Source organism: Scyliorhinus torazame, chromosome 14 (genome assembly GCF_047496885.1).
Source record: "Scyliorhinus torazame isolate Kashiwa2021f chromosome 14, sScyTor2.1, whole genome shotgun sequence".
Lineage (NCBI taxonomy): Eukaryota > Metazoa > Chordata > Chondrichthyes > Carcharhiniformes > Scyliorhinidae > Scyliorhinus > Scyliorhinus torazame.
Genome location: NC_092720.1, coordinates 119,389,308 through 119,494,460, shown reverse-complemented (window position 1 = coordinate 119,494,460; position 105,153 = coordinate 119,389,308). Strand labels below are relative to the sequence as shown.

At 50.1% G+C, this 105,153-nt stretch overlaps 1 protein-coding gene across 2 annotated transcripts; it reads left to right on the top strand.

Annotated features, from left to right (window-relative positions):
* The first annotated feature begins 937 nt into the window (after positions 1–937).
* LOC140389351 (rho guanine nucleotide exchange factor 4-like) lies at positions 938–100,387 on the top strand. Of its 2 annotated transcripts, XM_072473514.1 has the most exons (9): positions 938–1,067; positions 27,156–27,407; positions 27,704–27,886; positions 51,887–52,066; positions 84,251–84,483; positions 86,398–86,527; positions 93,123–93,254; positions 95,582–95,828; positions 99,954–100,387. In XM_072473514.1, exons 1-9 carry the CDS (start codon positions 1,023–1,025, stop codon positions 100,091–100,093), a joined length of 1,542 nt encoding a protein of 513 aa, XP_072329615.1. In that variant the 5' UTR covers positions 938–1,022; the 3' UTR covers positions 100,094–100,387. The 2 variants fall into 2 exon arrangements, with proteins under 2 accessions (XP_072329615.1, XP_072329616.1); XM_072473515.1 differs by lacking the exon at positions 51,887–52,066.
* Positions 100,388–105,153: the final 4,766 nt, after the last annotated feature.

The following is a 105,153-nucleotide window of genomic DNA, read 5'->3' as shown; positions in this document are numbered from 1 at the left end:
TCACAGGCTCCCCTTCATCCTCAGCGCATGTTACTCCATCAAAGGGCTGCAAGATACTTTGCTTAACTTCTTTGGTTAACCAGGGGTGGTTGTTCCGTCCCTTTGAATTTTTCTTTCCAGGAGGAATATTAGAGATAAGGGGGAAATTTTAACCAAACCCGTTGAGTGGGAAGCCCATGGGGTCAGATGAAGCACTGATTTTATACTCTGCCCAAAAGGGGTAATTTTAATCTATCCCACAATTCAAGATGCTGCAGGGTTGAGTGCAATGTTTGTTTGGCACCCCTTTCAAATTTACACTCCATTGAACCCGACAAGTAATATTGAATGGGATGTAAAATTAGCATTCTACCCAATCCCATGCTTTTCTAACTTGGTTACTTAAGTTAAAATTGCCCACAATAGGTTAAAACAAATGAGAAAAATATTTTGAATACCGAAAATACTGGAGAATTGTGACATCATTGGACTCTCAAGCTGTGACTCTGAAATGTGGTGTCCGACTCTTACCATGCAATCTTCGATATTTAATACGCATTGCGACTAAACATGAAGACAGTTTTGAGCACACTTTAATATCGGAAAATGGCAGGCGAAAGCTTCTCTTCATTTCCCAGCAAGGCAGAGGGGCAGCACATGTCTCCCACTGGGGTGGGAATCCAAGACAAACTCCAGGACAAGTAAAGATAGCTATTGCTTTAAAAAGCAGCACTCTCCAAGTGATAAAGAAAGTAACTATGGCTGATGTTTTTAGGTTGCAATTGGTAAACTATTGTACAACAAGTTACAGAAGTGACCTCTACATCAGCCTCTGTGTGATGTATTATGACATCTTTTGCACATCTGTAACCCAAGTCAACAGCTGACTGGTATAGCCCTAATGACGGTTCAAGTTTGTTGAATACCAATGTGGACTAAGACTGATTTCCTGATCCCAGCAATTTGGCCATCTAAATGTGCAGTTGGAAGCTTAATATGGAAAATTGGAATATTTTTGACATCTATTCTGACTACCACAGAGAATGAGCAGCCTTTTTAACTGTGTCAAGTTGATAATAAATGCATGGGTAAGTATTGCTAATGAGTATATATTTATTTTCCTTTGTAAAGAATTCATTTTGGTCTGTTACCAATAGAACAAACTTTTGGGGGGCTTTTATCTGAGAAGAAATTCTTCCTTTTTGCAAGTATGATGTATGAATTAATTATTTGTTTCAAATGGTACCCAAATTCTCAACATTGAAGTATTTGCATATAGGTACAGGTAATACAGGGTAAGTTGCAGATTATTGTTGGAAGGCCTACCCAGAGGGCTGAATTTTTAAATTTTCTTGCTCGGCCTTGTTTCAGGCGGGAATATCAGTGATTAGCGGATCAGCGACGGTGACAGATTTTCATGCTGTATTTTTAGCCATTTTGAAAAATATATATTTGTGTACAGGTTTTATGTGGCCTCTGAGGTGGGTGGACTCTGATTCTCCTACCATCAGCTGAGCACCTCAATCAGCAGAGCGCTCCATTTAAAGGTCGTCGCAGCACCCCCAGATACTTCTTTTAAGTCCAATTAAGAGAATGGCTGCAAAGTAGCCTGCATCTTTATTTTCTGAGATCTCCCTCACCAGACTGCTGAATGCTGTGGAGCAACGGCGAGACATCCTCTGCCTGTACACAGGGGAGATGAGACCTTCAAGCAAGGTCACATGCACACTACATGGGAGGTGGTGGCAGCACTGGTAAGAGCCAGCTCCCTGCAGAGGAGGACGGGCACCCGCCGGAGGGAGAGGATGTATGATCTCCTCTGGTCTGCCAGGGAGAGCCACTCTTTCATGTAGCACCACTCACCCACTCAAACATCCATGATAACATCCATAGGGGGCGTACTTACTGCCACTTCAAAGGAAAACACTATTCATTCTCCCACACACTTCCTCATCTCCACTGTGGCTCATCTCCTCATCCCGTCCCTGTTCCCAGTCCCCAACTACACATGCCATCTATCCTGACAGGCGGCCTGCTTACAGTCTCCCCATCTGTTTCCTTGCACGACAAACTGGCTCACAATAAACGGGAGGGATTCACTAGTTTAAAATCCTTTCTCAGTTTGAGGACTAAGCCCTCTTGCGCCAAGGGTGAGGTGGGCACCTAAAAAACCAAGTGAGGACCCAATGCAGCATCATCCATCACACCGACCTAACGTGAGTCTGTCTCTTCTATTCTTATGCCCGTGCCAAGCATGAATAACATCTCCCTCCTCTTGCAGGGACGGGTCCAGTGCTACCTCCAGCCAGCCACAGGAGTCCACCCCAAACACCAGCTCCAATGTATTCTCTGACATAGAATTCGAAGAGGCATCATAGCTTTTACCCGCACCCTCCACCAGTGCAGAGACACACACCTCAGTGGGATTTAGTAGTAGAGAGGACTCAGGGTCACAATCTGGTGAGCAGCTTACTTGCTGATCTACAGCAGACGGCAACAGGGACATCCCAGGGTGCCAGGGACATCCCAGGGACATCTCAGCGAGTCGTAAAGAGAAACCATAGCAGTCACAGAATAGGAGGTCAGCATGCAAAGGTTTGACAGGGGCTGGTTTAGCACAGGGCTAAATCACTGGCTTTGAAAGCAGACCGAGGCAGGCCAGCAGCACGGTTCAATTCCCGTACCAGTCTCCCCGAACAGGCGCCGGAATGTGACGATTAGAGGCTTTTCACAGTAACTTCATTTGAAGCTTATTTGTGACAATAAGCGATTTTCATTTCATTTCATTTCTTTTTTCAACACTGGAGAGCATGAACTCCATGGTGCATAACGTGCATTCCATGATGCAGAACATGCACTTCATGGCACAGAACATGCACTCCGTGGTGCAGAACATGCATTCCATGGTGCAGGACATGAACACAATGGAGCAGGGCTTTATCTCTGTGGTTCAGGCACTTGTGCGTATCCATGTGTGCCAACACCAGAGGATGGTGGATCCTCTCGACCTCACTCCAGCTACCTCCTTCATCACAATGAGGAAGCAAGGAGTACTCGCTCACGTTAATCACTGCAAGGGAAGAAAGTGAAAAAATTAAAATTGGGGAATTGCCTTCATGGATTGACCCTTTGCAAATCCACCACCGGGGAGCAGTGTCTCGATGGTCACTAATTCATCACATTGAGGATCTTTCCCTTGCAGTCTCCTATAATGGACAAGACCCAACACCACTCATTCCCCACACAGCCTGACCAAGTGGCCAAAGCTTCGGAAACCCTGCTGACTCCTGAGTTATCATGTAAGGCGCGCAGGCATCTGGCCCTTGGGTCACTGTAAGACCCTTGTGCCCTACCCTATCAAATGGGGAGGGCCTCTGCGGACACCGCAGCACTCACACCTGATGGAGCAGGATGCTCTGCTGAGCCTTTTAACCTTTGCCCTGTGTCAGGGAGAGTGTATGTGCTCACCCTCTCAGCGAGTCGTAAAGAGAAACCATAGAAACCACAGAATAGGAGGTCAGCGTGCAATGGTTTAACAGCTGACCGGTCACCAGTGGCACTCACACACATCAATGGTGAGTAAGTGGGCATAGTTAATTCAGCTGTCAAAGTAAAGGAATGTTAATAGACTCGTGAATCATAGGTCTGGAACGCAATGGTATGCTCATTAATATCATATCCTTCTCTTATAGTTAACATGCTCAGTCATGAACTCACAGGCAGCCCCGCCATTCTATCTTAATGAATCCTTCATGCCTTGTCCACCTAACCCAGTCTTTCTTTCACAGTGTCAGCGCTTCAACAAGGCAGAGCACTATCAATTAAGGATGTCAGCCTCCGGAGGGGTCAGCTTTAAAAACTGGCTTCCTTCCCTCTCGGTGATGAGTCCTTGCCCTCTCAGTGGCCCAACCATTCTCCTTTCTCTCTAAGAGCCCATTTCCTCTTTCACCCCCAATGTCTCAGCACCTCCCCACCCCCGCCGGCTCTTCCCCTCTGAGTTAACAGCCCTGCCAAACTAACCATCCAAACCTCTCAAACTACCTCCAATCCTCCGCCACCAATGAACTCCCTTCGGAGGTGAGCCTGGCAGCTTGAAATTTTTAAAAACCTTTTGCAAACCGTTCTGATGTGCCATCAGGTTGCCGTGGGTGGATTTTCCTACATTGGGGGTGGACCGATGTAGAAAGGCCCCCTACTGATATACTGGGCGGGATTCTCTAATCCCACGGAAGAGTGTCCACGCCGTTGTAAACGGCGTTGGGTTTTACGATGGCGTGAACGGGCCGACCCGACGAGTAATTCTAGCCCGCAAAAGGGGTCAGCACGACACTGGAGCAGTTCACGCGAACTGGGCGCCGCGGGATCCGCGCATGCGCAGATGCACCGGCGCCAACGCGCGCATGTGCAGTGCCTTCCTTCAACGCGCGGCCCCAACGCAAGAGCACTGGACTGGAGCACGGAGGTTGCAAAGAGGAGAGCGGGTTTCAACCGGGCCAAGGCGGTGCTGCACCGGAAAGGAGGAGATTCGGAATGCTGCAGCCAGCGCGATTGTGGGTCACATACAAGGATCAGCACCATTATTTCGAAACGCCTGAAGAGGTGTGGACCTTTATTCAAACCGAAAAGTTGGACTCAAACTGAGGGTTTGTGAGGGTGGGGGGGATGTTTGATGTTTGATGGTTGTTGTATATAGGGTGTTAATCACGCGCAGGAAATATTACACGGGCTGGGGGAGAGAGGGGTTGGCTATAGGGGAAAAGAGACAAGGCCGCGACAGGAGCTGCGCCAGACTGGGCGGGGTAGGCTTAGTAACCGCGGGTTTTTTCCCGCGCTATGGAAGAAAGGCAGGAGGGGGAATGGGGAAAAGGCTGGGGGTCAATGGGACGGCGGGGGAAGCCGGGGTCAGCAGGTGTTATCTGACTTACGGGAATGTTATGGGGGAGCAAAAAAGCTAGACACAGGTCTAACGGGGGGGAGGGGGGGAAAGGGGGAAAAAAGGGTTGCTGTTGCACTGGCTGAAGGGGAATGGGACACAGAAGAGGTGGTCGGGGCGGGGGTCTCCTGTCTGGGGGACTGGAGGGTGAGGGCGGCGCGGGCACGGGACTGGCCTAGAAAAGGAGATGGCTAGTCGGCTGGGGGGGGGGGTGTAAAGAGGGCTCGCGTGTTCGCGCACTTAAAGGGACTGAAGGCAGACGTGGTCATGCTCCAGGAGACACACTTGAAGGTGGCGGATCAGGTCAGGTTAAGAAAGGGATGGGTAGGACAGGTATTCCATTCGGGGCTGGACGCGAAGAACAGAGGGGTGGCAATATTGATGGGGAAGCGGGTGTCGTTTGAGGCCAAGAATATCCTAGTGGACAATGGAGGGCGATATGTGATGGTGAGCGGTAAGTTGCAGGGGACGTGGGTGGTATTGGTCAATGTATACGCCCCGAATTGGGATGATGCCGGATTCATGAAGCGCATGTTGGGACGCATTCCGGACCTGGAGGTAGGAAGCTTGATAATGCGTGGGGATTTTAATAGGGTGTTGGACCCAGCACTGGATCGCTCCAGATCTAGGACCGGATAGAGGCCGTCGGCGGCCAAGGTGCTGAGGGGGTTTATGGATCAGATTGGGGGAGTGGACCCGTGGAGGTTTGCCAGGCCGCAGGCCAGGGAATTTTCTTTTTTCTCCCACGTGCAGAAAGCCTACTCCCGGATAGATTTTTTTTGTTCTGGGCAGGGCGCTGATCCCGAAAGTGGAGGGAACGGAGTATTCGGCCATAGCCATTTCAGATCACGCCCCGCACTGGGTGGAACTGGAGTTGGGAGAGGAGAGGGACCAACGCCCGCTGTGGCGGTTGGATGTGGGACTGCGGATGAGGTGGTGTGTGGGAGGGTGAGGGGGTGTATCGAAAGATACTTGGAGGTCAACGACAACGGGGAGGTGCGGGTGGGGGTGGTATGGGAGGCGCTGAAGGCGGTGATCAGGGGAGAGCTAATCTCCATCAGGGCTCATAGGGAGAAGATAGAGGGCATGGAAAGGGAGAGGTTAGTGGGGGAGATTTTAAGAGTGGACAGGAGATACGCAGAGGCCCCTGAGGAGGGATTACTTGGGGAAAGGCGACGTCTCCAGACGGAGTTTGATCTGTTGACCACAGGGAAGGCAGAGGCACAGTGGAGGAAAGCGCAGGGGGCGACCTACGAGTATGGGGAGAAGGCAAGTCGGATGTTGGCACACCAGCTCCGTAAGAGGATGGCAGCGAGGGAAATAGGTGGAGTCAAGGATGGAAGGGGAGCTACGGTGCGGAGTGCGATGAAAATAAATGGGGCATTCAAGGCCTTCTATGAGGAGCTGTACAGATCCCAGCCCCCAGCGGGGGAAGAGGGGATGAGACGATTCCTAGACCAACTGAGATTCCCGAGGGTGGCGGAGCAAGAGGTGGCTGGGTTGGGGGCACCAATTGGGTTGGAGGAGCTGAGCAAGGGTTTGGGGAGTATGCAGGCAGGGAAGGCCCCGGGACCGGACAGGTTCCCGGTGGAGTTCTACAGGAAGTACGTAGACCTGTTGGCCCCGCTGCTAGTGAGGACCTTTAATGAGGCAAGGGAGGGAGGGACCCTGCTCCCGACAATGTCGGAGGCGACGATTTCTTTGATCCTAAAGCGGGACAAGGACCCACTGCAATGTGGATCGTACAGGCCGATCTCGCTCCTCAACGTGGATGCTAAGTTGCTGGCAAAAGTGCTGGCTACGAGGATCGAGGACTGTGTCCCGGGGGTGATTCACGAGGCCAGACGGGATTTGTAAAGGGCAGGCAACTAAGCACCAATGTGCGGCGGCTCCTAAACGTGATAATGATGCCATCGGTGCAGGGAGAGGCGGAGATAGTGGCAGCTATGGACGCGGAGAAGGCTTTTGACCGAGTAGAGTGGGAGTACCTCTGGCAAGTGTTACGTAGGTTTGGGTTCAGGGGAGGGTTTATTAGCTGGGTTAAGCTCCTTTACAGAGCCCTGGTGGCGAGTGTGGTTACGAATCGGCTGAGGTCGGAGTATTTTCATCTGTACCGTGGGACGAGGCAGGGGTGCCCCCTGTCCCCCCTGTTGTTTGTATTAGCAATTGAACTCTTGGCCATATCATTAAGGGAGTCTAGGAAATGGAGGGGGGTGGTCCGAGGGGGAGAGGAGCATCGAGTGTCGCTTTATGCAGATGACCTGTTGCTGTATGTGGTGGATCCAGTGGAGGGGATGGTGGAGGTCATGCAGACTCTAAGGGAGTTTGGGGATTTTTCGGGCTATAAGCTGAATGTAGGGAAGAGTGAGCTTTTTGTAGTACAGGCAGGGGACCAAGAAAGGGGGATAGGCCATCTACCGCTGAGGAGGGCGGAGGGGAGCTTTCGGTACCTGCGGATCCAGATAGCCAGGAGTTGGGGGGCCCTACATAAACTGAATCTGACGAGGCTGGTGGAGCAGATGGAGGAGGACTTCAAAAGATGGGACATGTTACCGCTCTCGCTAGCGGGTAGAGTGCAGTCGGTCAAAATGGTGGTCCTTCCGAGGTTTCTGTTTGTGTTTCAGTGCCTTCCCATCGTGATCACCAAGGCCTTTTTTAAGAGGGTAGGCAGGAGCATTATGGGCTTTGTGTGGGCGAATAAGACCCCGAGGGTAAGGAGAGGGTTTTTGGAGCGCAGTAGGGACCGAGGAGGGTTGGCGCTGCCGAATCTGGGGAGCTACTACTGGGCAGCAAATGTGGCAATGATCCGTAAGTGGGTGATGGAGGGAGAGGGGGGCGACATGGAAGAGGTTGGAGATGGCGTCCTGCAAAGGAACGAGCCTGGGGGCGCTGGTGACGGCACTGCTGCCGCTCTCGCCGTCAAGGTACACCACGAGTCCGGTGGTGGCGGCAACGCTAAAGATCTGGAGCCAGTGGAGATGGCACAGGGGTGCGATGGGAGCCTTGGTGTGGTCCCCGATCAGGGGTAACCACCGGTTTGTCCCGGGGAAGATGGATGGGGGTTTCAGAGCTGGCATCGGGCGGGGATTAGAAGAATGGGGGACTTGTTCATTGATGGGACGTTTGCGAGCCTAGGGGCACTGGAGGAGAAGTTTGGGATACCCCCGGGAAATACTTTCAGATACATGCAGGTGAGGGCGTTTGTGAGGCGGCAGGTGAGGGAATTCCCATTGCTCCCGGCACAGGAAATTCAAGACAGGGTGATCTCGGGCCTATGGGTGGGAGAGGGCAAGGTGTCGGCAATATACCAGGAGATGAAAGAAGAGGGGGAAGCGCTGGTAGAAGAGTTGAAGGGTAAATGGGAGGAGGAGCTGGGGGAGGAGATCGAGGAAGGGCTGTGGGCTGATGCCCTGGGTAGGGTTAATTCCTCCTCCTCATGTGCCAGGCTTAGCCTGATACAATTTAAGGTGGTTCACAGAGCGCACTTGACGGGGGCGAGGCTGAGTAGGTTCTTTGGGGTAGAGGACAGATGTGGGAGGTGCTCAGGAAGTCCGGCGAACCATGTCCATATGTTTTGGTCATGCCCGGCACTGGAGGGGTTCTGGAGGGGAGTGGCGGGAACAATATCTCAGGTGGTGAAAGCCCGGGTCAAGCCAAGCTGGGGGCTAGCAATATTTGGAGCAGTGGACGAGCCGGGAATGCAGGAGGCGAAGGAGGCCGGCATTCTGGCCTTTGCGTCCCTAGTAGCCCGGCGAAGGATCTTGCTAATGTGGAAGGAGGCGAAGCCCCCCAGCGTGGAGGCCTGGATAAATGACATGGCTGGGTTCATTAAGCTGGAGAGGATAAAGTTTGCCTTGAGAGGGTCTGCGCAGGGGTACTACAGGCGGTGGCAACCGTTCCTAGACTATCTTGCGGAGCGTTAGACGAAGGTCGGTCAGCAGCAGCAGCAACCCGGGGGGGTGGGGGGTGGGGGCATGTCTTGTGAAGAGGGGGGGGTCTGCCTGGGGGGTACTTGAGCAAGAGAACACATGAAAGATCTGGAAAACTGACATTTACGGGAGGAATCCAGTATACAAAGCTCTGTAACATATCGTTTTACCATGTTTATATCTTGCTCTGTGCGTTTTCTTTCTACTCTGTTACAAGGGGGGGGGTTTGTTTGTAAGGGTGAAAAATTGTGTTAAAAAACTTTAATAAATATATATTTTTTTAAAACTGATTCCACTCGATGAAAGTGCAGCTGATATGTGACCATCAGATGTGCAACATGCACATCCGCGCCCGATGCCCAGGACATGTGCACGCTCGACGGTTCCAGGCCTCTTTGAGGCACCCCCCCCTGCCCAGATTGGCTCCTGCGAGTCAGGGATTATCCGCTGCGGTCATGCCTGATGACGCCTATCCGAAGGCCACAGACTGTTGCGAAGACCCGCTACAACAACGCCTATGCAACGACCAGGGACATGATCGAGCACTACTTCGGCATCCTCAAGATGCAGTCCAGGTCCCCGGACCATTCTGGAGGTGCCCATCGTGGTGGCCTGCTGCATCCTGCACAACATTGTGCAGCAGACGGGGAAACTGGAAGAGGATTAACTTCAGTCCTCGTCCGACAAGGAGGATGCAGGGTAGGGTGAAGATGGACAAGACATGGGGCCCGAGCAAGCACAGGAGGCTGCACAACGTGTGTGACAGGGCTGACCCACATGGGATGTAATTGCCTCCAGGATAACCAACTAGGGGGGGAATTGGCTAGGGCACGGGTGCCACATCCAACCCCCCCCCTCTCCCTCCCACCGCCTGCAACCCTCTCCAAAATATATACCTGCCGCACTACGGGGTGCAGGATCTGGGTTGGTAGTAACACTGGGTATGGTCCATGGGACGGAGGGTGAATGATGACAACATGCTCTGCGACAAGCCCTGGTGCTCTGCACCTTTTGGCAATGTCTGATTCATGTCTACGGTAGCACTTTCCATCGTCCACCTGGGTGATCCTTGTCATGATATGCAGACACACACATAATGATATACAGACAAGCAGCTAATCGAGACAGAGAACAGGACATGACCAATGAGCAGGCAGGACACTCAGGGGTGGTGTCTCACTATAAAAGGCAAGAGGCACTCACACTCCGCCTCTTTCCACTGATGAACATCTACAGAGTGAGTCAGGGTGTATGTACAGTATCACACCTCCAGCACATGGCTAAGAGCTAGTCTGGTTCAGTCAGACAGAGTAACCACACTTAAGTTAGCAGAGAATCGAACTCACAGAGAACTGTGCTAACTGTGCTATTAGTTCAATAAACCTGATTGAACTAACTTCAAGGTCTGGAGTATCTTTCTGATCTAAGCTGCAGTCAGTGTGAGACCAGTGTACCTAACACAACATGATACCAGGAGACTACTAATTTAAGGTGGCTTACCTCAGTCCGTTCCGTGACGACCAGCAAATGTATCCTGGCACCATGGAGAAGATTCAGGCTCCTCACCAGCTCAGGACCTCCAGCAATCTCAGAGCCAACTGGCGGACATTCAAGCAAAAGTTTCTGCTGGACATCGAAGCTTCAGACCTCGCGGGTGCGTCTGATGCAAGAAAGATCGCGCTTCTCCTCTCAACAGCGGGTGGTCAAGCCATCAAACTCTTCAACTCGTTTAACTTCACCGAAGGCCAGGACAAAACAAAATTTCAGACCACCCTGGACAAGTTCGATAGTCACTGTGAAGTGGACATCAATGAAATCTACGAGCGCTACATATTCATACAACGTCTTCAAGGTAAAGATGAATCTTTCAATGTCTTCTTAACTAGCCTCCGCCTGCTAGCCCTGTCCTGCAACTTTGGTGATATTGCTGACTCCATGATCAGAGACCAAATCGTGTTTGGAGTTCACTCTGATCCTCTGAGAGAGCAGCTCAAAACATCAAGCATATGACCCTGCCAGTCGTGATTGAAACATGTACAGTGCATGAGCACGCAAAAAATCGGTATTCCCAATACAAATCGGCTGAAAATGAGAAACTTGCCTCCTACGAGGCAGTGAGTGTGCAGGTCATCTCCCGGATGCAGCTCCTCAGCATTGAAGACAGCAGCCATTTTGCGCGCTTTTCCCAGAGCCCCATGCATGTGCGCTGAGAATGGGATAATGAAGCGGCCGACGCCCACACTGCGCAGATGCAGACGTCTGCCGACCGCACTGCGCATGTGCGACGATGTGCACCGCGTCATGACGTGCCTGAACTGTGGCAATGCCTACTTTAAGGGACACTGCCCTGTAAGAGGCATGTGATGTTTAAACTGCGGAAGCCTGGACACTATGCAGCCTTGTGCAGGTCTGCACCACCAGTCAGAGTCCAGCGCTCCCAATTCCGACGACGGTGCGTCCAGAATGCGCAACGACGAATACAGGATTCTGATCCTGGCAGTATTATGGATCCAGAGGACGAGTGCCTGGAGTCCGCCTACCGAGTGGGCGTTATTACCACATGTGAACGTGCCACACCTAACTCATCTCGCATTCAGTCCATCCTCGTTGTATCCATGCACGGCGAAGGTTTGAAATTGGCAAGCCGGACAGGGCATCCCTACTGGGCGTGCATGCCCGCAAAAAGCTAAACCTGGTGCAGCTGGTTTATTCAACAACATCCTCCAACGTGGATCTTCAAGCTGGCATTGACGACATCCTCACTCAGTATCCAGATGTGTTTGATGGGATGGGCACTTTGCCATATCGGTACAAGATCCTCCTGCGACCTGATGCCAAGCCAGTGTTCCATGCACCACGCCGGGTACCGACTCCGCTGAAGGAGCGCCTGCAGGAACAGCTCAAGGAGCTGCAGCAGCAGGGGATCATTTCCAGGGTAACCGAACCGACTGACTGAGTCAGCTCGATGGTGGTGGTTAAAAAACCCTCTGGAGACCTGCGCATCTGCATTGATCCCAAGGATCTCAACCAGAATGTAATGGGTGAACACTACCCCATCCCGAAGCAGGAGGAACTCACTACTGAGATGGCACATGCACGGTTTTTCACGAAGGTAGATGTGTCACATGGATTCTGGCAAATCCAGATGGATGAGTCCAGCAGAAGGCTCTGCACCTTCAACACACCGTTTGGCAGGTATTGCTATAACCGTGTGCCGTTCGGCATCGTCTCAGCATCGGAGATATTTCATCGCATCATGGAGCAGAATATGGAGCGCATCGAAGGGGTTCGTGTGTATGTGGACGACGTCATCATATGGTCCACGACCCCTGAGGAGCATGTTTCCCGTCTCCAGCAGGTATTCCGCCGTGTCCACGCCAATGGCCTGAAGCTGAACAGGGCCAAATGTTGCTTTGGCATGACGACACTCCAGTTCCTAGGAGACCGGGGCGAAATTCTCCCCCAACGGCGCGATGTCCGCCAACTGGCGCCCAGAATGGCGCCAATCAGACGGGCATCACGCCGCCCCAAAGGTGCGGAATGCTCCGCATCTTTGGGGGCCGAGCCCCAACATTGAGGGGCTAGGCCGACGCTGGAGGGATTTCCGCCCCGCCAGCTGGCGGAAATGGCGTTTGTTGCCCCGCCAGCTGGCGCGGAAATGACATCTCCGGGCGGCGCATGCGCGGGAGCATCAGCGGCCGCTGACAGTTTCCCGCGCATGCGCAGTGGGGAGAGTCACTTCCGCCTCCGCCATGGTGGAGGCCGTTGCGGAGGCGGAAGGCAAAGAGTGCCCCCACGGCACAGGCCCGCCCGCGGATCGGTGGGCCCCGATCGCGGGCCAGGCCACCGTGGGGGCACCCCCCGGGGTCAGATCGCCCCGCGCCCCCCCCCCCCCAGGACCCCGGAGCCCGCCCACGCTGCCTTGTCCCGCCGGTAAATACCTACTTTAATTTACGCCGGCGGGACAGGCAATTTATCGGCGGGACTTCAGCCCATCCGGGCCGGAGAATCGAGCGGGGGGGCCCGCCAACCGGCGCGGCCCGATTCCTGCCCCCGCCCAATCTCCGGTACCGGAGACTTCGGCGGGGGCGGGATTCACGGCGGCCTACGGCCATTGGGTCGGAGAATGACGCCTCAGATCTCTCAATAGGGTGTGTGCCCCGGCACAGACAAGGTCAAGGCAATCGCTGCCATGAAGGTCCCGGAAGACAAGAAGGCGGTATTGCGCTTCCTGGGCATGGTCAATTTTCTGGGCAAGTTCATCCCACTCATGGCTTCACACACCACAGCCCTACGAAACCTAGCAGTAACATAGACAGGCTACCAACACTTGTAATAGTACAACTCAGTTAAAGAGATGTTATACTTGCACTATAGGTCGACACTATGTTAGATTGACTGAAGACCTATGCCTAACCTGACCAGCCTACACTGCTAGCACATGGTGGATGTTTCTGCTACTGACTGCGGGCTCTGTCTGTCTCAGAGGCTGCATCCCGAATGAGCGGGAAAACTAGTGCCCTCTGTCTTTATAGTGACCGTGCCCTAACTGGTGATTGGCTGCTGTGTTGTGTGTGTTGATTGGTCTTGCAGTGTGTCAGTCAGTGTGTGTCTCTGCACCATCATATACCGATGTGTATATTATGACATCCCCCCTTTTCTAAAAAAAATGTCTGTTCGTGGCAATAAATAATGTAGTATGCAAATGTTCCTAACTATGTGTGGCACATGTGAGCATATTTACAGGACTATGCACAGAAACTCTAAGATATTTACATTGGAAGGTGTCTAGTGCAGATGGACAGTATGTTACACAAAATATAACTGGAACAACAGTATGTACAAACCAGTGAGTTAATCAAACAGGGTAACGAAACAATCCGTTCATGAGTTCAAAGAGTCCATGAATTCAGGCAGTTCATAAATTCAGTCTCTGAGGTGGGCGACGAATTCTGGTTGACCGCCTCAAGGGTGGGTCAGGGGCCGCCTGTTCTGGAATGGGCGGGACTGTGTCAGACTCAGAGGGTGGCAGAGCGAAAGGGAGATCTGCAAAGTCCGTGATGGGTTCGTCGTGACGGCGTGGCAGGACATGATGATCTGGTGGCGAGCGAGGAAGGAGTCGTAGTGCCCGTCTATTTCGGCGAAGAAGAGAGCCGTCTTGTAGATGAACCAAAAACGACCTGGGGGCCACTTGTCTGAGCACCACAGCGGTGGCGGACCAACCACCATCGGGAAGTTGGACACGCACCTCGTCATCAGGAGCCAGAGCAGGGAGATCTGTGGCGCGGGCGTCGTACGCCGATTTGTGTTGGGCCCGAGACAACTGCATTTGACGAAGGACCGGAAGGTTGTCCAAGTCCGGGACATGAATGGCCAGCACCGTCGTCCGCAGCGTGTGATTCATCAACAATTGAGCCGGTGACAGGCCGGTGGACAATGGAGCTGACCTGTAAGTAAGCAGGGTGAGGTAAAAATCGGATCCTGCATCGGCCCCCTTGCACAGGAGTCATTCGACAACGTGCACCCCCTTTTCAGCTTTGCCATTGGATTGGGGGTAATGGGGACTGGACGTGACATGTGTGAAGTTGTATCGTTTGGCAAAATTGGACCACTCCTGACTGGCAAAACACGGGCCATTGTCGGACATGACCGTGAGCAGGATGCCATGGCGAGCGAAGGTTTCCTTGCATGCACGGATGACCGCAGTTGAGGTGAGGTCGTGTAGCCTAACTAGTAGTTTGAGAAATAGTCCACTATGAGGATGTAGTCCCGGCCAAGTGCATGGAACAGGTCGATGCCCACTTTGGAACAGGGGGACGTGACCAACTCATGGGGTTGCAAGGTCTCCCTTGGCTGAGCAGGCTGGAAACGCTGGCATGTTGGGCAGTTAAGAACGGTGTTGGCAATGTCCTCATTGATTCCAGGCCAGTACACTGCCTCACGGGCCCGGCGGCGGCATTTCTCCACTCCCAGGTGGCCCTCATGGAGCTGCTCAAGGACGAGGTTCCGCATGCTGTGCGGAATGACGATCCTGTCCAGCTTTAGTAGAATTCCATCTACCACTGCCAGGCCATCTTTAATGTTATAGAATTGAGGGCATTGGCCCTTGAGCCACCCGTCTGTCAGGTGGCGCATGACACGTTGGAGCAGGGGATCGTTGGCCGTCTCACGATGAATCTGGAGTCGTTCGTCTGTCACTGGCAGATTGGATGCGGCGAATGCCACCTGACATCAATTTGGCACACGAAGCCCGCTGGGTCGCAGGGTGTGGTGACAGATCGGGAGAGTGCATCGGCGACGATGAGCTCCTTACCCGGGGTGCAGACGAGTTTGAAGTCGTACCGCCTGAGTTTAAGGAGAATGCGCTGCAGGCGCAGCGTCGTGTCGTTAAGGTCTTTTTGAATGATATTGACCAGTGGCCTGTGATCTGTCTCGACTATTAACTTTGGGAGTCCATCGACATAGTCATGGAATTTGACGACTCCGGTAAGAAGGCCCAGGCACTCTTTTTCAATTTGCGCATAGCACTGTTCGGTGGGCGTCATTGCACGTGACGCGTATGCGACAGGAGCCCATGAGGAGGCGTTGTCACGTTGAAGGAGCACTGCTCCAATGCCAGACTGACTGGCATCCGTGGAGATTTTTGTTTCTTTGGCAGGATCGAAAAATGCCAACACCGGGGCCTTGGTCAGCTTCGCCCTGAGTTCCCGCCATTCTTGTTCGTGGGCGGGGAGCCTTTGGAACTCGGTCGTCTTCTTAACCAGGTTACTGAGAGCCGTGGTGTGGGAGGCGAGGTTAGGGATGAATTTCCCCAGGAAATTGACGATGCCCAGGAAGCGGAGGACCGCCTTCTTGCCCTCCGGTGTCTTCATGGCCTTAATGGCAGATACCGTGTCAGCATCCGGCTGCAAGTCAAACTGTGAAATGTGGTCTCCGAGGAATTTAAGTTCTGTTTGACCAAAGGAGCATTTGGCCCTGTTGAGGCGGAGGCCATGCTCATGGATTCGTCGGAAGACACGTTGGAGGCGATCAATGTGTTCCTGTGGGGTGGTAGACCAGACGATGTCATCCACATATGCGTGAATCCCTTCAATACCTTCCATCATCTGCTCCATTATTCTGTGGAACATTTCCGATGCAGAGATGATGCCAAATGGCATCCGGGTGTAGCAATACCGGCCAAATTGGGTGTTAAAGGTGCAGAGCGTCCGACTGGATGCGTCGAGTTGGATCTGCCAGAACCCCTTGGATGCGTCTAGCTTGATGAAAAATTTGGCGCAAGCTATCTCACAGGTGAGTTCTTCGCGCTTTGGAATGGGATAGTGTTCTCTCATAATATTGCGGTTGAGGTTTCATAGATTATCATAGAATTTACAGAGCAGAAGGAGGCCATTCAGCCCATCGAGTCTGCACCGGCTCTTGGAAAGAGCACCCTACCCAAGGTCAACACCGCCACCCTATCCCCATAACCCAGTAACCCCACCCAACACTAAGGCCAATTTTGGACACTAAGGGCAATTTATCATGGCCAATCCACCTAACCCGCACATCTTTGGACAGTGGGAGGAAACCGGAGCACCCGGAGGAAACCCACGCACACACGGGGAGGATGTGCAGACTCCGCACAGACAGTGACCCAAGCCAGAATCGAACCTGGGATCCTGGAGCTGTGAAGCAATTGTGCTATCCACAAGGCTACCGTGCTGCCCAATATGTCTTTGGGATCAAGACATATGTGTAATTCGCTGGATGGTTTTTTCACGCACACCATAGAGCTGACCCAGTCAGTTGGTTCTGTAACTTTCGAAATTATGCCCTGGTCCTGGAGGTCCTGCAGCTGCTGCTTGAGGCGGTTCATGAGGGGTGCTGGCTGTGAGGTGCGTGCACCACAGGCTTGGCATTTGGTTTTGACAAGATTTTATAAGTGTATGGGAGTGTGCCCATGTCCTCGAATACACCGTGATATTGGGTGATGATGGCGTTCAGCTGTGTCCGAAAGTCAGCATCCTGAGATGCGGAAGCATCAGCGGTGACAGGGAATGAACCCTTTGGACAAGGTTTAAAAGTTTGCACACCTGAGCACCAAGCAGGGAGGCTTTAGTGGATGCCACTATTTTGAATGGCAGGTTAGCGTTTGATGACCGGTGCGACACCTCAAGCTGGCAAGAGCCACTGGCAGCAATGGCAATACCATTATAGTCCAGAAGTTGGCAAACGGATGGCAGGATGGTAGGCTTGACATTCGCGGTCAGACCACGTAATGAGGTTGGCTGAAGCGCCGGTGTCCAGGCGGAATCGGATGCGGGATCGGTTGACCGTGAGGGTGGCACACCACTCGTCGACCGGATCAATGCTGAATATTGGGAGAGACTTGGCTTTTGTCTTCTGGAGCATCTTGTGTTTGGTGATGATGCCCACCCAAAATGGTGATTTATGGTCCTCTGTGTCAAGGTCCGGAATCAAGTCAGAATCGGTGACCGGTGGCTGGATGGCTCAGAAATCCCTGCGTGGCTGGTTGGCACAACGAGAGGTAGTACGCTGAGCAGACCTGGCTGCATAGTGGCCAAGCTTGCCACATTGGAGACAGCGTCGGGATTTTGCATGACATTGCCGCTTTAAGTGGGCGGAGCCACAGTTGACGTACGTTGTGACGTCAGAACATTCGGTACGCCACCGCGCATGCGCGATGCGGTCGTACGTAGTGCACGCCTGCGCAGTGCGGTCGTCGGCCTCGCCGTCCCCTCGGTCAGTGCGCTTGCGTGGGAGCCCGCGAAAAGCGGGCAACATAACCGCTTGAGTTGTTTAATGGCTTGCACCTGCTCTGCCTCGTGGGGACCTTGCCGCACCGTTTCAGCCGCTTGAATGTGCGAGTATCGGTTAGTGGCATGTTCATGCACAACGCAGGTCTCGATGGCTATCGCAAGGGTGAGCTGTTTAACCTTGAGGAGCTGCTGGCGTAGGGGGTCCGATCGCACAACAAAAATGATCTGGTCACGGATCATCGAGTCGGAGGTGGAGCCGTAATTACAGGACTGCGCGAGGATGCGAAGGTGGGTGAGGAAAGATTGAAAAGGTTCATCCTTACCCTGTAGACGCTGTTGAAAGACATAGCGCTCAAAACTTTCATTTACCTCGATGTCACAGTGACTGTCGAATTTGAGCAGGACTGTCTTGAACTTGGACTTGTCTTCACCTTCAGCGAAAGTGAGAGAGTTGAAGATATGGATGGCGTGGTCCTCGGCCGTGGGAAGGAAGAGAGCAATTTCCTGCCGTCTGAAGCAGCTTCCAGGTCTGTAGCTTCAAGGTATAGCTGGAATAGTTGTTTAAAGATTTTCCAGTTCGCACCGAGGTTGCCGGTGATGCGGAGCTGCAGGGGGAGGGCGGACGCTGTCCATGCTACTGGATGGCTGATTGCTGGTCGAAGGCAGATCACTTGAAGGTAGGTCTATTAAACTCTAACATCACATACTGGTACCATTATATGTTGGGTACTCTGGATCTGTGGAGACTGTGTTTACCTTAGCAGTAACATAGACATGCTTCCAACACTTGCAATAGTACAACTCTATTTTATTTAACTAAGAGCTGTTAAACATACTTGCACTGTGGGTCGACACTATGTTAGATTGAGTGAAGACCTATGCCTAACCTGACCAGCCTATACTGCTAGCACATGGTGGATGTTTGTGCTACTGACTGTCTCAGAGGCTGCATCCCGAATGAGTGGGAAAACTAGTGCCCTCTGACTTTATAGTGACCGTGCCCTAACTGGCTGCTGTGTTGTGTGTGTTGATTGGTCTTGCAGTGTGTCAGTCAGTGTGTGTCTCTGCACCATCATATACTGATGTGTATATTAAGACAGTGCCCTCAATTTTTCAATGTAAAAGACGACCTGACGGTGGTTGATGGTACCCTCCTCAAACTGGACCAGATTGTAATTCCACACAGCCTCCAGAGCTTGGTGTTCCGTCAAATCCATGAGGGCCACCTGGGTGTGGAAAAGTGCAAATGCAGAGCCAGGCAGGCTGTCTACTGGCCCGGGATAAGCCAGGATATTGCGAACATTGTCCTTAACTGTGCGACCTGTCAAAGCTTCCATCCAGCGCAGAGTAAGGAGACACTTCAGCAGCATGAAATCGAAACCTCTCCGTGGTCCAAGGTTGGCATCGACCTCTTTCATGCAAATGGTCGTGATTACGTGTTAATCATTGATTACTTTTCCAATTACCCTGAAGTCGTGAAGCTCTCAGACCTCACATCTCGGACTGTCATCAAGGCCTGTAAGGAGACATTCTCCAGGCATGGTATCCCACTCACTGTCATGAGTGACAATTGCCCGTGCTTCAGCAGCCACGAGTGGTCTATGTTTGCCCAGTCATATCAGTTCAAACACATCACTTCCAGCCCACACTATCCGCAGTCAAATGGAAAAGTTGAGAAAGGGGTGCACATAGTGAAGCAGCTCATCTGCAAGGCCGCGGATTCTGCGTCTGACATTCACCCTGCGCTGCTTGCGTACAGGGCAACCCCACTGTCCACTGGCATGTCACCGGCTCAACTCCTGAAGAACAGGGACCTGCGAACGACACTTCCAGCCATACACGTGCCCAACCTGGAGGTGCTGCAGAAGGTGCAGCAACTCCGAGACCAGCAAAAACAGGGCAATGATGCTCATGCCACCCATTTCCCCGTGTTATCCCCGTCAGACACTGTTCGGGTCGAGATCCCTGATGGAGGCTGGTCTGCTCCAGCTGTCGTTGTTCGACAGGCTGCCCCCCGCTCGTATATTGTGCGTCTGGCTGATGGTTCTGTTGTGCGACGAAACAGACGGGCATTGCGCAAGGTTGCCTGCCCGCAACCACATTCTTCTCCGTTTCCTTCTGTTGTTTTGCCACCTCCTGATACCTCGACTAACGAGGCCACCAGTCAGGCTTCAATCCCGCCCATCAAGGCACCGTCGTCCCCACCACCACATCTCCGGCGGTTGACCAGGATCAGACGCAAGCCACAGAGACTGGACTTATGAACATTTGTTCTGTTTGCTATGTTCTGTGTTCTAGCATTGGACAGCTGTTTTCACATCACATCCACTACATGTATATATGTTAATATTGGCCTATTCTTGTAAATACGTTCATATATAGGCCATCCAAACATTTTTTTAAAAGGGCAGATGTCATGATATGCATACACACACATAATGATATACAGACAAGCAGCTAATGGACACAGAGAACAGGACATGACCAATAAGCAGGCAGGACACTCAGGGGTGGGATCTGACTATAAAAGACACGAGGTACTCGCACTCTGCCTCTTTCCACTGATGAACATCTAGAGAGTCCGTCAAGAGTGTTGTTACAATCTCACACCTCCACCACGTGGCTAAGAGTTAGTCTGGTTCAGTCAGACAGAGTAACCACACTTAAGTTAGCAGAGAGTTGAACTCACAGAGAACTGTGCTAACTGTGCGATTAATTCAATAAACCTGATTGAACTAACTTCAAGGTCTGGAGCATCATTCTGATCTAAGCTGCATCCAGTTGCAGCCAGTGTTAGACCAGTGTACCTAACACGACAATCCTTACATGGGGGCTGGCCATTCCATCACACGGTCCCATCGAATTTCTAGGGTGGCAGAGGTGGGGACGGTGGGCGGGTGGATGTTGGGGGGGATAGGGGTGGAACACCGGAGTGGTGAGCGACTGCTGAACTGCGGTCCCTGAGCCAACCCCACCTCAAACGTCGATTTATTCCCCGGACCCCCTGCCTCTACGGCCAGCCCAGACCAGCCAACCCCACTTGGGCTTCTGACAGAGCACCGAGGCAAGTTGTAACATTGTGCCCAGGGTTAAATGTGAAAACATATACACAGGTTTGTGCCCTAGCTTCTATCGCTAAACTGTTCCCTGCATCCATGTCAACTTAACTGTTGTCTACTTTTCTGGTCTTACCAGCCAAAACGCTACGTCGAGGTGGTTCCCCAGATGGTACATCAGTAATGGAGGCGGCCTGCTGTGATTCTTGCCCTGTGACCTGGGTCTCCGGTGGCAGGTGTCTTCTAGGGCGACCGGGCCTGGATGCTGCTTGGGTGTCGCAGGTGGTGTGGTGCAGTTTTCTGCCCGCTGCCCACCAGATGTGCCACTTACAGGAGGGGGGAGTCCGAGGTGCTGCGATGTGCCAGCACCTCGCCTGCGGAAGTCACCATCATTGGCTACATCACCTTCTCCTCCCTCCGGGCGCTCAATTGCCCCAGGCTACTCCATGGGACAGGGGTAAGAACAAAGCTAGCTCCAGAGGTCCCCCTACAACCTGGCGCTGCCAGTCCTGGTGTCCCTCTGCTGTCTCAGCCAGGGTCTGCATGCCAGGGAGTGGACCACCTCCAACTGGGACTACGCAACATCATGATGCCACTTTGCCACCCACTTCTGGGTCTCTGCCACATCAGCCAGTGATTGCACCATCTCCCTCTGGAACTGGACCTGGGCAATGTTGCCGACGCTCTCAGCCATGGTCTGCTGTGACTGGGCCATGCTCAGCAGCAACCCTGCAATGTCCAGGTGGCTCTGGCACATGGCTGCCTGTGAGAGGACAGTCCTTTCCAAGGCCTCAGCCATTGCCTGCACAGAATGCCCCAGGCCTTAGACAAGCTGAGCAATGGCCGAAACCCTCGCTCCCATTGCCTCCACCGTGGATGACACCCGTGCGGTATTAGCCTGGGTGGCACACATGGCCGGCACCACCTCCTGCTCCTGCAAGCTTTTGGACTCCTCCACCTGTGCCTGCAGGTGCTGGATGCCCGCCGACATCCCTACATGTCGTCCCTGAGCTCTGCGACTGCATCTCCATGTTCGATGGGACTGTCCATTCCAGAAGCCTGAAGCCCATCTGGGCAGCAGCTAGTCCCTGGGGTCAGCCCGCCATCCGACCGTCAGCCCCCTCTGGAGTTCCTACCTCCACCTGCTGTACCCGTGGTGAGTACCGCGGAAGGCGGAATAGGGATGGTGGTGGTGCTGGAGCGGGGGTGTGGGGGTGGTGTGAGGATGATGTGAGGGTGTTGTGGGGCTGAGGGTGGTGTTTGGGGATTGGGGTGGGGGCGTGGTTGACACATGCATCATGGGGAACCGCTACTCAGCGGAGTCTGACTTCCTCGGCCGATGCCGACCTCCACCCCGGTGACTGCTCTTTCCTCGGACCCTCGTTGAATACGTCCCGGGTCCGCTACTCTGTTGTGATGAGGGGCCGTAGATCCGGTGGCCTCCCTCCATCCTTCTCCCGCTCCTGGCGGTTGTGGCAGCCTTCTCATGGGGAAGGGAAACAGAATATGCACAGTGTTAGACAGTCCAACGCAGGCAGCCCAGATGGTGGATCGCTGGTGGCTTCAGTGGCCAGGGCAGCCGGCCAGGGCGGCCAATGTGGGTGGCAGCATGTGATGCAGGGTGGGGGTTCGGCCTCCCTCCTGGTTGAGGGGTAGGATTACGGGTGTGTGGGACAGTGGTTGGTGTCAGGGGTACAGTGCTGTCTACTCACCCTGGCCGCCCTGAGGATGGTGTAGAGTTTATTCCCGCACTCTGGCACCTACAGATGTGTATCCTCTGCTGTTGTTTTATTGTAAAAATTTATTATAAAATGGAAAATCATTAATAAAAATATTTTTTAAAAACACGTCAGCACTAAACTTGAATGTGCTTGGTGGGATATTGTGGTCCCGCCTGTCCCGGGCCAGAGATTTCCACCCGAGATCAATGGAAATTTCAATAGTCCGTAAATTTCTCATTGGGTCGCCATGATGATGTGGGCACAACTGTCACCTCAGCTGCTTGGACAGGCACCATTACATCCCAGTCCTGTCTCATTCACACAGAACTGTTTTGCAAAATAGCAGTGGATTTATTTCTTTTGATTATGGCTGGGATTCTTCGACCCCAGTGCGCACTGCGTCTACTGCTATCGAGGAAGGAGAATTTGGCGCTCAGGTCAGGTTGGGGGGAGGGTTTGGTTGAATTGGGCTGGGGGGGATAGAATGTGGAATCCCATCCAGGTGGAGGGTGAGATTATTGTGGGGGGGGGGGAGATGTGGGGTGCTTAGGTGGGAGTGATGTGGGGTATCCCCACACTTCCTAAATCTACCCGGCTCGCCAGGCCTTGCGCGATCTGATACGATCTTGTGAGACATTGCAATGTGAATCCCTCCCATTCTGGGCAGGACCATTTTCTAGCAAATCTGCATATTTGAGTGAGATAGCTAGTCTCACAATAATATGCATTTCCAAGATCTAACCAAGGCATGGGATGTCAGTGCCTCTCCTTCGAGACCTTGGGCGAGCGCTGTTCAGTGCAGGCCTCCACAAACAGGGACCAGAGACAATGGCAGTCATGAGGGTATCCCAGGGGATTGGAGGCCCATAGGTGCATGCCCTTTGGAATGCACTGCTGGTGCCACCCAGGCACCTCAGCACTTTCAGCCTGGCCTGGATCCCTGGCAGTAACACCTGGGCCAGGTTTCCCAGCTGGCATTGGCAGGGGCACTGGCAAGGTGACAAGATGGCAGTTTTGGGCCAAGGTGTTCCCTGCGATGGTGTGGGTGTGTGCAGGGGGTGAGGGGGACCCACTATAGTGAGTTAGGGCTTGAGGGATGTAAAGCATCACGTCGGGAGCTCAAGAGATCAGGTGCCATTTTTAAATGGTGTCCCGATCTCTCGCTGTACCGAGGAGTTGCGGCAAGCGGAGCTCCTCGGTGCGGAGAGCGGGGCTAAGTGCGGCTTTGTTGGTGTGTTCCCCGCTAAGGCCCCCGATCTACCCGGATGGGCGTTAGATAGCGGGGTGTTTCTCAGCACTCGGCTAGTCTCATGGTATGGGATTGTGTCCCCATTCGGGTAGATCACACCCATGACAGTGACTACAGCTCATGAAGTATTTAATTGGCAGCTTTAATCACAAAATCATAGGATCATAAAGAGCGATACACTGCAGAAGGAGGCCTTTCAATCTATTGTGCATGCTTTGACTCTGAAAGAGCTTTCCAGTTAATCTCACTATCTTGATCTTTTCTGGTAGCCCTAGACATCTTCCCCCTTCAGATGTATACCCTCTTGAAGCTAACTCTTTATTGAATATGTTTGCCCTATACTTTCAGCTAAGAAATTCCAGATCACGACAATCTGCTGAGTAATTGTTTTTCCCCCATATTGGAAGAAAAGCCTGCAGCTTTCTTCTTGCCATGTACAGTAAATTGGCGTTCTCAGATTCCCAATCTTCCTGCCATGGGAGACAGCTTCTCGGGCATCTCCTACCAAAACCTTTTTTTACTGAAACAACTCTTAATAGATTTCCCCTTACACTTCTATGCCCTGAGAAAAAGAAACCCAGTTTCTCCAGTGTCTCCACAGAACTGAAGCATTTCGTTCCTGGTAGTAATCCTCTGGATCCTTCCTGAGATCTGGTGGCTCAAAATTGATCACAATAACCCATCTGGAGCCTAACCAAGGCATGATCACCTTGCTCTTGCACACCAAACCACTTTTCATAAAGCTTAAGAGCCAATATATATGCCTTTTCAACACTATTATCCATCTACCCAATCTTCAAACTCTTGCATACGTTCCCCCGTCGCCCTTTGCCTCGCCAGTTCTCCCTAATCCTGCTGCCCTTCAAAATTGTGCCATTTAATTTATACTTTTGCTCACTCTTTACACCCATAAGGTTAAACTGTTCCGTGTTTGATTATGTGCGCCTGTTAACTGTTGACTGTTCACTGGTGTGATTTATGATTTCTAAGATTTCCAGAGTTCCTGATTTTTAATAAAAACTTCATCAGATTTATCTCTCGTATTACTAAAAATGTTAAATTCTTCTATTTCAGCTGATCTTAATCACTTTCTGATGCTACTAATTTGTCTTTTCAATGCTTTCAATTTCTTCAAATTCTTACAACCCCAATTTTAGATATGTTCTACAAAGATTTTACATCCTCGAATTTCTAGAAGGATTACATTTTTACAGCTCCTCAATTCTTCCTAGTTTTGTTGTTCCATTTTTAAAAATGGTACAGGTCATCTTCCGCTCAAATCAGAAGGCAAGGTTTACATCTAACGCTAGTTCAGCTGCAATCAACCTACCACTGCAAAACTCCATCACAGCACCGACTACAGGTGGAACAGATATTGCAGGCAAATATGTGACCCTAGTCCTCACCCCATCCACTTCCAGTTTAAATAGAGACGGGAATAGGGGAGGTCAGCTGAACCTGCTCTCAGAAAATGAAAGGTCATTTAAATATTATAATCAGGCGTTCTGCCTTATATTTCATTTGCCTTCCATGTTTAACCTTGGCTGGTCAATAACTGAAGTGAGGTGATGACTGCCACATAGAAAAGGTAAGTGTGTTTATAGCACTGCTTGTGGGCTAGGAGAAACAACAATGTTACCTCTCAACCTACCAAACCTTCTTTCCATTGGACCCTACCATCCATCCAAAGATTTCCCCGCTCGGCATTGGACCCCATATGGGGAATCAGGACCTGGAATTCTAGGGAATGAGGACAACTCTCCCAATAACCTGACCAAGTTCCCCACCTGCTCCTGAGGCTATGACTTCTTCCACAGCATTCTTTCCTTGACGGAGCTCAGGAAGTTTTCAGGTAGCCAAGCCTGTCAAACAGACTGGCTTCTGGGTGGGGCTCCTGCTAAATAAAAAAAGACACACACGAGGATAATATTGCCCAGTGTGCGTGGAAACCTAATGCGATCACGACTCCTTCATCCTTTCTCCAACTGCTATGGCACATGTCCCAGTCATTATTCAGGCCAATTATTTGCAAGGCATTTTGAAATGGAATATTGTGACACACCGATCAATTTTAATTTGTAGTAAATTAGTTAAGCAGACAAGCGGGAGGGGGGCATGGTGGTGCAATAGTTAGCACTACTGCCTCACAGTGCCGAGGACCCAGGTTCGATCGCGGCCTCGGGTCACTGTCCATTTGGAGTTTGCACATTCTCCCCGTGTCTGCGTGGGTCTCACCCCCACAACCCAAAGATGTACGGGGTAGGTGGATTGGCCACGCTAAATTGCCTCTTAATTGGAAAAAAAAAAGAATTGGGCACTCTAATTTTTTTTTAAAGTGGGGTGTAGCTGGTTCTCAGAAACATGGGACGAAGTTGCACTGTGCAATCTTAGCTGATGAAGAGCAGCTTTCCAGATCGCATTTTCTAAATCACTGTGGTTTTGTGTGGTCCTTTGCCTCTAGCAGGAGATATGATTTTCAGCAGAGTAGGGATATTATGATGGATAAAAAATCACAGTTTTGAAGGGCATGATGTCTTAATCCAATAATAGTATATGGTGAAGGAATAAATCTGGAGCTTAATGTTTACGTTAAGCAAGTTTATTCTCAGAACCACTCAGTAGAGTAACTACTTCCCCAACTGTTCCAGCTGTGTCCATTTACAGTTGATCTAATGATCACCACCCTGTTTCTCGCATTGCAATTGGCTTAACAATCTAATTGCCAGAGGTTGCAATTGCTGACACATTGTCATGTTGGATGAACCCCAGACGGTTTTCTTCTTGTTTCTCGTTCTTCATGTGTTTGTATGTAGCTTATCAGCATGCACACACGGAATACTTCTGTCCATTGTTTGAATTTTCATCATTCAAACAGGATTTTTATACAGACTGATTAATGTGTTCGAACATTAATACCTCATCTCGCCAGTAAAGTAGAAAGATACATTTCATATTGGGGGGCAGCACGGTAGCATTGTGGATAGCACAATTGCTTCACAGCTCCAGGATCCCAGGTTCAATTCCGGCTTGGGTCACTGTCTGTGCGGAGTCTGCACATCCTCCCCGTGTGTGCGTGGGTTTCCTCCGGGTGCTCCGGTTTCCTCCCACAGTCCACAGATGTGCAGGTTCGGTGGATTGGCCATGATAAATTGCCCTTAGTGTCCAAAATTGCCCTTAGTGTTGGGTGGGGTTACTGGGTTATGGGGATAGGGTGGAGGTGTTGACTTTGGGTAGGGTGCTCTTTCCAAGAGCCGGTGCAGACTCGATGGGCTGAATGGCCTTCTGCACTGTAAATTCTATAATAATCATTCAATCTATGATATTCTTGGCTCGGATGCTTGGATACAATCTGAGGTTCGGGGTTACACTTTTATACAGGCCTGAATCTGCACTTCAGAAAATAAGCATAACTCCAGATTGCTTCCTGGGACAATGGAGTAATGGACTTTGGAGTTAGCCATGGAACTTTTGGGAGGGGTATGTTGACTATATGTATGAAAATAAGTCTTTCTTTCTATTCCTGCAGTATGGCGAAAAGGAAGAGCCCAATGAAACCGGGGATGAAAGTTTGGAGCTGGACAGTCAATCAATATCTAAACCTGACACTCTGGTCCTGGAAACATCACAAGATAACATAGAGTCGCACAATAACCTGATAATCTCGGAAATGCTGCAATCCCTGTCAATTCTGGAACAGAAGGAATCCACTATAGTGAAAAAGCACCGTGCCATGCGTCATGGCGGCAAACTGATCCGCGGATTAAGTGAAGTCTTTGAGGTAATGTACAGATGACAAATCAAAGTTAACAATAGCCACACATTACCACATTATCAAACACAATATTTGCTCAGTATTGCATATTTATTGGTGAAAATAGCCACATGGAGGTCACCACTTGAAAATTAATATTGAAAGGAAAGTTTGAAGAACACAGCTCTGGGGGAACCGCTCCTTGCTGTTGCCAAGAACAATTTTTGTAAAACTGAACATACAAGATTAACTGGAGATGTTGGTAATGGAATTGTGTTTGCCCAAGGCATTTATTAAAGTAGCTTTTACTTCTGTTCTTGAAGCTAGATAGTAATGAGCGGGGAACAGTCGAACTACTCAACGAGACTGCAGAAGAAAAACCTCCACCTCCTACAGTACCACCAGTCAGCAGATATACAGCAACAGAGCAAAGGAGAGCCCATGTCATCAATGAGATCATAAAGTCGGAGAGGGAGTATGTCAAAAACTTACGTGACATCTATGAGGTATGCTGTGGACGGCAAGTCATAACAAATAACACAAGCTCAGCCTCAATTCGAAAGCAAGGGAAGTATTTTCAGGAGCCTGTGCCTCTGCTGGGAAGGATTGCCCATTAGTAATACAATTGTCACCCAGCATATTGTTTCTTAATCTCCACTGGGATGTTTCAAAATATTTCCACTGATGAAACTGCTTTATAATTTTGTGTTACGCCACACAAAGAAAAGAGAACATCTGACCCAAATGGTACAAATTATAATTGTTGACATGGACTGGGCCTGATATGGGAGAGCTTAAAACCAGGAATAGCTTTTTTCAATTCATTCATTTACTGGATGCAGGGCATCACTGCCTAGGCCAAACAGCTGTTGCCCATCTCTAATTGCCCTTGAAAAGGTGGTGGTGAGCCACCTTCTTGAAGGGCTGCAGTCAATGTGGTGTAGCTGCACCCCAGTGCTGTTAGGATGGAGGTTGAAGGATTTTTTCCCAATGACAGTGAAGGAACAGTGATGTAATTTCGAGTCAGGATGCTGTGTGGCTTGGAGTGTAAGTTGTATGTGGTGGTGTCCCCATGCATCTGCTGCCCATTCCCTTCTTGGTGGTAGAGATCAAGGGTGGGATTCTCCGTTTCTGAGACTAAGTGTTGACCCCAACGCAGAATCAAAGGACTTTTACAACAGAAAAAACGGCGGCGCACCTGGACGGATTCCGCTACCGTTAAGGGGCTAACATCGGCGCCACATGGAACACAACTGATTCGAATGGGAAACGGGGCCGGATTTGCCAGTTTCGTGGCCAGTTTCGTGATTGACACCCAAAGGCTGACGAGCTGTAGCCGCATGTAAACAATTCTCTCCCCACACACACCATCCCAGCCAACAAGATGGCAGCGAGGAGAGCATTCCCGAGGTTCACAGACGCCGAGCTGGAGACTCCGTTGGACGTGGTGTAGGAGCGGCCGATGAACCTGTACCTTGGCCCGGGATGGAGAATGCCAGCTGCTGCCATTCATCACGCTTGGCGCAGGTGGCAGAGGCCGTGAGCGTCGTGGGCAACACCATCCGGATGGGCCAGCAGGTCTGGAAAAAATGCACAATCTCCTCAGGGTGGGCAGGATGATTAGGCAGCAGTGTGCCCTTGGCACTAACCCTGTCCCACACACCTGTAACCCTACCCGCCCCCCCCCACCCCCAGAGGACGGCCGAACCCTCACCCTGCACCACATGCAGGTACCCATACCAGCTGCCATGGCCAGGTGACCTGGACTGAGGCCATCACCTACCCACTCCCTGGGCTGCATGTGTCAGATTGTCTAACACTGTCGTTTTATATGTCTCTCTTCCCCCCCCCCCCCCCCGCCCGCCCCAGGAGAAGGTCGCGCACAACTGCCGGGAGAAGACAGGAAGGGGTCCGCCGAACCTGCGGCTCCTCCTCCAGCCACCTCCTCCAATGGTCAATTAAACAATTTAATTTAATTGACACTGCCATTCATGACTCAATGTGACAGGACTGCAGAGATTTGATTTACTGGGTGTGCAATCACTTAGCTTTGTCGATTGCATGCTGCACCTGCTTTTAGCAGCAAGTGGTCCGGTATTGTAGCTACACAACATTGATTTGACACCTCAGGGGGAATTTTCCGTGTCCCCGCAGTGTTCTCGGCAGTGCAAGGCAGCCTGCCCTTGACTGGTGGCCTGTCCAGCCTCTCTTCATAGCTCAAATGCTCCATCCCAGGCAACATCCTGGTAAACCTCCCTTGCACCCTCTCCAGTGCAATCACATCCTTCCTATCGTGGGGTGACCAGAACTGCACACAATACTTTAGGTGTTGCCGAGCCAAAGTTCTGTACAGCTCCAACGTGAGGGCGGAAAGTTAGCACAGTGGTTAGCATTGTTGCTTCACCGCGCCAGGGTCCCAGGTTCGATTCCCGGCTTGCGTCACTGACTGTGCGGAGTCGGCACATTCTCCCCGTGTCTGCGGGGGTTTTCCCCGGGCGCTCCAGTTTCCTCCCACAATCCTGAAAGACGTGCTTGTTAGGTGAATTGGACATTCTGAATTCTCCCTCTGTGTACCTGAACAGGTGGCGAAATGTGGCGACTTGGGGATTTTCACAGTAACTTAATTGCTGTGTTAATGTAAGCCTACCGATGACACTGATAAAGATTATTATTATTATTATTATTCTGCTCTTATAATTTATACATAAGACCGTAAGATACAGGAGCAGAATTAGGCCATTCAGCTCATCGATTCTGCTCCGCCATTCAATCATGGCTGATATGTTTCTCATCCTCATTCTCCTGCCTTCTCCCCATAACCCTTGATCCCCTTATTGATCAAGAACCCATCTATCTCTGTCTTAAAGACACACAGTGAACTGGAATCTTGATGGTAGAGATCATATAAAGGCAAGTATCCTGTACGCCTTCTTAACCACCCTATTAACCTGTCCTGCCGCCTTCAGGGATCTGTGGACAAGCACCCCAAAATCCCTCTGTTCCTCTGAGATTCCTAGTGTCCTGCCAGTTACTGAGTACTCCATTGTCTTGATACTCCTTCCAAAATGCACCACTTCATACTTTTCAGGGTTACATTCCATGTGCCACTGATCCACCCAACTGACCAACCTGCCTATATCCTCCTGCAACCTAAGACTTTCTTCCTCACTATTAATCACCCGACCAATCAAAAGTTATGTCCTTGTTCAAAAAGGTTGTAAGGTTAGCCCAGCAATTACAGACAATCAGTTTAACATCATTGGTGGGCAAGCTTCCAGAAACAATTATTCACGATACAATTAGTAGTCATATTGAAAAATGTGGGTTGATTAAGAAAAGGCAGCGTGGATTTCTATGGGGGAAATTGTGCCTAAGTAACTTGCTGGAGTTTTTTGAGGCGGGAACAGAAAGGGTTATTGAGTGTAATGCTGCCAATTTGGTGTACATAGACTTTCAAAAGGCATTTGATACAGTGCCACACAACATACTTGTGAGAAAGGTTATAGCTCATGGAATAAAAGGGACAATGTGGGTACAAAATTGGCTGAATAATAAGCAGAGAGTAATGGTCAATGGAATTTTTTTGGGACTGGAGGAAGGTTTGTAGTCATGTTCCCCAGGGATCAGTATTGGGACTTCTGCTTTTCCTTTAATGATCTCGAATGATGTGGAGGGGGCAATTTCAATCTTTGCGGATGACACAAAACTTCTAAGTATTGTAAATCGTGAAGAAGACAGTGTAGAACTTCAAAAAGACACACAAGTTGATGGAATGGGCAGTTAGGTGGTAGATGAAATTCAAGTGGAGAAGTGTGAGGTGATGCATTTTAGTAGGGAGAACATGGAGAGATAGCATAAAATAAGTGGTAAAATTCTTAGGGGGTGCTGTATATGTATATAGATCATTGAAGGTGACAGGACATGTGGAGAGAGCAGTTAATAAAGCAGGTAGTATCCTAGGCTTTATTAATAGGGGAATAGAGTACAAGAGCAAGGAGGTTATGCTGAACATATACAAGATACTAGTTAGACCTCAACTGGAGTAATGTGTACAGTACTGGGCACCACACCATAGGAGGTGTCATGACCCCCACGAAGACCACAAACTATCATTGATCTCCCTGTGGAACTTGTGGAGTATGAACTCTTCAGTTAGGGCCAGAGCCACCCACCTGGGGCTGGTTGTGTGCTAATATAAAAGCTGGCCCAAAGCTGGGCCTAAAGAGATTTGTCCTCTACAAAGGCTGCACTGGTACTTTGTGCAGAACTATGTAACTAGTGAATAAATGTAAATACATTTATCTCCGGCATCCTCAAGTTACTAAAGGAAGGATGTGAACGCATTGAAGAGAATGCTCAAGAGGTTTACAAGAATGCTTCCTGGGATGAGAAACTTCAGTTGGAACTGTTCTCTTTGGAGTAAAGAAGGCGAAGAGGAGATTTCATAGAGATGTTTAAAATGATGAAGGGGAATGACAGAGTATACAGGGAGAAACTGTTCCCCCTTGTAGAAGAATTAAGAACGAGACGACACAAATTTAAGGTGATTTGCAAAAGAAGCAAATGTGATGTGAGAAAAAACCTTTTCACATGAATGTTTCAGTCCGGAATGCATAGTCTGGAAGTGTGGTGGAGGCAAGTTCAATCAAGGCATTCAAGAGAGCATTCGATGAATACTTCAATGTGCAGGGGTACAGGGAAACGGCAGGGGAATGGCACTAAGTCTTGATGCTCATTTGGAGGGCCGGGGCAGAAACAATGGGCCAAATGGCCTCCTTCTGCGCCATAACAATTCTGTGACTCTGTAAATATAAAGGGCACCATTCACCCCAAAAAGCATTGTTGCACCCGGCGTAGTTCTGAGCGCACTGGGTGAATTGCGCAAGAGTCCCATATTGGGTTTCGTGCCGGGCCGACTGTGAGTCACCTGACTCGCTCCAGTCGATGCGATCCAGATCTCGCTCTTGCTGGGCGAGATCCACATCTGCATATTTAAACGTGACGAATCGCTCATTTAAATACCTGGGCGTCGGATTCACCTGGTGCCCAGGACTAAACGGCCACGTCTGCGAGACCTCACTCGGGCGCCGTTTAGTACTGGTTCACAGAAACGTGGACTGGCATAACGGCACCTCCGGGGGGGGGGGGTGGTCTCGCACACCATTGGAGACCCCCGTGTGGTCAGAGGGTTCAATAGAGTGGCGGGGACCTGAAAGGGGAGGGGAAAAATCGGGGCTGCTGATCAAAATGGCTCCCCGCACTGCGAGCAGCTGTTCCTGCTGGCAAGATCAGCTCTCCAGCTGGAAATGAATTAAAGTCTGGCCTCGACGGAGAAAAACTCCCCGAGGCTAAAAAAAATGACCAAGTGCTGTTGAATAGCGGGGTGTTTTTAGGCGCTTCAGCCGTCGAGAAACAGCCCGCTAAATGTGCCCAAAAGCGGACTTTAACTTTTGTCTGCTGAACCATGCCCTAAGCGTCATTTTTAGTGGGATTTGCAGGATGTTTGGCACTAGCTGTAATGGTGAGATTGAGCCTGCTATTCATTCACACTTAGTGCAAAACCTGCCATGCTTGAGTCCCCTGGTGTCTGATTCGCCTGACTCGGGACTTAGCTGCTCGCAGCTAGCAGGGTGAGCATCATTTAAACAGTCCCTCAACACTCACTCCCAGTCAAGCCAGGAGGATGGCAGTGCAGAGACCTGCTCCTTGATTTGGGACTGCCAATCTGGACGCTGTGGAGGAGAGGCAGGGCAACCTGTACCCCGAAGGAGGTCAGAGAACCAGCAGCACCAATGCTGCCTGGGAGGCGGTGGCAGCTGCATTGCATTGCGTACAGGTAGCATGACCAGGAGACTGACCGTTTAATGTAGGAAGAAGATGAACGACCTCCTACGAGCTGCAAGCTTAAGTTACTACCTCTCCTCCTGGCATCAGTCCCGCCTTCCACACTTCACTTCCGAAATGCACGCCCAACAACAGCCCCTCACAATCCTTTGGCTGATACCTCACGTCCTCCCACCATCTGACCTCCAAGCTTGTTCCTCAGAAGTCCCTGGAACTCAAACGCACAACCCCTTAATGTCTAAGTGCGGCGCCCACTCATGCCACCTGCTATAGACCCATGACCCATCAGGTGTGGCTCACAAACTACCCTCTCTTTGACCTCACAGGAGAAGATAGCCCATAACAAGAAGGAAAGGGTGAAGATGGGAAGAGGAATTCCAGAGTTGTGAGACCTCACCCCCTTTGAGGAACGGGCGCTGGAGATGGTGGGGTTGCCTGAGGAGCGAGCTTGACTGGCAGGGAGATCAGGCTGCACCAGCAAAGTGAGGATCCACTGCACCTTCATCTAGATGATCTGTCTCAAGTGAGTGGGTGAAGACCCACATAATTATCCTTCCCTTTAAGTTAACCCATGTCCATTGTCTCGCACGATAACCATCTGATGAGGCCGGAACACCCGGAGTCATACCCCCTTCTTCCCCCGTCATCCACCTCGGAGGAAAGCCAAGGGGGGAAAGCCATGCAATGCCGAGCCTCTGGACAGGGTTCTCCCAGAGCTGCTGTGGATGATAAGACATGGCCATGACATTCAGGAGGGCCTGCAGCGATCTTCCTGCATCTGCAAGTCAGATGGGAGGAGTCCCAATGCCTTCAGTCACAGGAGGTGGTGCCGGCATTGCATGGAACCCAGGCAAACACTGCAAAGGTGGCGAACACAGGGAAAACCTGGAGCATGACGTCCGAGCATTGAATGATGGAGTCCAATGCATGGCTCAGTCTCTAACGACAATATCTGAGGGCCTTGGCATCATGTCCCAGAGACAAGTTGACATTGCCGAGGCACAGCAATGGGCCAGTCACAGACAGCCATCTCCACGGGCGTCAACACGATGGGGGGTCTCCAGGACTGGCAGCCCCACTCCAGCTGCCCCTCTTCCTCCTCCTCAGATGAGGCCACCTGTTCCTTTGAGGAGGCACTGGGAAGTTCAGGAGCCGTTAAGTGCTAACACAACTAACAATGCCAGTCCCTCCTTTGCGACAGCCTTCAGCTATAAAGCAGGAGGCTGGTCAAAGTCAAAGAGGGTGAAATTAGCTTTCATGAGACAAGCTGAAGCATGGCTCGGTCCTGTGAGAGCTTGTTTGGCCTTGTTATGGGTCACCACAATAGTTGAAAATGGCTCAGATGCCTAACATGTGAACACAGACCGCCTACCCCAACCACAGCTCTCCCCCCCCCCCCCCCCCCCCCCCCCCCCCCCCCCGGCTGAGGGGTAACCACTAACCTGGTCCCATCCAGGCCCCCCGAACAAACCCAATCCCCTTGAATAGAGCCCCCCCCCACTCCCCCAATCCCCACAGCACTAGGGTATCAGCTATGGTGCCTTTGAGATGCATGCAGGTAAATGAAGAGAGCTCCTTCCTCACTTCCTCGGTAGCCTTCGCACCAGAGCTTCGTTTCTGTAAAGGACCACTAGACGACGCCTAGAAGCTTCTTGCTGGGGAGGCGGGTGACTCATGGGTGGCCACTGCATTTGACTTTAATCTCGCTAATGAGATTAAAATAATAGCAAATGAAGTGTGACCAAGTCCTCGCCATTGCTGGGGAGATCCTAATCACACTAGGGCCGAGTGAATGGCAAAATGTTTGGCGATTGACACAAATCGTGTTTTTGACCTCTCCTGCTATTCAACCAGCAAAACGCGATACGGCTGTTGGTAGAATTGGCAGAACTGACACTGTCAGTTCTACCAATACTGTAATTGACAGACGCTATTGGTATTTTGTTGAGGACAAGGTCAAGGAGGCTTTCCCTCTTGTTTGTTCCCTCACCACCTGCCGCAGACGTAGTCTAGCGGCTATGTCCTCCGGGACTCAACCAGCTTGGTCAGCAGTGGTGCTACCAAGTCACTCTTGGGGATGGACATTGAAGTTCCCCACCCAAGAGAACATTATGTACCTTTACTACCCTCGGTCCCTCGTTCGAAGTGGTGTTCAAAATGGATGATCACTGATTCATCAGCTGAGGAGTGGTGTGGGGAATGGAAGGGCAATAAGTGGTAATCAGCAGGTTTGCTTACCTATGCTTGACCTGATGCCATGAGGCTGCATAATGTTCAAAATTAATGTTGAGGATTCCCAGGAAAACGAGTTGTATTCTACTTTACTTCCAACTCCGATGTGTCTGTCCTGCTGGTGGGACAGGACATACCCAGGGATGGTAATGATTGTGGCTGGAATGTTATCTGTAATGTTTGATTTAAGGTCTGATTTTGTGAGTATGACGATGTCAGGCCATTCCTTGACTCTCTTCCAGACAGCTCTCCTAATTTTGGCACAATCTCCTAACTGTCAGTAAGGAGGAGTTTGCAGGGTCATTGACCTTTCCAGTGCCCAGGTCGATGCTGAGAGTCTGTCCGGTCTCATTCCTTTTAGACTTTGCAGCAGTTTGATACAACTGAGTGGCTTGCTAGGCCATTTTTCAGAGTTCATCTAAGAGTCAATCACATTGCTGTGGGTCTTCAGCCACAAGTCGACTATGCTAGGTAAGGATGGCTGATTTTCTTCCCTCTAGGGCATAAATGATGAGGTTTTACAACAATCGCTGCTTGTTTCACACTTACTATTCCCGAGACTAGCTTTTCATTCTAGATTTATTGATTGAATTTAAATTTCATCAGGCGCTGTGACGAGATTCAAACCCATGCCCCCAGAGCCTTCACCTAGGCCTCTGGATCACTCATCCAAGATTACTGAATCACTACACCACATCTTCTCAAGTGCCAATGAGAAGGTGGTTTCACTTACCTGAGATAACAGGTGATTCAACCACATAGCCAAGTATGAATATGGAACTGAATTTTGGTGCAATTATTAAAAAGATTAATATTGCAAAAGTGGAAGAAACAAAGTCACAAGCATATTTAGTTACTCGAATGAAAGTAACCACACGATGGAAGCTGGCACTCAGATGGGAAATGGAAGGGACATTGTACTTGCTTTGGAGGCAGTGCAGAGAAGGTGCATTCGGCTTGTGGGATGGCAGGATTGTCACATGAGGAAAGATTGAGCAGGTTGGGTATATACATATTGCATTTTAGAACGAGAGATCTCATTGAATCATATAAGGTTCTGAGGGGGCTTGACGGGTACACGCTGAGAGGATGCACCCCACCGTCCCCACCGTGGGGAGTCTAGAACTAAGGGGTGTAGTTTCCAAATAGCTGGCCTCCCGTTTCAGATTGAGATGAGGCAGAATCTCTTCTCTCAGAGGGTTGCTTGCCTTTGCAATTCTCTTCCTCATAGAGTAGTGATGGCTGGACTATTGTGGATATATTCAAGGCTGAGGGGCTTTTAATCGATGAGAATGTGAAGGGTGAGGAAGGTAGGTAAGTGGATTTAAGGCCATAATCAGACCTTATTGAATGGTGGGGCAGGCTGAATAGGCCGGCTCCTGTTTCTTATGTCCTTATCTTGCTACAATACAGATCAGTTGGTCTTCCATCTGTTGGGTGTTCATAGGAGCTTGCTGTGTGCCAGGTTTGATAATTTAATGCAACCAGTGCAAAAGCAAATCATTTGTTTTGATGTCCGTAGGGTGTGAAAATGATGGAGACTGTGTAAATGCATGTTATTTAATTTGGAGTACGAGGAAAGTAGAAAAGAAGAGTAGGTGTCGGTCATTCAATCTGTAAGATTAGTATAACATTTTGTTAATGATGTTACTTGTGATTTTCTGATGCCCTCTGTTTCTGGACCTGCGTCTCACACTTTCTCATTTCATCACTACCCACCACGGAGCCATGCCCCACAATGTCTGCGGCACTGAATTTTCCTATCACCAGAGCGACGAGTTGCGAAGACTCTCAGCTATCCTTTTGCGTGCGTGGATTCATGCGGGGCCAAGACTAAAGACACACCTGCCCCTCTCATCCCCAACCAACCCCCACTGGAGAGATGCATGCACACCTCAGGATTAAGTCAGGAGATCAAGGGGAGAAGATCAGTAATTCAAGGGGGGGGGGGGGGGAGAAGGTGAGGAATTAGGGGTGGGAAGGAGGAGAAGATCAAGAGCTCTGGCGGGTAAAGCATGGGGCGGGTTTGTTGGAATAGGCAAACAATAAGGTCCAGATCGAAAGCAGGGGCTTCAAGGGAGAAAGTGAAGCAGATGGGTAAAATGTATTCTGTTCTTTCCCCCTCTGTTATATGTGGATCACTTTCTCCAATCCCCCAACACCCTCATGCAACCCCCGTCATTTACACATGCGTCACATTTTGCCTCTCCTCTCCTCCCAGGCATGGATCATGAATAGCAGTGATTTGATGTTCAGGGAATGCAAATGCAGTATTGATGAATGGCCCAGTGGTGTGAAGGTGCTGCCTGATGGCACTATTGCTGATTACTCTGACAATTCAAGGACAACATTGTGCCAATGTTGGAAATCTGAGGCGGGATTCTTCGGTCGGCGACGCCGAAATCGCATTTGGCGATCGGCCGGAGAATCCCTGTTCATGACCGAATAGGGGGCGGCACCGCTTTCACGATCCTCCACCCCCTCCAAAGTGGGGTACTTGGAGAGTATGGTGCACGCCGTATCGACGGCCTCAGGACTTGCCTCAGGCCCACCCCCCAATGCTTTGCCCCCGACCGGCCTTTTCCTAACGGCGTCAGTCGCGTGTCGTCTCATCCATCGGGAACTTGGCGTGGCGGCTGCAGACTCAGTCCAGCGCGGCCACAGTCTGGGAAGGGCCAATCCGAGGGCAGGAGGGACTTTGCCAGGCACTGTGGGGGTGCAGTCCAGGGCGGGCGAGCCGGCAAAAGGAAGGGCACTATTTCGCAGGTAGAGTGTGGTAATACCAGGTATTGCAGTACCTGAGAGGTGGATGCCCATTGGCTAGACCTAGGAGTCGACCATTGGCTAACGTACATAGCTCCGCCCTGAGAGGCGGGGTATAAGAACCAATGCCATCCCAACAGCCTTCACTTTCTGTATCGAAGCTGCTGGATACAGTTCTAGCTGATTAAAGCCGGTTAGTTATGACTCACCTTGTCTCGAGAGTAACTGATTGTGCATTACCGAGTCCGTGAGCGGCTGGCGCCACGGATCCAGCAATTCTCCGGGCCGTATTGGCAGCTAGAGCCGGGTGCTCTACGCTGCCTTGATGCTAGCTCCCAGCCAAACGGAGGATCAGTGGCCGTTTTACGCCATTTTTGCTGTTGTAAAACACCACCGTTCCCACACTGGCATGGGAACATAGACTCAAAACTGGAGAATCCAGCCCCTGATATTTATGTTTTACACATGCACAATTAGTTTTGCATTGCCAATTTTAATCCCAGTTTACCTGCCAACATATTTCCTCATCATTGTATCTTTCGATTTTTAATTTGTCATTTTGATTACGTATTAAATATGCATTTTAAATACGAAGTCCTGCTGCAAACTGCTGTGAAACAAACAGGGCAAAAACAATTGGCTGACTGAAAGTACAAAGCAGTCCTCAAAGTATTAAACTAAATCAGTCCCTGAACTTGTCCAACAGGTACGAGATTCTTGCTCCCTGGGTGGATGGGAACGGGGGCCACAGGGAGGATGAGCAAACTGACCACAGCACCATGGTACAGGGAGCCGTTCAAGTGGGGGGAGAAAAAAGAAATGTAGTTGTAATTGGGGATAGTATAGTTAGGGGCATTGACACTGTTCTCTGTGACCAGGATCGAGAATCACAAAGAATGTGTTGCCTGCCTGGTGCTCGAGTTTGGGATATCTCATCTGGGCGGCAGAGGAACTCGGTGTGGGAGGGTAAAGATCCAGTTGTCGTGGTCCACGTAGGTACCAACGGCATAGGTAGAACAAGGACAGAGGTTCTGCTAAGGGAATATGAACAGCTAGGAATTAAATTAAAAAGCAGAACCAAAAAGGTAATAATCTCTGCATTACTACCCGAGCTACAAGCTAATTGGCACAGGGTCAATAAGATTAAGGAGGTAATTGCGTGGCTCAAAGATTGGGGTGGGAGGGATGGGTTTGAATTCATGGGACATTGGCATCAGTACTAGGAAAGGGGGGGGACCTGTTCTGATGAGACGGTGTTCATCTGAATCATGCTGGGACCAGAGTCCTGGTGAATTGTATAACTAGGGCTGTAGATGGGGCTTTAAACTAAATAGTGTGGGGGAGAGTCCAGTTGTCGGGAGAATTAAAAAATCAAAGTTAAAGGAGAGTGTAGAAGTGCAGGTCAATGATGATGACTTTCAACTAGTTAAAGGAGCCGAGGGCTCAGGAGATGTTAATAAAGTTTCCAAACCACGTAATAGAACGTAATAGGAGGCAGGAATCTAACCTCAGACAGAGCAAAAAAGATGATAGTATGAGAAGGGAGCTGGTCACTGCAGGACTGAGGGTGTTGTACCTAAATGCATGCAGTATAGGGAACAAGGTAAATGAGCTTGTTGCGCACATTGAAATTGGCCGGTAGGATGTTATGGGCATCACAGAGACATGACTGCAAGGGGATCAGATGGGCAGAGGAGGCGGGGTTGCATTGTTAGTGAGGAATGAAGTTAAATCGATAGCAAGGAGCGATATAGGATCAGAATGCATAGAATCTCTGTGGGTTGAGTTGAGGAATCACAAAGGTAAAAAGACCCTAATGGGAGTTATGTACAGGCCCCCTAACAGTAGTCAGGATGTCGGGCAGAAAAAAAATCAGGAGAAAGAAAAGGCATATAAAAAAGGCAATATTACAATAATCTTGGGGGACTTCAATATGCAGATGGACTGGGAAAATTAGATTGGTAATGGATCCCAAGAAAAGGAATTTGTGGAATGTCTAAGAGATGTTTTTTTGGAGCAGCTTGTGACAGAGCCGACTAGGGAACAGGCAGTTCTGGGTTTGGTGATGTGTAATGAGGCAGACTTGATTAGAGAACTTAAGGTGAAGGAACCCTTAGGTGAAAGTGAACAAAATATGATAGAATTTACCCTGCAGTTTGAGAGGAAGAAGCTGGAATCAGATGTAACAGTATTACAATTAAATAAGGGTAACTACAAAGGCATGAGGGAGGAGCTACTCGAGTCAATTGTGTCATATTCAAACACACACATCATGATAGACACACCAACAGACAAATCAGAAAACACAACACCACAACCAATCACAGACAAGGACAGGGACAGTATAAAAGGACAAACACGACACCTGGTGGCCAGTAGAGCTGGAGACCAGGACAAGGACAGGACCTGTTACACTACACACTCAGGGAGACACCACGTGCAGAGTATCCAGACCGAATTGTATATAGCAGTTGAAATAAAATAGAGTTGTACCAAATACAACTGTGTTGGTTCATCTGTGCATCAGAGCACCCAACACCACATGGTACAGGAGTGGATCGATACCTGCCGGCATACCTCAGTGTACAGAGACAACCAGCAGTACCCAGGCAAGATGTATTGGCTCCCGGTTCCGCAGCCGTTCCAGTGCCACGGCGATCTCCGCGAAAACTGGCGGCGATTCCGGCAAGCGTTTGAATTATTCCTGGTGGCAGCTGAACTCAAAGACCTGGCTGATGATGAAAAAATTGAATTTCTCCTCACCATCGCCGGTGCAAGGGCAAAATAAACCTTCACAAAATTCAAGTTCTTCAGGAGGCAACAAAGGTACGCTTACCAGGCAGTCCTGAACAAATTCGCCAAATACTGTGAGGAAAACGCACTCCAATCGGCAAGTAAAGGTAAGAAAAGCGGCAGTACTCACCACGTGGCCGGGATCCCGGAGGCCGAATTCCCAGAGGCCGAAATCCCGGGCCTGAGAGAGATTTGGGTCGAGATCGGCGGCCATCTTGCTAAAGGTATCACGCTAGCACAGTTGCGCGAGCAGTGCGCAGAAATGCGCATGCGCAGTCACGAAAACGGCCATCGGTAAAGGAACAGCGATCTGCGCATGCACAGTCGCTTCCTACGTGCTACATACCGAGCGTCAGGATGTCAGAGGCCCCAGACCGCACCAATTTAAAGGGGAAACGACCCAAATCAAAATAACAAAAATCTGTTAAAGCTGTAAAACAACCTTCCCTCACCTGGAATGACAGCACATTGCCGCAAATTGACCCAGGAGATGAATTTGACCTCCGAAGAACCCTGCAACAAGCAGTTACCTATGCACAAGCCGATGATTCCGACCTCGAATACTTCGATACCGATCTTTACATTTTTTTCTGGACCTCGCGAGCCCAATGACAGCTCCATGGTCCTAGACGACTACGACGCGGACGAACCTTTTGTGTTGCACATTGGTGACCCTGTAGCGCACAGTGACTTACGAGAGAGACGAGAAGTGATGAAGTCGATTGAGGCTTTATTAAGCGAGACTCGTCCCCAGCAGTTCAGCAACAGAATGAAGCGGCGGGGAGAAGCTCGGGTTCTTATACTCCGCCTTCAGGGCGGAGCCAGGAGTCAACAGCCAACCAGGACCCGGAATCTGTCAGCCAATAGCATCACGGCTTCACAGACGCACATGACCCCTAATACATACCACCACATTCACCCCTTGTTAAAAAGGAACCCGGCGGGGTGGTGGTTCGCATGGTGGTAGGGGTTTACAAGGCTGGTCCTGGGAGGAAAATTTCGGACATGTTACTACAGTTTTAGCCCTACACTGGGCTATGTACAAAGTTTGTGAAACTATTTACAATATTAGTAAGAGAAAAAAACTTTTTTTTGTTACAATCCAACAACATTCTTGGTGTCACGCGGATGCCACGAGTCGAGCGGGCGGTCTGGTCTTCCTCGTCGATCGCCTCAGCCCCGGTGGTGGTGCAGGTGCTTGTTCAGGCGTTGTCGTCTCCGGGAGCGTTTTGGTGTTCGTTCCTGTTTCACTCCTGGGCGGGCACGGGAGGAGGACCGATCCCCCCGGGAAGGGGGCGGTCGCGGGGTGCGCCGGTGGTAGGGAGGGGATGATCGGTGTTGGGGGGGTGTGTGTTGCCGGCGGGCGCCAGGTCCCGCAGGGAGACCGTGTCCTGTCGGCCATCGGGGTACGCCACGTAGGCGTACTGCGGGTTCGCGTGGAGAAGGTGAACCCTCTCGACCAACGGGTCCGATTTGTGCGCCCGCACATGTTTCCGGAGCAAGATGGGTCCTGGGGCCGTCAGCCAGGTCGGCAGTGACGTTCCGGAGGAGGACTTCCTGGGGAAGACAAGGAGGTGCTCATGAGGCGTTTGGTTAGTGGTGGTACACAAAGCGACCGGATGGAGTGGAGAGCATCCGGGAGTACCTCCTGCCACCGGGAAACTGGGAGATCCCTGGACCGTAGGGCCAGCAGGACGGTCTTCCAGACCGTGCCGTTCTCCCTCTCTACTTGCCCGTTCCCCCGGGGGTTGTAGCTGGTCGTCCTGCTCGAGGCTGTGCCCTTGCTGCGCAGGAACTGGCGCAGCTCGTCACTCATGAAGGAGGACCCCCTGTCGCTATGGATATATGCGGGGCAACCGAACAGTGTGAATATGGTGCCAAGGGCTTTAATGACTGTGGCCGCTGTCATGTCGGGGCAGGGGATGGCGAAGGGGAAACGAGAGTACTCGTCCACCACGTTCAGGAAGTATGCGTTGGCGTCGGTGGAGGGGAGGGGCCCTTTGAAATCAAAACTGAGGCGTTCAAAGGGGCGGGAAGCCTTGATCAGGTGCGCTCTATCCGGCCTGAAAAAGTGCGGTTTGCACTCTGCGCAGATGTGGCAGTTCTTGGTGACTGTACGGACCTCCTCCACAGAGTAGGGGAGGTTTGGGGACTTTATGAAATGGTAGAACCGAGTGACCCCCGGGTGGCAGAGGTCCTCGTGGAGGGCTTGGAGACGGTCTATTTGTGCGTTGACACATGTGCCGCGGGATAGGGCATCGGACGGCTCGTTCAGCTTTCCGGGATGGTACAAGATCTCGTAGTTGAAGGTGGAGAGCTCGATCCTCCACCTTAAGATCTTGTCATTTTAAATTTTGCCCCGCTGTGATTTATCGAACATGAAGGCTACCGACCGTTGGTCGGTGAGGAGAGTGAATCTCCTGCCCGCCAGGTAATGCCTCCAATGTCGCACAGCTTCCACTATGGCTTGGGCTTCCTTTCCCACTGAGGAGTGGCGGATTTCTGAGGCGTGGAGGGTTCGGGAGAAAAAGGCCACGGGTCTGCCCGCTTGGTTAAGGGTGGCCACCAGAGCTACGTCGGATGCAACGCTCTCGACCTGGAAGGGGAGGGACTCGTCGATGGCGCGCATCGTGGCCTTTGCGATATCCACTTTGATGCGGCTGAAGGCCTGGCGAGCCTCTGTCGACAGGGGGAAGGTAGTGGTCTGTATTAGCGGGCGGGCCTTGTCTGCATACTGGGGGACCCACTGGGCGTAATATGAAAAGAACCCCAGGCAACGTTTCAGGGCTTTGGAGAAATGGGGGAGGGGAAATTCCATGAGGGGGCGCATGCGTTTGGGGTCGGGGCCTATTATCCCATTGCGCACTACGTATCCCAGGATGGCCAACCGGTTTGTGCTAAAAACGCACTTTTCCTCGTTGTATGTGAGGTTCAAGGCGTTAGCCGTCTGGAGGAATTTTTGGAAGTTGGCGTCGTGGTCCTGCTGATCGTGGCCGCAGATGGTTACGTTGTCGAGATACGGGAACGTGGCCTGCAACCCGTGCTGGTCAACCATTCGGTCCATCTCCCGTTGGAAGACCGAGACCCCGTTCGTGACACCAAATGGGATCGTTAGGAAGTGGTATAGACGCCCGTCTGCCTCGAAGGCTGTGTACTTGCGGTCACCTGGGCGGATGGGGAGCTGGTGGTAGGCGGACTTGAGGTCCACGGTGGAGAAAACCTTATACTGGGCAATCCGATTTACCATGTCGGATATGCGGGGGAGAGGGTACGCATCTAGCTGTGTGTACCTGTTGATGGTCTGGCTATAGTCTATGACCATCCTTTGCTTCTCCCCGGTCTTTACTACTACCACCTGGGCTCTCCAGGGACTATTGCTGGCCTGGATTATGCCTTCCTTCAGCAACCGCTGGACTTCAGACCGAATAAATATCCGGTCCTGGGCGCTGTACCGTCTGCTCCTAGTTGCGACGGGTTTGCAATCCGGGGTGAGGTTTGCAAACAAGGACGGCGGTTCAACCGTGAGAGTTGCGAGGCCGCAGATAGTGAGTGGGGGTAATGGGCCGCCGAATTGAAATGTTAGGCTCTGCAGGTTACACTGGAAATCTAATCCCAGTAATGTGGGCGCGCAGAGTTGGGGAAGGACGTAGAGCCTGTAGTTTTTAAACTCCCTCCCTTGCACCGTTAGGTTCGCGATGCAGAACCCTTTGATCTCTACGGAGTGGGATCCTGCAGCTAGGGAAATCTTTTGCGTACTTGGATAGATGGTCAGAAAACAGCGTCTTACCGTGTCTGGGTGAATGAAACTTTTGGTGCTCCCGGAGTCGATCAAGCATGATGTCTCGTGTCCATTGATCAGCACCGTTGTTGTCGTCGTCTGGAGCGTCCGGGGCCGTGATTGATCCAGAGTCACCGAAGCCAGTCGTGGTCGTAGTGTCGCGGTGTCTTCTTCGGACCCCGTGGAGCCGTCGATACTGGGGTCCTTTGTTGTCATCCAAGATGGCGGCGTCCATGAATCGCACGCGGCCGGGGGTGGACAAAATGGCCGCCCCAATGGATCGCATGTGGTCGGGGGTGGACAAAATGGCCACCCCCATGAATTGCACGTGGCTGGGGGGTCACAAGATGGCGGCACCCATCCTCCCCTCATGGTGCCCGTGACCCAAAATGGCGGCACCCGCGGGTCGCACATGGGGCGCTGGGGGGGGTGGTTGGGGAGCATTTGGGCTATGCTGGGCTCGTTCTTCTCCGGGGATTGCGGCGACCCCACGGGACCGGCACACAGCCGCGTAATGGCCCTTCTTGCCGCAGCTTTTACAAATAGCTGCACGGGTCGGGCTGCGCTGCCGGGGGTGTTTCGCTTGCCCGCAGAAATAGCAGCGGGCCCCCCCGGGATGGTCTGGCGCTTTAACGGCGCAAGCCTGTGAGGGGGGGGGGTTTGTCGCGACGGGGGTCCACGGTGCCCAAGGGGCTGCCGTGCGGTCGGGGCCGTAGGCGCGGGCGTTTTGCGAGGCCACATCTAGGGAAGCTGCAATGGCCCTTCCCTCTGAGAGTCTTTCTAAAAGTCTTTGGCGGATTTGGGGAGAGTTCATACCTGCCACAAAAGCATCGCGAATTAGCATGTCCGTGTGTTCGATCGCGTTCACCGGCGGGCAGCTGCAGCCCCGTCCCAAAATTAGCAGTGCGGCGTAGAATTCTTCTAGCGATTCTCCGGGACTTTGCCGTCTCGTTGCGAGTTGGTAGCGCGCGTAGACCTGGTTCACGGGGCGAACGTAGATGCTCTTCAGTGCTGCGAGCGCCGTCGGGAAATCCTCTGCGTCTTCTATGAGAGGGTAAATTTCCGGGCTTACCCTCGAATGCAGGACCTGCATTTTCTGGTCTTCTGTGATCTGGCCGGGGGCCGTTCGGAGGTAGCCTTCAAAACATGCTTGCCAGTGTTTAAATACTACTGCCGAGTTCGCTGCGTGGGGGCTGATCCGCAGGCATTCCGGGGCGATCCGGAGCTCCATAGTCCTTTAAGCTCGCTTAATAAATTGTAGCGCACAATGACTTACGAGAGAGATGAGAAGTGATGAAGTCGATTGAGGCTTTATTAAGCGAGACTTGTCCCCAGCAGTTCAGCAACAGAATGAAGCGGCGGGGAGAAGCTTGGGTTCTTATACTCCGCCTTCAGGGCGGAGCCAGGAGTCAACAGCCAACCAGGACCCGGGATCTGTCAGCCAATAGCATCACGGCTTCACAGTCCCACATGACCCCTAATACATACCACCACAGACCCTCACATTGAATCCGACGCAGGTGCGGATTCATTTTTCGGATTTGAAGATCTTCAACCCAGCAGATATGACGTCCCAACTCATCAGTGCAGGATGATGCTGCAGCCTGAAATTAGGAGACAGGGAGCGGTGCAAGCCCACAGAGCGGTCACAAGCATCCACAGAGAGCTCGTGGACAGCCTCCACGATAGAAGCAACACAAGACTCCAGAGCGCAGTCCTTGCAGGAACTAGACCATGAGGGTCTAGCAACCTCTCCTGACCAATCAGCGGCAGACGATGCAAGAAGGCTATAACAGCCTGCCATGCTCCACTACACAGCAGCATGAACATGATGGTCTCTCATGCTACAATGAGGGGCACAGCGCTGATGACTGTTCAAGCCCAACTGAAGACAAGCCAAAGGAATCGCCTCTTCCAAGCCCGAAGGAAAAAGGTTTATGCGCTGACCTTCAGGATCATTATAGCCGAACAGAGATTAATAATGCTGCACGGTCACAGAAGGATGCTGAGGATTTGCTAAAGAAATTACTTGTATGTTTAACTTGCAAGGAGCAGACTGAGAATTGCCAGTGTTTTAGTACGGATCGAAAAAATGGACAAGACATTGATCCTCAGGTAATGGAAATAACACAACCTGAATCATACCTACAGCAGGGACAAATGTCTCCCTTCAACACAACACCGCAAAGTCCCAACTTAGGAGACCAGCAGTTAGTCAGTAATGACTCTTCAAACCTTGAGGGGAACATTAACTGCATTGAATCTATACACACTCCACGGATAAATGAGCAGAACATTGGAGCAAGAATCCTGAGGACACCGACATCGAGTAGACAGATAAAGAACTTAAAACCCGCAGCAGTTTCAAGTGAACCAAGTGTGCTTTCCACTGATGGTGAAGATGCAGATAAGGTCAAACCGATTATCCATTGTGCCACACTAACCCCAGAGATTAAGCAGTTATGTCTGGGGAGTATAATGTGGGCAATTGAGAACAGTAAAAGAGAGACTGTGACTATGCCAGTCCCAGCAAAATCAGACCCAGAGACTATGAAGGCATGTACAGTAAACAAAGATACATATGAAGTCACTGAAAAGAAAACTGAAGCGGAATGTTCTTTGGAACATAGTACAATGTCGAAAGAAACATTGGATCCAACATTCGAGGCCATACATATGGGAGACCTTGAGGGTAATAAACAAGGTTCTGCAATGTCTGGGGGAAGATTTAAAATTCCAAAGAAGAAAAGCCCAAATGAAGGACAACGGCAAGACAATGACAGTCCACCGCCATGGTTTGCACCACCAGATGAAAACTCTGACAATTTACCCAACCCTAGTGAACAGCAAGCTGCCAGTGAGGATCCATCCACGGGGTGTGAGACGAGTGACGGCGGCGTCCCACTTCCCATGCAGGGGGTACAAAGTGACGGACCTCGCCTAGTGCGTATGGAGGCACTCGACAATCACGGTGGGACCACTGACAACTGCGGTGACACCGCACCACTTCCACCCTCAATTGCTCAAACCTCTCCACTAATCAATGCACTCCTGCATGTCCTGACTCCACAAGTGCAGCTTCATGAAATCTCAGCTGTCTCCAGTGAGCCTGCTGGGACTCCGGACGGGGAGCATCGGCGGAAGACGGACCGGACTCCAGATGGGGGGGGAGCGGCCAGGCGCCGACTCTGATTCACGTACGCCAGACTTTGCTCCAGATGGGCAGTGTCGCGGCCTCGGTGGTGGCACGCTCAGGGTGACAGCGGATGCCACAGCGACAGGGAATGGATCACGTGACAATCACACCGGGTCAGCAATAACAACCAGCACCGACAGTCCAAGACGGATACACCAATTTACACCACAGTTATGTCCACACATTTGGTCCACACCGACAGTGCGGCCAATGACAGCTCATGCTGGACAGACCCAGTATTCAAGACTGCAGCAGCCGGCAGTCTATGCAGCATATTCTCAAACAGGCCAGCACTACGGATTGCCCACTAATGAAATCAAGACCGAAGGAGGACTACCGCCAGCGCAATCTGCACTACAGACTGGATGCCTTAGTTCCTATCTGATGCAAGGTTCTAGTTTCACACCATCACCAGACGTTGATGCGAGCAGCAATTCTCTCTCCAAGGCGACATGCTTCGACGCTTCTCAGCAGAATCACCCTTCCAGCACAGCATGTGGCCAGAACCAGCATGCACAGTCTCAGCCAACTTCAACATCTGGCACATTCATCGCCTTGCATGATATTAGTGATGGTACCTCTTCAATGTCAACGACCCATCAGCTACAAGATGCCATCCAACAGCACCACCACAAACATAAAAAGAAAAAAGACTCTACCTCGTTCCTGGTATGCATGGCGGGTGGATTGGTGCGTAGGCGCAATCGACGAGCCTTGCGCCGCCTTCCACGCTCGCAACTGAACCGTGCACACATGCCGGATCCTCCACTGGTTCCCAAGGATGACTTCGTGGAGCTGCCACGGATCATGCCCCTTCCATCGCCACCCGTGGCCAGGCTTGCACATCAGCCGGTGGTTCTTGACCCACTCTTGAGGCGGTCAACCCAAATTTGTCGCACACCTATTAGACTGGACTTATAACACTTTTCATACGTTTAAACGTTAAACACTACTGTATGGTAACCTGTTGTTGTTTTATCGTTTCAGATATCGTTTGACCGGACCACTATTCAAAGTTTTTTTGCATTCATGTTTTGTTATGGTACAACCTCGTTAGCATGACGCACCCGACATCGCCCCATGTATATAGTTACGTCGTATGCACATGCTGTAAATAACACACACACACACTCTTAGATGCACACACGACACGATTATATTTATAACCAAGTAGGCACATATCTTTGTAAAAAGGGGGGATGTCATGATATTCAAACACACACATCATGATAGACACACCAACAGACAAATCAGAACACACAACACCACAACCAATCACAGACAAGGACAGGGACAGTATAAAAGGACAAACACGACACCTGGTGGTCAGTAGAGTTGGAGACCAGGACAAGGACAGGACCTGTTACACTACACACTCAGGGAGACACCACGTGCAGAGTATCCAGACCGAATTGTTTATAGCAGTTGAAATAAAATAGAGTTGTACCAAATACAACTGTGTTGGTTCATCTGTGCATCAGAGCACCCAACACCACAGATTGGAAGGGGAGCCTGGCAGAGAAGACAGTGGAACAGCAATGGTAGGCGTTTTTTGGGGTTATTAGAGGCACAACAGAAATTCATCCCAAGGAGGAGGAAACATGCTCAGAGGAGGACGAGGCATCCATGGCATCCAAAGCGAAAGAAAAAGCATACAAGTGGCAAGGATTAGTGGGAAAGCCAGAGGACTGGGAAGCCTTTAAAAGCGAGCAGAGGACAGCTAAAAAGGCAATAAGGGGGGAGAAGATGAACTCTGAGTGTAAGCTCGCTAATAATATAAAAGAAGATAGAAAAATGTTTTTTCAATATATAAAAGGTAAGAGAGAGGCAAAAATAGACATTGGACACTGGAAAATGAGGCTGGAGAAGTAATAATAGGAAACAAAGAAATGGTAGAAGAACTGAATAGTTACTTTGCATCAGTCTTCACCAGTGGGATGCCAGAGCTCCAGGAGAATCATGGGGCAGAGGTGAGTGTAGTGGCCGTCACAAACGAGAAGGTTCTAGGGAAACAAAGGTCTGAAGGCGGATAAATCACCTGGACCGGATGGACTATGCCCCAAAGTTCTAAAGGAGATAGGTGAGGACATTGTGGAGGCACTGGTGGTGATCTTTCAGGAATCACTGGAGGCAGGGAGGGTCCCAGAGGATTGGAAAATGGCTAAAGTAACAATGCTGTTTAAGAAGGGAGCGAGAGAAATTATAGGCCGGTTAGCCTGACTTTGGTCATTGGTAAGATTTTAGAGTCCATTATTAAAGATGAGATCGTGGAGTACTTGGAAGTGGATGATAAAATAGGACTCAGTTAGCATGGCTTTGTAAAGGGGAGGTCATGTCTGACCAATCTGTTAGAATCCTTGAGGAGATAACAAGGAAGTTAGACAAAGGAGAACCAGTGGACGTGATTTATTTAGATTTCCAGAAGACCTTTGACAAGGTGCCACATAGGAGACTGTTAAATAAGTTAAGAGCCCATGGTGTTAAGGGTAAGATCCTGGCATGGATAGAGGATTAGCTGACTGGCAGAAGGCAGAGAGTGGGGATAAAGGGGTCTTTTTCAGGATGGCAGCCGGTGACTATTAGTGTGCATCAGGGGTCGGTGCTGGGACAACAACTTTTCACAATATACATTAATGATCTGGAAGAAGGAACTGAAGGCACTGTTGCTAAGTTTGCAGATGAGACAAAGATATGTAGAGGGACAGGTAGTATTGACGAAGCAAGGGGGCTGCAGAAGAACCTGGACAGGCTAGGAGGGAGGGCAATGAAATACAATGTGGAAAAGTGTGAGGTTATGCATTTTGGAAGGAGGAATGGATCATAGATTATTTTCTAAATGGGGAAATGCTTAGGAAATAAGAAACACAAAGGGACTTGGGAGTCCTTGTTCACGATTCTCTTAAAGTTAACGTGCAGGTTCAGTCGACAGTTCGGAAGGCAAATGCAATGTCAGCATTCATGTCGAGGGGGCTAGAATACAAGAGCAGAGATGTACCTCTGAGGCTGTATAAGGCTCTGGTCAGACCCCATTTGGAGTATTGTGAGCAGTTTTGGGCCCCGTACCTGAGGAAGGATGTGCTGGCCTTGGAAAGGATCCAGAGGAGGTTCACAAGAATGATCCCTGGAATGAAGATCTTGTCGTCTGAGGAACAGTTGAGGAATCTGGGTCTGTACTCGTTGGAGTTTAGAAGGATGAGAGGGGGATCTTATTGAAACTTACAGCATACTGCGAGGCCTGGATAGTGTGGACGAGGAGAGGGTGTGGACGAGGAGAGGATGTTTCCACTGGTCGGTAAACCTAGAACCAGAGGGCACAATCTCCGACTAAAGGGACAATCCTTTAAAACAGAGATGAGGAGGAATTTCTTCAGCCAGAGGGTGGTGAATCTGTGGAACTCTTTGCCACAGAAGGCTGTGGAGGCCAAATCACTGAGTGTCTTTAAGACAGAGATAAATAGGTTCTTGATTAATAACGGGATCAGGGTTTATGGGGAGAAGGCAGGAGAATGGGGATGAGAAAAATATCAGCCATGATTGAATGGTGGAGCAGACCCGATGGGCTGAGTGGCCTAATTCTGCTCCTATGTCTTATGGTCTTAAACCAATTGAAGTGCGATTTGAATGGGTAGCTTTCTAATCTGCACCACCGACTGCGTGTGATCACATTTTGGACATGCACTATCTAGTTTTATTTTTGTATTTCAATTATTGGTTGGAAAGAGACACAAAGCTCATATCCACATTTACAATGTGCCACGGGAAATAGAGGGACCAATTTCACCACAGAAAAAGTGAAGTTATTAAATTTTAGCACCGTTACTACCGTTCATGCAATAAGTGTTCCTGCTGCCTGGAATCTCAATTAAACAATTGTTTCTTTTGTTTCTCCCTCCCCACTAGGGTTACTACAAACAGTGTCAGAAAACAAAGGACTTGTTTCCTCATGCCCGAATGGTTACGCTCTTTTCAAACATCGTGGAAATTTACAAAACACATAAGAAATTGCTTAATTGTCTGGAGTGGACTTACAGGTCAAGCAAACCACACTTGAGTGAGTTTGGCTCCTGTTTCCTTCATAATGTGAGTGGTGAGCTATACCATTTTGTTTGGCAAGTGTAAAATGCTCATAAATCAGGGGGTCCCCAAAGATGGCCGCTGAGGATAAGTGTTGGAAACACTCAGCCGCTTCTGTGGAGACAGGAACAAAGTTAACATTTCAGGTCGCTCTTTTGTCAGAACTGGCATAAAGTATAGATGTAACAAATGATAGGCAAACACAGAGGTAGGAAAATGGTGGATGGGAGAAGAGAACAAAAGGGAAGGTCTGGAAGGAAGACTTGAGTGGTTTAAGTCAGGGTTTTTCAAACTGCAGGTCATGACCCGTGGATGAGTCGTGGGTGGGTTGTCGGGAGGGTCGAGAAGCAATCAGTCACGGCATTCCCGTAGTGGGAGAAGCGTCCAATGGCCACAACCGGCTTTTAAATTATGAATGCCAGCCGCCACCGGCTTTTAAATGCGAACGATGCAATCTTCCCACCAGAAGCAGGGGCAGAGAAGCAGGTTACGCACCCGGCACGTCAGTCCATGCTTTTGGCACAAAATCATGGAGAAAAGATTCCTCCATTTTCTAGCTGCGAGCAAGCAAGGCAACAGAACTGTGAAGAACTGAAAGTGGATGGTTTTGTTATAAGGAAGAGAGGGCCAGAGACACAAACACGTCAGGATCTCACAACTGAATCTGCTGGAGTGAGCTGCCCAGGAGAGACCATGGCAGGACAAAGCAGTGCTGGTGTGAGCTGTATACAGAGCTCCACGGCCTTTGGTGAACAGACTACTAAGAAAATCGGGAACAAAGCAATTTAATGATGATTTCATGAGGTATGGTTTTGTTAATTGTGCCAATGCAAATCAGGATGCAAAGCCCACATGGGCTTTACGGAGGAAGTACTGGCAAATGAGAGTTTAAAGCTTTCAAAATTTTAAGGGCATTTGAAGATTAAGCATGGCTGGTTCAAGGACAAACCTCTTGATTTTTTTTTCAAAGGGTGCAGCGAGAAATTAAATCATCAGCTGAAGTCCTTAGCAGAAATGTAACAGTGAATGACAAAGCACAATTAGCCTCTTGCATCGTAGCTTACCAAGTAGCTAAAGAGAAATGCCCCACACTTTAAGAGAGAGATTAATTCTTCCTATAGCATTAGACATGGCTTGTATGGTCTGAGATGAAGGGCGGGTGTGGTGAACCACTGTAATAGGAGATGTGAGGTGGGACCTGAACTACAGGTTCGCCGGTAGCTCCTGCTGGCTGGCTCCGCCCACGGAGAACTGTATAAATATGCATGACTTCCAGTGCCCTGCCATTTCGCCAGCTGCAGCAGGAGGCCACACATCTGACTGTAATAAAGCGACAGTTGTACCCAACTTTAGTCTTTGTACAATTGATCGTGCATCAATTTATTACAGTCAGATTTTCCACAGAATGGATATCAGAATTAAACCCGATCGCCTGCAGCTGGATCCGCACTCGCCCGACGCCAGAAAAGACTTTACTCACTGGCGAGCATGTTTTGAGGCCTACATCAAGGCTGCGGACCCCCAGCCAACGGAGGCTCGGAAGATAAACGTCCTGTACTCCAGACTGAGCTCCAGCGTGTTCCTGTTGATCCAAGACGCCACGAATTACACAAAAGCAATGGAAGTCTTTAAGGAACACACACGCAGAAGGCGAACACGCTCTTCGCCAGGCATGTATAGCCACCCGCTCGCAACTACCTGGTGAGTCCATCGAAGACTTCTGGCGAGCCCTAATTCCACTCGTCCGGGATTGTGATTGTCAGGCCGTTACGGCCGTCGAACACGCAAATCTCCTCATGTGCAATGCCTTCGTGACGGGGATTGCATTGGACTGCATCCGAGAACGATTACTGGAAGGGGCCACGCTCGAACTGGTGGAGACAAAAACCTTGGCACTCTCCATGACGGTTGCATCCCGTAACATACAACCGTACAGCTACCGCCGCGCGGCCCACCCTTCTACTCCTTCCTACCCCTCCTGGACCCCGCCGCCGACCTCCTCAGCCGGGGCCCTGCCTTCCCAATACACCTGCGCCGCACGGCGTGCGCCCCATGGGCGCCGCCATCTTGTCCCGACCCCGCAATGTGCGCACCATGTGCGCCGCCATCTTGTCCCCCACAGTGTTTCCGGACATCCCGACATCGGAACCGCACACGCTCGCCACCCGAAGCATCTGCTGGCTACCCGCAGCTCACTTCGATGATGCTGGACCAATCTCGTCCGCGCGTCGACGACGGTTAAAATCAACGGCCACGCGACCTCGTGCCTGCTGGACTCCGGGAGAACCGAAAGCTTCGTTCACCCAGATACGGTAAGGCACTGCTCCCTCGCGGTCCACCCTGCCAATCAAAGGATCTCCCTAGCCTCTGGATCCCACTCCGTGCCGATCCGAGGTTTTTGTACATTCACCCTCACGGTCCAGGGTGTAGAATTTAGTAACTTCCGCCTCTATGTCTTTCCTAATCTCTGCGCTGCACTCCTGTTGGGCCTGGACTTCCAGTGCAACCTCCAGAGCCTCACCCTCAAATTCGGCAGGCGCTTACCCCCTCCTTACCGTTTGCGGCCTCGCGACCCTCAAGGTCGATCCCCCTCCCTTTTTGCTAATCTAACTGCGGATTGCAAGCCCGTTGCCACTAGGGACAGACGGTACAGCACCCAGGACAAAACCTTCATAGGTTCGAAGTCCAGCGGCTGCTTAAGGAGGGTATTATCGAGGTCAGCAAAAGCCCCTGGCGAGCCCAAGTGGTAGTGGTTAAAACTGAGGAGAAACACAGGATGGTCGTGGACTACAGCCAGACCATCAATCGGTACACGCAGCTCGACATGTACCCCCTCCCATGCATATCTGATATGGTCAATCAGATTGCGCAGTACTGGGTCTTCTCAACAATTAACCTGAAATCTGCCTACCACCAGCTCCCCATCCGGAAGTCGGACCGGCCATACACTGCCTTCGAGGCGGAAGGTTCCCTCTACCATTTCCTTAGGGTCCCTTTCGGAGTCACAAATGGGGTCTCGGTCTTCAAAAGAGAGATGGACCTAATGGTCGACCAGTACGGTTTGCGGGCCACCTTTCCGTACTTAGATAATGTCACCATCTGCGGCCATGACCAGCAGGACCACGATGCCAACCTCGATAAATTCCTCCACACTGCCACTCTTCTCAACCTGACCTACAATAAAGAGAAGTGTGTGTTCAGCACGACCCGGTTAGACATTCTCGGCTATATAATCCAAAATAGACTTCTCGGGCCCGACCCCAACCACATGCGCCCGCTCATGGAACCTCCCCTCCCCCACTGCCCCAAGGCCCTCAAACGATGCCTGGGGTTCTTTTCCTACTACGCTCAGTGGGTCCCAAACTATGCTGACAAGGCCCGCCCACTCATTCAATCCACCCAATTCCCCCTTGCGGCCGAGGGACAACATGCTTTCGAACACATCAGAGCAGACATCGCCAAGGCCGGGATGTGCGCAGTGGACAAGTCACTGCCTTTCCAAGTAGAAGGCGACGCTTCAGACGTCACCCTTGCCGCCACTCTAAACCAGGCAGGCAGACACGTGGCATTCTTTTCCCGCACCCTTCATACCTTGGAAATTCGACACTCATCCGTCGAAAAGGAGGCCCAAGCTATCGTTGAAGCTGTGCGGCATTGGAGGCATTACCTGACCGGTAAGAGATTCACTCTCCTTAAGACCAACGGTCGGTAGCCTTCATGTTCAATAACTAGCGGGGCAAGATCAAAAATGATAAAATCTTGCGCTGGAGAGTCGAGCTCGCCACCTATAATTACGAGATTCTGTATCACCCCGGTAAATCAACGAGCCCCCAGACGCCCTCTCCCGAGGTACATGTGCCAGCGCACAAATAGACCAACTCCGGGCCCTACACGACAGCCTTTGTCACCCGGGGGGTCACTCGATTGTACCATCTGGTCAAAGCTCGCAATCTGCCCTACTCCGTCGAGGAAGTAAGGACAGTCACCAGGGACTGTCAGGTCCGTGCGGAGTGCAAGCCGCACTTCTACCGGCCGGACCGTGCGCGCCTGGTGACAGCTTCCCGCCCCTTTGAACGCCTCAGCACCTGACTGTAATAAAGCCACAGTCGTACCCAACTTTAGTCTTTGTGCAATTGATCGTGCAACAGCGGGATTCTCCGACCCCCTGCCGGGTCGGAGAATCGCCGGAGACGGCGTGAATCCCGCCCCGTTGCTCTGACGCTGGCTGCCAAATATACCGGCGCCGGTTTTTTGGCGGGGGCGGGGATCGCACCGCGCCGGTCGTTGGCAGTGGCCCCCGGCGATTCTCCGGGCCCCGATGGGCCAAACGGCTGCCCGTTTGCGGCCAGTCCCGCCGGCGTGGATTAGACCAGGTCCGTACCAGCGGGACCTGGCTCTGGGGGTGGCCTGCGGAGTCGTCGGGGGGTCGCGGGAGGATTCGGCCCTGGGGGGGCCCCCACAGTGCCCTGGCCCACGATCGGGGCCCACCGATCTGCAGGCAGGCGTGTGCCATGAGGGCACTCTTTCCCTCCGTGCTGGCCTGTGTAAGGCTCCGTGATGGCCGGCGTGGAGAAGAAACACCCTGCGCAGGAATAACACCAGCGGTTCTGGAAACACCGTGGATGGTCTCCATGTTGGTGAATCCAGCACGATGAAAGATGTTGGGCTGAATTCTCCGATTTGAAGACTAAGTGCTAACGCCGGTGTGGGAACAGTGGTGTTTACGCCAGAAAAAAGGGCGCAAAGGATGCACCAATCCTCCGTCTGGTGGGGGGCTAGAAGCACACCTGGGCCACCCTCCATCAGTGCCCCAGCCCCCGCCAAAGCACCCCCTGCCTGCGGAACAGCTCCCCTCCCCCCCTGACTGTGGCGGAGCTGGACTCAGTCCGCAGCTGCCACGCCGGGCTCACAAAAAAAGGATAAGTGTTCCACCCCATCGGGAACTTGGCCCATCGGGGGCGGAGCATCGGGAGAGGGCCTCAGATGACGTCCTGAGGCCATCCATATGGAGTGCGGCGTTCTCGCCTTTTTCGAGGGGGTGGAGCATCGCAAAAGTGGCGCTGCCCCCGATTTCAGGGCAAACAGGGATTTTCCGGTTGATTGCCAAATGCGATTTCGGTGTCGGCGACCGGAGAATCCCGCCCTTCAAGTACACCGTTTTCGAGGGAGCGGAGCATCGCAAAAGTTGTAGAAAAGTTAACAATCAAGTGGGCTGCTTTGTCTTGGATGGTATTCAGCTTCTTTAGTGTTGTTGGAGCTGCATTCAACAGGCATGTGGATAGTATCCCATTACACCCCTGGCTTGTGCCTTGTAGATGGTGGACAGGCTTTGGGATGTCAGGAGGTGAGTTACTCACCGCAAGATTCCTAGCCTTTGACCTGTTCTTGTAGCCACTGTATTTATATGGCTCATCCATTTCACTTTCCGGTCGATGGTACCACCCCAGGATGTTGATGGTGGGGCATTCAGTGATGGTAATGTCGAATGTCAAAGGGCGATAGTTAGATCCTCTCTTGTCATTGCCATGAACTTGTGTGGCGCAAATGTAACTTGCCACTTGTTAGCCCAAGCCTGGATATTGTCCAGGTTGTGCTTCATTATCCGAGGAGTCGTGAAAGGTGCTGAAGATCAGTGAACATCCCCACTTCTGACCTTATAATGGACGGAAGGTCATTGATGAAGCAGCTGAAGATAGTTGGGCCTGAGGATTTCCAGCAGTGATGTCCTGGAGCTGGGATGATTGACCTCCAACAGCGTCAACTATCTTTATTTGTGCCAGGTATGACTCCAACCAGTGGAGGGTTTTCCCCCTGATTCCCATTGACTCCAGTTTGGCTTGGAATAGCTGATGCCCTACTCAGGCAAGTGCTGCCTTGATGTTAAGGGCACTCACTCTCACCTCACCTCTGTGGTTCATTTCTTTTGTCCATGTTTGAACCAAGGCTGTAATGAGGTCAGGAGCTGAGCGACCCTGGCAAAACCTAAACTGAGCGTCCGTGACAGGTTATTGCTGGGTAAATGCCGCTTGATTGTGCTGTTGGTGACCCCTTCCATGACTTTACAGATGATCAACGGTAGACTGATGGGTTGGTAATTGGCCGGGTTGAATTTGCCGTTTCTCGTGTCCAAGTCATTCTTTGCCAGATTCCTGGGTAGATGCCAATGTTGTAGCTATACTGTAACAGTTTGCCTAGGAGCCCGGCAAGTTCTGGCGCACAAGTCTTCACTATTGTTGCCGAAATATTGTCAGGGCCCATACCCTTTGCAGTCTCCAGTGCCTTCAGCCATTTTGAATTGGCTGAAAACTGACATCTGTGATGCTGAGGACATCAGGAGGTGGCCAAGATGGATCATCCACTCGGTACTTCTGGCTGAAGATTGTTGCGAATGCTTCAGCCTTATCTTTTGCACTGATGTGCTGGACTCCTCCATCATTGAGGATGGGGATATTTGTGAAGCCTCCTCCTCCGGCGAGTTGTTTAATTGTCCAACACCATTCACGGCTGGATGAGGCAGTACTGCAGAGCTTAGATCTGATCTGTTGGTTGTGGGTTCACTTAGCTCTGTTTATCATTTGCTGTTCATGGTGCTTGGCGCACAAATAGTCCTGTGTTGTAGCTTCACCAGGTTGACATCTCATTTTTAGATATGCCTGATGTTACTCCTGGCATGGCCTCCTGCATTCCTCTTTGAATCATGGTTAATCCCTGTCTTGGTGGTAATGGTGGAGTGGGGGATATGCGGGCCATGGGATTACAGATTTTGGCTGAGTACACCTCACGGATGCCCAATCTTGAGTTGCCGGTATTAGAAGTTTCCTACAATCTAGACACTGGTGCCATTAATGGTTCATAGCAAGTGCCTGGTGATTTTTCTTGGAGTTACTGATTTGAGGAGCAAAGTTTTTGGCGGTAGTCAAGAATATGTTTGGCAAATGGGCAGCACGGTGGCGCAGTAATAAACACTGCGGCCTCACGGCGCTGAGGTCCCAGGTTCGATCCTGGCTCTGGATCACTGACCGTGTTGAATTTTCACATTCTCCCCGTGTTTGCGTGGGTTTCGCCTCCACAACCCAAAGATGTGCAGGGTGGTTGGATTGGACATGCTAAATTGCCCCTTAATTGGAAATAAATAATTGGATACTCTAAATTTAATAAAGAAAAAAAAGAATTTGTTTGGCACAGTCTGGATATCTTGTTGGGGCATCTGGGCACAGTCATCTTCACACACAAGCTCTCTGATTGTTGCTTCTGTGACTTTGGTGGAGGCACACACTCTGGAGAAATCAAAGAGTTTCCCTGAATGCAATCTAATCTTGATGCTCGACATTATGAACCTGCCACCTAGCCAGTTGAGCTAACCAGGCTCAGTTGGCTGGATGGCGTTTTCGTGATGTGGAGTAATGCAAACAGCATGAGTTCAATTCCTGTGCCGGCTGAAGTTACTCATGAAGGCCCCATCTTCTTTTAACCTTGCCTCTCGCGTGAGATGTGGTGACCCTCAGGTAAAAATCACAACCACTCAGCTCTCAAATGAAAGAGCAGCCTATGGGCCTCTGGGATTCTGGTGAAATTTACATTTATTGGACAAATACCAATACAGGCAGGTTGTTTTATGAGGAAAGGTTAAGTTTATGTCCATTAGAGTATGAAACAGTAAGAGGCAACTTGATCAAAACCACTAAAATCCTGAGAGGTATCGGCAGTGTGGATGTGGAGTGGATATTTCCTCTTGTGGAGCATCTGGAACTAGGGGCATTGTTTAAAGTTAATGGGTCGCCCATTTAAGACCGAGATGAGGAGAAATATGGGGTGGGATTTTCCGTTGCCCAACAGCGATATCGTAATCCGGGATTGGGCGGAGAATCTACTCCGACGCCCAAATCGGGGCCAGCACAGTTTGACGCCAGTTTGCAAGCCTCCGCCCCCTCCAAAATGGCATCATCGCGTCACGCGGCGTACGCAGTTGCATCGGCATTGGCATACCATCAGCAGGCCCTCCCATGATGCTCTGCTCCCAATGGGGCGCGTTCTCGACCGTGTTGTTGACGTGTGGTCTGAGCGGTCGGGAACCTGGCCGGGATCCGTGCTGATGGCCTGAGGAGCTTCCGCGAGGGCTGGGGGTTGGCTAAGGGGTGGCCGCGGGTGGCCTGTAGGGTCACGGATGGTGGGTCGGGTCCGTGCAAGGCCGGCACTATGTTGTACGGCACGATCGCTGCCCGTCGTCGCCATGCGCGGCCAGGGAAGCGGCCATCCTCCTGCCTTTATCGGCGCGAGAGCCGGGGGTTTCACCTGGTGCCGCTGCAAGCCCCTCCCGGAATTGATGAGGGTTCACCGCCGATTTTGGCGTCGTAAAACGCCTGTGAATTCTTCATTACAGCCGGCACTTAGCCGCTGAAACTGAGAATCCAGCCCATTTTCACTCTGACGGTGGTTGAGTCTTTGTAACTCCCTTCATCAAAAGGCAGTGGAAGCAGTCTTTCAATATTTCTAAGGCAGAGTTAGATAGATTCTTAATTAACAAGGGGATGAAAGGTTATCGGGGAGTTGTCAGGGATGTGGAGTTGAGGTTACAATCAGATCAGCCATGATCTTCTGGTGGAGCAGGCTCAAGGGCTGTGTGGCCTACTCGTAATTTGTAGGTGTGTCTTAAGACTAGAAGACACAACAAAGATATCAGAAATAGTGGTTCACCTGGGGTCTGATGAGAGTGAAAGATGCCTATATTCTGGAATAGTCCCAGTGGATTGAAAGGTAGAAAATGTAGCATGATTATCCAAAAAAAGGGGAAGAGAGAAAACTGGATAGGCCAGTTAGCCTAATATCAGTCATCAGGAAAATGTTGAAATCGATATTGAATGAAAAATGAAATGAAAATCACTTATTGTCACAAGTAGGCTTCAATGAAGTTACTGTGAAAAGCCCCTAGTCGCCACATTCCGGCACCTGTTCGGGGAGGCTGTTACGGGAATTGAACCGTGCTGCTGGCCTACCTTGGTCTGCTTTCAAAGCCAGCGATTTAGCCCTGTGCTAAACAGCCTCTTGTTTAAGAGAAAGTGTAATAAACCACTGAGTGAATCACATGTTAGTAGGAAGAGTCAATCTTGTTTTATGAAGGAGAACAGTACTGGGTAACTACGGATAAAAGTGGCCAGTCAGCAGGAGACAGAGAGAGAGAGCCTGAGGGAAAACAGCTCCAGAGACCAGGGCAAAAGCGATGGTGTAGATTCAGCAGGAGTGACAGTGAGTGTGACATAAATCAGCGGCAGAGACCAACAGGTAAAAGTGGCAACGGATTACCAGTGGGAGCAAGAAACCGCAAACCTGTGCTATTCAGCAAGAATGCGCTCCGAGATCAAATCAACAACAACAAAAAAAATCAGTAAGTGAAGTCCATGGACAACAGGTAGGTGATTAGTTGTTTGGAGACACCGGAGGTGAGGATATGTCACTGAAGGACGTTTTGGACACAGCAGCAGAATGGAGTGAGCGCACTCGTCATGGAGCAAGGTAAGAAAATAACTGAAACTATCATTTAGTATGAGTGGTTTAAGTAGAAAAGTAAGTGAAATAATATCCAGAGTATTAGCACACTGGAGGTTTAGGAGTATCTATTTGTTTTACTTGTTTATAGGATGTGAGCGTTGCAGGCTAGGCCAGCAATTATTGTCCACATCCCTAATTATCCTTGAGAAGTTGGTGGTGAGCTGCCTTCTTAAACTTACAGAATATCTATTGAATCAATTGAAATTAATAGTTTAAACAAGGTATCAACTAGAGTCGAGAAGAGGAAATAGAGATTTTTCTAAGAATATGTTACTTGCAATTCCAGGCCACTTCATGTGTCATGGGGGACCACATGTGTAGGAAGTGTTTCCGTCTGCTTGAGCTCAAGCTCAGGATTTCTAAGCTTGAGGGGCAAGTGGAGTCACTGCAGAGCATCAGGGAGGACGAGAGTTTCTTGGATTGCACGTTCCAGGAAGTGGATGCAGGGAGTGCACGAGTCTTCATGGTGTGTGTTACTCTCAGCATTGGAGTCTGCCGTGAGTGACAGAACCTTGAAGGAGCGTAGTCCAGATGATGGCTTCAATGAAAATGGAATTGCGTTTCTGGAACTGTCACTGTGAGTCTGGCTTGGAGTGCTATCGTTCTGACACCGAGGTAAGGACATCACAGAATGTGTGCATAAAGTTGTGATCCACATGAGCAGCAGGTACTGAGATCCTACAATCAGATTTTCAGCAGCTAGGGAGGAGAAAAATATGAGGGCTCTCAAAGCTGGAAGATAAGTGAGGGAGAGGGTGCTTCATAACAATTGATGTGTTGGGTATGGGCCGGCACCCGACGCAGTGCATGAACCACAGGTGTGGCATTCGGCTTCAGCAGTATCTTGTATCGGTAAGGTACTGTACCCATACCTTTGAAGGTGCTGTGGTATTGTGCTATGATGTCATCTAATTGGGTTTGGAAGTTGCAATCTGGCGAGGTCGTTGCCTCTGCGGATGACATGGTGTGAACCTGCTGCACAAATTCAGGATTTTGCAGGCCCGAGCACCAAGCAGAGAAGCACTGTTGGTTCCTACAATTTCAAAACGCAGGGTCGCTTCTGAAAAACGATGGGATACCGCAAGCTGGCATGAGCCACTGGCAGCAATGGCATTGCCATTGTAGTCGATGACCCTTGACGCGGATGGTGTCAAGGTCAGACTTTGAAATGAGGTTTGCTGAAGCGCCGGTGTCCAGCCTGAAGCATATGCGAGCCTTGTTGACCGTGAGGGTGGCACACCACTCATCGTCCGGATCCATGCTCAGTACTGGGAGTTGTTTCACCTTCTTCGCTGAAGGCATCGTATGCATGGTGATGATGCCCACCCGGAATGGGGATGTGAGGCCCTCAGTGTCGGAATCTGGAACCATGTCAGAGTCGGAGTCTGCAACGGGTTGCTGTACTGACTGGACGTTCCTGCGCTGCAACTGGAATCGCTGTGTATTGGGCAGTTGAGCAGATCTGCGCAGGGCTGCATAGTGGCCAAGCTTGCCACACTGGAGACAGTGTCGAGATTTCGCGGGACAATGCCGCTTTAAATAGGCGGAGCCACAGTTGTTGTACGTCATGGCGCTGGTGTCAGGGCGCTCCGTGCGTCACCGCGCATGTGCGGTGCGGTCGAACGATGTGCGCACCTGCGCAGTTCGGTCATCGGCCTCGCCGTCCCCTTGGCCGTGACGCACATGCGCAGGAACGCGAGTAAAGCGCGCAAAATGACCGCCCTCATCCAGACTCAGGCCCTGGAGATGTTTTATGGCCTGCACCCGCTCCGTATCGTGGAGGCCTTGCCGCGCCATCTCTGCCGCCTTGATATGGGAGTACCGGTTGTTGGCGTGCTCGTGGAGGATGCAGGTTTCGATGGCGATGGTAAGGGTGAGCTGCTTAACTTTAAGGAGCTGCTGGCGAAGGGGATCAGAGTGGACCCCGAAAATGACCTGGTCGCGGACGATGGAGTCGGAAGTGGAGCCATAGTTGCAGGACTGCGCGAGGATACGGAGGTGGGTTAAAAAGGACTGGAAAGGTTCATCCTTACCCTGAAGCCTCTGCTGGAACACATAGTGTTCAAAGCTCTCGTTGACTTTGATGTCACAGTGGCTGTCGAACTTCAGCAGGACTGTTTTAAACTTTGTCTTGTCCTCGCCTTCAGCAAAGGTGAGGGAGTTGAAGATGTGGATAGCATGGTCCCCGGCTGTAGCGAGGAAGAGAGCGATCTTCCTGGCATCCGATGCGGTTTCCAGGTCGGTGGCGTCAAGATACAGCTGGAACTTCTGCTTGAAAATCTTCCAGTTAGCACCGAGGTTGCCGGCGATGCGGAACTGCGGGGGAGGGCGGACGCTGTCCATGTTACTGGATGGCTGATCGCTGGTCAAAGGCAGACTATCTCAAGGTAGGTCCGTCAAACTCGAGCATAACTCACTGGTACCATGATGTGTTGGGTCTGCCAGGTCTGCGAGGACTGTGTTCACTGCAGCAGTGAGAGAGACAGGCTTCCAACACTTGAAGAAATGCAACTTGATTTTATTGAACTCTTAACTATCATACATACTTTAACTGTGGGTTGACACTATGCTGACTTGACTGGAGACCTGAGGCTAACCTGACCAGACTATCTTACTACCACATGGTGTATGTTCTCGTTGTCGCTCAAAGCCGTCTTAAAGCAGCTAAATTGTTTCCTGCCATCAACTGGAACGTGGATCCTGATTGGAAGATCCCAGTTCAACCCTGACAACAGGCCTTAATAGTCCTTTAATTGGGTCAATTGGATACTCAGCGTTTGTGAGAGAGTCGCCTCGTTGTCAGCCCCTGACATCCCACCTCCAGGAAAATCACTCTGGAGCGGGATGAAGATGGTAGTTGGTATGCATGTCAGTGGTACAAAATTCTGCTCACTCTCCGTCTCAAATCCCGGCCCAGAGGGACAATCCAGCTGCAGGAATTAGCAGACCAATTTCAAGTCGGCAGGCTGTTTACACGTGGGATTCTGCAAGGGTCTAAATAGTGAGTGTGCTCTCACTGTTGATTGGCTGCGGTGTTGTGTGTGTTGATTGGTCTTGCTGTGTGTCCATCAGTGTGTGTGTCTGCACCATGATATAGGTGTATATTATGACATCCCCCCTTTTATAAAAAAAATGCATGTGTGTGGTAATAAATAATGTATGGTGAGAATGTTCCTAACTACATGTGGGGTGCGAAGACATATTTACAGGACTACATACATGAGAACTAAGCTATTTACATGGGAAGGAGCCTGGTGCAGAGAAGCAGTATGCAACAAGAGTAACGAGATCAACACTATTTACAAACCAGGGAAACGATCAAACAAAGCAACGTCCATAAGTTCGCAAAGTTCATAAATTTAGTCTCTGAGGTGTTTGACCGCCTCAAAGGTGGGGCGAGAGCCGCCAGTTCAGGAGCGGGCTGGACTGCGTCAAAGTCAGGGGATGCAGAGTGACAGGGAGCTCTGCATAGTCCGTGGCAGGGTCAGCAGGAGGGCGAGGCGACACTGGAGGATCACGTGGTGAGCGTGGAACGAGACGAAGGGCGTGTCGATTTTGGCGCAGAATAGAGCCATCCAGTAGACGAACCAGGAACGAGCGGGAGGGCCACCTGCCGAAGGACAACAGCGGTTGCAGACCAGCCACCATCCAGAAGATGGACGCAGACGTTATCATCTGGAGCCAGAGCAGGGAGATCAGCTGCACAGGAGTCATGAGCCGCCTTGTGCTGTGCACGAGGCAGCTGCATCCGGCGAAGGACCAGAACGTGGTCGAGGTCTGGGACATGGATGGACGGCACCATCGTCCTCAGGGTGCGACCCATGAGTAACTGGGTTGGCGACAGGCCAGTGGACAGTGGGGTGGAGCGATAGGCCAGCAGGGCAAGGTAGAAATCGGACCCAGCATCGGCAGCCTTGTATAGGAGCCGTTTGACTATATGTACTCCCTCCTCCGCTTTGCCGTTGGATTGGGGGTACACGGGACTGGACATCACATGGGCAAAATTGTACCGCTTGGCAAAGTTGGACCATTCTTGGCTGGCGAAGCAGGGGCCATTGTCCGACATAACCGTGAGCGGGATGCCGTGTCGAGCAAAGGTTTCTATACATGCACGAATGACTGCAGACGAGGTGAGGTCGTGCAACCGTATCACCTCCAGATAATTCGAAAAGTAGTCCACGATCAGGACATAGGGCGAAATTCTCCGGTATCGACGCGATGTCCGCCGACCGGCGCCAAAAACGGCGCAAATCAGTCGGGCATCGCGCCGCCCCAAAGGTGTGGAATCCTCCGCATCTTGGGGGGCCCAGCCCTAACCTTGGGGGGCTAGACCCGCGCTGGACTGATTTCCGCCCCGCCAGCTGGCAGAAAAGGCCTTTGGTGCCCCGCCAGCTGGCGCGGAAATGACATTGCCGGGCGGCGCATGCGCGGGAGCGTTAGCGGCCGCTCACGGCATCCCCATGCATGCGCAGTGGACGGGGTCTCTTCCGCCTCCGCCATAGTGGAGACCGTGGCAAAGGTGGAAGGAAATGAGTGCCCCCATGGCACAGGCCTGCCCATGGATCGGTGGGCCCCGATCGCAGGCCCGCGTCCCCCCCAGGACCCCAGAGCCTGCCTGCGCCGCCTTGTCCCGCCGGTAAGAGAGGTGGTTTAATCCACGCCGGCGGGACAGGCATCCTAGCAGCGGAACTTCGGCCCATCCGGGCCGGAGAATCGCGGGGTGGGGCCCGCCAACCGATTCCCGCCCCCGCCGAATCTCTGGTGCCGGAGAATTCGGCAACCGACGGGGGCGGGATTCACGCCAGCCCCCGGCGATTATCCGACACGGCGGGGGGTCGGAGAATCTTGCCCATAGTCTCTACCCAGCGCGTGGAACAGGTCGATGCCCACCTTGGTCCATGGTGACGTGAGCAACTCATGGGGCTGCAGGGTCTCACGTGGTTGGGCCAGCTGGAAGCGCTGACAAGTGGGGCAGTTGAGCACTGTGTTGGCTATGTCCTTATTAAAGCTGGGCCAGTACACTGCCTCTCGGGCCCATCGGCGGCACTTTTCCACGCCAATGTGGCCCTCGTGTAGTTGTTCCAGGACAAGGTGGCGCATGCTATGCGGGATGACAATGCAGTCCAATTTTAGAAGAACCCCGTCTACTACCGCCAGATCGTCTCTAACATTATAGAATTGAGGGCATGGGCCCTTAAGCCACCCGTCCGTTAGGTGGCGCATGACACACTGTAGCAAGGGGCCAGCCGCCACCTCGCGCTGAATTTGGACGAGGTGTTCATCCGAGGCAGGTGGATTGGGGGCCGCGAATGCCACATGGGCGTCAACCTGGCAGACAAATCCCGCTGGGTCACATGGAGTGTTGACTGCCCTGGAGAGAGCATCAGCAATGATGAGGCTTTGCCTGGGGTACATACTAGCTGAAAGTCGTATCGCCGGAGCTTGAGAAGAATACGCTGGAGGCGAGGCGTCATGTCGTTCAAGTCTTTCTGTATTATATTGACCAACGGCGATGGTCAGTCTCGACGGTGAATTGAGGAAGTCCATAGACATAATCGTGAAACTTAACCACACCGGTCAGATGGCCCAGGCACTCCTTTTCTATCGGCATGTAGTGCTGCTCCGTGGGGGTCATCGGACGTGATGCATATGCAACGGGGGCCCATGATGAGGCCTCATTTCGTTGAAGGAGCACTGCCCCAATGCCGGATTGACTGGAATCGGTCGAAATTTTGGTCTCCTTTGCTAGATCAAAGAAAGCTAAGACCGGGGCCGTGGTCAGTTTTGTTTTGAGTTCTCTCCATTCGCGCTCGTGGGCAGGGAGCCATTGGAAGTCTGTCGTCTTCCTGACCAGGGGCGTCATTCTCCGACCCCCCAGCGGGTCGGAGAATGGCCATTGGCCGCCGTGAATCCCACCCCCGCCGGTTGCCGAAGTCTCCGGTACCGGAGATTGGGCGGGGGCGGGAATCGGGCCACGCCGGTTGGCAGGCACCCCCTCTCAATTCTCCGACCCGGATGGGCCGAAGTCCCGCCGAGAAATTGCCTGTCCCGCCGGCGTAAATTAAAGTAGGTATTTACCGGCGGGACAAGGTGGCGTGGGCAGGCCCCGGGGTCCTGGAGGGGGCGCGGGGCGATCTGACGCCGGGGGGTGTCCCCACGGTGGCCTGGCCCGCGATCGGGGCCCACCGATCCGCTGGCGGGCCTGTGCCGTGGGGGCACTCTTTCCCTTCCGCCTCCGCAACGGCCTCCACCATGGCGGAGGCGGAAGAGACTCTCCCCACTGCGCATGCGCGGAAAACTGTCAGTGGCCGCTGACACTCCCGCGCATACGCCGCCCGGGGATGTCATTTCCGCGCCAGCTGGCGGGGCAACAAAGGTCGTTTCCGTCAGCTGGTGGGGCGGAAATTCCTCCGGCGTCGGCCTAGCCCCTCAATGTTGGGGCTTGGCCCCCAAAGATGGGGAGCAGTCCGCACCTTTGGGGTGGCGCGATGCCAGTCTGATTGGCGCCGTTTTGGGCGCCAGTCGGCGGACATCGCGCCGTTGGGGGAGAATTTCGCCCCAGGTTCCTGAGAGCCGTGGTATGAGAGGCGAGGTTAGGGATGAATTTCCCTAAAAAATTGACCATGCCCAGAAATCGGAGAACCGCCTTCTTGTCCTCTGGTGTTTTCATAGCTGTGATGGCAGCTACCTTGTCCGCATCCGTCTGCACACCCAATTGGGAGATGTGGTCCCAGAGGAACTTGAGTTCCGTCTGACCAAAAGACCATTTGGCCCTGTTGAGGCGGAGGCCATGCTCATGTCTGAATACGCGCTGGAGGCGACTAATATGCTCCTGCATATTTTGATGGATCAAATGATTATGTCATCAACGTAGACGCGAACAACTTCAATGCCTTCCATCATTTGTTCCATAATCCTATGGAACACTTCTGATGCAGATATGGACCGGGATTCTCCCCTCCCCAGTGGGGCGGGGAATCCGGCGTAATGGAGTAGTGGGAACCACTCCTGCGTCGCGCCGTCCCAAAGGTGCGGAATTCTCCACATCTTTAGGGGCCAAGCCCTTACCTTGAGGGGCTAGGCCCGCACCGGAGTGATTTCCGCACCGCCGGCTGACGGGAAAGGCCTTTGGCGCCACGCCAGCTGGCACCGAAAGGACTTCGCTGGGCGCCGCATGCGTGGGAGCGTCAGTGGACGCGCACGGCATCCCCGCGCATGCGCAGTGGAGGGAGTCTCTTCCGCCTCCGCCATAGTGGAGACCATGGCGAAGGCAGAAGAAAAAGATCGCCCCACGCCCACCCCAGGACCCCGGAGCCCACCCGCGCCGTCTGCTTTCGCCGGTACGTACGTGATTCAATCCACGCCGGCTGGCGAGAGTTGACACCGGCGGGACTTCGGCCCATCGCGGCCGGAGAATCGCCGGGGGAGCCCGCTGACCGGCGCGATTCCCGCCCCCGCCGATTCTCTGGTGGCGGAGAATTCGGGACACGGCGGGGGCGGGATTCACGCCAGCCCCCGGCGATTCTCCGACCTGGAATTGCGCCCATGATCCCAAACGGCATCCTGTTGTAACAATATTTGCCAAAGGGGGTGCTAAATGTGCAAAGTTTCCTGCTGGATTTATCGAGCTGGCTTTGCCAGAATCCTTTTGAGGCGTCGAGTTTGGTGAAGAGCTTGGCGTGAGCCATCTCACACGTGAGCTCTTCGCGCTTGAGAATTGGATAGTGCTCCCTCATGATATTGCGATTGAGATCCTTGGGATCAATGCAAATTCTCAATTCGCCGGAAGGCTTTTTTACACATACCATGGAACTGACCCAGTCGGTCGGTTCCATGACTTTGGAAATCACTCCTTGCTTCTGGAGGTCCTGCTGCTTGAGGCGGCCCTTAAGGCGTCGCATTCGGTTTTAATAAAATCTTGTAGGTGTACGGGAGCGTGCCCATGCCCTCGAAGACGTTGTGGTGCTGGTTGATCATGGCGTCGAGCTGTGCCCTGAAGTCGGTGTCCTGAAAGGCAGACACGTCAGCAGGAGAGAGAGAGTGAACTCTCTGAACTAAGTTCAACAGCTTGCATGCCAAGCAGGGAGGCTTTCAAGGAGCCCATGATTTCAAAGGGAAGGATGGCTTTGCATGACCTATGCGTCACTTCAAGTTGGCATGAGCCACTGGCAGCAATGGCACTGCCATTATAATCTAACAGCTGGCAGGCTGATGGGAGGATGGCTGGTTTGACACAAAGGCTTTAGAGGTCAGACCGCAATGAGATTGGCGGAGGCACCAGTGTCCAGGCGGAATCGTGTTTGGGACCGGTTGACGGTAAGGGTGGCACATCACTCATCGTCTGGATCGATGCTATATACATATAGAGGCTGGATTCTTTGCTTCGGGGACACCTTGTTTTTTGTAACGATACCGACTCGAAAAGGCGCCTTCGGGTCCTCGGTGTCAATATCGGGTAGCAGGTCTGAATCGGACTCGGTGAGAGTGGGCTGAATGGCCCGGACATTCCTGCAAGGCTGGCTAGAGCGATAAGAGTTGGCAGGCTGAGCTGATCTGCATAAAGCAGCACAGTGGCCAAGATTGCCACATCTCAGGCATCTACGGGATTTGGCAGGGCATTGCCACATTAAGTGGGTGGAGCCACAGTTGCCGCACGTTGTAACGTCAGTACATTCACTGCACCACCGTGCATGCGTGGTGCGGCCGTACGTGGTGCGGGCCTGCGCAGTACGTTCGTCGACGTCGCCGTCCCCTCGTTCGGTGCGCACAAGCGCGGGAGTCCGCGAAAAGCTCGCGAAATGGCCGCCCTCATCCAGGCTGAGGCCTTGGAGTTGCTCGATTGCTTGGACCCGTTCTGCCTCGTGGGGACCTTGCCGCGCCATTTCAGCCACTTGGTTGTGGGAATACCGACTAGTGGCGTGTTCGTGTAGCACGCAGGTCTCGATGGCGGTCACTAGGAGGAGCTACTTTACCTTGAGGAGTTGCTGGCGTAGGGGGTCCGACTGAACACCGAAAACGATCTGGTCGCGTATCATGGAGCCGGAGGTGGGCCCATAATTACAGGACTGCGCAAGGATGCGGAGGTGGGTGAGAAAGGACTGGAAAGGTTCATCCTTACCCTGCAAACGCTGTTGGAATACATAGCGCTCAAAACTTTCATTCACCTCGATGTTGCAGTGAGTGTCAAACTTGAGGAGGACTGTTTTGAATTTTGATTTATCTTCATCATGAGCAAGGGTGAGAGAATTGAAAATGTGGATTGCATGTTCCCCGGCCGTGGATAGGAAGAGAGCGATCTTCCTGGTGTCTGAGGCAGCTTCCTGGTCTGTGGCTTCAGGGTAGAGCTGGAAGCGTTGTTTGAATATCTTCCAGTTGGCCCCTAGGTTACCGGTGATGCGGAGCGGCGGCGGTGGGCGGACGCTGTCCATTTTGCAGGATGGCTGTATGCTGGTGGAAGGCAGAACACTTGAAAGTAGGTCTAAGAAGTTCTAATATCCCTCAACTCCTGGTATCATGATGTGTTGGGTGCTCTGGATCCGTGGAACCCATACAGGCCACCAACACTTAAAATATTACAACACTATTTTATTAAGTTAGAAACTGTTGAACATACTTTCACTGTGGGTTGACACGATGTTAGATTAAACTAAAGACCTATGCCTGTGCTAACCAGTCGATGCACTCAGCACATGGTGAAGATCTGTGCTGTAAGCTGTAAGCTCTGTCCTTCTAAGAGGATGCATCCCGAATGAGCGGGAACTCTGATGCCCCCTGTCTTTATAGTGAGTGTGCTCTAACTGGTGATTGGCTGCGGTGTTGTGTGTGTTGATTGGTCCCACTGTGTGCCCATCAGTGTGTGTGTCTGCACCATGATATACTGGTGTATATTATGACAGGGTTAAGGTTATGAGGATAGGGCTGGGGATTTGGCCTAGGTGGGGTGCTAGACCAGGGTGAAAAGCCCACAAAGTAGCCGATGATATCACGCATGTCACTTGAATCTGTTTTTAAAGCACTTGGAAAAACTACGATAACCCAAAATAAATAGCACTTCCACTCCACCCCACCCAACAATGATCAGTGAACCCTGAGTCGCATAGTCACAGGAAAAGGGGACAGTCATTTTTGACTGAGATGAGAAGTTTCTTCACTTAGTACATTGCCAGCCATTGCTATTCTTTACCCCATGGTGTTATAAACCGGCAGTTTGAGGGCCTTTTTATATTACTAAGCACTTATGAAAAACTCATCCAAGTGCAATATCATTAATTGAAACATGAAGGCCCTTTTTTCCCCAAATTCCACTACTCCCACACCTTACCTTCTCTTTGTCGGACAATCGGCATCCATTTATTAAATATGAATTTAGAGTCCCAATTATTTTTTTTTCCAATTAAGGGGCAATTTAGAGTGGCCAATCCACCTACCTTGCACATCTTTGGGTTTTGGGGCTGAGACCCACGCAAACACGTGGAGAATGTGCAAACTCCAGATGGACAGTGACCTGGGGCCGGGATCGAACCCGGGTCCTCGACGCCATAGATTATCATAGAATTTACAGTGCAGCAGGAGGCCATTCGGCCCATCGAGTCTGCACCGGCTCTTGGAAAGAGCACCCCACCCAAGGTAAACACCTCCACCCCATCCCCATAACCCAGTAACCCCACCCAACACTAAGGGCAATTTTGGACACTAAGGGCAATTTATCATGGCCAATCCACCTAACCTGCACATCTTTGGACTATGGAAGGAAACCGGAGCACCCGGAGGAAACCCACGCACACACGGGGGGGATGTGCAGACTCCGCACAGACAGTGATCAAGCCGGAATCGAACCTGGGACCCTGGAGCTGTGAAGAAATTGTGCTATCTACAATGCTACCGTGCTGCCATGAGGCAGTAGTGCCAACCACTGCTCCACCGTGCCGCCCCTACTCAGCATCTATTTGACCACAAAGCAAAAATGCAATTGCATCCAGCAACAGCTGGACAAAATTCAGGCTTGGGCTGATCAGTGGCAAGTAACATCAGTGTCAGACAAGTGCCAGGGAAACTCCAAAAAGAGGGAATCCAACCATTTGACATTCAATGGCATTACCATCACCGAATGCCCCATGATCAACATCCTGAGGTTAGCATTGACCAGAAACCAAACTAGACCAGTCACATAAATATTGTGGCTAAGTTGGCCAACAACTGGGAATCTTGTGGCAAGTAACTCACCTCCTGGCTCCTCAAAGCCTGTCCATCATCTACAAAGTACAAGTCAGGAGTGAAATGGAAAACTCTCCAATTTACTGTATGAGGGCAGCTTCAACAGTAGAAGCTCAACACCATCCAGGACAAACAATACACTTGATTGGCACCCAATCCACTTTCTTAAACATTCACTCCCTCCACCACTACACTCAGCGACAGCAGCGTGTCCCGTATACAAGATATGCAGCAGCAACTCACCAAGACTCCCTTGTCAGCGCCATCCAAACCTGCAACCTCTACAATCTTGAAGGACAAGGGCAGCAGATATATGGGTGTACCACCACCAGAAAGTTCCCCTCCAAACCATACACCATCCTGTATCACTGTTTTTTCATTGTTGCTGGATCAACATCCTGGAACTCCTTCCTTAACGGCACTGTGGGTGTATCTACACCACAGGGACTGCAGCGGTTCAAGAGCGTAGCTCACCACCACCTTCTCAAGGACAATTAGCAATGGACAATCAATGCTGGCCTAGGCAGCGACGCCCATATCTGTAAACAAATAAATAAAAAATAATCAAATTAACACTCCAAGCTACATTTATGAATGAAATCATTTGATATTGCACACAAAAGTCAACTAATAACCCTTGCACATTCATCGAGTGCTTATCTTCTGTCTGCCTTTGCTTATCCACATGGTGCTACCCCAGTGATGACAGCATGGCTGCTGGAAGACTGCTGACTCTCAACAGAGGAAGCTGAAGATGGACTTGGAGCATGTGGTCAAGCAGTTCAAACCCAACAATAGTTGTCTGCAATTGTCCCATCTTGGCATGGACAGCTGCAGCCTGGGTTGGGGCTGACTAACATGGCAATTGCGAGGACAATGGCTGACTAGCTATGGTAGGAGGACAAATGGTCTTCCTGAGAGAGAACTGTGAGCTTGTGCTCCATGAAGCCACTACCATGCCCCCTGGATAACACCTCAGCACCTCAGATGACTGGACCACTGTGACATCCTGTGCACACGGTAATCAGCAGATATCATGGCAGCAGTCTGAGCTAAGATGGGCAGCAAGCCTTGTGTGTGAGCTTCCATTGAAGCACTCAGATACCAGGTGGGGACTGCATGCAATGCAGTGAAAGCTGAGACATCAAATTATGGATCACGGATGGAGCCCACACGTGTACTGGTGTACTTGCCACCACAGGCTGTGTTGCCTGTCTACTGCTAAGGTTAAGGACATATCTGGGCTGGAGACCAATTTGAAGTGAGAGGGGAAGGATTGAGTTGCCCTGGTTTGTGTGGCCATTAATGACAAAAGGTAGAACTACACAAGGTTTTATTGAGGGTATTTGAACAGCTAGTGGGTTAAATTAAAAAGCAGAACCTCAAAGTTAATGATTTCATTATTGCCACTTGAAACAGAAGCAAATGGGCATAGGGCAAATAAGGTAGGAGAGTTGAGGAAGTCACACCATCTAGGACAGGGTCTGCCAATTTGGTCAGAAACAGGAGGGTGTGATTACAAGTGAGGCAGGTAGGAGGACCCAGAGGGCATATGCGGTTGAACCTTAGCCTGTGCAATTATCCAACAGGTTTGAGGTTCTTGCAGACAATCTGGATGAAAGCAAACTGACCATGGCACCATGGTACAGGAGGCCATTTAAGTAGGGGGAGTTACCAGGAAAGTCATGATAGTTGCAGACTGTAAAATCACCTGATGAAGGAGCTGCGCTCAGAAAGCTAGTGATTCCAAATAAACCTGTTGGACTTTAACCTGATGTTGTAAGACCTCTTACTGTATAATCAGGGGGATAGACACAGCTCTGTGAAGCTGAGAGCAGGTCTCCAGGCGGCTGTGTTGTCTGCCCGGTGCCAGGGTTCGGGATATCTGGTCTGGGCTAGAAAGGAACTTGCAATGAGAGTGGGAGGATCGAGTGGTCATGGTCCATGTAGGTACCAACGACTTTGGTAGAACTAGGAAAGAGGTTCTGCTGAGGGAATATGAGCAGCTAGGGTTCAATTTAAAAGCAGAACCTCAAAGATAATAAATAAACTCTTGATTACAACCTGAGTCACAAGCAAATTGGCGCAGGGTAAATCAGATTAGAGATTTAAATGCGTGGCTCGAAGTATGATGGCGGAAAAATGGGTTTCGATTCACAGGACATCGGCACCAGTACTAGGGAAGAGGGAGCTGTACCATTGGAATAGCCTTCAGCTGAACTGTGACCAGGCTAGTGTACTGGCAGCTTTTACAACCAGGGCTGTAGAAAGGGCCTTAAACTAAATAATGGGGCAGTGGTGGGGGAAGGGGAGGGTTCACGTGAGGAGGTAAGGAGGCCATTTGGAAAACTAAAGTCAAAAGACGTGGTAATAGTGTGGGTCGCATTACCGGTAATGGTATCTGGAGTATGACAGGAAGGGATAGAGCGTAGAAACATGATGGGCGGGATTCTCCGACCCCCCGTTGGGTCGGAGAATCGCCGGGGTCGACATGATTCCCACCCCCGCCGTCCTTAAAAATTCTCCGGCCTCCCAAAAATCGGCCCTGCGTGAGTTGCGCCGCCCGCCTCGGAGAATGACAGGGTCAGGCGCGACTGAATGGGCCCTGGGGCTGCCCGAATTCTCCGGCCCGCGATGGGCCGAAGTCCCGCCGTCTTTTGCCAGACCCGCCAGCATAAATTGGAGTAGGTCCTTACCTGGCGGCACGGGAGAGCTCCGGGGTTCTTGGGGGGGGGGGGGGGGGATGTGGCCCTGGGAGGTGCCCCCACGGTGGCCTGGCCCGCGATCGGGGCCTACCAATCTGCGGACGGGCCTGTGCTGTGGGGGCACTCTAGCCTTCCGCACCAGAGGCAGTACCGGTCCGCCATTCCCGGTGCGGAAACGAAGCCCTCTGCGCATGCGCGGGGATGACGCCAGCACACGCCGGCGCTCCCGCGCATGTGCCAACTCGCGCCGGCCGGCGGAGGCCTTTCGGCGCCAGTTGGCATGGCGCCAAGCCCCTTTCCCACCAGCCGGCGGGGCGCAAACCACGCCAGGGCGGGCCTAGACCCTGAAGGTGCGGAGGATTCCACACCTTTGGGGCGACCCAATGCCAGGGTGGTTGACGCCACTCCGTCCCGCCGGTGTTGCCCGCCCCGCCGATTACGGAAGAATCCCGCCCGATATTGCATCAGCAAATGTGGTCAGAGTAGTGGAAAATGACCGTTAATCTAACAGAGAGAGAGAGAGAGAAGAAGAATTCAGGTGGAGAGATTTAGGAATCCATAGATAAATGTTGAGGCAATAAAAAAGTATATCGATTTGGAAGGGACAGAGTTTAACGCTAATAGTGCATCCGAGAGTAAAGTCCATGCAGGGATTGGTAGTAATAAAATAACATTGAAGTCATTATCTGAATATACAAAGTGGCTGCGGGAAGATACCCAGAACTTGATACCCAAATAGGAATGAATGCTTTCAGTTTAATCTGCAATATGGAGACATGTGCTGGGATTTTCAAGCGCCATTTTGGTTTGGCTGGCGATGGGGAATGTAGCACTCCAGCCAAAAGTCCATTGACTTTCCAGAAAATCCTGGCAGTGGGCGGGTCAGGAAAATCCCCACCATGGTTACAGGGTGACCAAGGTTGGGAAATAAATATTCCAGGATACACAACATTTTGAAAAGACAGACTGGATGGAAAAAGAGGAAAAAGAAGGATAGTCCTGATAACAATGATAATGATATTAACAGATGACATAAGAATATTCGTGTGAAACAATCTTGGCTCCGAAATTCAGTTTGGATGGACATTATGAATAGCAAGTGTCAAAAGACACCAAGGGGAGTAGTTTATAAACCCCTTAAGAGTAGTTAGGAGTAATTGGGATGGAGTATTAAACAAATAGTTAATGGAGCTTGTGACTAAGGTGGTGGCTGGAATTTTCTGGTCCAGCCTGTGACACGAATCACCAAGGGCAGGATGGAAAACTCAGAGAGGCAGCAATGTTCCATTGACTTTGGGAGGGCATTTCTGGTCCAACCAAAAATTGTAATGGTTGTGGGGACTAATCTTAATGCAGACTGGACCAATCAAATTTACAAAGATTGTCTGGGATGAGTTTGCATCATTCTTTTGTGATGGCTTCCTAAAGTAATACATTATAAAAAATCATGGGCTAAAGTTATTTTAGATCCAGTAATGTATAATGAGGCTGGAATTAATAATGTAATAGTGAAAGATGCACTGGAAAATAGTGATCATAATATAACTGAATTCCATATTAAGTTTTAAAGCAACATAGTCCAATTACAAAGAAGAATCTTAAACTGAAACAAACTTAAAAATAGGTATGGGCAAGAGCTGGCTAAGGCTGATTGGATTAGATGATTTAAAGGTATGATGGTAAATAAACAATGGGAGGCATTTAAATAAGCAATCTAAAATTTTCAACAAAAATATATTCTATTGAAAACTAAAAACTTGGTTAGAAAGATCCACCGGTGGCTTATTAAGGAGGTTAAGCAAAGCATTAGATAAAATTAAGTGGCTTATAATGTTGCAAAGAATAGTAGGAAGTCTGAGATTTGGGGGCATTTTAGAAATTAATGAAAAGCCACCAAAAAGTTAATTAAAAGGGGAAAAAAATAGATTATTGGAATTAAATATCGCCATAAATATAAAAACAAATTGTAAGAACTGGTTTTCCTTTCATGGGATGTGAGTCAACATTTGTTGCCCATCCCTAATTACTCTTGAACCGAGTGGCTTCCAAGGTCATTTCAGAGAGAAATTAATGGTCAACTGCATTGGTGTCACATGTAGGCCAGACCAGGGAAGGAAGGTAGATTTCCTAAAAAACTTCAGTGAATCAGCAATCAATGATAGCTGTCATGGTTACTGTTCCTGAGGCTAGCTTTATATTCCAGATGTATTAGGTAAAAAGGCAGTGGCATAGTGGTATTGTCACTGGTACTATCCAGAGACCCAGGGTAATACCGGGTTCGAATCTCACCATGTCAGATGGTGAAATTTGAATTCAATAAAAATCTGGAATTAAAAGTCTAATGATGACCATGAAACCATTGCTGATTGTCATAAAATCTAGTTCACTAATGTCCATCAGGGAAGGAAATCTTCCATCCTTACCCAGTCTGGCCGACATGTGACTCCAGACTCTCTCAGTGATACAGTTGAATCTTAACTGCCCCCCCCCCCCCACTGAAATGGCCTAGCAAGCCACTCAGTTCAAAGGCAATTAGGGATAGGCAATAAATGCTGACTCAGCCAGCGATGCCCACATCCCAAGAACGAATACATTAAAAATAAACTTAAATCCAATTTAAATGGGATGTGAACTCAGGCCCCCAGATCATTAGCCTGGACCTCTGGATTACTAATTCAATGACAGTACCACTATGCCATCATCCATACCCAAAAAGCATTTTACAAGTATATGAAAAGGAAGAGAGTAGCTAAAGTAAATGATTCCCTGCAAGCAGAGACGGGGAAAATTAAAATGGGAAATGAGAAAATGAGAGTGACATTGAACAAATAATGTGTCTGCATTCACAGTCGCAGACACAATTACGTACCAGAAACAGAGGGTAACATCGAGTCTAATAAACATGAGGAATTTAGGGTAATTAACAAATGCAGAGAAAAAGTACTGAAGAAACTAAAGGGACTAAAATATGGCAGGACCTGATGGTTTACACCTGGGGGTTCTGAAAGAGATAGCTGCAGAGCTGGTGAATGTGCTGGCTATGATTTTCCAAATTTCCTAGATTCTGAATGTCCCAGCAGACTGGAAGTTAGCAAATATGACACTGCCATTCAAGAAAGGTGGACAAGAGAAACCAGAGAGCTACAGGCCAGTTAGCCTGACAATCATCAGGGAAACGCTGGAATTTATTATTAAGGAAGTCTTAACAACGCACTTAGAAAAATATAGTATGGCTATGACAAGGCATTTTGAAAAGGGGAAATCCTGTCTGACAAATTTATTGCACTTTTTGGGGGTGTAACTAGTAGGGTAGATAAAGGGGAACCAATAGATGTTGTATACCCGGATCTTCAGAAGTCAATGGATAAGATTTTACACCAAAGGCTAAGAAACAAGGTAAGAGCTCATGGTGTTGGGGGTGATACAATAGCATGAATGGATAATTGAAATGAAATGAAAATCGCTTATTGTCACAAGTAGGCTTTAAATGAAGTTACTGTGAAAAGCCCCTAGTCGCCACATTCCGGCGCCAATGGGGCATTTTCAAATTGGCAGTTGTGACTAGTCGCAAGGATCAGTACTGGAAATCAGCTATTTATAATCTATACTAATAAATATGATGAAGAGATAGAGAGTAATGTATCTACCTTTGCTGGTTGTACCATTCTGATCAGGGCTGATGTTAATACTGGACAACTCAGGTTCCAGAATGAAACCTGGACAGATATACCCTAACTTTTATTTTTTTAATAAACCGAGGTGGTAAGTTATTGAAAAAATTCACAAGAGTTTGCTGATGAACTTACAACATGAAGAATAAAACATTTATTAAACAAGAACAATGAACTATATTACACCAGAAAAAAAAGGATGGAAAGATCTCAATACAAACACAAGAACATGATTCAAATAATCAGTATTCCCTTCCCCGCAGCTTGATCATTACAAGCACACCAATTCGGAAAGGAAAAACAATTTACCATAATCTATCCTATGCTCTAATAGTCAGGGTAAATATGTGAACTGGATTAACAGGTGAACTGTGGTCAGATACACCGTGTTCCAAAGAAATTGATAGATATGACAAAGTCGATTCCATGAGTATCTCAACAACTCACTCAAACGCTTCTCATACTGTCAGCTAACCGGTCTCACTGAAACTCTACCTTCCTCACCAGAGCTTCCAATCTCCACTTCCAGAGAACTCACCTTGGAATTCTCTCCAAACGTTGCTCCCATTGGGACGGCTCCAACAAGGTTTAAACCTCGCCTTCTGAGATTCCTTTCTTCTGGATCTTCGAGGACATCCAGCTTCATCTTCCAAGTACACTTTAGGATGGCCATGCCAAGCAGAGTACCGCTGTTTACAAAAGGCCTGGAGTAAGGAGTAGCCAATGTTCAGCTCCCTCCTTGAATCTTCAGGACTTGGCGTTGCTTCAGGTCTGCTCCCTCCAGTCCTTTCTTTTCTCTGAGCATTTTTCTCTACTCCTGTCGATTGACTTTGGCTCAATGGATCTTTCTCTAATTCCTGTCTTTTTCCCTTCCTGGGAATTTCTGCTGGAACCTTTTTCTGACCCACTCTCTGGAGGAGAAGTTTCTTCACCCAAAGGTTGTGGAGCTTTGTAACACCCAAGATCAGTCATGATCATAATGAGTTGTGGAGCAGGCTCGATGGGCCCAATGGTTATCAGCTGCTCTTATTTCTTATGTTCTTCCATGAGGGAAAGGGTATGCGCCAGGCCCAGATCAAAGGCCTGTGCCAAATTGATGTTGAATTCCTCTATGCTCTGTCCTTCTGACAGGCTTCCCAATGACGGGCTTCCCAATGTATCTTGCATTTGGTTGTACTCAGCCACCAGTATTCTCTGTAGGCTGCCCCATCATGTTCCTCATCTGAGTCCTCCACAGAGGAACCTGTCTGCAGCCTCACCCACTGGAGTTATCTTTTCCTCCTGGGCTAGTAACCATGTCAGGTATCTCACCCTGTGTAGATCCTGCCTCTATGCTAGCCTCCGAATCACAATCAGGATAAATCTCTGGTAGCTGTAAATATGAAATCGAGTGATGATATTTCATTCCGCTCTTTAATCTCTTCTTCCACTGCCAGGACAAAATGCAATATTTAAAAAAATAAATTTAGAGTATCCAATTAATTTTTTCCAATAAAGGGGCAATTTAGCGCGGCTAAACCACCTACCCTGCACATATTTGTGTTGTGGGGGCGAAACCTACGCAAACACGGGGAGAATGTGCAAACTCCACACGGACAGTGACCTAGAGCCGGGATCGAACCTGGGACCTCGGCGCGGTGAGACTGCAATGCTAACCACTGCGCCACCGTGCTGCCCTACAATATTTTGGGGTATTTAAAGGAGAAAGGAAAAATGAGAAATGCTGTGGAGTGGAGAAATGGGTTTGCGGGTTGCTGGAAGAGGTGAAATGTTTACACCATCTGCAACTTATACATTAAAAGAGATTGTGGGAGGAAGGTGATGTGGAATGTGAGGAGGAGGATTGGTGATGAGTCATCTTATATGGTTTCAGTCCTTCCACAGGTCACAGCCACAGTAATGTGCATTGCAATTATGGTCAGCAGCATCTCAATTGGGGTTAGGACATGTGGATGTGCCTGCCCTCCCATAAGTTCTTGCTGCCCATGGTGTTGCTCCACCTTCGACTCTCTGAGAGAGGGAAGTGTCAGTGAGTGCCATGCAATCAGTGTGAATGATGTAGCTGTCCTGGTTGAATTGCTGGTGGTGTGTGCACACTTTGAGATCTGGATGTGAGGTTTATAGCACTTTTAGTAACTGAATGTATGGGGGAGCATACTAGCTTCAGGGATACAAGTCTTTGGAACCTTATTCCTTGCATCCTCTCTGCCTTCTGAGCATATGCCTCTTGATACCTCTTGATGCAGGACATATCTCCTACTTACCAACTTTTTTATTCATTCATGAGATATGGGCATTGCTGGAGCAGCATTTATTGCCCAACCCTGATTGCCCTTAAACTGAGTGGCTTGCTTGATTAAAAATCAACCATGTTGCTGTGGATCTGGAGACCAGACATGTAGGCCAGACGAGGTAAGGATGGCAGATTTCCTTTCCTAAAAAACATCAGTGAACCAATTTGTTTTTATGACAATTGACAATGGTTTCATGGTCATCATTAGACTTTTAATTCCAGAGATTTACTGAATTCACCATCTGCCGTGGTGGGATTTGAACCCAGGTCTCCAGGGCATTATCCTGGGTCTCTGGATTACTAGTCCAGTGACAATGCCACTATACTATTCACTCCTGTGTCAAGGTCCCAAATGTAGCATCCATAAAAACTTTGGAGCCTGCCTCTCCTATATTGTAAAATTATTCAACATTTCCCAGGTCACTTTCTGCATGACTGTCAGGATCTTTTCCATCCACGATGTACCTCCACTTGAAGTAGTCTATGTTACCTTTAATCAGTACCACCTAGCTTTAGCTGGGGCTAATCACTGAGCATATTGGGCCCCTGCTCAGACATCCAGCCAATCAATAAGATTGTTAGTGCTAGTTGGATGCTTAAATCATTTAAAGAGCTAAGTTGTATGCAACCTGCATTGCAATCAACAGCGTAATGACACCCTGGGCAAGTGCGCAATCAGTTCCAGCCCTACAGAGCCCTTAACGTAAGTGAATTAACTAATAATTTGTGTTTTCCTGAGATCTTTAATCCCTGATTGCTCCAATGAGTTACAAGCACCAGATTTATAAATGAAACATTAACAAATTGTGTATTAATAATAAGAGGAAGAGACAAATATCCAAGGAAATAATAGGACAATGGTCTACCAGTCTACCTAACCCCAAAACCCAGTCTCACCCTCCACCCAGATGCACAAGACAGACACACGGTAATGGTTGGAGAGGATTTCAAATAAACGGGACTGAGGAAAAAGGTTTTGAGATTAATCTTTGCTGGTGCAGTTGTGGCCTCTGGGAATAGATTTATTCAAGAGATTCAGATCGATGTAGTATTGTCCTTCGACGGATGGCATTTTACACAAGGGATTCCAGGTCGCTGCAATTCTGCCCTTCTACGACCAGGTGGAGCTTTACATAGGATTCAGGTCAATATACTTCGTCCCTCTACCACTAGATGGAGTCTTTGCCTCCCTGAAATATTACTGGGCTTTAAATCTGAAAGTTTGCAGACCTTTTGTTTGCCTGGTTTCTGTGCAGAAAACCCAGCTGTATTATAAACATGCTGTCAGTTTAAGCTTCAATTTGAGCTCTTCCCAGTCTTATAGACAGAGTATTAAAAGGTTACAGATCTGGCGAGTGACTGCTTGTTTTCTTACTCCAGAAGCCCTTTACAGACTTGAGTGCTGTCTGTGTCTTTTCACTAGGACAACCTTCACAGAACTGGCTTGGAGGTTTTTCAAATTGGTTGTCAAAGGGAGAGAGAGAAGCAGAGAGAGAATGACTTCCAGATGCTTCCTTGCCTGCGTCTTTTCAGAACTGAGGACAAAATGGAGCTCGCCAGATGACCCGCCTTTCTTCTGGAAGACTTCGAGTGGCTCCACCAATCGCAAGCAACAACAGGGGATAGTTCAGAATTTCAGCTTCACCAATTGCCTGATTTCCAAGCCTATCAAACTAACATCATGGGCCCTGCCACAAAACCTAAAGGGGAAGTCGTGAATAGTCCATCTGACCAGGAGTGTTTCAGTCTGTCCAAAGTCTATAATTTAAAATGGTACAGCAATATTGTAGCAGCTAACGAGAAGTCTGTAGATCAAAGGCAGGCAGCAGGACTAGGATAAAAAAGGGAACCCAGAACAGACAAAGGTTTTACAATAGTATCCCAACAACAGGCGCAGCTCAATCGTGCAACATCATCATCATAATTTTTTTTTGGGGCTTATCAAATTTAGCCCTCAGCTATTCCAATATTCTCCTGACTTGCCTACCTTGCTCCACTTTCAAGATTATGCAAGACCTCCTTCCTCACCCTGCCTATGTCATTGTTACCTTTACGGGTCATGACCACTGGATCCTCCCTCTCCCACTGCAAGTTCCTCACCAGTGCTGAGCAAATATCCTGATCCCTGGCTTCGAACAGACAACACAGTCAACTGGACTCCAGCTCATTGTTACAGAGAACTGTGCCAATCCCCTTCACAATACCATCCTCCACTACCACTGTGAACCTTTGTGCTTGAATGGCTTCCTGAACTACAGTGCATGGTCATATGAGATTGCTTTGCAGTTGTCTCCCAAGCCAGGGTGAATAGGAAAGTGCAATAAGTGCCGACATTCTGAGAATTTATTTTTTAAAATCCTCCAGCCTTATGTTTTACATTCCTTCTTGGTCTGGCTCCAACAATCCCACCTAAATTTGGGTCCTTTGACCAGTTCCCTTTTCCCACATTTGGATTTTGTGCTTTCAGTCATCATCCATCAAAAGTTTCTCCGTAATCCCCTGCACTCTAAACTTCCCTTTCTGCATTTTGGGCACTCTTTAAAATCCAATTCTTCGGCTAAATATGTGATCACTCTTCCTAAAATGTCCTCCTTTAGGTGAGTGTCCATTTTTTGGATTGCACTTTGGGACATTTTGCTGAGTTAAATGCATTACAAAAGTGTAACGTTAGCTTCCTGCTAACCACATGCGGAGTGTCTCCGCTGATCTCCATTTCTTCTATTTATCATCTGCTGACATGTCTCTCCTTTTCTCTTTGCAGAAAGAAGGTTTCTTGCAGTATGCTGTATATTGTAACAACCACGTCACTGCTCTTTCAGAATGGGCTAGACTCATAGTAGTTGAAAAATATGCCTACTTTTTTGAAGTCTGTCGAAGGCACCAGCACATGATGAGCCTTCCGTTTGATGGGTTTCTGTTGATGCCAGTGCAGAAGATCTGTAAATATCCACTGCTGTTGACAGAGTTGCTTAAAGCCACCCCACCTGAACACAGGTAAGCACCCTCCCCTTCCCCCACCAACACCGCGGAAGTATATCTGCCACTTGCCCTGTATCACATATCAATATCTCCTTCTTATGGGGTTCCCTGGCACTGTCAACTTGGCAGTGCCTACTTGTGCCAAGGGGGCAGTGTCAGGGAATTGCCCAGGCATGTTCCTCGACATCCCTTCCCTCCCCAGATGTACTTACCTCTGCACCTCCAGCAGTATTCCCTCGACTGCCTCATGTCTGACCAAAGCTGTCATCATGTCAGCGAGGTATTAATATTTAGTGAGGGGGGAATCATGAGGTGGGGGAATGCTAATAACCTTGATGAGCTTCACGCCTTTTCTTGGCATGAGTTTTATGACGTAGCTGGTGAAGGGCAGGGAAATTCAGGAAACACGATCTCTCTGGCGAGAATTCACGGTCCTCAGGAGATTTATCGCCCGCTCCACCAATCTTGTGGATGGCTCAAAATCGCCCCCACCATTTATAGCATTCTTGTGCACAACAAGTCATCCTGGATCTACCAACATTAGTTTGGAGCCCAGTATCCATGCTATGGAATCAATGGGCATGAGTACTTCACTTTTTTGTGAAACAAGTAGGCTAACCATCGCATTTTAATAACAATGGGAGGGAGACAGTAAATACTTGTATCCAATTATCCGGCTGACTGATTTCAATATCACAATTTTTTTCTTAACTTAGGGGGAATTTATGTAACGACTTTAGATGCCAGTAAAAAGCTGAAATGAATAGTGTATACAATTGACTTGTTCCTTATTGCTGCTAATTGAGCTAACTGGGGCCGGTTTGTGGAGAAGACAAGGAAAAGTATATCTTTTGTTTTAAGTGGAGGAAAGTACAAAACGTGATGGTAAACATTCCAATCTGCCACCATGGACAGCAATCTGGCAGAGCAGATTAACAACACATTTGTGGAAGCAGACTGGTTTTCCTTCCGTTGATTTCAGGGGTGTGAAACGCTGTTGGAATGAAAGTCAGATGGGAACTACAATGGATAAGTGCACAGGAGGTGAAACCAATGTTTTTCTACCCTACCATGCATTAAAAGTAAGAAAAAGCAAAACTCCTGTTCCATTAAATACCTAGGCCAGGATTCTCCCCTAACCGGTGGGTCGGGCCGTACTGGCGCCGAGAAGTGGCGTGAACCACTCCGGTGTCAGGCCGCCCGGAAGGTGCGGAATCCTCTGGACCTTCAGGGGCTAGGCGTCGTGCTAACCGGCAGCGAAGGGCCTCCGTCGGCCAGCGCGTGTTAGCGCATGCTTGGGAGTCTCAGCGTGTACTGGCGTGATCCCAGCACATGCGCAGGGGGTATCTACTCCACGCCAGCCATGGCGGACTGTTACAGCGGCCGGCACGGGGGAAAGAGTGCCCCATGGCACAGGCCCGCCCATGGCTCGGTGGGCCCCGATTGCGGGCCAGGCCACTTTGGGGGCACCCCCTGGGGCCAGATCCTCCCGCGCCCCCCCCCCCCCCCCCCCCGAGGACTCCCGCAGAGTCAGGTCCCACCGGTAAGGATCTGGTGTACTTCACGCCGGCGGGAGCGGCCGAAAACGGGCGGCCACTCGGCCCATTGCGGGGCGGTGAATCACCGGGGGGTCCACTACGAACGGCCCCCGACCGGCACGGCGCGATTCCCGCCCCCACCAAAAAACAGGCACCGGAGAATCTGGCAGCCGGCGTCGGAGCAGCAGAGCATAATTCACGCTGCCCCCCGGCGATTCTCCAGCCCGGAGGGGGTCGGAGAATCATGGAACACAGAGAAGATAGCACTAAATGATAGGGGCATGAGGAAAAAGAACACCTTGTATACTGTACCCACATGCTTCCCGCCTGATGGACTAGTACTCCTGTGACATGTACAGCGTTACTAACAGTCTCTTTTTCATTCGCTAAGGGATTACAAGAGTGTCGAAGCTGCTGTAGTCGCTATGAAGGATGTCCTGAATGCGATTAATTCTCAAAAGGGAGAGGATGAGACCGAAGATAAAATCTTAAAATTACAACGAACTATTTTAAATTGGCAGGTAAAAACTGGGACATTTCAATTGGCAAAATTTTCAGCACCCTTCCGGCACAGACGCACATCCCGTTATAGTCGCTAACTCTCATGGGAGGGCAATAATGGATTTGAGCCAGCTCGATTTATGAGAGTGATGTTCCCAGGCCCATCCCCAATGAGTGGTTAGCACAGTTGCTTCACAGCTCCAGGGTCCCAGGTTTGATTCCCAGCTTGGGTCATTGTCTGTGCGGAGTCTGTGTGGGTTCCCTCCGGGTGCTCCGGTTTCCTCCCACAGTCCAAAGATGTGCGGGTTAGGTGGATTGGCCATGCTAAATTGCCCTTAGTGTCCAAAAAAGGTTAAGTGGGGTTACAAGGTTACAGGGATAGGGTGGAGGCGTGGGCATGAGTAGGGTGCTCTTTCCAAGGGCCGGTGCGAACTCGATGGGCCGAATGGCCTCCTTCTGCACTGTAAATTCTATGATTCTATGACACGGTCAGAAAGTAGAAAACATTAACATTTCATTAAACAGCATGACGTCGTATCTTTGGGCAAATTCAGATGTTCCTCCATTCTGGCGGGAATCATTACTGGTTTCCCAAGACCAGTCATGATTACCACTCCAGTAGATGCAGGTGAGTATAGCCCCCACGGCAGGGAACCTCCCCCTGACACCCTGGCAATTCTCCCTGGAACTTCCACCCTGGATCTGCAGTGTCAGCTAGCAGTGCCAACCTTGAAGCCTTGGGGCAGTGCCAAGTTGGCGGTATCAAGGATGGGGTCAGGGAAGGGCCAGGGCCTCTCCAGAACCTCATTTGGGTGGGGGGGATTCCCATTATGTACGATGGTTGGGGGGGGGTAGTGCCTGCATGGTGGTGTTGGGGTGGGGGGACTCTTAGAATGGTGGGGGTGCCCTGATACCCGATTACCTTGACGTTATTGTGGAGGGGGGGGGGGGGGGGTCCCAACCATTAAGTGGTGGATGGTGGAGGGTTTCTGGCCCTCTGTTGGAGGTGTTCCCCTTGTCTGCTGGGGATCCCGATGTCCGGGGGTGGGAGGGAGGCCTTTAACTGCACTTCGAGATTGGGGTGTCATTTTAAAAGTGTGCCTAATCTGCTGAAAAGCTTAGCCAACCCCCAACCCCAACACCCATCCCTCCAATGTCGGCTGCATGATGCTCGCCGGCACTTTGAAATTAGTGCTGTTTGATCTGACTTGGATAGGCAGCTGTGTAACCAGCAAATTTCAAACTGCGTTTCCCGCCTAATCCAGCAATTTTTGGAAAGTTCCACCCAACATTTTGTTGCCCCCATCCCCTCATACTGCTCCGCTTCACAACCTTTCTCATTTTGAGATAAAATCTCGAATTTGTTTTAAGCATTGTTATCATACAGATATCTACTGAGTAACAATGCAAAATGTTTATAAATCGACACTGTTAAGTCTATGTTAAAACATGCAATTGTTTTTTCTCTGACTGCTTATCCCTCTTCATTTGTTTTGTCCCATACATGGAATCATGGTTCCCAAGGATGGTCAGAATGGTTGAGATCCAAGTCTATTATGAGCCAACTGAGTGAATCAATCCGTATTTCATTGTGCTAACAAACTCAGTTTGATAATGTCAAACCAGGGCTCTGTACTGTTTTTACCATTGTGCTGACAGATTTCTGATCAGTGCATGTGAACATACGAATTATGAAAAGGACAGGCCATTTGGTCCTTTGAGCCTGCTCCACCATTCAGCAATATCATGGCTGATCAGACTGTGGCCTTTACTCTACTTTCGTACTGACCACTCTAGCCTTTAATTCACTTGTCAGTCAAGACTCTACCTAGCTCAGTCCTTCAATCACCCTGCCCCCACCACTCTCTGGGGAAGATAGTTTCTCAGGCTCACAACCCTCTGAGAGAATATGTTTCTTCTCATCGCCATCTTTTGGCAGGTTATTTGGTCCGTTGATGCATTGTTGCATTATTTCCCCCATCTCGTTGCACGTTCAGAAGAACAATTGTTTCTGATTTTACAATTGAAAACATAATTGGCTGGATTCTCCATTCCTGAGACTAAATGTTGATGCCGGGGCAGTATTTGTGGACTTCCATGACAGCAAAACTGGCACTGCACCTGGACTGATTTCAGCGACTGTTAAGGGGCTAGCACCGGCGGCATTTGGAACACAATCGATTCCAATGAGAAATGGTGCCGGATTTGCCAGATTCGCGATTGCAACACAGGACGCTGACAAGCTGCAGCCGCATATACACACTTCATTCCCCACACACATTCATCCCAGCCAACAAGATGGCAGCAAGACGTGCAGTACCATGCTTCACCGGCGAACTTGAGACCCTCCTGGACGTGGGGAAGGAGAGACAGGCCACCCTGTACACCGGCCCATGAAGGAAGCTGCCGGCCATCGCTGTTCACCATGTCTGGGCGCAGGTGGCAGGTTCAGTCAGCGCCATAAGTAGCACCATCCAACCGGCCTGCAGTACAGGAAGAAACTGCACTACCTGTTCGGGACTGCCAGGGTGAGTAGGAAGCACTGTGCCCCTGGTGCCACCCTCCTCCCCTCCCCCCCCCCCCCATCCCACATATCCGTAACCCCCCCTGCACTGAGAAGGTGGCCGAACCCCCACTCTGCACAACATGCCGGCACCCAAAGCGGCCGCTATGCCCGGGTGCCCTGGCCACTGTGGCCGACATGTCGCAGACATAAGGGGAGGTGGCCCAGTCCCAGAGGGAGATGGCGCAGTCACTGGATGATGTGGCACAAACTAGAAGGTGGTTGCAGTCACAGCGTGATGTGGGGCAGTCCCAGGTGGAGGTGGTCCACTCCTTGTGCCCCATGGCCGCAAACATGCCGACTCTGGTTGAGGCCAGAGCGGGCCTCGAGGACTGGCAGCGCTAGGTGGCGCAAGTGCCTCGGGGAATAGCTCCGCTCGCACCCCTGTCCCATCGGGCATCCCAAGGGAAGAAGAGGTGATGGGGCCTGTGCCGGTGGCTCCTGCATGGATGGTACTGGATGCTGCAGCACCTTGGATCCCCACCACCTGTCCCTGGCACATCTGGTGGGCAGTAGGGTGGCACCACACCACCTTGGACACCCGAGCAGCAGCCGTGCCCATTCAGGCCCGGTCAACCCAGAAGACAGCTGCCAACAGGGACCCAGGTCACAAGGCGGGGATCACAGCAGGCTGCTTCCACTCCTGATGTACTGTCTGGGGATCCACCTAGGGGTAGCATTAGGGCCCGTAAGACCAGAAAGCTACCCACCAATTACGTTGGCACGTTGGTGTAGGCACAGTTTTGTTACAGGGACTAGGGAACCCATATATATCTATTTGTGCACATTAAACATCTGTTCATACTGTTACAACCTACCTCAGTATTCTGTCAGGTGGGTGTGAGGGATGGTCTGGAGTCTGGGCTTGCCGGAGAGGGGGGCGGGGCGGGGTGGGGGGTGGTGGTGGGAGGGGAAGTGGGCAGAGTTTGTGGGTGGGTTAGCCTCCCCACCCTTCTCCAACCCCCCCCCCCCCACCCCCGACCGTCTTCACATCCGCCACTCCACGATGGCACCATGTGATGTAATGGCCAGCTTGCATGCTGGATTCACCCAGGTGGACGGTGGAAAGTGCTACCGAGGAAAGTAGTCAGACTTTGTCATACGATGCAGAGCACCAGAGCTCATCGCAGAGTGGGTTGTTATCATCCTCCATCCCATGGACCAGCTTTAACTGCCAACCCTGGGCCCACGCCCCATAGTGCGATTTGTATGTATCACGGAGGGAATTGCAGGGGGGTGGGTGGAGTGGTGTGAGGATGGAATGGGGTATCCGTGTCCCTGGCCAATCCCCCCTCCTCTTAGTCGGTGAACCTGGAGGCGATCAGAGCGTGTCATGCGTGTTGACACTCCGCTCATGTCGTGCGGCCTCCTGTGCCATCCTGGGTCCCATGTCCTGTCCATCCACACCCTCCCCCACTGCAGTCCAGGAACCTGAACCATATCTTCATGATGCTGAAGCACCGCTCGATCATGCCCCAGGTCGCTGCGTGAGCGTCGTTGTAACATGTCTCTGCGCCGGTCTTCGGGTAGACATCATCAGCCACGACCGGAGTGGGTAACCCCTGTCACCCGGGAGCCGACCTCCCACCCCCAGATTGGGAGGGGAAGGGGGGGAGGGGGCGGTGGTGGGTGGCATTTTAATGTGGCCGGGAATTGTCGAATGTGGCATTGGGCGCAGAGGAACTTGATATGCAGCTGATGGTCACATGTCATTTGCATGTTCATTAAGTGGAACCACTTGCAGTTTGTGAAGCCATCTGCAGGTGCTCGTAGGGCAACATGTATCCAGTTGGTCACTGGATGCGGAGCATCTCAGTGATGCTGATGAAACCCGCCGCCCGGGCATCCCGGTGGGCTCGATCCACATTGAAGCCCCCCGACCGGCCTTTGTGAAGGCGCGGATGCACATGTGCACTGAGCTCTGTTAGATCCCTGACAGGTCCCTACTCAGTGTCTGAAGAAGCCCGTTGTGTGAAAGTTCAAGGCGACCGTCACTTTGACAGCCACCGGGAGCGCTGCCCACTCCATTCTTGCACAAAGCCAGGCGCGCCATGATCTGATATGTTGCACTGCCTCCCTGCTCAGTCAGAGTCTTCAACCTGCAAGGATGATGGACAGGGGAGGAGGGGGGGGAGACTGGCTGAGACCGGGGGAGGTGACTGGTCGAGGGGGGGGGGGCGTTTGTGGGGGTGCGACAAGATGTTCGAGATGCCGTCGGCATGGCCCCTAGTCAGTGAACCTGGTGCCGATTAGAATGTCCCTTGTGCGACGGCCCTGGTGCGTATCTCCTGTGGCTGCCCGGGCTCCATGTCCGGCCCACCCTGTGCATCCTCCTTGATGAACAAGGCTGAGCGTTCATCTTCTTCCTCTCGCAGGTCACCCCTCTGCTGTCCAATGTTTTGGAGGACCCAGCAGGCCACCATCATGTGGGAGACTACCCTAGTGCAAGACTGGAGGGCCCCTCCAGTGGGGTCCAGTCACCTGAACCGCATCTTCAGGGTGCTGATGCACCACTCGATGACACCCCTGGTCACTGCGTGGGTGTCATTATAGCGGGTTTCCGATTTTGTCTGTGGCCTGCAGAAAGACATCATCAGCCACGACCACTGCGGATAAACCGTGGGAATGCGTAGAAAGTGTTGGGTACCATCAAGTGCGCCAGGAAAATGTGTCATGCACGCTGCTTGAGTACGCATGACATGCAGCTCCTGGTCACCCACCAACTGAACATTCATGGAGTGGTACCCCTTGTGGTTTGTGAAGTGCACCCCCTCATGTGGCAGTGCTCATAGGGGGACATGCGTCCCATTGATTATACCCTGCACCTGGGGCATCCCAGTGATGGCGGCGAATCCCGATGCCTGGGCAACCTGATTGGCCCAGTCCATATTCAGGTTGATGTATTGTGCTGCCCGAGCATCAAGGGCCTCTGTCACAGCATGGATGCCTCTGTGCACCGAGGTCTGTGAGAGCCCAGACAAATCCTCACTCAATGCCTGCAAGGACACCGTGGCGTAGAGGTTCAGGGTGACCGTCACTTTAATGGTCACCAGGAGTGGGTGTCCTTGCCCATACACCAGCGGTTCCAGGTGCGTAAGGATGTGGCAGATATGCTATGTGGTCTCTCTGGTCAGCTGGAGTCTTCGAACATGTGCCCGGTCCAGCAGGTGCTCGAATGACAGGCGCTGCCGGTACACACGAGGCCTGATGCAGCGCCACCTTCCCACCTTCTCCTCACCTGTTCAGCGGCTGGCTCTTCATCCTCACCAGCTAGCTCACGTTCTTCTGGGACAGGTGCCGCTGCTGCAGGGGCCTCCCCGAGCAGCTCCTGCTCATACAGCCAGCAGTGCGGCAAGGCAGGTGCCAACCACTCCTGGTTGGATAGAAAACTCTGAAATCCATTCTCTGCAGGTGGTAACAGGCAGACATCTCTGTATGGCGGGTACCCTGTGCCCAACCAGTTCCGGCAGGCTTCACGGTAGCCCTGGCCTGTATTGCCGTCCCTGCCCCCACATGTCTCTTCACCTCCCCTTCCCTCCCCTGATGCTTTGCTATCCGCAGCGCACCCCTGGCTCTGTCGGTGCCTAGCACCTTGGGGCCTCTGACTCCTGCACCCATCCCTGCCAGCATTGACCTCGGGCGAAAATTTCCTGTCGGTGGTCAGGCACGGCTGAAGACTCGTGTCCCCTATGTAGTTTTTGAAATGCTTTGAAAAACGGTTTCTTTTTCTTTGCTGGAGCTTCTGTTATAATGGTCATAATCACTTAATTTACGGGCTGCAAATTTTAAATTAAAAGTGAATGATAATAAGAGCTTTAACTTGCTACCTTGCTGTGTGTGAATACTTCAATGTGATTATCTGTTACCCTCTTTGCTGACATCACTGCTGCTGTATGCCAAAACACCTTGATTTGGCACCAAAGTTAAATTGCTGTTGGGAAAGGGGAAAATTAACACCCAGCTTTTATCCCTCCTTCTTTGCCGTATGAATGTGCATCGTATATGAAAAATATAGAGTAGAGTTGCTCCTCATAAAGTCTTTCTATTCTTAGGGTGCAGATCTTTCAGTCATCAGCACTCAACTGCTCCAACGTGGTGATCTAATTGTTATTCCTCGTCCTCGTGCCAGGGCGAAGCATGTTTTCGCTTTACTCTTTGACCATCAGATGATTTTATGCAAGAAGGTAAATCACCACTCAGGGATTTAAGAGTCGCTATTTAAAAAAGATTTATTTGTTGTTTTTTCCATCTTACTTCTGTTTGAAAGCTGGTTATTTGGAAAAATGGATGAGAGTATTGCCTGAAGGCAAGACTACAATGGAGCAGAGCTAACATTTATGTTGTTCAAACTCCCCTTACTTTGGATTCAGTGTCAAAATTGAGACCTCCTCTGAATTCCTCTCTCTTTTTCTACCAATCAACTCCGAGCTCTCCTTCTGCTTTCATCAACACCCCGTTCTCTCAGTGCACTCATCTCATCCACGAACAGCTGTTGGTTTTATCAAGCTTGTTGCTTACCGTAAGATGCGTTACCGTAAGTTGCGTTCACACAGATAACAAAGGGGACAAAGCAAGAGCTGAAGAGGGCATTGGGATAACTCAAGACTGGTGCCAAAAATGTTGTGTAATAGGAGAGTTTTCCAAAGTGGGAAAGTGGTGATACAGCAGAATAATTTAGAGGGAGTTCCATAGGATGGAGGCATAAAAGAAAAAAGATCAGGCATGGCTTGTGGAATGAAACAGAGTGGATAACTTGATTCCAGGGGAGTAAAGGCTTCTTGTGTGGGTTATATATCTGGAAGGAATTGCCGAGGTTGTGGATGTTTTGGTTCACAGGCAAGATTGCTACCATCTGAGCCACATCCAATTTCAAGCACCCAGCGCAAATCAAAGTGCTCCTGCAATTTTGTACATTGTTTTAAAAAACATCACATGGAAAAATCGAGCCCTGCCCACAAATCTGGCCACACCCTCAGATTGAATTAATCACCCCGGTGAGATATTGCGAATTGCACCTGTTTGCAGGTCTTTGAGAAGTCGTTTAAAATTAAGCTTATTAAACACATGGATACAAAAGGCAATCTTTAAATGCTTTTATGCCTTAAATTTTTTTGAATTTATTATGGCACTGACTTCACAAAACCTAGCTATTGAAAATAAGGCTACTTAGAGTCTGTGGACTAGGTACACTGAGATATTTTTATTAAGAAATATATAGTTTTGAGTTAAAGCCAATTTCAGCTATAGTAATTCAACAACACCAGGTTACGACTCTTTAATAAATATCGAGGATTTTTTTTTAATGCATCTAAGATAATAAACAGCAGAATTCCAAAACACTGCCTGATTGGACTGGTTCATGGAAGATTTTCGTGGGATTCTCCGAGCCACCTCGCCGAAATCGGGCTCGGCGTGGGGGCAGAGAATGGGGGGTCAGACCCGTGATCAGATCCGACACCTTCCCGACAGTCTCCGCGTACCGGAGAATCGCTGCCAGTCGCGCGCGCGCAGTCTCAGCCAGCAGCTGGTCGAGTTTCCGCCACCGTGATTCTAACATGGTTCCACCCGGTTGGCACTCTGGGTGGCAGCTGTGGACTCAGTCCGCGGCAGCCCTGGTGGAGGGCGGATGGATCCGTCACCGGGGAGGGGCCTCCAGAACGGCCAGGCTCGTGATCGGGGGCCACCGATCGGCGGGCGCACGCGATCTGGGGGGGTAGGGCCCATATTGGGGGGGGCCGGTCCGTTGTGTTGGTCCGCCATGTTGCGCGTACCCGCCGCGCGCATGCGCGGACCCGTGACCGGAAGTACAGGGCCCCGCATCGGCAGCCGGAGCTGCGCGGAGCACTCCCGTGCTCTGATGGCCCTCTGTGGACCACAGAATCGCTGGGCCAAGGGGCCTGTTGACCAGCGTGAAACGCTCCGGTGTTTACGCCATCATCAATACGTAGCCTCCATTTCGGAGAATCCCGCCCTTTTTGTTCAGTGATGTGAAAGTAGATAACTGGAGGGAGATAGTGGAGGACTGGTATTGTGGTGTTATTGCTGGACTAGTAATTCAGAGACCCAGGGTAATTGACTGGTGTTCAAATCCCACTGGGGCAGCTGATTGAATTTTAAATCCAATTAACAAAATCTGGAATTAAAAGTCTAATGATGACCATGAAACCATTTTTGTAAAAAGAAGGAACCAATCTGGTTCAGTCATGCCCTTGAGGGAAGGAAATCTGCCATCCTTACCTGACATGGTCTATATGTGACTCCAGATCCACATTGACTCTGCAGTGCCCTCAGGGAATGTGCAATAAATGTTGGCCCAGCCAGCCACACCAATATCCCATGGATGAATTTTAATAAACAGTATATTTCAATTCAGAAAACTAGTGCAAGTTTAGGTGTAATGTGTGGATGAATTGCTCATTGCTGCAACATTAAAGATAGGTGATGGTGTTGCAGCTAAATGATTAAAACCCAATATTATGCTTAATCAGGTGTGTTTTGGCACATTTCACAGGACCTGTTGAAGCGTAATACACTGTACTTCAAAGAGAGGATCAAGATGGATACTGGAATAGTGAAGGATTTGGATGATGGAAGGGACGAGGAATTCGACTGCAAAGTCAGGAATGCGATCAAACTTACGAGCAAGTTTCCGGATAAGCCTAGCAAACTTTTTTTTACAAAGAATCTCGCAGACAAGCAGTTATGGCTTCATGCCTTTGAGGAGGAGAGACAAATATCCGAAGGCGAGCTGGATGCAGGTAAGAAGATTTATGTGTACTTTGGGCTCTGAGGAGAGAGTGGGAAATATTGTTTCTCAGTTGACATTAATGTTCTCAATAGAATATTAAAAGGAGCTCACATGTAGTAATTCAAAATAGCACTGGGGAAATTGACCTGTGGATCCATTTTAAAGCTTCCTGAGAGTTGGATTTTGCACTAATAATAATCTTTATTATTGCCAACAGGTAGGCTTACATTAACATTGCAATGAAGTTACTGTGAAAATCCCCTAGTCGCCACACTCCGACGCCTCTTAGGGTATAGAGCGGGAGAATTCAGAATGTCCAAATTACTTAACAAGCAAGTCTTTCTTGGGGCCTGTTGGAGGAAACCCACGCAGACACGCAAAGAATGTGCAGACTCCGCACAGACAGTAACCCAAGCGGGAATCGAACCTGGGAGCCTGGTGCTGTGAAGCAACAGTGCGAACCACTGTGCTACCGTGAAGTAATGGCAGGCATCTGATGCCCCCTCACCTCACCTCACCTCATGATCCCTTAGCTGAGATACCCAGCCCCCTCGCTGAGATATCCACAGGAGAGGTGCCTGAAGATTGGAGGATAGCAAATATTGTGCCCTTGTTTAAGAACAGCTGCAGGGATAAACCAGGGAACTAATGACCGTTGAGTCTTACTTCTGTAGTGGGTAAGTTGTTCGAAGGTATTCTGAGGGACTGGATCTACAGGCATTTAGACAGGCAAGGGCTAATTAGGGAAAGTCAGCATGGCTTTGTAAGGGGAAAGTCATGTCTCACCAATTTGATTGAGTTTTTTGAAGGGGTAACCAAGAAGGTAGATGAGGGCAGCATGGTTGAATTTGTCTACATGGACTCTAGCAAGGCCTTTGACAAGGTACCGCATGGTAGGTTGTTGCAAAAGGTTAAATCTCACGGAATCCAGGGCGAAGTAGCCAATTGGTACAAAATTGGCTTGGCGACCAAAGCCAAAGGGTGGTTGTGGAGGGTTGTTTTTCAAACTGGAGGCCTGTGACCAGCGGTGTGCCTCAAGGATCGGTGCTGGGTCCACTGTTTTTTGTGATAGCTATAAATGATTTGAATGAGAATGTAAGGAGGCATGCTTAGTAAGTTTGCAGATGACACCAAGATTGGTGGCATTGTGGATAGTGATTTAGGAATACGGGTTCATAGCTCTTCCAGCAGGCTCTCTTTTCTGCCACCTAATAATTTCCTTTGCCCTCTGCTTTCTGCCACACTTCCTGGCTCCTTCTCTTAAGGCACTCAGATCAGCAGCGAGGATTTACCATGCATCGACTCCAATCCCAGGCAACATGTAGTCTCACTTTCAGATATCTTTGTGTCGCAGACATGGACGACCCGTTGGCCTCTTGCCTGTAGCAAGCTCGCCATAGAACACGGGCTGGATTCTCCGTTACAGCGAATAAGTGTTGACGCGAACGGAACACGTGTGGTTGTTTACGACCAAATGTTTTGCGTGAAACCCTCACCGATTCCAGAAGCGGTGCCGGGTGAAAGTCCCGGTTCCCACAACGAAAATGGCCGGAGAATGACCGAGTCCCTGGCCGCGCATGTGCATGGCAGACGACATGCAGTGGTCGCGCTATATAACATGGCGCTGGCCGTGCATGGATCCGACCCGCGATCCGTGTCCCCACAGCCTATCCCCTGTCCACCTCACCAGTCCCCCCAGACCTTGCGGTAGCCCCCCCCCCCGCCCCCCCCCCCCCGACCCCCCCCCCCCCGAGCTAATGCTCGCATTCCAAGCATTGTCTGGCATCTTTGAATCTGTCTGTATATATGTTCCTGGAACCCACCTCTTCATTCACCTGAGGAAGGAGCAGCGCTCCGAAAGCTAGTGACATCGAAACAAACCTGTTGGACTTTAACCTGGTGTTGTAAAACCTCTTACTGTGCTCACCCCAGTCCAACGCCGGCATCTCCACATCATGACTTAAAATTAGCAGACTATATTAAGAAAATAAGTCGTAACTAAGTGGCATGGATTATTGATTGATCAGCAGATAGGAAACAGAGAATAGGAATAGATGGTTCTTTTTGAAGTGGCAGCAGTGGCTATCGGGGTCCCTCAGGGATCAGTACTTGGGCCCCAGCTATTCACAATATACATCAATGATTTGGAAGAAGGTACCAAAAGTAACATTACCAAGTTTTCTGACAACACAAAACTTGATGGAAATGTGCGTGGTGAGGAAGCTGTTAAGATGCTTCAATGCGATTTCTACAAGTTGAGTGAGTGGACAAATACATAACGTGGATATTGTGAAGTTATCGGACGGAGAAACAGAATGGCAAGAGTATTATTTAAATGGTGATAGATTGGGAATTGTTGACTTACAACAAGGGACCTGGGAGTCCCAGTACATCAGTCTCTGAAAGCAAGCCTGCAGCTGCAGCGATCAGTTGGGAATGCAAATGGTATGTTGGCCTTCATTGCAAGGGGACTTAAGTACAGGAGCAAGGGTGTCTCATTGCAGCTGTACAGGTCCTTGGTGAGACCACACCTGGAGTTTTATGTGCTGTTTTGGTCTACATATCTAAAAAAGGAAATACTTAACATAGATGGAAAGTTTTACCAGACTGATTCCTGGGATGGCAGGATTGTCTATGAGGAGACATTGGGTCAATTGGGCAAGCATTCACTGGAATTTAGAAAATGAGAGGGAATCTAATTGAAATGTATAAAATCCTGACAGGGCTGCACAGACTGGATGCAGGTGTTTCTTCTGGCTGGAAGGTCTAGAACAAGAGGCCACAGTCTCAGGATACAGGGTAGGCCATTTAGGACTGAGATGAGGAGAAACTTCTTCACCATGAGGGTGGCGAACCTGTGGAATTCTCTTCAACAGGAGGAATGATAACATCCTCAACACCGAGTTCATCTTTCTTGGTCAAATAAGGTTTCATTTCTCCTGAGGGTTGTCCTCCAACTCCACCATTCAGGACCATGTGCCTCAATTTAGACAGTGATGGATCTTTTTGCGTGCAGGCTTTAATTTGCCTTGCAGACACTGGAAAATCTTGAAACAATTTAGGATCATCGTGACCTGTTCTAATGCCAGCAAAAGAGCCAGACTTGTGGGCAACGGGAGGTGACTCAGGGCATTTACGTCAGCTATTCGCATTTCAGGACATATCCTAAAGGATATTCATAATTTGCAAACAATAGGGCCCAACGTTTTACCCAGGCGCAGGCAATAATGGGGATTTCCTTATCCTCTTTAATTAGTCCCAGTAAGATTAACAGAGGTTTATTGAACAGATCTTCACTGTAAAAGGTTTGGAATTAGACAAGGTAAAAGCCCGCAAAGTAGCCGATGACATCATGCAAGTCACGTGACTCAGTTCTTAAAGACACATTGCATACAACTGTAATAACCCACACATATAACAGTGCTGATGCACTCTTAAGATATAGTAACATTCTCGTAACTCCAGCCTGCTCCTCCATTCAGTTAGATCATGCATGCTCATCTACTTCAATGCTACTTTCTCACACCATCTACATACTCCTTGATGCATTAGGAGAACTTCCACCATCAGGTCGAAGTAATAACTTGTGAAAAATGTTTGGGATGGGGGATGGTCAGCGCGAGAAGAGAACTGAGTCTGATAGCCTTTGTGCAGCCTTAGTGGAGGAATCATATGATTGAACCCACCATATGCAAAGGCAAATCTGGTGAAATACCTTGCAATAGATACACACAGTCATCAAGACAACAGATATTGGTGACATTTTATGTAGATTAGTATAAGAATGGGTCAGTTGTTCACATTCAGATGTAATAGTACACAATACCCAGAGAGAGACATTGAAGCCATGAATCTTTCTCAGCTAAAAGCAAAAAAAATCAGAAAATGTAGCATGGTAGCACAGTGGTTAGCACAGTTGCTTCATAGCTCCAGAGTCCCAGGTTCGATTCCCGGCTTGGGTCACTGAGCTTGTGTAGAGTGCTCTTTCCAAGGGACGGTGCAGACTCGATGGGTCGAATTCTATGTAAATTCTATGATTCTATGTTGCCAAGTAACATTGTGAACTTGAACTGAGGCAATGTGAATATTCTGTTCTCTGTGACATTCCGAATAATTCTTTTCTTCTCTGTCACAGATGCGAGCTACTATGACTTTCCGGCACTGAACGTTTCGACCGTCACACAGGAACAATTGTCCTTCTTGGCTCAGCCCAAACGCAGGAAAGCCAACTTCTGGCGCAAGTTCTCAAACAAGCCAGCATCAGTTAAAAATTGAGCACCCTATTCCAAGGAACGGTTTGCCCACTAGCCACACTTGCCATGAAGACTTGCTCGACGTACATAGCAGCGAAGGCCACACTTCTGCATGACATAAAGATAACCTCAGCTGGATGTGATGGCATGTTCCATGCCCGGTGCGCCCACCATGTGTTAGAGACTAATCTGTTCAGAGGAAATTTCTGCCTGTATCTTTGGAGAATATAAATTTTTATTGGACACTCCACTGTCTGTACACTGCTCTCATCAGGAAATAGCGAAGTACTATAAACAAGGTCACACAAAACTTTCACCCCTTGCTGTTTAACATTATTTTCTTTGGAGTCAAGTTCTGTATCACGTTAATATCTTTTCTACCTAAATGTCACTTCATCAGGTGGTGAAATGGAATTGGAATTTCACATTCATTTTGCCAATTCTTCTATATAAAATGGATAAATTTATTGCACATAATTAAATCATGCAGGATCCTTATGCTCCAAATGGAACACTCTGTTGCCCTACAATGGGAGGCTACGTGAAATCTACCTGACTTGTACATGTATCCATCTCTCTCTGTCCATTTCCTTCCTTGCATCCCAACCTGACCAGCCCTACTGCCATTCCCTTTCAGCTTAATGATAATTACCGTCAACAAAAGTTGTCCATCCATCTATCTGGCACATTCTATTTTTCTCAGGCATATGGGTCTCTTCTTTCCCTCCTCACATTTCCTCCTCACAGGTGGGAGCATAGAACTCCAGGGAGAACTAAAGAATTGGGGGTGGCCTTCTAGCCATCCAGCTGAAGGAGAGGAGCAGCTGGAAATTAATGGAGTCTACGTATGCCTGGCTATTGGAGATGAAGAGATGGGGCCCTCCCAGCTACCTGGTAACAGAATTAAATATTACACAGGCACATGATACAGAAGAACTCCCTCATGTTAACTTAATGTGGTGTCTCACACATCACTGTGGTATTCAATTGTTCAGTGTTTAATTATGTGTACCTGTATACTGTCGACTGCTCACTGCGTACGATTAGTCAAGCCTGGATTTGAAAAAAGAGATACTAAACTGTAAGCTGCAAGCATGAGAACAGACATTTAAAAGCATTAAATAAAACTGTCCATGCCTGGAATCTGGTGTGCCATATCTGCGTATCGCCAAGGCATAAAACGTGACAACTGGCAGTATGGCTGGTCGAGCATTATTAAATTTCCTGGCTCCAACACATTTCCATTCTTTGCTAAGAGATCCAGCCATACCTTGCAATCAATGTTTTTCAAATTCAAGACCTACTCACTGGCGATGGGGTGGGACAGTCCATATGTAGCAATAATCCGCAAGAAGGCCAATGCCTCAGAACAGGTGCCAGGTGTGATAGCCGAAGGTAAGAACTTCATACAACACCAGGTAGGCAGGGTAACAACTAGGTTCATTTACTCTACTCACAACATTACAATTACACTCACTACTCCTTACCGCGCAGGGTCACCCTCCACAACCTGCTCCCAGGTCAGGATTTATATCCTGTGAGGTTCCTCCCAATTAGGGGGATGCTCCTCACCCCTTCCCCCCTTCCCCCCCCCCTCCCTCCCCGCAATCACCTGAGGAGTTCGTACTCCAAGTTGTTGGAGGGGAACCATATCCAATGTAGTTTTTGGCCCTTGAGGGGGTCATTACACAAGGAAATATTCAAGCAGCTCTCAGAAGACTCATCTTCACTTGTTAGCAAGTACTCCTGGAAAATACTCTGGGCCAAAGACAAGTGTGATGATCAAATATTCCAGGGAAATGGTGAGTCCATAAAATAATACACAGCAGCATTGTGGCAATTGGCTTCCATATGTTGCCAAAATTTAGATAATTGTTCATATATTTAGTGCTGAAAGAAGAGGAATGCTGTCAAAGCTTTTTGCCTTGTACTCATCAGGCCAGATTTGCAAGAAGACCAAATCTCAAAGGGAACAACAATTTATACTGCAACAGAAGAGGGTGCTGATTGGTAGGGAACAGACTTTGATTAGTAGAGGCGTTGCCATTGAGACTGCATCAGGAAATTCATATGTTTTGATTATAGCTTTTAGTTTTAGGAATTAAGTGTAAAAAGTAGGTTAGATGGAAACATCTGATTGAGAAACTGAAAAGGAACCCTAAAGTAAGTGCAATTCGATGAACTGTAAGGCCAGTACAGTTCAGTTGGGAGCCGGTTTAGCTGAATAGGCTAGACAGCTGGTCCATAATGCAGAGCAAGGCCAGCAGCGCGAGTTCAATCCCTGCACCAGCTGAGGTTATTCATGAAGGTAAATCAGGTAAATCTAGTGAACCTTCTCTGAACCATCTCTAATACATTTATATCCTTCCTTAAGTAAGGGGACCAAATCTGTGCGCAACACTCCAGATGCGGTTTCACCAATGCCCTATACAGTTGCAACAGCACTTCCTTACTTTTATACTCTATTCCATTACCAATGGATGCTAAAATTTAGTTTGCCTTCCTTATTAGTCACTGCATCGGCGTATTAACTTTATGAAATTCGGGGCAGCATGGTGGCGCTGTGGGTAGCACTGCTGCCTTCTCAACCTTTCCCCTCGCCTGAGGTGTGGTGAGCCTCAGGTAAATCACCTCCAGTCAGCTCTTCCCTTCAAAGGGGAAAGTAGCCTATGGTCAGCTAGGACTATAATGATTTTACCTTACCTTTCCTCAAAGAGGTCAGAGGAGAAGATTTGAACTGTGAATGACACATTTTGGACTTCTTGGTATTGCCAAGCTATCTATTGTTATCTCACAAAAATAAGCCGAAAGCAGCTTTCTAAACAGAGGGGTTTCTTTATAGGCCCAAGGACTCTGGTTGGAGGACAATTACATCCATTAGAAATATAAATTATTTATATGAGTAACAAGGAGGTCAGTGAGAGTAATGCATTTAATAACTAAGGGGCAAGAGAACTAAGAACTAGGGGCAAGAGTAGGCAATTCAGCCCCTCGAGTCTGCTCCACCATTCAATATAATCATGGCTAATCCCATCTTGGCCTGATCTCCAACTTCCTGCTCACATCCCGTAACCCTTCATCCCACTACGAATTAAAAACATATCTACCTCCTCAAATTTGTTTAATGTTCGCCATCCATTGCACTCTGTGGTAGAGAATACAACACATTCACAACCCTTTGAGTGAAGTAATTCCTCCACATTTCTGACTTAAATCTGCCACCCCTTGGCCTAGAACTATGGCCCCTCATTCTAGAATGTTCAACAAAGGGAAACATCCACTTAGATCTCCACTCATTTTTCTAAACTCCAGTGAGTTGCTCAATCTCTCTTCATAAAACAAGCTCTTCATCCCTGGAATCAATCTAGTGAACCTTCTCTGAACCATCTCTAATACATTTATATCCTTCCTTAAGTAAGGGGACCAAATCTGTGCGCAACACTCCAGATGCGGTTTCACCAATGCCCTATACAGTTGCAACAGCACTTCCTTACTTTTATACTCTATTCCATTACCAATGGATGCTAAAATTTAGTTTGCCTTCCTTATTAGTCACTGCATCGACATATTAACTTTATGAAATTCAGGGCAGCATGGTGGCACTGTGGGTAGCACTGCTGCCTAACGGCGCCGAGGTCCCAGGTTTGATCCAGCTCTGGGTCACTATCCGTGTGGAGTTTGCACATCCTCCCTGTGTTTGTGTGGGTTTTGCCCCCACAACCCAAAGGTGTGCAGGGTAGGTGGATTGGCCATGCTAAATTGCTCCTTAATTGGAAAAAATGAATTGGGTACTCTAAATTTATTTTTAAAAAGCTTTCTGAAATTCATGCATGAGGGCATTTTTATTTCTCCGATCAAAATGGATAACCTCACATTTGTCCACGTTAAATTCCAACTGCGAAAGTTTGGCTCACTCACCTAAGCTATCTATATTGAATTGTAATTTTTTTATTTCCTCATTGCAACTTGCTTTCCAACCTATTTTGGTGCAATCTACAAATTTGGCTATTGTCCATTCTATGTCTGCATCCAAGTCATTAATAAAGATTGCAAACAGTTAGGGCCCAAGGACCAAATTCTGTGGCACACCACTAGTTACAGCTTAACAACCAGAAAATAACCATTTATCCCCACTTTCAGTTGGTTAGCCAAACTTCTATCCAAGCTAATATATTACCCCCAACCCTGTGGGATCTTACTTTGTGTATTCACCTTTTGTGCCATACCTTATCTTCGGGAAGTCCAGATACACTACATCCACCAAGAGGAATTACCGATGGCGAGGTTCACTTGTGGTATTTGATATCAGGAAACAGATGGCATGGATGCTGAGGGAGAGATGGGGGGCTATGAAAAGTGTCCAACATCGCTATTGTGTGCTGACAGTTGTGCCTCTGGCTGGGGGTTTCTGCCAGGACCCGGGGGAGTAGCGGGGACCGGCCAGGTGTTTGGACGTGGGGTCGGAGTGGAAGGGCATGGACCACCATCTCTGCAGCCTGCAAGGCAGCCATGTGAGGGCTGCACAGTGGCACAATGGTTAGCACTGCTGCCTCACGGCACTGACGACCCAGGTTCGATCCCGGCCCTGGGTCACTGTTCATGTGGAGTTTGCACATTCTTCCTATGTCTGCGTGGGTCTCATCCTCACAACCCAAAGATGTGCAGGGTAGGTGGATTGGCCATTTGAAATTTCCCCTTAATTGGTTAAAAAAAGATTTGGGTACTCCAAAATAAATTTTTAAAATTAAATTAAGGCAGCCATGTGACTACGCACACCGCTGACTGCCCTCTGTGAACTTAGTGACACGGGTCATATGGGTGCCTACTTAGCCCACTCCCCGAGCTACCCTCTGGCCCCAGCCGACCCATCAATGGGATGGGTGTGTTCCAGTGCAACCAGGGCCATCATCTTAGCCGAGATGAAGGTGTGTGGGGAGTGCGGTTCCCAAATGCAACTCCTGCTTGTCAGGCCCTCCAGTGCCGATACCGACCCCGGTGAATCGCACGGCAACATTCATTGGAATTGCACTAGTTCCACGTGGCACCTGTGCTAGCCCATTAGGATGCCGTGAATTGCTCCAG

Excerpts from the sequence above, each read along its gene's own strand:
- LOC140389351 (XM_072473514.1), top strand. The coding sequence starts at position 1,023 with ATGAGCAGCCTTTTTAACTGTGTCAAGTTGATAATAAATGCATGG. Across the intron at positions 27,887-51,886 it reads ACTTACGTGACATCTATGAG|GGTTACTACAAACAGTGTCA; the intron begins GTATGCTGTGGA and ends CCTCCCCACTAG. Across the intron at positions 86,528-93,122 it reads GAACTATTTTAAATTGGCAG|GGTGCAGATCTTTCAGTCAT; the intron begins GTAAAAACTGGG and ends TTCTATTCTTAG.